This window comes from Amia ocellicauda, chromosome 9 (genome assembly GCF_036373705.1).
Source record: "Amia ocellicauda isolate fAmiCal2 chromosome 9, fAmiCal2.hap1, whole genome shotgun sequence".
Taxonomy (NCBI): domain Eukaryota; kingdom Metazoa; phylum Chordata; class Actinopteri; order Amiiformes; family Amiidae; genus Amia; species Amia ocellicauda.
In genome coordinates, this window is record NC_089858.1 from 39995671 (window position 1) to 40139849 (window position 144179).

At 39.5% G+C, this 144179-nt stretch overlaps 2 protein-coding genes and 1 pseudogene across 3 annotated transcripts; 1 reads left to right on the forward strand and 2 right to left on the reverse strand.

Moving 5' to 3' along the window:
- Positions 1-29013: 29013 nt before the first annotated feature.
- LOC136758307 (cilia- and flagella-associated protein 263) lies at positions 29014-35499 on the forward strand. The gene is made up of 9 exons (XM_066712557.1): positions 29014-29144; positions 30551-30683; positions 30896-31015; positions 31144-31299; positions 31728-31808; positions 33209-33358; positions 33599-33706; positions 33868-34023; positions 35339-35499. The coding sequence occupies exons 1-9, from the start codon at positions 29056-29058 to the stop codon at positions 35354-35356; spliced, it is 1011 nt and encodes a 336-aa protein (XP_066568654.1). The 5' UTR covers positions 29014-29055; the 3' UTR covers positions 35357-35499.
- Positions 35500-38611: 3112 nt separating this feature from the next.
- LOC136758339 (cilia- and flagella-associated protein 57-like) lies at positions 38612-50469 on the reverse strand (annotated as a pseudogene).
- Positions 50470-63758: 13289 nt separating this feature from the next.
- lzts1 (leucine zipper, putative tumor suppressor 1) lies at positions 63759-112218 on the reverse strand. Of its 2 annotated transcripts, none has more exons than XM_066714481.1 (5): positions 112021-112218; positions 79994-80487; positions 75482-76324; positions 72965-73159; positions 63759-68840 (listed from the first exon to the last, which is right to left on the reverse strand). In XM_066714481.1, the coding sequence occupies exons 2-5, from the start codon at positions 80345-80347 to the stop codon at positions 68352-68354; spliced, it is 1881 nt and encodes a 626-aa protein (XP_066570578.1). In that variant the 5' UTR covers positions 80348-80487; positions 112021-112218; the 3' UTR covers positions 63759-68351. The 2 variants fall into 2 exon arrangements, with proteins under 2 accessions (XP_066570578.1, XP_066570577.1); XM_066714480.1 differs by lacking the exon at positions 112021-112218 and adding an exon at positions 82778-83082.
- Positions 112219-144179: the final 31961 nt, after the last annotated feature.

Sequence of the window (144179 nt, forward strand, 5' to 3'; positions counted from 1 at the left end):
GTAAAAGTGCAGCAAACGTTTTTTATTTGTGTTCTTCGGCTGTTTTTGTCTGTCTTTGAATCGTCAGTGACTTGGAACTCTACAAGGAATTCCATGAGAAAGCCTACAGCATCCTCTACGTCCTGGTGGGGTTTTCGGATAAACTGCTGCTGATGAATCTTCTCATCGATAACATCCAGACCTTCAGGGAGTTCAGCGTGCACGGGTGTCGAGAGGTGACCTGCAGGACAGCCAAAGAGACCATTTTAGTAAATTTAGCAGAATCCCTACCCCTTCTCGCTGTTGTAAAATTGTACCTTCTGTAATTTGGATGCAAATTGATCTAATAGGCACCTGAAGGAAGTCAGACAGCTGTTTTCTTCATTTACCCATTGACTGGCCTCTTCCCTCCCCAGGTCACTTTCATTCACGGTGGCCACATGTTCGCAGCAGTCAACGTCATCCACATCTTCTCGACCACCAGCTTCAAGCAAACGCAGACCCTCCAGGGCCACAATGGCAAGGTGAGATGAGCGTGTGCCACGGCCTGTAGTGTGCTGTCAGTGTGGCACAGAGCAGCTTGCAAACCCCAGTTCTAGTTAAGGGGAAACCGCTCATGTCAATCAATACATAAGGTTTTAAATGCCAGCTAGCCCTAGACCTGGGAAAGTCGCTGACTTGCAAACTTGATGATCCGGTTGTCGCTGTCAATGGCATTGCAATCATGAGGAAATAGGGAATACAACTGAGGGCTAAGGCAGCAGCTCTGCGGTGCCCCCGTGTTGAGGACCAGAGTGGATGAGGTATAGTTTCCCCACTTTTGGCCGGCCTGCCTGTCAGGAAACCAAGAATCCAGTTACAGGTGGATATGTCCTAGTCCAGGTCCCTCAATTTCAGCACTGGCCTGGCCGGGACAGTGGTTTTGAATGCCGAGCTGTAGTCAATAGACAACAGCCTGGCATACGTGCCCTTCCTGTCCAGAAGATCCGGCTACTGATACTACGGAGTCTCCAATGATGAGCCCCTTCTCAGCAGATGCGACACTGAGGGGTTTGAATCGGTTTGCGGTCTGAATGGGAGACTGGTGCACCAGAGCTCTAGCTTCAGATTGTATGCTTCAAGAGCCCCTTTTTACCGAGACCAAGCAATCGTACTGCTGTGATTATCCCCCTCAAATGTCGGGGATAGCCCTGGCTTTTCTCCCCAATGCATTTATATGGGAGACTTGGAAGAAAACAGAGAAAACCATCTAAAAATCCCACGTAAAGCCCTGAAAGTGGCCGTCAAATAGCTCTCTATCGGGCAGAACACCCCCTGTGCAGCCCAAAGCTCAGTTTGGCTTCTCTCATAGTGCCAAATGTCTTGAATATTTCCCCTGGCACCCTGGGGAAAAAAACTATCAACTCCAGACCCGTACCGGGAAGTCACGGAGCAGCCAGGACGACCACAATACCAGCAAGTCTCCAGGGGTGGGTTGTAATGTGGAAGAACAATTATCTTCAATCAGGTTGGAACGTTAGTTGCAATGCCTTTAATACACGCAGCGTGGAGAGGAACAGTGAATCACGAAGATCCCAAAGTCGCTCTGCCTTCATTTTAAAAGTCAGAGGCTTTTATACACAAAAAACAAAGATCTGGTTACAATCACAAAGTCATTACTATATTATCTTAGAGAGTTAGCTAAGCAGAATATATATCATTATAGGACAGAGTTCATAGGTCAACACATGGATTAGGGAGCAGGCACTTCAATCATACTCCAAGATTCTCATAGTAAATAACAAACAGAAATCAAACTTCCTTCTGGCCTGTTTTTCTGGCTCGACCTTATCTTTATATAATAAACTTATCTAAGTATACAAGAGAGTAAAACAGGTATGAGAGAAAGAATTTCTAACTTTTCTTCCACAGTACTAACACGATTGGATCCAGGCTCACTGGATCTGGATCATAAAAAGGCATTGTACAAAGCAGGCTCCACTGATCCCTTTTTTATTTATTTTTTAATCCGATTATTAAGCAGCATGCGGCAACTAAGGAATTTCCTAGTTACATAAACCGGCTCTGTCACTGGTGTGGCTATTTGAATGTCTACCACTCTAATGAGACCATGACAATCATAAACCTTTAAGAAAACTATACTGTGCTGTATTGCTGACGAGTTTATTAATTACAATTAATTGCTTAATTGTTCACTACGTTTCCTAATGCATGTTAATTTCAGTGTGTTTATGCCCTTGATTTAATGTAATCCGTCATCCGAAAAGTTGTTAGTGAAGGATGGCACATTGGATCGCAAAAAATACACAAACTTTGTAATTTCTTGCATTAGTGTGCATCTCACAAGCTACACCACTGTTTCTTTAACTCCTCAGCTACAAAAATAATAACATTACAATCAAAATTATTACATTTTAATATTTTATTTATAACTCGCTCTTGTCATACAGAGTGCTACATGTCATGCAGTCAAAACAGACAAGATCAAACAGGCAACACAGCAATAGCAACTCAAGAGTATTTTAAAAAAAAGAGATGCTTAAAAGCTTTTTTTTTAAAGGTGAGTTTAAGAATTTTCTTAAAACAATGGAGTGTAGGGGCACTTCTCAAAGTGTTACACAGCCGTGGAGCTGCTACAGGAGGCTCTGTCACCCTTCGTCTTGAGTTTGCAATGGGGGTGTTGGAGAAATAAGAGCTTTTACATGATTATTTATAATAATGAAAACAAATTAAACCCTAATCGCACACAAACTACACCTCACCATAAAGACACAAAAGCAGAATGCATGGTTCAACATTATACTGTTTATTTGAAAGTACAAATCTTTGTAAATAATGTAAGTCACATTTTTGTTGTTTATCTCTGCTTAACCAGACTTGTCTACACCGATAATGTTACTATTTGCTGAAACCCGCCGGTTGCAAAAAATTGCAACACTAAACATAGCTTCAAACATATGGGTAAGGCATGACTGCACTTCATTATTGGTCCCACTACAGGATCAATCATGTCTGTGAGATTTAACATGCTTCATGATTTTAATCTGTACTGCTTTCATACACCTTCCTCACCAAAAACCTCTAAAGGGTTTTGCCTGTCTTTAGAACATAAGAACATAAGAAAGTTTACAAACGAGAGGAGGCCATTCGACCCATCACGCTCGTTTGGTGTCCAATGAATAACTAAGTGATCCAAGGATACCCGCGGTATGCGTGTTTGACATCGGCTAACTAAATTAAGTATGCAGAGTTTCTCCATTTTATAAACTCGGATTGAGTTGTGATCCTGCTGAAAAGTAGGATTGATGTTGAGCTCGGATTTGAGCTCAGACTGAGAGCTGATCCGTTTAATACAACACAATTGAGATCAAGATCAAGATCTGAGGCTGGAACCAGGACCGGATCCTGTTAGTACAACCGGCCCCAGAAGGGTAAAACTCTGTGCCATTTTTACCGGCCAAAGTTGGCCTCGACCACTTAGGAACATCGTACAGGGTTCGTACAACTTTTCAAAAGTCAAATTCAAGCATTTTTAAGGTACATTGTCAAAGCTTTTCCAGCACCTTGCAGTTTTCATAAAGTAAACCTTCTCATCTAAAATGCACACAAACTAAGCACATACAATTATAATTTCATCACAGTAGATAAGCAACCAAGTATAAGTTCCTATAACCTTAGCCTAGAATAAGGTCTTTACATTATGGTATCTCCCTCAGCTATAAATATTTTGCATTAGTATCTACTGGTCTCTGCTTTTTTAAGGAATTACACATTATAATAATAGGAAAACAAAAACATCAACATATCGACATACCGGAACATTTTTTTAGCGAAAAATAAATATTTTAATTCCAAGCTTCAAGGACTGCTTTGCAATGAAGTGTGACTGAAAACTATCACTCCTTCCACCTCTTCCCCAATCCACATTATATTTTGTAAATACTGAGAGAAATGGCTACCACATCCAAAGAAGGCAGCAGGTGCGCAAATTACCCACTCCCGATTTGTTGAGGTAGTGATGAAAAATTACAATGCAGGACTTTTTCGAGGCCCTGTAATTGGAATGAGTACAATGGAAATCCTTTAACGAGGATCCATTGGAGGGCAAGTCTGGTGCCAGCAGCCGCATTAATTCCAGCTCCAATAGCGTAAAGTTGCTGCAGTTAAAAAGCTCGTAGTTGGATCTTGGGATGGATCTGGCGGTCTGCCGAGAGTCAAGGGCTGGGACAGGTGGTAGCTCACCTCGCGGGGGACTGCAAGCTCCATCCAAGATCCAACTATGAGTTATACACATACGTCTCTCATTATATAGTGTATGCATCTCGGTGTATAGTGCGTCTCAGTATAGAGCATCTGCGTCTCAGTATACACCGATCAGCCATAACATTATGACCACCTGCCTAATATTGTGTAGGTCCCAAAACAGCCCTGACCCATCGAGGCATGGACTCCACTAGACCTCTGAAGGTGTGCTGTGGTATCTGGCACCAAGACGTTACCAGCAGATCCTTTAAGTCCTGTAAGTAGAGAGGTGGGGCCTCCATGGATCGAACTTGTTTGTCCAGCGCATCCCACAGATGCTCGATTGGATTGAGATCTGGGGAATTTGGAGGCCAAATCAACACTTTGAACTTGTGATTCATCAGACCAGGCCACCTTCTTCCATTGCTCTGTGGTCCAGTTCTGATGCTCACGTGCCCATTGTAGGCGCTTTCGGCAGTGGACAGGGGTCAGTATGGGCACCCTGACTGCTTTGCGGCTACGCAGCCCCATATGCAACAAACTGCGATGCACTGTGTGTTGACACCTTTCTATCAGAACCAGCATTCACTTTTTCAGCAATTTGAGCTACGGTAGCTCGTCTGTTGGATTGGACCACACGGGCCAGCCTTCGCTCCCCACATGCATTGATGAGCCTTGGCCGCCCATGACCCTGTCGCCGATTCACCGCTTTTCCTTCCTTGGACCACTTTTGATAGGTACTGACCACTGCAGACCGGGAACAACCCACAAGAGCTTCAGTTTTGGAGATGCTCTGACCCACAATTGGGCCCTTGTCAAAGTCGCTCAGATCCTTACGCTTGCCCATTTTTCCTGCTTCTAACACATCAACTTTGAGGACAAAATGTTCACTTGCTGCCTAATATATCCCACCCACTGACAGGTGCCATGATGACGAGATTATCAGTGTTATTCACTTCACCTGTCAGAGGTCATAATGTTATGGCTGATCGATGTATAGTGTCTGCATCTCAGTATATAGTTTTCAGTATATAGTATAATTTTGTATAGTATAGTTTTCAGTATATAGTGTACTTGTCTCAGTATTCAGTGTTCAGTATAGAGTGTCTGCGTCTCAGTATACAGCGTACACTATATACTGAAAACTGTACTGAGATGCATTTAATCTATTAATACATCTCAGTATATAGTGTGTGCATCTCAGTATATAGTGTCTCTACCATGGGGTGAATAATGTCCCTAATGGCACTTCATAACGAAAGCCCCAAATATTGCAAGATAACAAGAAACACTGCCGTGGCGAGAGCGCACAAGTCCCCCTTCCCTAGTACAGTGAATGGCCCAATGCAAATTAAGTGCTTGGAATTTCAGGAATGCTAACACAATAGCCTATTCAAATGTACTAAGTAAGTAAGTAACTAACAAACAGTAGCTGCTGTGCTAAGGTTACGAATACAGGGGCAATATATATATATATACAATTAAACAAGCCAAAACAATCGGTACTTAGCTGAGCTGGCTGACTACGTCAGCTGGTTTGTGTAGGCATCCTGCGATAAAAAGGTAAAAAACAAAAGTTAACTTACAATTTAAATCATAGGATTTACATCACCGAGGATTGTTAATAGAGGATGGAGTTATTACATGCAAAACCTTATTTTCATACTTAGTTTTCTGAAGTGTTCTCCATCTGATTTTTGTGTGTGGATGTGTATGATTTGCTTGGCAATGACCCTATTTGATTCTTGTGTTCTGGATTGATGCTGCCCAACCCACCTTTTTCTTGAAGCCACATCAATCCCCTTCCCTTGGCTCCATGCCACGCTCTGACACAGGACACTAGGCAACAAAGACAGGAAAGACAAAGATAGGAAGAATCGACCGGAGTACAAGTCTTTGCGGAAAGTCTTAGGTCCACCAAAGGATATGTATATGAAAAAGGTAAGTATTTTCATGTGTTGTTTTTCAGAAGCTCACTTCTCATCACCACGATAGCAAGTGCAGTGTAGCAGTACATTACGACACAATGGCAGACTTTTATTTGTGGTGACAGTATACACCATTTCTTCATTGTCTTTCTTTCCAGATTAACACTTTTGTGTTTTCAAATGATATTCTGACCTTGAACCGAGCCATAGCACAGGATCAGTCTGGTAGGCAGCACGTGGGCTAATTCATTTCCCTAGTTACTTCTGCAATTTGAATCATTGTTTCAGCCTGTTTTGAGAGGAACGAAACCTGCCATGTAGTGAGTCACAAAATAACAGTACAGGGTTTAGATTTGTTCTTTGGAGGCAGGCAGTAGTTTTCAGGCTGAGAGTCTTTATTGGAAACCAGAATGTCTGCCAGTTTAAAGACCAGGGCAGAAAAGCCAATGTGACTTGGTACATTCAGTATGAAAAGCAACCAAGCTCGTCCCTTAAAGCTTCAGCAGCATTACAGCTCAGGTGCATGTGTGTGTGAAATGTGTCAAAAAACGTAAATCTGAAAAATCTAAAAGTGGTTTGTAATTTGCACTTATAATTTCTCTTTTCTAATATGGTACTGTATCTATCGCTATCTGTCGCTTTACCATCACTTCATCACACTCACGTACAATACAGTGGTAGAGAATTGAAGAGTGCATTCTGGTTGTTGATAGGTTAGGGCCAACCTACGTGTTTTGGCCAATAACAGATTAGCATGAAAAAAAATGTACATTAAATTGATATCAGAGATCCCGCCCTAAGGAGGGCAGCAGGAGCCCGTCCTCCTCTGCCCCCCACCACCACTTCACACAGCCTGCCCTTTCCCCTCTGCCTGCAGGTGTCGCTGTTGAAGCATTTTAATCAGAATTTCAATAATGGTTTTTTTTTAAAGAAGAGAGAAATTATTTTAAAAATGATACTGAGATTTGGTAATGGTTTATTTCAACAAATTATTCTTTTTTATATTTTGATCTCTTGCCTCTCAAAAATAGAGGAGGAGCAACCTCCTCTGTCTCTATGGACCAGAATCTTCTGCCATGTAACATGTAAGATTTGCTGAATAATTGATTGAAAACTACATTACTGCTCTATGTGAAAAATTCACCTCTTTCTTCTAGCGCTGTTAGGCAATGCACCCCATCTTGCTATGAGTTTCTTGAGGCTTTCAGTCAGTTCCATTATTTATGTCGGGTGGGCAAGGCCTTCTGAAAATGCAAGACTAAAAGCATCACTGGATACACGGCAAGAATTATGGTTGTTGTCAATTGGCAGATTGGCCATCTGGCAATTCTGGCAAATGCCAGATGGGCCAAACCATTTTTTAGTTAGCTGGGCCAGTCGAAGTTGAAAAATATGTTTTTTATGTTTTTAATCTGTGTGCAATAATCAGCCCCCCTACAAAGACAAATGGGCCAGCCCAGCTTTCTGATTGAATGAGAATTTGAATGACCATTATCTCAGCCTCCCCCTCAGCCAAAGTAAAACGAGACCTGCTTTCACTTGGTGTCAATCATTAGAGATGGATTGTGAAAAAACTAAAAGGTGGTGCCCAGAAAGTGAGATGAAGATGCTCCAAAATGTGCCAAATTAACAGACATTTTCAAAATGTTCTGGTTCTGCTGCTGCTGCTGCATCATGGAGGATGAGGTATTGAGAAAACGGGCACATATCTAGTGTTAGACTACTGTTGACAGTTCATATTTTATCTATATTGTATGAAATAGGCTAGTACGGTAACAGTAGGCTAATTAGGCAATGGGGGATTCAGGGGAGAACACTTGACAGATGTGTGTATTTTATTATGTGGGGTTCATATTCTTTTAATATTTATTGTACTTTGTAATGATATTGGGTGTCACTGATGTTAATTTAGATAACAAGCTTTATAAATCGGGATTCATCATTTTGAAACTGAAATGTCATTTAACTGCAACACCTGATTCATAGTCTTTTTGTAAATGTTTTTCATTTGCAGATTTGATTTAATTTAGACAATTGGAAGCTAATGCCCTTGTTTGCTTCTGTTCTCTATATGCAGTTTTACAGAGAGAGGTAACAGATAACTTTTGCAACTGGGATTGTGTATATCCCAGGTTATTAGTTACTACAGCCTTGGGCTTCATGTCTAGGTGTTACAGGCAGTGGACGTAATCTACATTGTTTGTCGCACCATTTTTAGGAGAAAGCATTAAACAGCATAAAGATACAACCGTTTTTAAGAACAAGCAGTTTAACCCTGCTGTGGTACCATAGGGTCTCTGTGACCCCACCCCAATGGTACTGTCAATGTAACTTTTTTCATGGTACCAGAGCAGGGTTAAACAAGGCCGTTTGTAGGATGCTGATACATGAAAAGCACAGAATGTGATTGTTTTCCCCCAAAAGGAAAGGTTGCAGATCTAATGGTCAAAAGAGAAGAGGACTCAATCTGATGAAATCAAAACAATATACTAAATTGCTATTCAACAGAGAAAAACAACAACAAACAAAACAGAAATAGCCAGCATGGTAAAAACAAACACACGTGGTCTCAGTGTTCACTCTCTTAGTCTAGTCACCTTGGCCCGAGTTCGGTCCTGAAAGTAACGTGTGACCTTTTGCGCAACCATCATGTCTCCTTTCTTTTCCTGCAGCGGTTTCACAAAGTCACGTTCAAACTTGGGGCGATCTTTCTTGATCTCAAGCAGACGAATATCTGCAGCTTCTATGATGGCCTGTGTGGGAAATGAAAAAAAGAAAAAAGTATCCACAAATGCTAATTAAAGTGAACTTCTTCTCCCAAGCAGAAGTCTATGGTATTGTGTAGAAGTCACCATGAGGTAGTTACTCCTCCTTTACCACAAAATGGCAAGCTGATTTTTTATGCATAATACACCATTATAGGTGGTTATCATGTTAACTCTTCAATTGACATGAAACAGAAGGACATCAGCAGCTCCTACCTTGTAGTGATCAATTTCTGCCTCTGACTCCTCACGAGACCTCTGCATGTCCTTCTCCATCTCTGCCAGCTCCAGCTGAGCTATGTAACATTTCTGGTCCATAGTCAGCCTCTTCGGGGGCTGTGTTAGTAGTTTTTGGGTTAGTACACTTCTGAGACAGTAGGAAAGATTATTATGAAGGAACACATTATATATTGAGTTCTGAGCCAATGATGACTGCTATATTCAATTCATTGTCTTTTCTCAGAAGTGTTTACAATTACATGTGTCAAAAACAGTGTCATTTGCCTTGACAGTAGGTAAGTACTCCAGACCCGGCTCCATACCCATACCTGAGACACTTCTGTCTGGGACACACCAAGAGAGGGCTTTGTGGGGGCCAGTGGCTCCAGGTCCTTCGGGTCAAGGAGGCTCAAAAACCTCTCGAACATCTCATTCTCCGCCTTCTTAGCAGCATTGAAGCGACTGACAGAAAGACAAAAGGCCACAGCGCAAAGTCACCAGAGAACAGTCACTGCAGAGCAGCTATCAGCTACCAGAATAATGGGAGAGTTTGGAGAAAACTGACCCAAATGCACTGCTCCTTCAAATGTGTTTTTCTTATGTATTTATATTAAAGGAGCAAACTCTTATCTTGCTAAAAGCCATAATATGGTATTAAATAGTCCTACATATTTTCACTTTACAAAATAACACTTTGTAGCAATAATATATTACTTTTTTAAAGTAGGATTTCAGATCTTATGACAGGGGTAGTCAATAGACGCTTTTGACTGGACCGCGAAAATAATTTTAATTAACTTTTTATCATGCTTGTTATAGTGTGGAACCTAGTCAGAGCAATTCCTGGTTATTAGCCAATATGTGACTAACTTTATTGTATACCACATACAGTAGGTGCTATTTGCATTCTGTCAATGTATATTTAATAGTAATCAACGTAAATTAAAAATTATACATTTATAGGGCGAATAGACATGTAATTAATAAAATTGTAATTACTAAAAAAAGTTTGTATTCACTCTACTGGCAAAGGAGTGTAGGCCTACACGGATCATGATGCTTATCATGATGCTTATATCAGCCTGCAAGGTGGAGTCCATGTTAATTCCTATGTTCAGTTAAAACTCACCCAAATAATAATCACTATTTCACTCTTATTTTAGCATCCTTCCAATCAATCCACAATATCTATATGGGATTTCAATATGAGAGCTGTTGGATTTTTGTGTTTTCTTCCTCCCTCACTATAGTTTTTCAAATGTTTAAACAAGTGAACTTATTATATTCGTTTGTTTTTCTTCATACATTTTACTGGTTTATTTTTTTCTCAGCAAGTGGCTGCATTAAAATAAATAAATACATCAATAAATAAAACACCTGTTGAATCAATCTTCTACTTTCAAAATAAAATTAAAACAGGATACATGCACACACTTTAAATTACTATATATGTGCAATCCAGCTTTGGCTTTAAGCATCATGACTCAACAACCTTTCATGCTGCATGTCAATTTAAATTCCTACTTAAATGCACACCTCAAGATGACATAAACAATGACAATTTAAATGCACCTGGTCAGCAGCCTGTTACTGTTAAATTTCCTGGGACAGAAACATTCATCGGTAAGACAACCTTTTATTACAGTTACATTAGTTAAAATGTGCAGTATTAGAAGTTAATATTAATTAATGTGTCATTTAAGGCCCATATACATTAGTACAGCAATACTGTATATGCAATTCCTCTCTAATAAGGGTATTGTGAAAATGGGGGGAAATGTTTGGAAATGGGGGAAATTGGCTCCCTAATGGGGAAATTTTGGAGTAGCATCTGGCAACCCTGTTAGTCAGTGAGTTGCTTGCACGCAGATTCCCTGTTTGGGCGTCTCTGTACATGGTTTGGACTGGGGCAAGAGCGGCACTTTGTACTGTCAAAAACACAACACAAACACAGCTATTTGGTTTTTCTGATTTCTATACATAAGCAGCTAAAATGTGCATCTTTTGTCATGTGGACATATGTCAACCTCGCCTCACAGGACACAGGACCGGGGGGTGCACGGTGCCACAGCTTGTGTTCACCTAGAAACTCCTACATCAGGGGTGGAAACAAATGATTTCCAAAGCAGACGTGTATTTCTAGCAGCGACACATCGAGAATTGTGCATCCTCACCCGTTTCAATTATAGAGACCCACCGAAATAGATCTGTGATTGAGAAGCAACAGAAACAGCGTCAAAATATTTAATGTTGGTTAATATGTGTTTTTCGCTGGTGATATGTGATTGTGAAGCAAAGATATGTTTGAGTCCAAATCTGCCTGATTTAATGGAGATTTTGAGCGTTTTTTTGACTTAGAATTGCGCATTTCAGGTCTCCAGCTGTCAAAATCTTCTGGGGGACCCCCCAACCCCCCGCCCTGAATTACTCAATCGTCTTCTCCTTCATTTTTCAACACTAATTTTGTGCAGTGCCCAGTGGGACAAAGGGAAATGGTACAGACTTTAATCTAATAAGACACAAAATGCTTGAAAGTTTCTATTATGTTTATCTATATGACTACAATAATCTTTAACAAATTAAAATGTAAGTGGTCTTTAACCGTTTTAATACTACAAATATATACATTTATTTAACCATTTTATTTTTGTACTTTGTGAAATGAATGTACTAAATATAAGCAACGGCATATATTACTAATTCACAGATTTAGTCCATGTCTGGACCCTGACACAAAATAATTGACTACCCCTGCTGTAGAACATTGCTACGTTATGCATATTGCACTAAGGTGTCTGTTTTTTCGTGCAATACTTTTTTATACTGTATTTATATTTAATTTTATGTCACTTGTTTCCTTAATACTGTTTTTATACTGTTTGTGTGGGGGTTTTGTTTCTAAAAGATATCTAAATCAAAAGAATATATTTTAGCTGGTAGTTTTATAGAGAAATAAGGTATTGTAAAGCTATATTGAATATAATGAATATGCTTAAACAACTACTTCTTTAAAAATATTGTGTTTGACTTGAAAATAGACAATAAAACAATCTCAAGATGAGGTGTAAAAGTTTATTATAGGGGTTGTTTTCAGAGGTCCGTTTGCTCCATCTCTCCGAAGTTGGCTTCATATCGGAGAACCTCCTCAAAGGTCATGTCCAACCACTCCTGGTTGTCTGTAGGGGACTCAATAAACCTCCAGGTCACCCGTTCCTCTGAGTTGTATTCCTCCAGGTCCTCGTCATCCTCCTCCAGAATAGACGAGAACTCAGGCGCGCACTGTACCCAGAAATCCTGTCGGTGACTGAAGACCACAGGGCGATGCTGGGAACCATGGGAGTGACAGAGTCAAGACACTGACAAGGGGAGACACAACAGAAGAGTTGCTATATTTTAGATGATGTTAAATGGGTTCACTTAGAGTAATGAGCAGCTGCTGCAGTGTAGTGCAGTCAGTTAGATCAGAGGGAGGGAGTCTCTGGTCGCTGCTGTGCCGTCTCGCCCGCAGGGGTGTTTTCCACTAGCTTGGTCAGCTGAGGTCTGTCCTGGATTTGTAGAGAAATGTGACATGAAAAATAAACAATGTCTGAAGCTACCTGTGCTCTCTATGTAACGTCTTTGTAATATTTCTATTAGATAATATTAACAACATAATCTATACTCTAAATGAAACCTGGTTACATTGTACAGGAGTGCCCTATAACTTATAATTATCCTAAGAGATGTAATGCGCTCATTGACTAACGGTGCTGGTGTCGTCCCTATGGATGTCCAGGGCGTCCCTGAAGGTCAAACTGTCCGACGAGGACTCCTGGTCAGGGGGTTAGGTTTGCGACTGGCCCGGCTCTTCACTACCATCCTCGCTATCGGCAGTACTGTTTCCTGGAATTACAAATGTTATCATCTTAAAACCATCATCTTACATTAACATACAAATAAATAATCTTATTGTGAAATTATAGGTTATTAAGAATATATATGTATGTATGGACACATTTATATATAGAGAGAATTGCTCACTGGTGAAGGAGGAGTCACTTGTCTGGACTGAAACACCAGCACAGCAAAGGAGGATCATCTGGAAGTCCAGGAGGCATGCTGACACCCTCCTCTTCTTCTTTTCCTTCTTCCTGAAGCCTGCCTCAGGTGTGACCACAGCCTTGCCAAAACTTGGCTGGGTGTCCTTTGCTGGCCCCTTCTCCTCCTGAGCTGTCGGGGCATGTGGCTTCAATTGGCCACTGTGATTTTGATCCATTGCCAGAGAACTGGATCAATAAGTCTTCAGTGAATAGTAATAACTAATCAATAACTAATAATTATTAACTAATCAATAAGTAAATTGGTAAATATTAAATTCAAACTGAGATGTAAGTAGGTAACCAATATCAATGCAGCTGTCGACTGTCTTACAGGCTGGAAACTGTGATATCAGCTGTGATGCAAACATCATTTTAACATCTCAGAATGCTATTGTGACATCATCACATAATCATTAAATATATATACATACATACAATTTTAAGTCAATGTAGTGTATATTTTTTCAATTGATTGATCTTTTTTCTGTAGACAACTTGTTATATATAAAAACAGCAGCAATGTGTTCTACTGTGTATTGATTTAAAACAGCCAAACAATAAAACTACAGTCAGACAGCAACACCTTTTATACAATTTGGTGAACATCAGCATAATAGAATAGTGGGCTCCATAGGCATGTCCTAATTTTTTATATTGTGTGACGTCGCCTTATTAAATATGCCTACGTCATATACGGAAGGAAGTGAAAATCTATTTCACCCTCTAGCTTAAGATGTTAATATTGTAACGATTACGAAAACGTTTCAATATATTTAATGTATTTATTTAATCTCTCTCTCTCACACTATGTGTTCATTATTATTTTGTTAAATACATCCTAGTAAATCTGACTGGCTGATTTAAAAGCTCATAAGAAGTTAATCTTAAATACATATATATATACACTCACCCAAAGGATTATTAGGAACACCATACTAATACTGTGTTTGACCCCCTTTCGCCTTCAGAACTGCCTTAATTCTACGTGGCATTGATTCAACAAGGTGCTGAAAGCATTCTTTAGAAATGTTGGCCCATATTGATAGGATAGCATCTTGCAGTTGATGGCGATTTGTGGGATGCACATCCAGGGCACGAAGCTCCCGTTCCACCACATCCCAAAGATGCTCTATTGGGTTGAGATCTGGTGACTGTGGGGGCCAGTTTAGTACAGTGAACTCATTGTCATGTTCAAGAAACCAATTTGAAATGATTCGACCTTTGTGACATGGTGCATTATCCTGCATCAGAGGATGGGTACATGGTGGTCATAAAGGGATGGACATGGTCAGAAACAATGCTCAGGTAGGCCGTGGCATTTAAACGATGCCCAATTGGCACTAAGGGGCCTAAAGTGTGCCAAGAAAACATCCATTACACCACCACCACCAGCCTGCACAGTGGTAACAAGGCATGATGGATCCATGTTCTCATTCTGTTTACGCCAAATTCTGACTCTACCATCTGAATGTCTCAACAGAAATCGAGACTCATCAGACCAAGCAACATTTTTCCAGTCTTCAACTGTCCAATTTTGGTGAGCTTGTGCAAATTGTAGCCTCTTTTTCCTATTTGTAGTGGAGATGAGTGGTACCCGGTGGGGTCTTCTGCTGTTGTAGCCCATCCGCCTCATGGTTGTACGTGTTGTGGCTTCACAAATGCTTTGCTGCATACCTCGGTTGTAACGAGTGGTTATTTCAGTCAAAGTTGCTCTTCTATCAGCTTGAATCAGTCGGCCCATTCTCCTCTGACCTCTAGCATCAACAAGGCATTTTCACCCACAGGACTGCCGCATACTGGATGTTTTTCCCTTTTCACACCATTCTTTGTAAACCCTAGAAATGGTTGTGCGTGAAAATCCCAGTAACTGAGCAGATTGTGAAATACTCAGACCGGCCCGTCTGGCACCAACAACCATGCCACGCTCAAAATTGCTTAAATCACCTTTCTTTCCCATTCAGACATTCAGTTTGGAGTTCAGGAGATTGTCTTGACCAGGACCACACCCCTAAATGCATTGAAGCAACTGCCATGTGATTGGTTGGTTAGATAATTGCATTAATGAGAAATTGAACAGGTGTTCCTAATAAACCTTTAGGTGAGTGTATACGTCACCATCATCAGGGTGTTAAGTTAATTAATGAAATAATACTAAAGTAACATAAGAAATCATGAATAAGTATATTTTTTAAAAACCAGCAGATTTGTACTTTGTCTAGTTAATCTATAGTCTCAGTATCTCAAGGTGAGAGACCTAGGTAGTTGAGAAGGAGCAGCATTCATACAGGCAACAGTGAAAGATTAGCACATAGAGGGACAGAGAGTGATACACCTCAAGAGGAGTTTAAGTGGCAGTGCAAGGCCTAGGGTCTGAACTAAGACCTCTTTATTTACTTCCCTGTTTCAAGAGCAAACTTTAGTCATTTGCACTCTCTTTTTAACTGTCTGCAATATGTGGTAAAGGTGGTTTAGGCGATTATATTCAGATAATATTCATATATTAAGTTAACGGCTGAGGGATTTTCTATACAGAGGTTTGATGTAGCACAACTTCCTAGCACATTTGTATGCTATTAAACATTTCAAACTAAAATATGTCCTTTTCATCTTGTGTCTCTGCAACATCCTCAGCACACGGCCATCTCAGCGCATGGACCCATCTCTTCACTTTGATCAGGGTCTGCCACTTCAGCTGGGTACACTTTACTGTTCAAAGTAAATAAACAGGGTAAATAGACAAAAGTGAAGGACAGCAACCTGTTTTCAGTTTGACAGGTCCAGGTGTTTTAATTAGATCAATGTATTTTTTTGGTTCCGAACTATCCAGCATTTTGTGAATCTGAATCTGATAACTCTTTGTTGAAAGCAGAATGAAGTCCATCTTAGATGGGTGACAAAAATGTAAATAGAGACACACAGCAGAGCAGAGAAAAGGGGTCGGCCTCTGGGGAGCTGAAAAAAGTGGGACGCCTCTGCTCAGACCATGCTAGGAAGCTGTCCCCCAAAGGTAGACCACAGCCCCCTCTCTAAGCTGAGCTTTTTTAGCTGCATATCCAATCAAACCACTTCACAATGTAATGCTTGCTTAACAGCAGACAGAAAAGTGAAATGTAACAAAACCATAGAAACACACAGGATCTGGCTACTTATTTATGTATTTATTTTATTTGTATGACAGTGCAGCATTAAGGCAGATCAAGATGCCTTGTAATTGCTTTTAGTTTATCATTATTATTATTATTATTATTATTATTATTATTATTATTGTAATTGTTTTCATGTCTATGGTTTTGTTTTGTAAATAGTATAATTACTTTACAAGATTAGTAAATAAGGTATGGATACAAGAAAAAGTGTGATTTAAAAGATTCATTACACTATTATTTGTTTCAAACCCATGGTAGGGGTGCCTACATTGACCAACTAACTGCCTGATTAGAAAGAAATGTTTGGGGCCTTAAAGACAAATTAAGCTTTCTAAATGTCGACACTAAAAATAACTAATTTGATAATTAATCTAAAAGCTGATAAAAAATAATTTACTAAGATCTTGAACAAATTATTAATTTTAAGAATAAGTAGCATCTAAATGCTTACCTTGAAACCATGTGACACAGTTAAGGAACTTGCTTTGCTATTAATCCTGGTTGAACCCAATTCTATAGACCATACAGCACTGAAGAACATTATTCAAAATACGACACTCGCCACTGTCTGTAATGTTATAAAAGTGGTTGACAGGATTTCTCAGGTTTTAAAGAGAATGAGCCATAGTTACACCTCAGTATACAAGCTATAATGAGAAACTTACTGTCCCCCCTTAAATTTAAAGTAAGTCTCAAATAAGTGTAGCTGAATTCAAGAGTGAGTGGTTTGCTCTTCCAGTTTGAGAGGTTAAAATCCTTTGTCTAGTCTCAAGAAGCAGTGGATCATTGGTATTAGTTGTTTGACTATATGTTTAATTACAACTTACTGATTTGTTGTTTTGCACAGCTCATGCATTTTATACCATATGTCTGCACGTTTTATTCTGGAGGGCATTTGTTCTATGGCCCACCAGTAAAATGCATACTAACGTTTTAATAATGATAAAGAAAGGGTATGTATCATGTATCACTTTATTCAAACTTAATCAAGGGTGTTACTATGAATAACTTCGATGAATACATAAAGTGGCCATATATCTCTGTTTTTCTAGTCCATAGTGCCGCCGGTGTGCCATGGACATGCAATGCACAACTGTCTATGGAAATGTCCTGCATTGCATGACCTGTATCTGAGCACAACTTTCTTCTTTTCTTCCAGCAACACCCCACTCTGAGGGGCCAACGAGGCACCTCACCTCCCACCATGGAAGTTTGATGAGGCACAAGCCTCCTCTGAGGCACCCCATCACGGAGTTGGAAGGTGGTTTATTAGGTGATGTATGGCATTATAAATTACTAAATTGAAGACCTAAAATGGGAATATAGGAGACATTTTGTTTTTATTCCCTATGTCATACCTATACCTAATTTACTAATTTGTGTTACCAACTGATTTAGGAACTAAAAAGTCACAAACCTGAATCCTGAAAACCAGTCAGCTATGGGGGTATTGACTGATAAACCCTGCAGAGGGCAGAGCAGGTAGCCTTTAAGCTGTATCACAGGCCAAGGCCCAGTGCGGTAGGGGAGCTTTTTTTTTTTTTTTTATTTACTATATACATAGTTTAATACACTGTTAAAATCTAAATACATAAAAATACAAACAGTAGGGTGAAATAGAGAAGTGTCAGACAGGAATGTATCGCTATATTTAGAATTGTGCTATAACCTGGATTACAGTGTTGAATAGATAAAAATAAATCAACGAAACCAACAAACAAATACACTGTAGGGTGTTATTAGGTTTTCAGATTTCAGAACCTGTTTATGGGTTCAAAACAATAAATGTGCCTAAGCTAGATCTCTCTGTGGATTTCTCAATATAAACATGTTCATTGGAATATGTAAACACGTTTTAAGTTGTTTTAAGATATACATAGTCTGCCTGTAGGTGAAAAAACGAAATACATGTTTGTTTGTATAGGTGTGTAAAGCCAGATCCCTGTAAAATAATAACCTACAAACTACTAATTGCATTTAGACACAATGCCTGTAAGGTTTGTAATTTCATCAAGATTCACCATAAGAACATAAGAATAACTAAGTGATCCAAGGATCCTATCCAGTCCGATTTTAAATGTTCCCAAAATTTCAGCTTCAACCACATCGCTGGGGAGTTATTTCCAGATTGTCACGACTCTCTGTGTGAAGAAGTGTCTCCTGTTTTCCATCTTGAATGCCTTGAAGCACAATTTCTATTTTTGTTCCCGGGTGCGTGTGTCACTGCTGATCTGGAAAAGCTCCTCTGGTTTGATGTGTTCGATGCCTTTCATGATTTTGAAGACTTGGATCAAGTCCCCACGTAGTCTCCTCTGTTCCAGGGTGAAAAGGTTCAGTTCAGTCACTCAAACCTACTTGACCAATGGAGACCCATGATCCATGTATCCCTGTAAATCCCGCCCTCACGACAAAACAGTGTCAAAACTCGTAAACGAAAAAAAAAAAATTGAAAGCAAAGAAACTGGCAGCGAAAGCTAAGATTGCAGCATCGCACCCACAGACAGGGACTCCAGGCGAGCGCGTCAGTGAAATGGACTCAATCAGTTAGAGTTTTTCTCAACTTTTTCTTTGTTTACAATATTTTTTATTTTGAATTAGTTACTTATGGCACTAATTTGAGCCCATAGGGATTCCTTTAAAAAATACCTTTGACACCGTAATGAATGGATCATTTGTATTAAAAGCTTCTATTCTTGGATTACCATTAACATATAGTTAGCGATAAGGGCTTGCAAATAAAATTAAAATATCCACTTCTTCATGTGATTGATCACATAAAAACTAGATTCTGTGTCACCACAGGTACGGGGTACTTAGGGGCGACATGGTCACGACCACGCCACCTCTTTTGTTTAATGAGAGAGGACCTCGTATACCCCAGTCAATTCTCTCGACTGGACCCCAGAATACCACCACACAGAAAGCAAGTTTGCAAAAAGTAATAACAATTTATTTTATTTAGCTAGGACAGGGCATGAAGACTGCACTAGTGTACATTAATTGGAAATTTATGTTTAAATCTAAAACCTGTAATAAAATCGCCTTTAATAAAACTGGGCGCTAAAACTACTAAAAACCCTACCCAAAACAAATACAATATAACTCAATTTCCTAATCTAAAATACGAATAGCAGCAACCAAGGTTTACAGTCTCCCATCCACAGGAAAGTGCAGTTTCGCAGGCAAAATCCCCATTCTCCTCAGAGGATATAACCAAGTCTGTTCGGTAGTGCCGGGACCCGTCGACCAACTGGGACCTCAGCAACTGCAGGTAAGAGCAAATACTATCAAGTCTCAAATTGCACGGACTCAAATGCAATTATTCCATAATCCTCCTATTTCACAAGCACACGTCGGGACCGCCAGGATAGCAGGCAAGCCGGGACAGGTAAGTCTCTACAACCCCAACACAGGCACCCGATTTCAATAGGTGAACAGACATCTAACACCCTGACAAAAAGTCTCAATAAAGAAAGTTCAATTCCTGCTATGTGTGACTTCTTTAACTATTCCCCTTCCTCACGAAATAAAGCACAGTACTTAAAGCTCCGTGACGGTTCTCTCCCATAGTGCAATGTCCACTGCTTCCCCAACTTCCTTTATAATCCGTTTCTGAGGAGATCTTCGGCGCTCACCGCTGTCCCTATCTTTCACTCTCTCGGCCGTGTTCCTCCCTCATGCACTGCACCTTAGTTGGGTTGCACCCAAGGGGGAGGGGTTTCTAAGCACTGCCATAGGAACCTGACCGAAACGTCACTCTATCAAAGCTGCCATTGGCCCCTGCGCTCGTCACTCAGAACAGGTCCCATCCCACATCCTGTTCTATAAAACGAGACGTCAGCGCAGGTTCGTCCTCTATTGTCACTTCGCCCGGACCGAGAATGTGAGCTCTCTGTGTCTTGTTTGTGCATTAGACGGTATTATTATTGTTTACAATAATTATTATTGCTGTTCGGTTGGCTGACTTCACAGCTGTGCTGTCACCACCGTTTACCTGTTGTGTCTATTTGTACTATTAGTTATTATTGATAGCTAATCCGACTATATTCCGTCCGCACTCCAGGGCTCCAGTGTGCTTTTGGTTTTAGTTTCGGCTACAAATAGCACACTTTAAAAATAATAGTCATGTTTATATAGTGCCTTATATATACCGACTGCTTGCTGTGTTGGTTTTTTGTCCACAGGACTTTTTCCTCCACAGCAGGAGCACTAGCTTACTTTCAATTCCCCATTGCTCAGGCACACAGGAAGTTTCTCTGCTTCGCCTTCGAGGGCCGAGCATTCGAGTTTGCTGTTCTCCCCTTCGGCCTGTCGCTAGCCCCACACACTTTTTCCAAGTGCATGGACGTCATGTTAGCCCCCTTGTATTGCCAGAGGGTCCACGTCCTCAATTATCTAGACGACTGGCTGGTTTGTTCTCACTCGAGGGTGCAGGTTCGGATACACACAAACCAGATTTTACCACCTCTCCGAGTCGACTCAAGCAGTCGGAATATATAAGGCACTATATAAACACGACTATTATTTTTAAAGTGTGCTATTTGTAGCCTAAACTGAAACCAAAAGCGCACCGGAGCCCTGGAGCGTAGACGGAATAGAGTTGGATTAGCTAGGTCTTCGTCTCTGTCTAGCACGCTGTCAGCTTCTGTGGGCGCAGCCACGGTTCCGCTCCATCAGAGCAGTTCACCTCCCAGGCCTGTCCAACACGGCGTCAGATCTCCTCTCTCAGGGAGGCCCCCCGATCTTGGAATGGTGCCTCCACCCGCTTGTGGTACAACAACTGTGGAGCCGGTTCGGCAGGGCGGACGTGGATCTCTTTGCTTCGGCAGAATCCACACACTGCACACTATGGTTCTCTGCCCAAGACCGCTGAAGAACCCAAGGGATCGACGCGCTAGCCCACATGTGGCCGTGCTGTCTCCTTTACGCGTTCCCACCATTCCCCCTTCTCCCAGTGGTGCTGGAGAAGGTCAGGAGAGAACGAGCCCCTCCTCCACGGAGAGCCTTGGCAGCTCCCAGTGAGAGCGGACTTGTTGTCCCAGGTGCAGGGCAAGCTTTGGCACCCCAATCCGGGCCTCCTCCAGCTCTGGGCCTGGCCCCCGAGTCGGCTAAGGACATTCAGCACTCAGACCAACTGTTTGTGTCTCATAGAGTGCAGACACAGGGCCAGGCGCTTTCAAAGCAGCACCTCTCGCATTGGATTGTGGACACTATTACCATGGCCTAAGAGTCCACCAGGACCCCGGTGCCTGATCACCTGGTGGCCCCCTCGACTCGAGGCGTGGCCACATTGTGGGCCTTTTTTCAAGGTTCCCCCTTGGTAGACATTTGTGCGGCTGCAGCTTGGGCCTCGCCGCTTACAGTTGCCCGGTTCTACAGGTTGGATGTGACGGGACCGGTCCCTTCCATTGGGAACCCTGTGTTGGCTGCAGTCGAGCCTCAGTAATCTACGGGCTCTTGCTCCTGACTTTCCTCTCCCAGTCTGCCCCTGTAAGTGCATCCTGAGGGAGCTAGTGAACCGTGTCTTTCCCTTCCACCGGACTATGCCTTCCAGTCGAGCACCCATGCAAGCTGCTCCTGGATCCGACAACCCTGTCGATGTGTTCCCAGGGCTTGTCATGTGGCCTACAGGCATGTTGCCTTACGAGGCCACCCTGTACATAGTTTGTTCATTATGGTTCCTTTCTTAACACAGTACAGCTAATGTTGCCCTGCGTTAGCTGGTCTAACCAGCAGGCATCAACTGCTCCTGTGTTCCATGGGCGGCACACGAGTTCGTTCCTGCACCCCGTGGTGTATATAGTTAGTTTGTACGAAATCTAAATTGTCAGCACAATGGAGCTCTTCCACTCTGTACTGTTTAGTTGAGTTGGATGCTCTTGTGCTGTGCGCTGACAGCATGAAGGTCTTGCTGTCACGCGATATGTATATATTGTATATTGTTCAGCTCGGCTACTCTGTTGACTAGCCAGCTATGTATTATATTGTATTTTTCTCATTGGGTCTGTGGCCCCGCTCCTATTGGATCAGGGGTCCACTGCCATGATATTGCGCGGAGGCCACAGAAGTGCTTGATTGCCCGTGCCAGACATTGTGCAAGTAGATTACAGCCTCGCTCCATCTGCACCAGTAGAGCAGCCGGCCTTGCTCTTGTAAGCGGAGGGCGTAAGAGTTGACCTCTGTAGCCCCACTTTGTATATGCTGATTGCAGACAGTTCCCAGTAGAGCGTGACTACGGTCCTTGCTCCTGGGCGACTCAGGTGCGGCCCTACGGGGCCCCTGAGGTTACTGTCTGGAGTGGTGTTACCGAGGTCCCGTAGCGGTGCACCTCGGGGCAGGCTCCCTTATCAGCTCGCTGCCTCCTCCCTTGCGACGGTTTTGTTATACGGTAACCCCTACCCCTTGGGCAGTGCTTCCAACTTGAAAGATAATGATAGGTTGCATATGCAACCTCGGTTGTCTGAAAAAGGAAGCAATGCCCAAGGTTGCAAGGTCGCACGGGAGTCCTGGCTCCCAGCAAAAGAGGACGAACCTGTGCTGACATCACGTTTTATAGAACAGGATGTGGGAAGGGACCTGTTCTGAGTGACGAGCGCAGGGGCCAAAGGCAGGTTTGATAGCTGATGTTTCGATCAGGTTCCTACAGAAGTGCGCAGAAACCCCTCCCCCTTGGGCAGTGCTTCCTTTTTCAGATAACCGGGGTTGCATACACAACCTATCATTTTAAACAGTTTAATAGTTTTAAGATAGTGTAAACAGGGGAAAGCTACAAACCATGCCATTTCAATTATTTTGATAGAATTTAAAAGACATTGGGATATTTAATTTAAATCCAAGATTAATATTTAATGTTTGCATGTATTTATAACAAAAAGGAATATATTTCATCACGGCACATTGTATTGCAGTCCGATGCAGTCCTTTCTCCAGCAGGATTTTCGCGATCTTATAAAACACTTTTAAATGTCTTTCTGCTCCAAGCAATTAATCCTGAATGGCACTTTCCCACTTTACATTAATAACTGCTCCAGATTAATCGTTTTCCCAAGGTAAACACACATATTGCTTTTTTTGACAACTTTCTTTCTCTTGCATTGAGAGCGCGTGCCATTACTGTACTTAATTTCCAAATGCAGTGGCGTTACATCAGGTACATCACAGTACGTGCCCCGGACCAGTTTGGGACTCAGACAGAAACTGTGCCTCCTAAAACTACTTCTGGCACAGGTGGAGGTGCAGCGGAGCCCTGTTGGAAACACCCTGGCCTGGCACGGCCACGCTGAGGTGCAGCTAAACGTGGCAGGTGGAAATGCGGCATAAGTTAATATTCAGTTGTGGGCTGACACCTGGCAGATGGCCACTGGAGTACTTCCCCCCTACAAGGGAAGGGAAAGAGGGAACAAGTTTGCGATTTGGGACGGAGCCATAGTGGCTAGAGTCTCTATTTATTCTCTGTAATATATTCGGACAACTTAGATTTCCTCAGCGGGCACACGGAGGGTTATAACACAGACGTCAGTACAGTAAAGGTTTCTATCACACTTCCTGCAGTAGTGACTCTCGCATCTGTCGCTATTATCACAAGACAACACAAACAACGCACTTCCCTTCCGTGCGCCTCTTGACTCAGGCTCTGTTTCAGATACATGCAATAAAGACAAACACAGGTTGTAGCGCAACAGTAGCCATGTTGTATTGGAGCAGCACTTCCTAACATCAACATATGAACAACCCGCTCAAAGTACAGTTCCTCTAACTAACATATCATATAGAGTGCCACCTAGTGGCACAACATATCTAACTCCCATAACAGGCACGTCTCCCGGCTGGACGTGCTGCTCAGTCTCTGTGCTTTCACAGTCTTGCGGTTCCCTCGGCGTCTCTCTCCCAGCAGCTCCCTGCGCCCGGCTGACTCACAGTCCTGCTCTCTCGTCCGTGTCTCGATGGTAATGAAGCTGTGCCCTCTCTGCCCCACATGCCCCATTTAAAGGGAAAACAATTAACACTAGTTAGCAGTGGAAACAGGTAATTGCTAGTACAGTGCAGGTGACATACCTCATTGTCCACGTGAATGTCCTTTGGTTTAGAAGCTCATAATAACAACCAAAAAAAACGTGCTCACACAACAACCATATTAAATGAGTGAAATATAAAGAAAATAAACCAAACAAAAGAACTCATGATAACACAAACCAACATAAAGAGATAATTAGTGACAAATCAAATAATTAGTGATAATAACTTAAACTCATAATAATTGATATAAATGAGCCTCCATCACGTCTGTGATGCCACCAACAAAGTGGGCCAAGTATGGCAAAAAGTACAACGAAGACTGGGAACAGGAACAAGAACTTAAAGACTGGATAGGTCAAGTGGTCGGTGATCAAAGTAAAGCTATGTGCAGGTACTGTAAAGCGGAGATTTGCGCTCACCATGCAGACCTCCTGCAACATGCAAGTACAGACAAACATAAGAGAAATGCCAAGCCATTTTCCTCAGCAGGTTTATCAGACATCGGTTTTACTGTGTCAAAACTTTCGACTACCATTCAAAAGGCTGAGCTTCAGCTAGCTAGCTATATTACTTGCCACACAGCAGTTAGTTCAGTGGATCACTTGGGTGAATTGGTAAGTTCAACCTTTGAAAAGGACTTGAAAATCCATCGTACAAAATGTACAGCACTTATCAACAACGTCATTGGCCCCTGCATGTTCAAAGACTTGTATAAAGATATCGGAGAGTCTCAGTATTCGCTGGTAATCGATGAGAGCACAGATGTCGCTGCGACAAAGCAGCTGTGCGCAGTAGTACACTACTTCAGTGTCTGATTAAACAAAATAGTTTCAACATTTTTGGGCTTAGTGGATATGCAGGGAGAAACAGCAGAAGCAATCGCAACAACACTGACACAGTTTCTCGACCGCATCGGTCTTGATATCAAAAAGTGTGTAGGGATCGGAACCGATGGCTGTAGTGCCATGGTTGGAAGGAAAAACTCGGTTTATACTCACCTTCTCAAAAAGAACGAGAAACTACAACTGCTTAAGTGCGTGTGTCATTGCATTCAACTTTGTGCCAGCAAAGCCGTTGAAACACTGCCTCGGATTCTCGATTTTCTAATTTCACACTCACACAACTGGTTTTCTCACAGTGCACTGAGGCGCAGAGAATAAAGCCCTGCACGGGCCTCAAATCTAGGCCCTAGCCCGGCCCTGGCCCGAGACGCTCAGGCCCGAGACGCTCAGGCCCCAGCCCGATCCTTGTCGGACAGCTGTTCACAATCTCATCCCGAGTCCGACTGGAGCCCGTGTTTTCTTTCTTTCTTTTTTTTTTTCACCATTACACAGCCTATAGTACTGTTGCAGCCATTAAAATAGTTCAGTTTTGTTTTTAATGGCAAAGTAGTTTTATTTATTTTCGTTTCTTTATTAAGTTAATTTAGAAAAATGTTCGGAGCATTTTTTGTTTGTTAAAGTTTTTGTTTTTTAAAGTGACGACCAAGCGGCCAGTGGCCGACAGTGAGTTGATCACGTTTGATCAGTTTAGCTTCTCAAATCAAGACTTGACTTGCCTACAATAAAATTGATAGATATAAAACACTTCAAGCATATCACACAATGTTAGTTTAAATGTTTATTATCACCACCACAGTAAAAAGGCATTTTTGACAAGCTGACCAGGCTGCACTGACACTGAACACCATGCGAGCCAGTCTGCGCAGGCGCGGTAGCATGCGCTCCAGGGGAAGCCTGTGTGCGTGTGTGTGCATGAGCAGACTGTCATGCGTGTCAGTGTGATAGGTTAAAAAACGTCTTTCTATGTTTGTTTTACCATCATCAACTTCTCATAGTTTCTTTAATGAATTAATGTCTAAAATATAAAAAGGAGGAGGAGCCTAAAACAGGCCCGATGCCCGGCCCGCGTGTGAACTATGACGTTAAAATTAGCCCGAAGCCTGTCCCGAAGGGTGTAAATAAGTCAGGGCTCAAACTCTGCTCTGAAGTTTTCCCAGTTTGTATTTAATTATTATGTAGAGCTCTAGCAGAGAATATGCCAACATTTACCAATGAATCAATCCCTGTGAAACGCCACTATTGCTAGTGCAGCTTTCAGGTACTAGATGGCTCTCCATATATGACTGCTGTGTGCATGTACTAGGACAGTGGGACGAGCTTAAGTTATATTTCCAGCTGTGCAAAGATGCAAAACGATGCTATGATGCAGAAGTGCTCTATCAGATGTACTGTGATCCTGTGAACAAACTTTACCTGGAGTTTCTCATGCCCATCTTACATGAGTTTTCTAGAATTAACAAGTTGTTCCAGCTCGAAACTGGCAATGCATTCAAAATGCTGGACGGCCTACAGTTATTTTTTCGTTCACTTATCTCAAGAGTAATCACACCCAGCGCCATTCCTCCATCCGATTCCAAACTCCTTGCTGTCAATTTGGATGACACAGTCAATCAACTGCCCGTGTGTGCTATTAATTTTGGGATGCAGTTTGCGATTTTTCTTGGAGAAGCAAAGCTTGACAGCACTGTTGAAACAAACATGAAGAATAGATATAGGGACTTTCTTCTGGAAGCAGCAAAGCAGGTGCAGAATAGGCTCCCAGCATATATCAATACTTTCAGCCCATCTGTGATTCTATCACAGAACAAACAACAGTTAGTCACAGCATCCATGCTGATAATGTATACAGGTGATCTTGGGGCCCTGGATGCACATTATCAGGGAATCCACTTCGAGGAGTGGAAAACTAAGGATGACTGTCAAGCAGAACAGTTCTGGGTAGAAGTTCTGAACTTCAAGGACAGCAGTGGGGAGCTGTGGTTTAAAGATCTGGCCCTGTTTGCGCTGTCTCTTCTTGTAATGCCCCTTAGCAATGCCAATGTTGAAAGGGTTTTTTCAAAAATGAACCATGTGAAATCCAAACTGCAGAACAGAATGGGCCAGAAGACACTCAGTAGCATAGTGTGCGTTCGCTACGGCCTAAGAAGACTGGGGATTTGCTGCAAGCACTTTGTCCCAAGCCAGGAGATGTTGATGTCTTCACTGTTTGAATGTACAGAAATGGAGAAGAGACAGGGGAGATGATGGATGGTGCAACAGAGAGGGATGACCTTCTTGTATAAGGTGAACAATTGAATGTTTTAATTTAATTTAACATATTAATCTATTATTAAAGGTTATAACTAAAAATAAGCATAACATACTCATATATACTGTTCTAATTGTATTTGGTTCTAATGTGTTTTATTATACATATAAGAAAGTTTACAAACGAGAGGGGGCCATTCGACCCATCGTGCTCGTTTGGTGTTCATTAATATCTTAGTGATCCAAGGATCCTATCCAGTCTATTTTTAAATGTTCCCAAACTTTCAGCTTCAACCACATCACTGGGTAGTTTATTCCAGATTGTGAATACTCTCTGTGTAAAGAAGTGTCTCCTGTTTTCCGTTTTGAATGCCTTGAAGCCCAATTTCCATTTGTGTCCCCGGGTGCGTGTGTCCCTGCTGATCTGGAAAAGCTCCTCTGGTTTGATGTGGTCAATGCCTTTCATGATTTTGAAGAATTGGATCAAGTCTCCACGTAGTCTCCTCTGTTCCAGGGTGAAAAGATTCAGTTCCCTCAGTCTCTCCGAGTAGGACTTTCCCTTCAGACCTGGAATAAGTCTGGTTGCTCTCCTCTGAACTGCCTCTAAAGCAGCAATATCCTTCTTGAAGTGTGGTGCCCAGAACTGTGCACAGTATTCCAGATGAGATCTAACTAGCGCATTGTACAGTCTTAACATTACTTCCCTTGTTTTAAATTCTACACTTTTGACAATATACCCTAGCATTCTGTTTGCCTTTTTTATTGCTTCCCCACATTGCTTGGATGGAGAAAGTGAGGACTCCACATAGACTCCTTGGTCTTTCTCATGCGTCACAACCTCACTCCAGTTAGAAGTGACTTCTCTAATCGACACCCTCTGTCTCCTATACATGTGGCTGTTACAGGCAACTCCCCCTTAGTGCTCCTGTCCTTTTCTCCTTTTCCATCTCTCCAATCCTATTCTGCTCGCAGGTGATCAGAGATGAGTGGATAGTGCCTTCCCTCCCTTTAAGCTTTGTTGCCGTTCGATGATTGTTTGTCAAATAAATTCTGTCAAATAAATAAATTCTGTCAAATAAATAAATTGTCAAATACATAAATTCTGTCAAATAAATACATAAATTCTGTCAAATAAATACATTTTTACTTTTGAAACTTGGAGTGGTTTCATTTTGATTTGTTGCAGCCTGTTGACATTGAGGCCATAACAGGCTATAATAATATTGGGCTTGTTTTGTTTTAAATATTGGGCTTGTTTTTTTTATTAAATATTGGCTTGTTTTTAAAAAAATATTGGGCTTGTTTTTTTATTAAATATTGGCTTGTTTTGTTTTAAATATTGGGCTTGTTTTTTTATTAAATATTGGCTTGTTTTGTTTTAAATATTGGCTTGTTTTGTTTTAAATATTGGGCTTGTTTTTTTATTAAATATTGGCTTGTTTTGTTTTAAATATTGGGCTTGTTTTTTTATTAAATATTGGCTTGTTTTGTTTTAAATATTGGGCTTGTTTTGGGCTCGTTTTTGAAGCTGCGGTTGCTTATTTGTCTCGCGAGAGTTGGCAACACTGACAGCCGCTCAGTTCAGCGGCACCATGGCGGACAGCGAGATGGACAAGTGTGATCCGGAGTCTCCCTCGATGCTAAGTGGACCGGAGCTGGTTCAGCGTGTAGATGAACTGAGGTAAACACTTCGGTAGCTTATTTTATACACTCTTGTGTATAACTGAAATTAAAATAAGAATGCGATTTGTTTTGGAACACCGCATTACTCCGTGACATCTGACATCCTACTGAAAGTAATATATTATTGCTACAAAGCTATGGAGAATATTATTTCATGTAAAGTTTTGTGAATACATCAGTTGCTTGTATATTGAGTTAGTGGAGTACATTTTGAATGATCAAAAAGCTTAAAGAAATGGTCGTGCAAGTGATACTGTGTCCATCAAAAAATCTCTATGAATGCAGAATCGGGGCTAATGCTAATACTGGGGTCACACTACACGATTTTAAACCCGATTTGTCCCCCACAAGCAGCCTGGTCGGGGCGCGTCCCCGCTGCCGATGGTCCGATGGTCTGATCGGAAGCTGGTCGGAGCCGCTACGAGTTTATTAAACCTGTTTCATATTTACGACTCGATCGGCGCCGATCGTGGAGAGTGACGTGATCAGCAGCCAATGAAAGCCGAGCTGACTGAAGAAGAGAAAAGAAACAGAATAATAAACATGACAGGAGAATACGATTGTCATACGTAGTTATTAAAATACTTCAACTACCAATGCTTGTTTCGGCGCAGGTTATTTAAAAATACTCTAATACAGGGAAAATAATATTTTCAAGTACCAATTAGTATCTGTTATTGACGCAGGTCTGCGCTAAATATCGATCCTACAATGCGATGCTCACAGTATAGGATGGATAGAGCTGTGACTGGTGCTCAGCTGCAGCTCTCACCATGTCTTTACACTCATCCTCTTTTCTCTGCGCTTTTTGTATTTGTCTGACACACGAACACGGACAGCAAGAGCAGTTTGTTGCGCAGATTTTCGTAGTTTTGCACAGATCTCCAGAAATCCACTGATCCCATTGGTGGAGCATAACTGCGGACATCTGCGCATCACGAACGTGACCTGTAACTAGCTGTAGCCTTTTCGCTGTGTGGATCACGCGTGTTTCTGCGAGATTTGGAGGCTGTGACGTAGATCGCCACGACGAGGATGTCAGATCAGTCTGTGTCCCGTGTACTTAAGCGATCGGGTGTGTGCGTTCCTTCACGACGCAAAAGACATAAATCCGGTGCAAAATAGTCGTTAATGCACACGGTTAGTATTGTGCTCATGATGTATTTATGCGCAGTGTTATTTTGTAAAGTGAAAATATGTAGGACTATTTAATACCATATTATGGCTTTTAGCAAGATAAGAGTTTGCTCCTTTAATATAAATACATAAGAAAAACACATTTGAAGGAGCAGTGCATTTGGGTCAGTTTTCTCCAGACTCTCCCATTATTCTGGTAGCTGATAGCTGCTCTGCAGTGACTGTTCTCTGGTGACTTTGCGCTGTGGCCTTTTGTCTTTCTGTCAGTCGCTTCAATGCTGCTAAGAAGGCGGAGAATGAGTTGTTCGAGAGGTTTTTGAGCCGCCTTGACCCGAAGGACCTGGAGCCACTGGCCCCCACAAAGCCCTCTCTTGGTGTGTCCCAGACAGAAGTGTCTCAGGTATGGGTATGGAGCCGGGTCTGGAGTACTTACCTACTGTCAAGGCAAATGACACTGTTTTTGACACATGTAATTGTAAACACTTCTGAGAAAAGACAATGAATTGAATATAGCAGTCATCATTGGCTCAGAACTCAATATATAATGTGTTCCTTCATAATAATCTTTCCTACTGTCTCGGAAGTATACTAACCCAAAAATTACTAACACAGCCCCCGAAGAGGCTGACTATGGACCAGAAATGTTACATAGCTCAGCTGGAGCTGGCGGAGATGGAGAAGGACATGCAGAGGTCTCGTGAGGAGTCAGAGGCAGAAATTGACCACTACAAGGTAGGAGCTGCTGATGTAACTACCTCATGGTGACTTCTACACAATATCATAGACTTCTTCTTGGGAGAAGAAGTTCACTTTAATTAGCATTTTTGGATACTTTTTTCTTTTTTTCATTTCCCACACAGGCCATCATAGAAGCTGCAGATATCCGTCTGCTTGAGATCAAGAAAGATCGCCGCAAGTTTGAACGTGACTTTGTGAAACCGCTGCAGGAAAAGAAAGGAGACATGATGGTAGCGCAAAAGGTCACACATTACTTTCAGGACCGAACTCGGGCCAAGGTGACTAGACTAAGAGAGTGAACACTGAGACCACGTGTGTTTGTTTTTACCATACTGGCTATTTCTGTTTTGTTTGTTGTTGTTTTTCTCTGTTGAATAGCAATTTAGTATATTGTTTTGATTTCATCAGATTGAGTCCTCTTCTCTTTTGACCATTAGATCTGCAACCTTTCCTTTTGGGGGAAAACAATCACATTCTGTGCTTTTCATGTATCAGCATCCTACAAACGGCCTTGTTTAACCCTGCTCTGGTACCATGAAAAAAGTTACATTGACAGTACCATTGGGGTGGGGTCACAGAGACCCCATGGTACCACATGGTTCTTAAAAACGGTTGTATCTTTATGCTGTTTAATGCTTTCTCCTAAAAATGGTGCGACCACTGTGAGTGTGGGTGCAATGAAAACTGATCACGGCCTCTCCCATAGGAGACCCTTGTAGAGAGTCTGCGATTGAAAAATGCAGCCCTGAGAGAGCAGCTCAAGAAGCTCGAAATGCAGCTAAAAGAGGTAGGAGATGCTGCAAGTGGAAACAAAATTAGGAAAAGCAAACATGTTAAGTGAGCAGACATACACTCACCTAAAGGATTATTAGGAACACCTGTTCAATTTCTCATTAATGCAATTATCTAACCAACCAATCACATGGCAGTTGCTTCAATGCATTTAGGGGTGTGGTCCTGGTCAAGACAATCTCCTGAACTCCAAACTGAATGTCTGAATGGGAAAGAAAGGTGATTTAAGCAATTTTGAGCGTGGCATGGTTGTTGGTGCCAGACGGGCCGGTCTGAGTATTTCACAATCTGCTCAGTTACTGGGATTTTCACGCACAACCATTTCTAGGGTTTACAAAGAATGGTGTGAAAAGGGAAAAACATCCAGTATGCGGCAGTCCTGTGGGCGAAAATGCCTTGTTGATGCTAGAGGTCAGAGGAGAATGGGCCGACTGATTCAAGCTGATAGAAGAGCAACTTTGACTGAAATAACCACTCGTTACAACCGAGGTATGCAGCAAAGCATTTGTGAAGCCACAACACGTACAACCTTGAGGCGGATGGGCTACAACAGCAGAAGACCCCACCGGGTACCACTCATCTCCACTACAAATAGGAAAAAGAGGCTACAATTTGCACAAGCTCACCAAAATTGGACAGTTGAAGACTGGAAAAATGTTGCCTGGTCTGATGAGTCTCGATTTCTGATGAGACATTCAGATGGTAGAGTCAGAATTTGGCATAAACAGAATGAGAACATGGATCCATCATGCCTTGTTACCACTGTGCAGGCTGGTGGTGGTGGTGTAATGGTGTGGGGGATGTTTTCTTGGCACACTTTAGGCCCCTTAGTGCCAATTGGGCATCGTTTAAATGCCACGGCCTACCTGAGCATTGTTTCTGACCATGTCCATCCCTTTATGACCACCATGTACCCATCCTCTGATGGCTACTTCCAGCAGGATAATGCACCATGTCACAAAGGTCGAATCATTTCAAATTGGTTTCTTGAACATGACAATGAGTTCACTGTACTAAACTGGCCCCCACAGTCACCACATCTCAACCCAAAAGAGCATCTTTGGGATGTGGTGGAACGGGAGCTTCATGCCCTGGATGTGCATCCCACAAATCTCCATCAATTTCAAGATGCTATCCTATCAATATGGGCCAACATTTCTAAAGAATGCTTTCAGCACCTTGTTGACTCAATGCCACGTAGAATTAAGGCAGTTCTGAAGGCGAAAGGGGGTCAAACACAGTATTAGTATGGTGTTCCTAATAATCCTTTAGGTGAGTGTATATGGACTATAGTTTGTAAAAGCCATGATTTTGAAAATACAGTTTTCTATACATACGTACAGCATTTTGCCATCCTTTAACAAGTGTCTTTTTACTGTTTACCCCTCCTGGCAGAAGGAACAGAGGCATGAAGCTCCGCACAAAAGGGACAAGTTAGAAAAAGAAAAACGGAAATTAAAAGAGGAGTTGCATGAGAAGGACAAGGAACTCCAGGTTCTCAATCTAAAGTATCGAAACATGCTTCAGGTCCTCAAGTCTAACAAGGTGAGCCCTCAATGTCTGGTTCTCACTGGCTTAGTTGGTGGATCTGAAGAGCTAAGTAAGGTTCCTGAAATCTGAACAGAGTTACAGGGAGATACAAATATTTTTAATTTGGCTCATCAGTGAGGTGTGTATCTCATGTCCTTTTTTTTGTCGAAGAATATGTAGAGGGAGTTTAAGAGTTTCCTGCAAGACCCCTCTCTTTTACCTTCAACTTAATACTGTTGTGCTCTGTTCTCTTAGAAACAGCTACAGAACGCTATGTGTGAATCAGACCGACTTGACAGAGAGATCTCTGCACAGAATGAAATGCTGGTGAAGCTAGACAGTGAATGCCTGCAGGCAGAAAAGGTGAGTTTCCGCACAACAGGCAGTGGCTATACCTGCATCCTAACAGGCAAAATAATATTTTTGGTAAAGTTGTGCTAATGAGACTATTTCTCTGCTTTGTCTTGTTTATTCTTCTTTAATGCTCCACCCCTATTATGTCCTAATGTTGCCGTGCTTTGCAGGAGCGAGCCGAGGCGGAGGCTGAGAACCAGAGACTGCACAGTCAGCTCTCCGAGTACCAAGTGCCAGATGTTCTGGAGTATGCCAAATGCATCGCTCGACATCATGAGCTGGAGCAGAGTGTTAGGGTGTGGGAGCGAAAGGTGAAAATCGCAGAGGTGAGTGGAGCAGCCAGTTGCTTGTTACAACAGCCTCGGGTGGACTGGGACCAAAATTCAGCCCTGGCATTTTAACCACAACCAGCCCCCCAATATCCAAACCATAAACAACCATCAGTTACCCCCACCCCATTGGCCTCCTCCCGCCCCACACACCACCACCAAAAATTGCACACAGAGTGTAATGTCACAAACCTAGGACTATACAACAAGTTCCTCAACTTTGAATGTGACCATTGGTAATTAGTATTTAGTTTTTGACCAGCACTTTTAGACAAACACAACAACTGGAGGTACAACTCTACACTAAAGGTGCGCCTCTGTTGTCTTGCCTCCCTGTTCTGCTGCCTGTCCCTGTATGTAAGTTCCCCCTACTCTAAGTGTTAATTACTATAACGTGTAAAGCCAACATCATAAGGGCCCAGCTGCACATCTGTGCACCTCTGTTTTCTTTGTACTTCTACTGCACTCATCTCTCTGTCTCTGCCGAGCCTAGCATCACTGGGATTAGAAGACCAGGGGACCACACTGCCGATTTCCTGACACATTTCACACACACTTCCATTGGTGCACCTGAGCTGTAATGCTGCTGCAGCTTTAAGGGACGGGCTTGGTTGCTTTTCATACTGAATGTACCAAGTCACATTGGCTTTTCTGCCCTGGTCTTTAAATTGGCAGGCATTTTGTTTTCCAATATAGACTCTCAGCCTGAAAACTACTGCCTGCCTCCAAAGAACAAATCTAAACCCTGTACTGTTATTTTGTGACTCACTACATGGCAGGTTTCGTTCCTCTCAAAAGAGGCTGAAACAATGATTAAAATTGCAGAAGTAACTAGGGAAATGAATTAGCCCACGTGCTGCCTACCAGACTGATCCTGTGCTATGGCTTGGGTCAAGTTCAGAATATAATTTGAAAACACAAAAGTGTTAATCTGGAAAGAAAAACAATGAAGAAATGGTGTATACTGTCACCACAAATAAAAGTCTGCCATTGTGTCGTAATGTACTGCTACACTGCACTTGCTATCGTGGTGATGAGAAGTGAGCTTCTGAAAAACAACACATGAAAATACTTACCTTTTTCATATACATATCCTTTGGTGGACCTAAGACTTTCCGCAAAGACTTGTACTCCGTGTGCTGACTGCTCACTGCTGACACTGGCTAATTAGGTGCTCATGTGCTGCAGCCGTATTGTCCGCTCCCTCGCAAACAAGCTGCGGACTGACGGCTGCAGACATTGAGCACCGAGGCGACTGTGACGTCAGCAGCAGCTGTGCTTCATTTATTTAATCCCTCTCCTTTCCCAACAGGGGCAGCTAACCACATAGGATCTGATGACGATTGAACCCTTTTGACTGACCGGCGCAACCTGTTGGTGTGGACATTTTTAATTGTGTGCTAGCTTTGCCTTTTCCCCCCCTTTTTTGTCTTTTTTTTTGGCCAGTGTGAACTCTATTAAAGCCCTCTTATAAAAAAAACTATTTTACACTCCATTCAATTATTTTTATCTTTGTCTTTCCTGTCTTTGTCGCATAGTATCCTTGGTCAGAGCCAAGGAAAGCGGATTGATGTGGATTCAAGAAAAAGGTGGGCCGGGCAGCATCAATCCAGAACACAAGAATCAATTAGGGTCACTTGCTGAGCAAACCATACACATCCACACACAAAAATCAGATGGAGAAAACTTCACAAAACGATGTATGAAATTAAGGTTTGGCACGTAATAACTTTACCTTCTATTAATAATCCTTTGTGATGTAAATCTTATGGTTTAAATTGTAAGTAAACTTGTGTTTTTTACCTTTTTATCCCAGGACGCCTACGCAAATCAGCTGACGTAGTCAACTAGCTCAGCTAAGTACCGATTGTTTTGGCTTTTTTAATTGTATATATATATATATATTACCCCTGTATTCGTAACCTTAGCACAGCAGCTACTGTTTGTTAGTTACTTACTTACATAGCACATTTGAGTAGGCTATTAATTGTGATAGCATTCCTGACATTCCAAGCACTTAATTTGCATTGGGCCATTCGCTGTACTAGGGAGGGGGGACTTCGACAGTGTTTTTTGTTATCTTGCAATATTTGGGCCTTTTGTTATGAGGTGCCATTAGGGACATTATTCATCCCATGGTACAGACACTATATACTGAGATACACTATATACTAAGATGCAGACGCTATATACTGAGATACACTATATACCGAGATGCATACACTATATAATGAGACACATATGTGTATAACTCGTAGTTGGATCTTGGATGGAGCTGGCGGACCCCTGCGAGGTGAGCTACCACCCGTCCCAGCCCCTGACTCTTGGCGGACTGCCAGCTCGATCCCAAGATCCAACTACGAGCTTTTTAACTGCAGCAACTTTAATATACGCTATTGGAGCTGGAATTACCACGGCTGCTGGCACCAGACTTGCCCTCCAATGGATCCTCGTTAAAGGATTTCAATTGTACTCATTCCAATTACAGGGCCTCGAAAGAGTATTGTAATTTTTCATCACTACCTCAACAAATCGGGAGTGGGTAATTTGCGCACCTGCTGCCTTCTTTGGATGTGGTAGCCGTTTCTCTCAGTATTTACAAAATATAATGTAGATTTGGGAGGGGGTGGAATGAGTGATAGTTTTCAGTCACACTTCATTGCACAGAAGTCCTTGAAGCTTGGAATTTAAATATTTTTCGCTAAAAAAAAATCCGGTATGTCGATATGTTGATGGTTTTGTTTTCCTATTAAATTATTATAATGGGTAATTCCTTAAAAAAGCAGAGACCAGCAGATACTAATGCAAAGTATTTATAGCTGAGGGAGATTCCATAACTGGAAACAGAAACTGGAAACTGAAACTGAAGTTACTGTGCACTGGTGTTCACTGAGTTTTACTGATTGCATGTTTGATTTATATTGGCCTAAGCCAGGTAACAACGCAATACCAAGTCTACATGAAGGCTCTCGTGAAACATGTTGGGTGTTACAGCACAATAACATATAATCTACTGTGAGCTACTGTGATGAAATTATAATTGTATGTGCTTAGTTCAGTGCAGAAAAGTGTGCATTTTAGATGAGAAGGTTTAGTTTATGAAAACTGCAAGGTGCTGGAAAAGCTTTGACAATGTACCTTGAAAATGCTTGAATTTGACTTTTGAAAAGTAGTACGAACCCTGTACGATGTTCCTAAGTGGTCGAGGCCAACTTTGTCCGGTAAAAATGAGTTTTACCCTTCTGGGGCCGGTTGTACTAACAGGACCCTGTCCCGGATCCAGCCTCCGATCTTGATCTTGATCTCGATCTCAAATCCGAGCTCAACATCAATCCTACTTTTCAGCAGGATCAGAACTCGATCCGAGTTTATAAAATGGAGAAACTCTGCATACTTAATTTAGTTAGCCGATGTCAAACACACATACTGCGGGTATCCTTAGGTCACTTAGTTATTAATGGACACCAGACGAGCATGATGGGTCGAATGGCCTCCTCTTGTTTGTAAACTTTCTTATGTTCTTATGTTCTAAAGACAGGCAAAACCCTTTAGAGGTTTTTGGTGAGGAAGGTGTATGAAAGCGGTACAGATTAACATCATGAAGCATATTAAATCTCACAGACATGATTGATCCTGTAGTGGGACCAACAATGAAGTGCAGTCATGCCTTACCCATACGTTTGAAGCTATGTTTAGCGTTTCGATTTTTTGCAACTGGCAGGTTGCAGCAAATACTAACATTAACGGTGTAGACAAGTCTGGTTAAGCACAGATAAACAACAAAAATGTGACTTACATTATTTACAAAGATTTGCACTTTCAGATAAACAGTATAATGTTGAACCATGCATTCTGCTTTTGTGTCTTTATGGTGAGGTGTAGTTTGTGTGCGATTAGGGTTTTATTTATTTTCATTATTGTAAATAATCATGTAAAAGCTCTTATTTCTCCAACACCCCCATTGCAAACTCAAGACGAAGGGTGACAGAGCCTCCTGTAGCAGCTCCACGGCTGTGTAACACTTTGAGAAGTGCCCCTACACTCCATTGTTTTAGGAAAATTCTTAAACTCACCTTTTAAAAAAAAGCTTTTCAGCATCTATTTTTTTTAACTACTCTTGAGTTGCTATTGCTGTGTTGCCTGTTTGATCTTGTCGGTTTTGACTGCTTGACATGTAGCACTCTGTATGACAAGAGCGAGTTATAAATAAAATGTATTAAAATGTAAAAATTATTATTATTGTAATATTAAAACTACAAAGTTTGTGTATTTTGTGTGATCCAACTTTTCGGGTTGACAGAATACATTAAATCAAGGGCATAAGCACACTGACATTAACATGCATTGGGAAACATAGTGAATAATTAAGCAATTAAGTTTAATTAATAAACTGGTCAGCAATACAGCACAGTATAGTTTTCTTAAAGGTTTAGGTTTATTGTCATCATTTCATTAGAGTGGTAGACGTTCAAATAGCCGCACCAGTGACGGACAAGCCAGTTGATTTAACTAGGAAATTCCTTAGTTGCCGCATGCGCTGCTAATAATCGTATTAAAAAATATATTAAAAAGGGATTAGTGGAGCCTGATCTTGATCTGCTTTATACAACACCTTTTTATGATCCAGATCCAGTGAGCCTGGATCCAATCCTGTTTTCTGATCGTGTTAGTACAACCCACCCCTGGAGACTTGCTGGTATCGTGGTCATCCTGGCTGCTCCGTGACTTCCTGGTACGGGTCTGGATCTGTTAGTTTTTTCCCCAGGGTGCCAGGGGAAATATTCAAGACATTTGGCACTATGAGAGAAGCCAAACTGAGCTTTGGGCTGCACAGGGGGTGTTCTGCCCGATAGAGAGCTATTTGACGGCCACTTTCAGGGCTTTACGTGGGATTTTTAGATGGTTTTCTCTGTTTTCTTCCAAGTCTCCCATATAAATGCATTGGGGAGAAAAGCCAGGGCTATCCCCGACATTTGAGGGGGATAATCACAGCAGTACGATTGCTTGGTCTCGGTAAAAAGGGGCTCTTGAAGCATACAATCTGAAGCTAGAGCTCTGGTGCACCAGTCTCCCATTCAGACCGCAAACCGATTCGAACCCCTCAGTGTCGCATCTGCTGAGAAGGGGCTCATCATTGGAGACTCCGTAGTATCAGTAGCCGGATCTTCTGGACAGGAAGGGCACGTATGCCAGGCTGTTGTCTATTGACTACAGCTCGGCATTCAAAACCACTGTCCCGGCCAGGCCGGTACAGAAATTGAGGGACCTGGACTTGGACATATCCACCTGTAACTGGATTATTGGTTTCCTGACAGGCAGGCCAGCCAAAAGTGGGGAAACTATACTTCATCCACTCTGGTCCTCAACACGGGGACACCGCAGAGCTACTGCCTTAGCCCTCAGCTGTATTCCCTATTTCCTCATGATTGCAATGCCATTGACATCGACAACCGGATCATCAAGTTTGCAGATTAGCGAGTCTGTGATCAGGACAAATCAGCGACTTTCCCATGTCTAGGGCTAGCTGCCATTTAAAACCTTATGTATTGATTGACATGAGCGGTTTCCCCTTAACTAGAACTGGAGTTTGCAAGCTGCTCTGTGTCACACTGACAGCACACTACTGGCCGTCGCACACGCTCGTCTCACCTTGCCATTGTGGCCCTGGAGGGTCTGCGTGTGCTTGAAGCTGGTGGTCGAGAAGATGTGGATGACGTTGACTGCTGCGAACATGTGGCCACCGTGAATGAAAGTGACCTGGGGAGGGAAGAGGCCAGTCAATGGGTAAATGAAGAAAACAGCTGTCTGACTTCCTTCAGGTGCCTGTTAGATCAATTTGCATCCGAATTACAGAAGGTACAATTTTACAACAGGGAGAAGGGGTAGGGATTCTGCACTTTACAGAAAAAATGGACTAAAATGGTCTCGTTGGCTGTCCTGCGGTCACCTCTCGGCAGCCGTGCACGCTGAACTCCCTGAAGGTCTGGATGTCATCGATGAGAAGATTCATCAGCAGCAGTTTATCCGAGAACCCCACCAGGACGTAGAGGCTGGAGGGGTGCAGTGCGATGCTGTAGGCTTTCTCATGGAATTCCTTGTAGAGTTCCAAGTCACTGACGATTCAAAGACAGACAAAAACAGCCGATGAACACAAATAAAAAACGTTTGCTGCACTTTTACGCTGTACTTTATAGAGTTCCTCATTATACTCGTCAGGTTATTTTCATAGTAGCATTCCAGCAGCCATAGTGCATACATTACCTCTCCAGATCTATCATCGCTGGACTTACTTGGTCTCGTAGTTCCAGATCCGCACCGAGCGGCCCAGGGAGCAGGTGGCAACGAGGGGTTTGCAGATGCAGACAGACAGGCCGGTGATGGGGCCGGAGTGGAAGGAGTGGGACAGGAGCTCAAAATGCGAAAGAAACACATGGCACGCATTGAGTACCTCTTCACCTGGGGGTGTGGAGCACAACCTCACGCAACAGAAGGTCTTCAACCCAGATGTACATCGATTAGCCAACTACTTAAGGAATGCATTCTGTTTGGGGCTCCGGATATGAAGACATAACCTAGGTCTTTGAATAACTGCTGAGAACATCAGATCAGCGGTGGCCCTAAAATAGAAAAGAAAACTTTGACATTGTAGCCTGCATGGGATGGGAGTTCATCTCCAGCACCTTGCTCATCTCTGCAGAGGAGAGAGTGATGCTGTAGAGCCGGCCCTGGTCCGTGCTGGTTATCAGGGTCTCCTCCAAGGGGTTGAAACACAGCGTGGCAATCTCCTGCTGCTCAGCGTTGCTCGGGTCATTGCTGCACTGGTCCTGTGTAATCTTGGGAGAGCTGCACCAATGCGCTGCCTGGGGAGCTACAGAGAGACCAGGTTCTTATACCATCCCTCCATACCGAAACACAGGAGCGCTGTCGGAGACGAAATGGACGAGAACTGTCTGAGTCTTTCTGTTGGCTTGTGGAAAGAAGACAAATGGAGTCTGTAACAGGTCGAATATCCTAATTATAATCTAAATGATCTAAATGAAACAAGGATCTGTTTCTCTAAAGGGGGTAAGATGTCTTTAAGCAAAAAGCAAATACCAGAAAATACTCTCTCACCCGGATCACCATGGTTTTCCTGTATCGCTCCTTCCCCTCTGTCTTCTCAGACAGACAGACGGTCCTTGGCCTGTTGACACATGCAAAGCCCTTGACATAGGTAGCAATGGCTGAGATGCGATGCAGGGCATCAGAGACGGGCTCGTCAACGTTTCTTCTGCGATCTAGAAAACCAACAGAGGACTGCAAGTCAAGAAACAACAACAAACAAACAAAGCAAAAAAACTGCACAGAGGAACATGATTGTTTATGAGTTGTAAGCTTGTTTGTTGCTAAATGTAAACAAACATAAAACGTGATTCAAGACGGAGATACAGGAATGTGCATACAAAGCAAAGCAGGTTCAAAGAAATAAATATATATCTAGACTCAAAGAAGATATACAAACACCTCCATGGGTCCTCAGTCTTGAAGAGCACATACAGGTCTTATGTGATTGTGTCTTCAGTGCAGATAGATGATTTGAGAATTTACTTGTGCCGATAGGCTGCTCTTCAGACCTCAAAGACAATCCCATGAGAGTGATCTGTGTTACCTATATAAGCAGTGCATCAGTGTATAGGGTCTGTAGGGTACCTGTGGCTGTCTCTGGTGCTGGGCTTCGGAGCCACGCTCATTTCGCAGCGCAGATCTCCACCCTCCATCATCAGGAGCCTCCGAGTCTCCGTGCCGAGGATGACTTGCTTGGCTGACAGCCAGGCGTGGGACAGGACGTTGTGCGTGTCCAGCTTCTGGCTGTTGGACTGTTTGAGGGCTCCCTCTGCGTAGTGGAACAGCTTGAACACCCCCCTGCCACTGACACAGATCTGTGTGTTGTCCTGAGGGTTAATGCTAACCTATGGGGGGGGGAGAGAGAGAGAGAGAGGCGTATGTTTTAAGAAATCCAACCATATGAGCAGTTTGGTGCAACTGCAGACATTGATAACGCTTTGCTCGGTACCTGATAGATAGGATTGGTTGTGATGCTGGTCTTCACCGAGGCCAACACCTTGTGCTTCTCCCACATCCAGTAGCAGAGGGTCCAGTCTGGGGTCCCCGACTGGCCGATAAGGAACTTGGAGTCCGGGGAGACGAACTCCTGTGCTGGGAGGTCCCTGGCACTCAGGACTTTCCTCTTCTGGTGCTGCTCGTGTTTTAGGTCATACACGGTGATGGTTCCCCCTATTGTTGTCCCTCAGACACAGCCAGGTAGCATCAGTTGGGGCTGATTGCCATGGCCTCCATGCCCTGACTGCTCTCCGTACCTGTTGTAGAGGTTTTTCATTTTTTTGTTTACTTGTTAAATATTGACCATCGATAAAATATAAAATGTAATCAAGCTTTCCTCATGAATGTTATGATGCAGAGCGAATGGGACAAAGGTGCTACAGTGACATAGAGGACCCTATTCTAAAAGCTTTTACACTCACACTAGGTTTACAGACATTTTATTTTTTCCAATGGGGGAAAAAAACAAATCATGAAAGAAGTGGTGAAGAGTCACATAAATCAAAGTCAATTCAATGTTCATTTCGTACCATTGGGAGTTTGTTTTTCACTTCTTAAAAGAAGGGGGAGGCAAATATAACATGATGTTCAATTTAGTATTTAATTTATGAGCATGAAACAGTTACCTGGAATGAACTTCTGATGTTTCTCATTGATGTTGTAGAGAACACAGTTGTTTCCCGATGGGTAGATGACAGTTTTCTCATCAGAGTAACACAGGCTGTTGGTCACCCCGTCTGGACGCCAAAGATGTGATGAGGCTGAACTGCAGGCACTGACATGACCTGTGGAGAAAATGAAGAACAATCATGACAAATCTATATTTTGCCGACGTTCGTTTTAGTGCTCCATTCATAAAGACACTTTTCTGGGAAAATGCTGGCATTTAGATTAGGACCCGAGATGGAAAGTTGCTGGTGTCAAAATGCCAGCATAAACCTTTTCACACAGACCTTGCCGGCAAGAAAATGCCACCAAAAAGCTGCCATTTGTTTCAGTGTGAATGGGGTTAAAGATAATACATCTGCCTGCTTTGTCACTGGGAATCCGCTATCAACAGCTTCATAGTGTTTGTGTGTGTGTGAGTAGGTGTAAATGGGTCTGATTGGACGGCTCAGAGGTTCTGCATCTGCTCTTTCCTTTCCATTACACATGGATTAAGGGATGAGGCAAAACAAATGTAATTTTGAATAAAAACAACACATTAGTACTACAACCTGGGACTTACTAAACCAATATATAAAATATGTTTCAATACAGTTTTGAGCCTGTTTCCCATTTTAAAAACTACTGCTTTGTTGTTGATACTTAAAACATAAAAACAGTCCTGTTAGGGAAAGGTTTCTAGGGATAACTCACAACGCTTTCTGCCACATTTTCCACAGTTTCTTCCCATTATTAGAATTACGGAATGCATGACATGTCTTTAAGCAGGAAATAGTTAATTGTGTAAAACAAATAGACGACAGTGTGCATATTACACTAGAAACGAAAGTGTGTTTGGGGCAAACTAATGAGTTACCTGACAGCTGTGTTGGTCCTGCCTCCAGGGACCATGATTGGGCTCACATCAGCGCTGGGTCCGCAGATCTATAAATTATCCTGCAGCTCATTCATCACTGCATATACTACTGCTCTTTTACAGCACTGCTATATCTGATAATAGGCTGATTCAGCATCTGTTCCCAAACCATGCATTCTTTCAAGCCACTGTCCTTCTAATGAATTTGAAGCAAGGCCTTTACCATCAGCCCATTCACTGTTGCTGGAGGCCTATGTTAAAAAACACCACTGTGAACCTTACTGAGGATGCACTGAAGAGTCCCTTTGTCTTGACATGCTGTTTGTCTGCCCTTTAACCTCCAGGAAATGACTTTTGGATCAAGAAATTCACTCTGCTTTAGTGAGAGAAAATGCTAAAAGGCATTTCATTGTTTGTCAGAAAAATTCTTCCCCTGTCCATTTCTAAACCTTGTTTCCACTGAACACTTTAGTGGGGGCCCAGACCTCAAGGAGTCTGCCTGCGTTTTCACTACATGTTCAGATGTACCTCAATCACTGGATCCAATACAATGCAGATAAGACAATACTGTAATATAACATCATGCCACAAGCCTATCACATAAAATGCATATAAACAACTTCTACTACTACTAATAATAACACTATGTAACACAATTTTTGTTCCTGGGTAGTAAATGTTATTTCCTAATTGCTTATGCCTCAAAAGTATAGAGAATGTCTATTATTCCTCACATACTTTGCTTTTGTGACCAGGACAGTGATATTTTGAAATGTAACTATTTCCAATGAGGAAACGGGCAACTTTGTGTCTTTTCGTTCACATAAAGTCAGAAAAAAACAACATATGAATCCAAATTAACATGTATTTATACAAAAATGACTACAAAAGATTTAGAAGCGAGTAGTTTTTCGAGATTTAGGATTATACTGTATATACTGCTTCTAAATCTTTAAATGTAAATCTTTCTGGAAATAGTTACATTTCGAAATATCACTGTCCTGGTCACAAAAGCAAAGTTTGTGGGGAATAATAGCCATTTTCTATACTTTTGAGGCATAAGCAATTAGGAAATAACACTTACTATCCAGGAACAAAAAAAATAAAAAAATGTTACATGGTGTAATAATAGTCAGACACATAGATAGAGAGCATCATCACTTGTTAGTGATTCAACATGATCACTTTTCACAATTAAATATAATCATCCAAGACATAATTGGATAAATTGGTTCTTATAAAGCAGCAAACTATAAGTGAGAATTAAGGTTCTACTTGTACTTGGACAATAATAATAATGACTGAGAACACTCTTACATAATATACTTGCCATTCTAATGTTCATTCTTACCAATCTACACTCTCGTGGGTAGTTTTGTGTCTGCAATTTTCCTTTTTCAAAGTCAAAGGTCACATTGTATAAGCGACCACAAAGCTGGCCTCACCCTCAGCATTTGTATTGGATTTAAAAGGCTTCAGAATAGCACAATTTGAGATTGATTTGAATGCAGTCAGGGAAGGTAGTTAGTTGGATAAGACGCTGTGAAATATTGGGCAACACTTGGAATTTGACACCAACACTCTTCTGCCCCCCCATCTCTGTCTCTCTCACACACACACACATTAAATGGGCATTATCTTGCTTTACAAATAAAACTATGTTAATAATAATAATAATAATAATAATAATAATAATATCACAATATATCACAAAACATTTTCAAATACTCGACTCAGCACTTTGAATCCCACACGTGTGCACAGTCACACACAAACTTACTCACATTAATAAAGCGTTCAGTAAAGCACACTTTTGCAAAGCTCCACAAGGCTCCAGACAACGGAATTGATGAGCTGGAACTGCGTGTTTGGGGAGTGCGTGTGTCGGTCTGTCAGTTTTGAGTGTTAGGGGCAATGTTGCCAGATACTTTAAACCTCTAGATTTGGACTAAAACCCTTATTTTTACAATATTGATATGAAATGATGTAAAATGACAGGAGTTGAGCAGTAATATGCAATGATTTGCAAATGAGCACTGAAAACATAAATAAAGTGCAGTGTATAAAGTAAATATATATATTTTTAATGGCCTTATGTTTGGGGTTCACACTGAAACAGCTTACTCTTTTGTATACACAGTTTGGCAAATAGAAAATACAGCAATTAAAAATTAAAATATAGTTGAAAAACACACAACTGGGCTCAGGGCCAGAGATGGCCATAGGACAAGTACTGCCTTGAATGGGATCAGACAATTGGGAAGACTGCAGCAGTGGCTAGTATTGACAGAGATATTATACAATATTTGTAAACGCACAGTTTGCTGGAAAAAAAAGGATTTGCCCGCAACTCAACAATATAATTAAAGCTTTGCACAGTATTGCAATTTTGAAACCTCATTCAAGTATCAGCACCAAATTAACCATGACCTTTCAACAACATGTGAACAGCCGGGCCTAAAGCAGATATATTACCATACACGCAAACAATACACACCAAACCATGCAGTCTCAGAAAGAAAGCAAAACTTTCCAAAGAACGCCACTTTGAATATAAAAACAACACTGTTTGCTGGTGATCTTTGAAAGAAAGAAAAAACATAGTAAGGTCTATGATCAGCAACTGGTGTGGGATGCCCTTGCAATCAGTTCAGCTACATCCATTTACAACATGGACAGTGTCAGCAACCCCAATTGAAACACGTGACTTTGTGTGCTGCATGGTTTTTTAACTCCACACAACAGATTTTGCATCAAAAGCTTAGTTACAAAAAAAAAAGGACAGTTTTTATGTAATGTATTTTACGTACAGCATTGAGGTTGGGTATAGTACACATTTAATTGACTTCTAAGTAAATTGAGTCACTCTTGACCTGAGTTTTCCCCTCAATTTTACTGTTTGGTTTTTCACAGGTAGTCCAGCAAATTACGATGTATCCAGCTGGGGGAGTGTGTCGACAAATTAAGTTAAACATAACTCAAAAGCTGTTGTACTTTTATTTCTCTTTTCAAAGAAGAAACATTTCTGGAGGTCTTTAACATTATCTCGCTGTCTATTTATCGAAAATAGGCAAGAATCTGCCCAAAGAATCCAGAAAATATGAGCAGGAAAATTAAAGCTACACCCTTCTCAGGTCCTAACACCCCCCTGCACACTCCCGAGTAAATCATTCCACATTTTGGCATAAGGAAATTTGGGTCTCTTTCAAAGTATTGATTTTAAACAATGGTATGAGACATGGTACAGAAGCTTACGCTTTGTGTTTTGGAAGAATGCATTTACAGGATTGCTTGTTTTTAAGTAGGAAACATTTAATCGATTTGGGATACTTTGGTGACATCCTGTGGCTTAATTCTGAAATGCACTTCACCTCAGTTTTGACGAGCACATTTGTAAACACTATAGTAACACAACAAACATGCAACCTTTGAGATAAAAGCAGCATAACTTTTATTATGGTAAGTGTCTACATCATTTAATTGAACAATACATAGTTTAGTTTGAGAGACATAGTTGAGCAGTCCATAGAGAAATCAGAAAATAAGGCATGAGCTACTGTGCATGTTCAGAGATTTTGCTGGAAGTGTTTGACTGTTTAATCGCATTAGGGACATCATTCAGGTGTATTGTGACAATGTATACTGTCAGCAGTGCTACAATTCCCAACAGCATATTACCCACTTCTGCCAGACAGTGATTCACTGCTTTACAGAAATAAAGATGAATTGCATTGGATGGAGTTTTGTCTGCAATACATTTGAGGATAAAACTAGTTTGCAGCCTGAGAGGTAGCCTAGAACAGTAGTTCCCATCCCTGGTACTGCTGGAATACCTACCATAGCTATCAATTATTTAATTTAACCCTTATACAAATTTACTGATTTACCGATCCATTCCCTTAAAAGTGCCAGGAACTTCTTTCAAATATGCTAAAAGAAGTTGCAAATACTTGGCAAACCCCATCTCAGTCTCCTGCCACATCAATCAGGGGTAGGTCCAAGGAAACTGATCTTGAAATCACAAATTGAATCTCAACAGCGTGTCAGTTTCAGGTCCAGTAAAATACAATACAAACAAATGTTAAAGCAGGCCTGTCAAACTGTGAGGGGCTCGGCTTTTTCACCTCAGCCCCCGGCTCCTTAATTGGCCAAATTAAAATAATGAATTGGGTGAATTTAAGCCTTTTCTCCACACTGCAAAATGCTTGGTGGGCACATCATCTTGAGTAGATTAAATTGTTTGAAGTGATCAGCTGTGAAGTGAAAAAAGACAGAGAAAATAATTAAATGGTAATTAAGAGCCCTGGTTCTTCAAGGTGGCCATCAAATCAGTAAGAATGGCCCCCAGGATGATATGATCTCAACCTGAAGCTCCAAATCATTGGAGTCCAAAGGCAAGTCTGCAGATGCTGTGAGAGGATGGCTTTCTGCATCATCGGGACTTGCGTTTAATTTATATATTTGTTCACTAGAAGAGTTATGAGGTCGACAAGAGAAGCTGACGGCAACTAAATTTGATCAAGTCTGGGGGTGAAAAAGACAAACTCATTAACATTGACATTTACGTTTACAACTTTTTAAAATAAAATAATAGTTGCTAATGACCACGCCCTCCCCCGGTCGAAAACCGAAACATTCACCACCTTACTCAAATAAGTATTACAAAACAATCTTCCATTCATCTTTCTGACTTATCTACTTTATGGCTGTAGGCTGATACTACACAATTAACCTTGCGTGCTGTTGCACCCTTGAGCAAGATACTTCACTTAGATTGCTCCAGTAAAATGCCCAGCTGTATAAATGGGTACAAATATAAGTTGCCCTGGATAAGAGCGTCAGCTAAATGACAAAAATAATAATAATAATAATAATAATAATAATAATAATAATAATAATAATAATAATAATTTGTTCAGATTTCAGAATACCAATTTATAATACATTGTGCAGCCACACCAATTAAAGTTTATCCTTTAAACATGGAGGCAGTGTGACTTGAAGCTGCCCTGGGACAAAAGATGAAAATATCCAATGCCAAAAATTCACACCTAGCTCTTAACATCTGCAGTGGATCACACTGATAGGCAAGAGGAATCTTATTGGTTTCCCCACTTTCTTTTCCATTCTGCCAATCTTGTCCCAGGCTCACATACAATGCCCTCTGCTGTGCTGCTGTGCTGTGCAGTCTGTGCTGACTGGTGCCCTCCAACATGTCCTCCTCACAAGAGGCATGTGACAACCAAACAGCACAGCATTGAGTTGCCAAGATTCAGCCCTTCTCTGCCGCACGCTCCCCTACAAACTCATTCTACAGATGTGGACTCAAGCCACTATCAGACCATTTTCACCTCCAAACTAAGTTGATTTCAGCTTCTCTTAGACTGTTCTGTTTTCTAACTTTTCACATCTGATAGATCTCATTTAAAACAAACAAACCAATCAACTGACAGACCCTGATTTGAGTAGGCTGGCAAGTAGCTCAGGTTACATTGAGAATCAGTTATTTGACTGCCATGGACAATTTCAAACCTGAGGCATGATATGAGCAAACCTTGCATGCTTTCATGTCAGTCACTGTACAGTAGAGATATGGTTGACCTATTGAGCTGTGTTAGGGTTTGTTAAACCAAGTATGTTGTCTTTGATAAAGTAATTGGCTAAATAACTAATTTGAACCTCTAAGGATGCTCTACAAAGAATGGAACAGCATGCTGGTACAGAAACCCAGATTGCGCATCCTGACGCCCAGTACTTTACCTGAAATGTACTGATGAGCACTCTCTCTCCTCCTTCTAAGGATGCTTTGGAGTTCGGGCTCTTGGCCAGTGAGGTATTTGAAATTCTCCTAAAAAAACATGGCGAGACAGGAAAGGTCACAGGTTGCCACATGGTCTCTGCATCCCAATATTGCAGTACATCAGCTGGAGCTCAGATGTTAAATGGCTCTCAGTCCTTTCTATTAAACTGGTAGAGGTAATAAAACTAGAGACAGCCAGGTGAACGTGGGGGTGTTCAGGTGCCTCCCTGCCAGCAGCACCCAAGACCGGCTCAGAACATAACAATCCACAGTGATAAGGTCTCTATGAAGTGATTTGTCATCTGAACAGGGAGCTGAAGGTGGGGGGTGTCAGAGGGAATTTTCTAAGTGTTCCTCATTCTACACTGTCAATCAGCACCTGCAGCTATGCATTAAGATTACTGGCTATTGAAATTCCTTCAATTGTAATTGCAGACATCCAAAGCAAATGAAAGCTTGATTGCATGATGTTCTCACACTATAACCTGCTGGCAGGATTTTTCTTTCCTGTGGATATGCTAAGTTCTCAGTGCTGAAACTGTATGATCATAAGAACATAAGAAAGTTTACAAACGAGAGGAGGTCAAGGATCCAAGGATCCTATCAAGTCTATTTTTGAATGTTTCCGGGTTTTCAGCTTCAACCACATCGCTGGGGAGTTTGTTCCAGATTGAGACAACTCTCTGTGTGAAGAAGTGTCTCCTGTTTTCTGTCTTGAATGCCTTGAAGTCCGATTTCCATTTGTGCCCCTGGGTCTGTGTGTCCCTGCAGATCTGGAAAAGCTCCTCTGGTTTAATGATTTTGAAGACTTGAATCGAGTCCCCACATAGTCTCCTCTGTTCGATTAAGGTTGCTTTCATAGCACAGAAGTTGCTTCCCTCCATCAATGCTTTCCTGTAGACTCAGGTTTAACAGCAACAAATTATAGTGTTCACATACAAAGTAAGACTTCCATATTTTACAGGTGGCCTAAAGGAAAAAAAAAAAGATTCAGGAACTAGTCCTACCTTCTGCACGACATGTCTCAATGAAACACCACTCTTGATCATTTCCAGTATTTCGTGCATCCCAGGAGACTGTGGGCTGGAAGGTGGATCTGTGGGAGGGTGGGGTGGGGTTCAGTCAAATTGTATGCTACCCTCTAAGCTTTCCTGTAGGTAAATCTTCAGTGCTGTATATAGTAATGATATTAAAGATTATACAGCAGGTTTAAGCTTGAATACAAAACATAAAATGCCATGGGAATCTGAAAGGGTAGCACAAAACACTTCTACACACGGCTATTGCCTGTTATTGAGTGGTTTACTCACCAGCTGTCTTTACGGGAGAAGGTGGCACAGTGTCTGTGTGCTGAAGGGCAGGCTGTCCGTGGCTCTTGGCTTCTTTCCGTTTTTGAATGATCCACAATATAGACCTGAAACAGTCAGGTTTTGAATGCAGCCAACACTTCACACAATTCACAGCACAATCATATTGCCCTCATCACCAGAGTGCTGAGTATTCAAACCAGGGTACTAAAATAAACCTTGCTACTTTACAAACCACTTAAACACACAGTAATGAATGGCTGTCAGCCTTACCATTTAGCTTTACATGTTTCTAATTAGGGGAAACCCCTTTCTATCTAGACCTGTGTGCCAGAGATGGGAGCGCCATTCATGGGAGCATATATAGTGTCTATCACATACTAATGAAAATTGACTATTAAATAGTTTTCGATTATCTGCAAAGCACTGCCCTCCATTGGTCCTACAGAGCATTGCACTGAAACAATGTGAATTACCTTGAAGTGTGGGATATAACTCTGTTAACTGCTTTTCAGCAGCCCTGTACAAGCAAATTAAACTTTTGAGTCTTTTCTGTTCTGTTCAACTTTCACTCTGCCCATGCAAAATGGAAAGAATACATATTCTGCACAGCACCTCCTGGAATAGCAGGTTTTGTTTTAGCTGTGCTCCTCTTGAAAGAGCCGACTCTAATGGTGGTAGATTTAGCGCTAAATGACTTCCAAGACACTGAATTGACGTCAGGACCGGCCCTAGCCTTTTGGGGGCCATAGGCAAGATTTGATTGTGGGGCCCCCCACCTTGCTACAAAACATTTTAGTGGTGCCCATCTATATGCCGAAGACCATCTTTTTTTTAGATAGCTAAAAGACACAAAACTATTTAAATATTGCACATCACAGAACATGTATTGCACTTTAACATACACTGTACATGTTGAAGAAATAGATGTAGTAATAAATACAAATGTCAATAGTGTACTATGCACAATTCAATAATAACAATAACTAGTAAACAGTTTAGGTAAAAAACACCCACACCAAGAATACTCAGTACTGAAAATACTATAATTTGTGAATATATAGCTCTGAAAAAAAATAAGAGACCACTGCAAAATTATCAGTTTCTCTGGTTTTACTATTTATAGGTATGTGCTTGGGTAAAATGAATATTTTGTACTGACAACATTTCTATCAAATTCCAAATAAAAATATGAATGTAATGGATAGAATATGAATATGAATATGTATGTAGAATGTAGAATTTAAGAATAATTTGACATGTTAAATTCCCACTACTTGGGATATACAATATATATATATATATATATATATATATATACACACATCAGCCATAACATTATGACCACCTGCCTAATATTTTATAGGTCCCAAAACAGCCCTGACCCGTCGAGGCATGGACTCCACTAGACCTAAGGTGTGCTGTGGTATCTGGCACCAAGACGTTAGCAGCAGATCCTTTAAGTCCTGTAAGTAGCGAGGTGGGGCCTCCATGGATCGGACTTGTTTGTCCAGCACATCCCACAGATGCTCGATTGGATTGAGATCTGGGGAATTTGGAGGCCTAGTCAACACCACGAACTCGTGATTCATCAGACCAGGCCACCTTCTTCCATTGCTCCGTGGTCCAGTTCTGATGCTCACGTGCCCATTGTAGGCACTTTCGGCAGTGGACAGGGGTCAGTATGGGCACCATGACTGGTCTGCGGCTACGCAGCCCCATATGCAACAAACTGCGATGCACTGTGTGTTCTGACACCTTTCTATCAGAACCAGCATTAACTTTTTCAGCAATTTGAGCTACAGTAGCTCGTCTGTTGGATCGGACCACACGGGCCAGCCTTCGCTGCCCACGTGCATCAATGAGCCTTGGCCGCCCATGACCCTGTCGCCGGTTCACCGCTTTTCCTTCCTTGGACCACTTTTGATAGGTACTGACCACTGCAGACCGGGAACACCCCACAAGAGATGCAGTTTTGGAGATGCTCTGACCCAGTTGTCTATCCATCACAATTTGGCCCTTGTCAAAGTCGCTCAGATCCTTATGCTTGCCCATTTTTCCTGCTTCTAACACATCAAATTTGAGGACAAAATGTTCACTTGCTGCCTAATATATCCCACCCACTGACAGGTGCCATGATAACGAGATTATCAGTGTTATTCACTTCACCTGTCAGTGGTCATAATGTTATGGCTGATGGGTGTAAACTTTAGTTCGATTGAGTCTGAGTGGAAATGTAGCTCCACTCATTGTTGTATTGTTGCTTATTCCAATCGATACGCTTCAGTTTTTGAATGATATAATCGTCTACAAAAACAATGAAACCCCACAGGAGCCTCACTACACACAGTGTATTGGATTAGCCAATAAGCGCATTGGATACCGCCCACTAGCTGTGATTCATGACAGAGGGGGTTTTGTCACATTGAAAAAGAAAAAGAAAGACAGAAGATGCTTCAAAATGTAAAAGCGAACTGACAAATGTAAATAGCAAAGCGGCAAATGGGAAAGAAATGAATAACTCAATATTGAATTGAATAGCCTACATTAAGAAATAAATCAATGTCCATGCATTTATTCATTCAAATATTTATTTATTTATTTACTTATTTATTTCAACATTTAGGCCTACTTATTTATTCATTTATTCTCTTCTCGGTGTATTTATTTTTAATTTTGGCATGGATTATCCTCCATAGTAAACTGCGGTTTAACATGCGGAAATGGACGTGTTTGCGTCATTTTTACGCCATACTGGAGCATATGGGATTGACCCTGTCCTTCTCTGTGGCCGTACACCTCGAGTGAACGCCTTCGGTTGAAAGCACTCTGTTAAGAGCAGGATTCACACATCAACACTTTTATCAGGTATGTGGACATATTATCTTTGTAGTCGATGACAGGCCACTGTTTCGGGTCATTGATCCGTTTATCTGCTTTTATGGGCACATTTCTAATCCAGCCAAATGTAACTGCTCTCAGAGTAACGTTTTCGTGCCTCAGACAGCCCTTGTCTCTTCATACTGGTACAACATTTATGCTGTTCAAAGTTTCACACTGTATAAGTACATTTTAGATCAATTATCAGCTGTCACCATATTTTAAGACTCCTCTATCACCTGCCATTTGTATCTAGTTGAACCGATTACGCGTTTACCCCCAAATAAATATGGCGGCGCAAAATCACTTAATGTGTGACGACACGCCGACTGCAAGGATAATTAATTGTGAGTTGTGATGACACCGTTGTTATTAATTATAATTAAATAATCCCTCGTCCTGTATTATTTTCATGTATTACCTTGCTTTGAGGTTCAGGCTGGTCCAGGCTTCCCCAACCCATTCTCACATGCAGATCGTTTTTATTTATTTAAATACGTTTTTACTGTATTTATTATTCGTAAAAGCAATACCCAGAATTCAGACTGAGAATGGAGATTGACTTGAAACAACAGGTCAGTCTGCTGCCATACAGGCTAAACCTGTGGTCTGACAGAAGCAAACAAGGACCAGATGTTTTGAGATAATATATGACATATTTGGCGAGATCACACGGTTTTGCAGTATGACTAATTATAACAATACACAATCGTGGCCATGGAGGACTAAAACATAATGGGTAACAGGATTTGCAGGTCCTTCTAATCACCAGGTCTAGGTGAATTATTTAGATTGGAACAATTAGGTAGTTATAGGTAGGTAATAGTAGGTAGTAGTAGTAGTAGTAATAAGAATAGTTACAAGTGCATGTGGAACAAAAACTTTTAAAACCCTAGCTCCTCCAGGACTATTGTTGCACACCCTCACATTTAAGACACAGTTAAAGCTTTTAGGGACTGTGTGTTGCAAAGTTGCAGCAGAATTGAAAGTACATTTTACGCAGAATACTGTGATTGGAGTTGGGTTCTGTTCAAAACCAAGAGATTGAACGATGGATGCCACGGGTAGTATTACTTGTTCAAAAAGACTCGAATTGAGACGAGTTCTCTTAAACAGTGTTACATCATGGAGAAATAAACTACTACAGCTTAATTGTGATTTATCTCAGTACTTGTTTACAATATAAATTAAAAGGCATAAACAGCTCAATTTCCCAGCTCTCAAAGTTAATTTGTTTAAAACAGCCTATTCAAAACAAAACATGTATAGAGCATGCAGCACTGAAATGTATGGACAATTTAAATGAATGCCATGTAACAAAACCATATATCCTGCCTGAAATGTATTTTTATACCTACCTTTTCATATACTTGAATAGAAATGTTCAACATTTTGAAGTTGGGGCCAAACTTTTCATTTTCTGGTCCAGTTTTCCTTTCTACTAGGATAAGTAGTTGGTAAGGTTTGCTAGTAGCTACAATATTAATATAAAAAATAATAATAAGTAGGCTATTGCTTCCATATCAACACAATCCTAACTGCTATACACCTTAAAATCCCCCTGTCCACTGTCACATTCGAATGTAAAATAAAACACTGCACTTTCCTAAAAGAAAGGACATAGAGTATGCTGACTTTTGTATAATATGAGGTACATTCTAAATGTAGTGATTCGGTTTTATTCTAATATTTTCATTAAATAATGCCACCGCTGGGCCAGAAATTGTTTTTCAATTTATTTTGATGGAGTGTAAATAAAAGATCAGTATATTAAATTACAAAATGAAATAGTTGTTGTTATAGTTGCTTTACAGATTCTGCAAAATGTGTGTTTAGCTTGTCTATTTCGAACAATTTTACTTCAGAAAATAACTTGAAAAACTGGTTAGTCTTAAAGTTGCACTTCACTCTTGCAAGTTAAGATAATCTGTTTCTCATTAAATATGTAACTAGATTTAGAAGATTCTAGTTATCATTATCAGATCATTTAAAAGCTGTTGAATGCAAGCAGTTCAGTGCATTAGTATGTAAACATACACTCACCTAAAGGATTATTAGGAACACCTGTTCAATTTCTCATTAATGCAATTATCTAACCAACCAATCACATGGCAGTTGCTTCAATGCATTTAGGGGTGTGGTCCTGGTCAAGACAATCTCCTGAACTCCAAACTGAATGTCTGAATGGGAAAGAAAGGTGATTTAAGCAATTTTGAGCGTGGCATGGTTGTTGGTGCCAGACGGGTCAGTCTGAGTATTTCACAATCTGCTCAGTTACTGGGCTTTTCACGCACAACCATTTCTAGGGTTTACAAAGAATGGTGTGAAAAGGGAAAAACATCCAGTATGCGGCAGTCCTGTGGGCGAAAATGCCTTGTTGATGCTAGAGGTCAGAGGAGAATGGGCCGACTGATTCAAGCTGATAGAAGAGCAACTTTGACTGAAATAACCACTCGTTACAACCGAGGTATGCAGCAAAGCATTTGTGAAGCCACAACACGTACAACCTTGAGGCGGATGGGCTACAACAGCAGAAGACCCCACCGGGTACCACTCATCTCCAATACAAATAGGAAAAAGAGGCTACAATTTGCACAAGCTCACCAAAATTGGACAGTTGAAGACTGGAAAAATGTTGCCTGGTCTGATGAGTCTCGATTTCTGTTGAGACATTCAGATGGTAGAGTCAGAATTTGGCGTAAACAGAATGAGAACATGGATCCATCATGCCTTGTTACCACTGTGCAGGCTGGTGGTGGTGGTGTAATGGTGTGGGGGATGTTTTCTTGGCACACTTTAGGCCCCTTAGTGCCAATTGGGCATCGTTTAAATGCCACGGCCTACCTGAGCATTGTTTCTGACCATGTCCATCCCTTTATGACCACCATGTACCCATCCTCTGATGGCTACTTCCAGCAGGATAATGCACCATGTCACAAAGGTCGAATCATTTCAAATTGGTTTCTTGAACATGACAATGAGTTCACTGTACTAAACTGGCCCCCACAGTCACCAGATCTCAACCCAATAGAGCATCTTTGGGATGTGGTGGAACGGGAGCTTCGTGCCCTGGATGTGCATCCCACAAATCTCCATCAACTGCAAGATGCTATCCTATCAATATGGGCCAACATTTCTAAAGAATGCTTTCAGCACCTTGTTGAATCAATGCCACGTAGAATTAAGGCAGTTCTGAAGGCGAAAGGGGGTCAAACACAATATTAGTATGGTGTTCCTAATAATCCTTTAGGTGAGTGTATATATATATATATATATATATATATATATATATATATATATATATATATTGCTTATTATCTCACTGAGGAAAGGGGCAATCTCAGATTAAATACACCTGTTTCTGGAAGGCCCTGGAATATGTCAGAGATCATATCCAAACAACCACACCATGAAGACCAAAGAGCTTTCAGAATAAGTCAGAAAGTTGTGGAAAAGCACCATTCCATTTGGATTTTGCCACAAGACGTGTGGAAGACACAGCAAAAATGTGGCAAAGGTTCTCTTGTCGGATGATTGTTCATTTGGCCTAACTGCAAACTGCTGTGTGGTGCAAAGCCCACACTGTGCTATTCCCTGAGTACACCATCCCCATTGCATCATGTTATGGGGATGCTTTTCATCGGAAGAGACTGGGAAACTTGTCAGGATTGAGGGCAAGGTGAATGGTGCCAAATATAGGAAAATCCAAAAGGAAATCCTGCTTCAATCTGCAAGAGACCTTGGACAGAGATGGATATTCAGCTTTCAGCAAGACTATGATCCTAAACACACAGCTATACACTGGAGTTGTTTAAAATGAAGACGCTGAGTGTCCTCGAATGGCCCAGTTAAAAGCCCCGACCTCAATCCAATTGAGAATCTGTGGTAAGACTTGAAAGTTGCTGTTACACATCGATGCCCATCCAACTTGAGAGAGCTTGAGCAATTTTGCCAAGAAGACTTACCCAAAAAGTTGGTTCTACCAAGTATTGACTCAGGTAGAATATGAATATGTATGCAACTAACACATATCAGTTTATGTTTAATTAACGTCCGTGTTAATGAAAGGGAGAGAATCCCAATTAAATCCATTTTAGTTCCAGATTGTAACATAAAATGTGAAAAAGTCCTTGGGGGGTGAAAACTTATGCAATCCACTGTATTACACTCAGCTCTTTATTAAAAGTGCTTCTCTGTTTATTATTTCTGATAATGTAAGCCGTCATTGATTGTGGTATCTCCACACTATTCAATTTTTTCTGACACAGAAGGACCTAATATTCGTTATCTGCCTTGTTTTCTGCCTGGCTTTCCCTCGTTTGTGCCTTCTAACTATATGGGTCCAACTGAGGAGAATGTTGTTTTTCTTAACAGGTCACTGCTGTTGGTTGACCTTATCCCAAAAATCATCTCTGCTGCTGAGATGGCACAACACAGCCCCATAGGAAAAGCCTGCAGATGCACTACCAGGTATATTTATAACAATGTTAAGATGAAAAATAACCTGCCCTAAAACTGCTAGTTTCCAGACCCCTAGGGGGTACTTCAGGAACACTGCAACATGGAATCTGATTTCAGAACGCCCTTTAGGTGATGTCATATTAAGTAAGCAAATCCTTGCACTCCATAAAATGCTCCCCTCATTGGAATTTAAGCAGTTGTTTTACTTTTAAGTGGTGGTTTTATTTTTTTATTGTGAGAAATTGTGTTCCTTGCTGTTTCATAAAATGAAGTGTAATGCTGAAAAAGTCCCACTTGTGTCGCTCAGTGTTTGTTGTATGGAGAAATTCCCTGATATACAGTGCCCTCCAGAATTATTGGCAACAAAGCAGGCTATGAAAAATGGTCAGTGCTGTTTATCAGCTTGATCTTACACTCAAAATATTAGTGAAATCTAATCTTTAATTGAGCTTTATTTCTTTATATTATTCTTTTTTCACATTATTTTCAAAGACATGTCCTCAGTGTGGATCTTGGCTGTCAATTGTACTTTAGCTTGAAGTCAGAGCTTGTAAATGGAGTAATAGTGTCACTCACCGAACAGGCGCAGATGGGGGCAGTGGACGAGGGGGGAGTGTGGTAGTTTGAATTTTCTTGCGCAACAAACTTGTCACACTGGTTGGAACTAGGTTTCATGGTCCCCTAGCGCTCCCCCTCTATCCCCACTAGGGGCCGCCATTTCCCTGCCTTCTCCCTGCTTTCTTCACTCTGTTCCCATTCGCCCTGCACCTCCCAAGCCTGGTTCCTGCTCTCCTTTATAAACCCCTCACTTCCTTCACTCAGGGCGAAGTTTGGTCAGTCCCCACTGCAATTCCGAGCGCCGTTCCTCCGTTCCTCCGTTCCTCCGTTCCTCGCCTGTAACCACGACCACGTCTCAGTCTAGCCTCCATTGCCCTGATCCGCCGGTACCCGACCCACGCCTCTCCGACCATCCCGCGATCCAGCACTGCATTTAGGTCCCCTGTTCCCAAGCCCCGGAGGCAAACGTGACACTAGGGATGTGCAATATGACGATTATGTGACAGCGGTGAATATGTCGGATGCAGGTAAGAAATGTGCATCAGACACACAGACAGACATGGAGGAGATTGAACTGACACAGAATAACCACAATAACCAAGAGATACTTTAATGCGCAAGGGGACACATTTCGCCCCGCTCTCGTCGCCAGGCTAAACTCGATCTGCAAGCAGCACCCCCACCCCCAGTAATATAGATGTATATAATTTGTATAAAATTAATAATAACGTTTGTTTGCATTGTAATACATTGGAAAGCAATGCAAACAGATGCAGAAAGTTTACTTTTTTTAAGATGGTGAAGTTGTACAAGTTTATTATTTATTATTATTATTATTATTATTATTATTATTATTATTATTATTATTATTATTATTATTATAACTATTTTGTATTAACATGTGCTGTACTGGTAAGTAGAACCGAAACGCAACAGTCAGAGAAGAAATGTCCCTGTCCAGCAGATGTTAAATGTGCCACTATAAACCCAGATGTGGTAAATCTACCTGAATCTATACCTTTTACAGCTCATGTGTTGCGTGATTACTATTACTTGTGTTATTGTTGATATGTGACCGTAAATCATATTGTGTATTTGTGTAGATGTTTATCTCATAACAACATAACACGTGTAACACTTGCGCTGTAATGTGTCGCATCGCCCAGCCCTAGTTGGAACAGTGAGATCTGGCTCAGCACTGATATTGAGGCATGTATGTGCAAGGAAAGAGGGCTGGAATGTGGTCGTGAAAAATTGCTACTTTACTTTCAATATCAAATGAAAATGCAGCCAGTCAGTTTTTCTTTGTCAATACATTGTACAATATACAAGATTGTCATAATAGGTGTAGCAGACACAGAATGGACAGATGGAAACCACTAATGATGCATAGGGGTGCAGCTGACATTTTGTCTCTGTTTTGTCTCTGTATTGGACAGAGATATCCTTTTGTTATGGACAACATTATGTAAATGACAGAGTTGTGTCAGGATAATATCAGAAGCAACAAGAAACACAACATTTAAAAGTTGCAGAACAAAAATGTGCATGGTTTATAAGCTCATTCGATTTTATTTCTATGTAGCAAATATTATGCTTTGATGATCACCTCTTCAACTTTGTATCGATGCCATGATACCGCCTTTCCAATCATTAGCCGATTCAACAGCGGTATTTAAACGAGAGTCTAGACTCTGGGCTCAGGCCCCTTGTATTTTAATCTGCCTCATTGGGAGTCTAGAGCAGCCGCGCAGATGAAAGTTTATCCACTGACAAGGGGATTAAAACCACCAGAGCACACATGCAAAACAGCTGATAGTGTTTCTGCCCGTGTCGTCACCGAAAGACAGAGCCATGCTCGGCCTCTGACAGCAAGATCACAGCGGGCCGTTGTGGACCGGATTAATGCTGTGTTTTATTTGGAAAGGTCATGGAGAGAGGTGGGGGAGTGGGATAAACAGATGGTTGATAACGCTAACTAGCATCCCATAGGACAGACTCCCGAAACACACGAGAGGTTGATTTACCCCCCACCCCACCCCACCCCACCCCCCCTACCACCACTGTGTTCACTCATATTATTTGTCATTTGTTGTGGAAGAAGCATGGTGTAGAACTAATGTGGATTGGTATAGTGGCTGTGTATGATTTATTATGCATTAGTTGGGCACAAATAAATGCTTAATAGGAAATGGTTTATTTTTGTTATTTTGTTATTTTTTGTATATGTGTGTGTGTGTGTGTGTGTGTGTGTGTATATATATATATATATATATATATATATATATATATATATATATATGCATACATCTGTGTTTCTAAATATAAATTTTACTCTTGATTATTTGAGCATAGAATAAAATGTTCCTTTCATATTTCATGCTTTGTGCTCGTTTACTCAGACAACTCAAAGTGACTGTTAAGTAGACTGTGGTCCCTTTTTTAAATAAGCTGTTCTCTCCTTCAGTTCTGTACCTTTCTTCATTGTTGGATTTCAAAGCACTGTGCATTAATGACAAAACCCCACACACGCACACACACACTCAGCCCTGCATCTCTGTCAGTTCCATTAATTCAGGACTCCTTAATTCGCCTCTGATCAGTGTGGGGTGTCTCTTGTGTTGTGTACCCAGAGCTCTGTCCATTGTTTCCTGAAGCTTGCATCACAATGTCCACACAAGGATTTCGTGACTTTCTCACCACGTGTGTCAAGTGCTCTCATTAGTGATTTGGCAGTGCGTCTTGTTTTTTTTTCCTTTGTCATTTATTCTTCTACATCGTGATGTAATGCTTCTGTTAATATACAAAGGCATGTTTTTAGAAATGATGTGGCTGTAGAAATATGGTGTACAGTAGGCTTCTACAGCGTTGCTTGATTCAGTGGTGTTTTGTTCTCTTCATTTTTGTGTGCACTCTGGCCCCACCTGTTTTTCCTTCTCATGCTGAATGAATTACTTTAAAAATTCTGCTCCAGATTTGGTATCATTTTATGAAACTGGGCAAATGAACAAAGCTGTTAGACAGGTTTTTCTTTACTGTTTCAAAGGTACTTGTTTTCTGCAGGAATTTCAGTAACGTGACTAGACTTGTCAATTTGTTTTTATTAAAGAAAACTATTTTTTTTCGTGGTTTTATTTGATTTTCAACCTCCTGGGAGCTTAGCACCTGTGTTGGCTTGCATAACATTGTCCAATTTGCTTTTTTATTACAATTGTATTAATTGTATTCTTTTTATTACTCTTTTATATTCATTTGCCAAATGCCATATGAGGCTTTTTGAACAGTTGGCCAATTGTTTTCCTGGCTTCTCTCTCTCTCTCTCTCTCTCTCTCTCTCTCTCTCTCTCTCTCTCTCTCTCTCTCTCTCCCTCTTTCTCTTGCCTTTATTTTTAGTCCTAAAGTTAAGTGAACTTGTAAGGTACTAATGTTTACATCCTTCAATATTGCAATATGGCTCTTTAAAATGTGTTGATTGTAGCTGAGGAATAGTCATTATAAACTGACCTTTAAGAAAGATAAAAGTGGTATAGCCGTATAGCACCTCAAATAAGATATGGATAATCTATCTTCATGGTGCCTAACAAAGCATCTTCCAGCTTTCCCCTGATTAGACTGGCTGTGTGCGTCTCTAGTGTTAATTTATGTAAAACTCTTTATGCTTGGCTGTTGGGCTGTCATCAGGCGCTCTGCAGGATATGGCCGAATTATCATACTATCTTCTGTTGCTGCCTTGCCAGTGAGGAATAATATACAGGAATATCTGAATTGTTGTCAAACTGCTGGAGACTTTGAGGAAGGCTGCATACAATAATGATGTAAATCTCTCCATGCAGGTTCTGATGTTGAACATTCACTTGCGGACTCTATCGCGGAACTATGGTATAGATCAACGAGGTTACCTTTTTTTTTTTTTTTGGTTAAAATAACCACAAAAAAAAAATGGATCTGAAAATGTAAAATTCCTGAAGGGGAATAATCATGATCTGATTTCTCTTTCTGTAATGGACCAGCACAGATAAATATTTGTTTTAGATTATTCTTAGTCACCCAAGCAAATTACTGTTGTTAATTTGAAATCGAAGTGATAGAATTAAATCACTGAAGTTAAAGGAAAAGCTGAAACAACAATAAATAGTTAACAACCCCTGAGACCTTGGGTTTACAGGTTTGAATCCCTCATTCTAGGTAAATGGCTGCGTTGGTTCATTTAAAATGAAAATTATCTTATTTACTTTTCTAATCTTTCAATTGAGCAGTATTGCATTTCTCAAGGGGGTGCACTTGTGGAGGGAAAAGCAAACCTCACTATGGTCAGTCATTATGAAAATTCAAAATGCTTGCGGTTAGTGGATTAGGAAAAGTCTTTAAAGGTGTTAATCTCAGGAGAAGTGTTCAAAAGTCTTAAGAAGTCAGTGGATCCCCAGAGCCCTGTGTTTTCATAAAGGGTGGTTATAAAGAGTTCAGAGCACTTTTGCCATAGCATTACATCAGAAAAGGGATTTTCTTACAGCCTTTTTCAAGGAAGGCATTACAAATGTTATCGTAACAGTATCTCCCTTTACTGTTTCATAATTTAATTTTGGCAGAGAGATTTTGATGCAGAATGATACAAATCTTCCAAACAGCAGGGGAGGATTGAACTTTAGTTGGAGCCTAGATGGGAAATCGCTGTAAGAAAGGGGGGGTGCAGGATCATGTTGCAGAGTGGATTAGACTGGAGGGGGTAGGTCTGCTTCAGTGATCAGTGCACACAAAGAGTGTGACTTCACGATATGCTTGGAAGAGGATTACATTTAAATAAGAGACTCCAGTTTGATTATACTCTGTTGATAACTTTGACCAGTCTTCATATTTAAAGTGGGTGATGTGCATCACATGCCCTGAAGAAATAAACTCTGTGGCTGTATTTCTGAAGAAGTTGTACAGTCGCTCTAAGAAAAGAAGAAAGTGACCCAATAACCTTTTTCCAAGTGCAATTGAGAGAGAACTAGATTGCTCCAGTGGGTAAGGTTGAATTCATTTCAGGAACAGGCACCAACTCACCCTCAAAAGCTGCACAAGAAAATCACACTCCCAGAAATGAAAGACTCACCCGTACTTCACAATGGGTTTCCACTTTTTATTTTTAAATAAATAAAAAAATAGATAAAAATACATAAATAACAGTGCATTTACAATATCTTCCTTTAGTGTCACCAACTATACTGTGGCCACCTGCCTTATACAGACATCGGCTATTGTTCATGGTCGAACAGTTCAGGTGCAGGAGTAGGGACAGTGAAGTTCTGCTTGACTGTTGGTGACCTATCGAACATGCAAAGATCCTGTGCATCAGTACTCTATTTACATCGCCCCCACCATTTGTGTCCCAAAACTTCCTGGTGTATAATACAGAATGGCTGCTGAACTCAGAATTTAGCAAATTAGTGCACACCGAAAGCTTTTGGCTTGCTGGTAACGTGTTGTGTAAGACCATTGCCTACGTTGCTTTTTTCACCTGTGTGTGCTTACATTTCCCATGGTGCTTGAGGAAAATGTATATAAATGTTCTGGAGCACACATGATTTAGACCTATTGAAATGTGCCTATCTTGAGTTCTGTCTTGAGACAATACTGAAAGACGGACTCTGCCCTTGAAATGCCTCTCTTTTGGACTGTGTTGTGTGTGTGTGTGTGTGTGTGTGTGTGTGTGTGTGTGCGCAAATGTTCCCTTTCTCTGTGGTTTAGCCCTTAATGTAGTTCTAAATATTTTGAATTTAAACATTTATCACATGCTTGCAAGTAATACTATGTAATGTGTATTGAGAAAAAACAAATCCAGATGATGAAAACTACATAGGCCAATTAAAAAATATATATATACATTTATTCTCTGTGGTCTTTGAGCGTCAACAATAAATAACCACCTGCTTTCTACAGAAATGGATAATGGTATGTGAAATGGTAGATGCAATATAAGGAACACAGTACAGTGTGCAGCTGAATGAGAAAACAATTCAAGTGCATTGTTTTAGCATGAAAAAAGTTGAAAAAGCACAGAAGCTGTTATTTCTTCCCCTGTTGAATCTCATTTCCCTTTATGAATATAAGATTAGAAGCCATATGCTAACAGAACACAGGCTAACATTGGGAGGGAAATGCAAATCCTTTTTAAAATATTCTGTGCTTGTAATAGTACCATTATGGACATGTTTAATATTCATGAGGAAATCCTATACTTTTGTAACACAAGTTGTTTACCTATTTAATAAGTAGGTAATGATTTTAAGGGAATTATTCAGGTATAACTTGGTTTCAAAAATTGGTTCTTTGAATTGGCTGCCTGAAATATTTTTCTTACTTTAATCATAGTGATACAGTTTTTGACAGCTGGAACTAATTTGTGCTGAATCAAGATATCTGGTTTCAAGGCCACGTTTTTGACTTCTAACTGTGTAAATAATGATTAAAAAAACATGGAAGTAAGCCCAATTTTGTAATCATATCTTTTCATGCCCTGTCAAATTCCAGTCTCAAACTGATAACATTTGGTCTTGGCTTATATAGATCTCGAGCTGGCTTCATTCAATTGCTTTGCTAACCTAATTAAATCTAAATGCACCAGTAAAAATAACAAGAGGTTTCAATAAAACAAAATAATCAGGTTTAGCCCATTAGAAATCCAGTGCACAAGAAAACATTGCATATTGGTCTCAGTAGCTGCTCTGATAATAAAGAATGGATTATTTTGTCCAGACTTTATTTCAGAAAATGCGATTGGCTAAGACCATCTTCACCAAGCTTTAGTTTAAAAAAAATGAAGAATGTCTACAGTTGACTTTATACTAATATTTATTTTTCAACTGTTTATTGATGGTAGAATATGGGATGCTTTTTCCTTTTATTTTATTTATTTATTTATTTATTTATTTATTAATTAAGATAATGAATTGTTTCTCTATCGTTTGTACTCTGAGGCTCAAAATTTAAACCCATCAGAAACTGTAAGAAGTAGTGTGCTTACAGGATAAGAGATTAAAGGTGGACCTCAGTTCAGTTTCAAAATGGACAGCTATAAATCATACCCTGTAAATCATTCTCCATAAATCATTTGTTTTCCCTTTGAGTTAACATACTTCTATTGCACTGGCAATATCAATTGAGCATGTGGTAGCAAATTGTTAGACAGCCACTCTACATTACTATCTTGCAAATTAAACAAATGGCAAAACTGTAGTTTCAATGCAAGCCAATTATGTTTTACAGGTTTTTAGAAGACTTTCCAAAAGTATGTGTAACTATAACCATCCCAGAGTGTCTCTGTGAATTCTTTGTTTCTGTTTGCTCTGATTTGTTAGTGTGCCTAAAATATATATATTTGACTGCTTTCTAAAGTAAAGAAAAACAAACCTACAGATGTTTTTTTTTCTATTTAAAAGATTGCTGCCAACAAAGCAAGCTATGGCTCATTACCGAATGGCACTGGCAGATAACTCCACACTTTGGCCTATGTAAAACAAATGATAGAAGCCTGTCCAGCAGCATTTAAAGATCTCCTTTATCTGTTCTCGCTGCCATTCCAAACTGGTTTTCAATGGGAACTCAATAACAACACACTCTTGAAGGCACTCATACTGTCAGTAAGAAGTCAAGACCTATAAGTGCACTGTTATCTCTCCCCATTTTTACTTCATGCCTTCTCTGTCCAAGGATGCTCTTTAACAGTTCATTAATCACCTGAATGTTTTGTGGAAGTGTTGCAAATTCCTCTGCCACACACCTTTGCTAGATAACCTGATGGTATCTTACAGCTGTGGCTGAACAAGCACACTCAAAACCTTTGTGTGGTCCTTTCAGAGAAAAATCCACTTAAAATCCATTAAAATACATATGCTTCTGTCAGGGTTTTTCTTTCTTTCTTGGTTATCTGCATGGAACCTCTTATCATTTGCCATATTTTGCAGTTTTAGACATATATTCTATTTGAATTTCTGCTGACTACAAAAATAACCCAGCTATTATGTGTGCTTGACTATTTCTGGTGGAGTTACAAGCAATACATTTCTCAAACAATTGCAATGTCTTGGTAAAGCCTGTGCTGTTGAATGCAAATATTCCTTTACTTTTAACAAGGCACATTTCACACCATTATATTGCCTACCAGATATACCTATTTTAAAATAAAAATAGAAATCAGAAAAAACAACAACATCCAAGTACTATAATGTGGTAAACGGCTGTTACAACTCTTGATCTGTCAATGAACCAGCTTGGTTTCCCATTGTGTTCTTATGATTTGTGTTCCTAATGTAATAAAATCTATTTGATTCTTAGATTAAAATAAAATTACAAAAGCACAACATTTCTTTAGTTTTTTAAGTGTAATTTGGTGTCTCTTCCTTACATATTCCAGACATTTAATGATAAACAATGAATTAGAGCTCATTGATATGAGAGCACATACAAAATAAGAGAGAGCACTATGGTATTTATATATGGTATAAAACATGGTATTTTAGGTTGTAGCTTGTTGGCAGTACAGCATGAAGTTCATTGGTATTTTTCTATTTTATATATCAAACAGAAGGATTGGCTTCCTGTATACCTCACAGTTGTGCTTTGGGAACAATATTTGTATATTGCCTACAAAAAAGATGGAAAGGATTTGGTAATGATACCAAATGAAGGAGGTACTCCACTAGGAAAGGGAACTACTACAATGAAACCTGAACAAGGCAGAGTATAATTGAACGTATGTATGGATGAATGTCATTAGTATCTGTATTGCTGTTTTAAAAAAAAAAATCAGTGCTAGCATTTGACTTTCCATTGTACTCTGACACTGAGCCGCCTTTTCCACTGCTAAGCGATACTCTCCAGAACAGGGTGGTTGAGGGTTGTTGACATGGCAGTGTAGATAAGATTGCTCATTGGCCGCCTGTGCAGCACCTGCTCTGCGTTTCGAGCACTGCAGTGCTCCACCCACAGAGCGGGTGCAGCACAGGCGGCCAATGTGCAATCTTATCTACAGCTATGTTTGGCTACATTGCACTCACCAGCAGTTTACGCAAGTGGATGAACTGCTTTCAGTGGAGGTTGAGGTTCACTCTGCACTGCATGTTTATGTCAATCATATCTTTTGGCTGTATACCACCTTGACATTTACCATTTTTCATATAAGCACCATAGTTGTGCAAATTCTGTGTCATGCAGTATTGTAGTCTCAATACATCATCAGGCTGTGACTCAGACCCCACTTAATGTTGGTGATTACTCAGAACTGTGCGATGTGTATTTGTGGTGCACAATGCAGGACAGACTCACAATGTCCTTCTGAGACCAATCTGGTACACTTGGATTCTGGCTATTACAGGACATGTAGATGGCTTTTTTTGTGTTTGTTTTTTGTATAAACACAGTACTGCGTAGTCCTGTACAATATTTTGGTCTTGATCTTTTGAATCCTTTCTTTTTTTTTAACAGAGTTAGCTATCCATTTGTGAATCAAAAATATATCTCATAGTGTGTGATAAAATACAGCAAGTATATTGCAAAATACAACGGGCGGCAAATGAAGTAACAAAGCGCAAACCTGACCGACCAAGCCAAGAGAACCACCTGCATGAAGAGCCTATGAAAAACAGACCTGTCCAGGAAGCATGTGTGCACCTTCTCATTTTTTTCTCGTCTCCTGCCTCCTATTGCGATGCTGCTGGCCCTCATATCTCCGTGGCGATGATGTCCTCATAGTGAATATCGGCGCTTTGGATGTCCATGTCTAGCTCTGTCCGGCTCTCCAGCTCCACAGTGAGCTCCTTGAGGATTTTTTCTAAGTCCTGGTTTTTCTTGTACATCTGCAAGTAGTTTTGCTGCAGTTGCTTCTGGTACTTGATCACCTTCTCCTTCTCCCTGTTCCATGTGAGTCTCTCGATCTGGAAGCTGCTCACCATCTTCTCCTTCCTCTGCCTCTCCTCCCTCAGCTCGGCTTTCAGTTTCTCCACCTCCCTTTGGAGAGCCTCCGAGTCCTCTGGGCCCTCTCCCTGGCCCACCGCTCTCTGCCTGTCTACTTCAGCCCTGCTGCTCTGCTGCTGCTCCTTGGCCAGGGCCAGGTCCTGTTTCATGTTCCTGATGTCAGTCTCCAGCTGGCCCACCTTCTCCCGCAGCAGGTCCGCCTCATTCTTCTTCCTCTGCAGCTCGTTCTCGCAGACCTGGGAAGAGTGTAATGCAATTAATTAGTTTATTAATTTGGCTAATTGCTTTTATCCAAATTGGATAACATATTTCCTGTTTATACAGCTTTATACAGAGCTGGTAAAGTACCTTGCTCAAGAGGACCATAGCAGTGGGATTTTAACCCATGACCCCTCACCGGGAGCAAGGCAAATTTCAAGAGGTAGGCTGATGAGATATATATATATATATATGCTAATGCATCTGTGTGTATATACATTTACCTGTCCAACCACTCATAATAATAGTTGTGTGTGTGTGTGTGTGTATATATACAGTGCCTTGCAAATGTTATCAAACCCTCTTACAGTTTTCACATTTTGTAACTTCAATGCTTGTAGTCACGACACGTTGAAATAGAAATTGAGCTGAGCAGCCGGAGGAGGAAACTGGTAAGGGATGCCACTGTGTGGCCAACGACAACTTGAAATAGCTACAGAGTTTGGTGGCTAAGATGGGCGAAAATGTGCATCAGTCAACATTATCCAGAACACTTTACAAAACTAGTATGTGTGGTACTAGGGAAGCCAAAATAAGCCATCACAAAACCCACATGGAGTCTGGAACAAAGCACCTGAGTGATCCTGAAAAAATTATGAGACCAAATTGGAGCTTTTTGGTCTAAATGCCAAGCGTTACATTTGGCACAGACCCAACACAGCACATCTCCCAGTCAATAGCATCCCTACAGTCAAGCCTGGTGGTGGCAGCATAATACTCTGGGCAGGGAATAAAATGAACACCCGTAGACTTAGCCAGTGGCGGGTAAATCTGTCAGTCTTACCAGCCACTTTGGTGGGTAGCCAACAAGTGTACAGGAACTCAACTTTTAGTTTCTGATAGAGTATTTGTCGGTATGTTCCAAAATACCAATTAATTTGTTGAAGTTGTAGTGTTGATATGTTAGTTGATTTGTCAAACCGCAATATCATGTTTTTTTAGTTTTTTTTTTTAATATATGGCATCTGGACAGTCTTTGGTCCAAGAGGACATATTTCATGGAGAGCAATTAAACAGAAGTAAGGTGGTTAAGGATGTGGAAAAATAATGACTTTTAATTACTTTTCATAGTCAAAATTACTGACTTTTTAATTACCTGGATCAAAGTGTTTCAGAATTATAATATGACAGAAAAGGAGAGAGGACTGCAACAAACGCATGAATACACACACAGCCAGCTATTGCTATTTATCGTGTATCGCTGGAACTCGAACACACAGTTCTGTTTCCGAACGCAGAGCGGCAGTCTGAGTGTCGTTTGGACAGGAAGTCAATCGTTTAGTTAAGTAGATTGTATAAATTAGCTAGCTAGATAGGTCTTATACATTTTGTATTTTGCTGTTGTGACCGGAAAACATTGCAACAAGGACGCTAATGTTAAGGCATTTTTATTTCAGCTCACATTGCTAAACTGGCAATTGAATGAAAATGTATAAAAATTGAAAAAGAAAAACATATTGGTCGGTCAGTTACAGCTGTAATTGAAAAATATTCCTTTATAAAACAAATAGTCACAACCTTTATAGTTAATTTGAAAGTTGTGATATGTCGGGAAACAATAATAATAAGAGTCTGACACGAGGTGCTGTTATTATGCCATTTCCATAAGTCTTCTAATGTAGTTTTACATAGATATTTATTTAACAAAGTTGTTGTGTTAGATAAGTATTCATCTGTTGCATCAATTACAAGGTATTAATTTATGTTGAAACGATTTACGATAGAGACATGCGGTTTGGTTACATCGCGTCTTTGCTGGCATGCATGACCAATGGAAAGGATGTTACTGTCTGTCATCATTCCCAGAGATTATATATTTTTTACCCAACCACAGACCGTGACTCTATGAATACCTAGCCAATCCAATGAAATCCTTTTAATGACGTGCAGAAACCCAGAGAAGGGAGTAGCAGTGAAGAGGAAGAGGAGTATGAAGAGCGACAATGTGTAACCATATAACACCACTTCTCATGTGTTAGTTTATTGTGTTTATACAGATCTCCATTAGCTGCCATGTTATTGCATATGTGATTGATTAATTTGAAAAAGATGCTCCCGCACACTGTCTCTACTAGCAAGTGCTATAATTCAATAGAATGCAATGTTTTGATCAAAGATCTTGTAACACTTGCAAGTAGAAACTGTGTGGGAGCATGTTTTTTCTATCCAGATCCTTTTTCCTCATACACACCTGTCTACAGGTGTGCAATTAGCTTTTGTTATAGTGATTGATTAATTACCTGAATAAATGACACTTTTTAACATGTTCACCACACATTTACGCACCCTCATGCATTTTTGGTGATGTTTGCCTTTGGCTGGTAAAAATACCAAGTGGCTGGTACGTTTTTCCTTCTACCAGAAACAGTGGCTAGTGGCCAAAAAAGTTAATTTTATCCCCTGACTCTGGGGATGCTTCTCCTCAGCAGGGACTGGAAAGGTTTTCAGGACTGAAGGGAAAATGGAGAGAGCAAATTATAAGCAATTACTACAAGAAAACCTGTTTCAGTTTGCTAGAGACATAACTGGGGTGAAATTTCACCTTTGAGCTGGACAATGATCCGAAGCAAAGGACCAAAGCTACACTGGAGTGGCTAAAGAATAACAAAAGTGAATATCTTTGAATGGTCCAGTTGAAGTCCTGACTTTAATCCTATGGAGATTCTGTGGAAAGACTTAATAACTGCTGTCCTTAAGCAGTCCACAAGCAACTTAAGAGAGCTTGATCAAATCTGCCAAAAGAAATGGGCAAAACCCAGACCAAGACAGTGTGCAAAGTTGGTAGAGACTTACCCAAAAAGACTTGCAGCTGTAAATGCTGCCAAAAGTGTATCCACCAAATATTGAGTGTTGTTGATAGGTCTGAATACTTAATGCAATCAACATTGTGGAGTAGTGGTTAGGGCTCTGGACTCAAATCTCGAGTGGGGCAGTACTGTTGTACCCTTGAGCAAGGTACTTCACTTTGCTCCAGTAAAATGCCCAGCTGTATAAATGGGTACAAATGTAAGTCGCCCTGGATAAGAGCGTCAGCTAAATGACAATAATAATAATAATAATAATAATAATAATAATAATAGTTCTTTCTTTCATTTACTGTAACTACTCTTACCCTTAGAAGTTTTCAGTTTGATCATGCATGAAAAAAGGGTTTCCACCATAGGAATGGCCTGAATACACTTGCACTTGTGTGTTTCATATATATGAGATAGATATCTCTTTCTAGATATAAAAAATAGATTATAGATGTGTAAGATATATCTATATAGATAATAGATATCGATATATCTCTATCTATCCATCTCAATGATTCGGTTGTTTCTTTATTCAGATAAACTCAGTATTTCACTGAATTTCAAGGGAAGGCAGAACAATGAGTCTGAAGCAAAACCTCTGTGTGAAAATGAAAAAGAAGAGTGAAGGTCACATTAGTTTTTTTTAAAATATTTTTCTTTCTGATTTCTTCATATCCTGGTACAGGCTTATATAAGAAATAACAATAAATGGCCTTTCAGTATTTATTTAATTTCACTTAATTTAATTTCAGAGCATGTGGAACTCTGGAACTGTAGAACGATTGAGCAAATTTGTTTTTTAAACTACCTTCAGAAATCTTTGTCCCAAGGTTGAGAGCCCTCAATGTCAGGCCTTAGATCTTACTAAGCCTCTTTTCATGCGTAAAGTTACACCTGCTATTCTGGGATTTGATTTTGAGCATTCAAAACGAGTTCTCCTTCCAAAACAGGTTTACTATATTTGTATATAGTGTAATGCACTATATACGGCACTACGGCACTCGGCCTATGGCAGTGCTGATGTAGGGCCATATCGCACTCTTGCTCGTGTGATATTGCTTAAATCTATATTAATCATATTTTGCCTTTCTCTAAACTACTTCAAAGTTAAGGAAAAGTAGCGCTTATGAAACAGAATCTGATCGCTTCCTCCTCGGAACTCTATACGGGGAAAATAAATCCTCAAGAGAAATTCAATCTTACATCTAAAATCTTTGAAAAATGGATAGACGTTGTTCAGTGTACAGCTTGTTGTTTAAGTGGTGGCAGACTGAGATCTGAAAGACAATAAGTAACTTCTCACGTACCTCCACCTCAACAGCTCGGGTGCAGACAGTCTCCTCCAGCAACTTGATCTTCTGCTCAAGGGCTTCCATCTTGCCCCTTATCTCCTTCAGTGTAGATTTGAGACTGACTATTTCGTTGAGTTTATGACTCACGTCTCCCTGAGATTCCTTTAGTTGCTGCTTCAACAGTGAGATCTCGCCTGATTTTTGGCATACCTACGAAAAACAAGACAGTAGAACTCTGAGCCCTATTTGTTTTCAGTGTTTGTCTTGACCATCTTTTAATACTGTAATTGTGAAGCAATCTATATAAATTCCTAATGGACCGTTGTCTATTATTAATCATATTCTTTCATTTTAATGTCAAATCTGACAAAAAGCAATTGAAATGGGAATAAAGTGGCATACATATCTTCAAACCACACAGTTTGGCAGAGTAATGCTCAACTCTACCAACAAAAATTCAAAATCAAAAGCACAAACCTCACAAGTCACAGCCAGCAATAGTGTAAGGCTTCAGAGTATCCCACTATACTTTACAGTACACTTTAATTTTCTGTCTCATAATTTTCAAATCATTTAAAAATGGGGAAAAATAAATCTTGCCTTTGTGATGTAGAAAAACGTGAGTCTATCGATGAATACAATGCGGTTTAAATCATCAGGAAAGCATTTTGTCATTTTCTCTGTTTACGAAACCACTTTTTAAAAATTGATTTAGCCAATCGGTATTCTTATTTTCATACTGTGTTTGTGTGTGTGGTGGGTGGACAACACAAAAATGACTTAGCTTTCACTAGGGATGTGACAGAACTGACAGAAATCCGCATCCGTTGAATGCGGATTTTAAAGCATTAGATCATTAGAATGCAGATGCAGAAGTAGCGTATTTAGTTGTAGGGAACAAATACACATTTTAATTAAATGCTGTAATTGTGAAATAAAGCTGGCTGAAAAAACATCAGCTCATAGTCTTAAAAGTCTTCTGCACTTTGAATGAACTGTTCAGAAGCAATAGTTACAATTCAACACGGTATCTAAAGTTCTTAACATGTATCTAAGGTTACTATTTCTAGTCACTTTACTACTTGCATGTAGTTCAGGCTAGTACTTGTACATTACATTTCAAAACACAAGCAGCTCTGAGCATCACAGGGGAGTTGACATTCAGGGTTTTAACTGTGAAGTGATGCACGGGTATGTTTGACATCAGTTATGTGGTCAAGAAAAATCATCCAGAGAAGGACAGGGTCAAACCCAAATACTCGAGTAAATGAACCAAATATAAACAGTATTAATCTTATTTATCCTTAAATGACCGCAATATAGAAGTGCAAGATTTCAAGGTAAAGTAAGTTGGCGATGGACGTTTCATTGTTAGCAATGTTGTATTTTATGTTAATAATAATGCGCAAAGCTTTTTTTCTGTGATCGTTATGATTTCTATCTTGCGGGTCTGTTGTGCACCATTAGATATTTTCAATCGTGTTGTAACCCTACCTTTAAAACACTAATACAGAGTATTAAGGCCGCAAGGCACAGCTACCGGTTTAATTACCGGTCACATGACAGCCATGGATTCCGTGATGAAAGTGTTATTCTCGCTCGTGTAAACCAGCCTTTCTGGCATTTTCCTGCAAACACCGCACGAGAGCTGCACTAGAGCTAATGTGTGAGTGAGTGAGGTTAAACTGACACTGAAAATACATTCACTTTGTAGGGTGGTAAAGAAAGATACACTTCTGCATATCTTCCAAGGACAGGTAGTTGATACTGGTTCATTTTCCACAACAGCGGGTTTTTCTTTTGTTCAGTTATAGTTCACCAAAATATGTAGTCACCTCCAGTGGTGTAAGGGGTGGGTGCTGCACACACTGTTTTTATATGAATTGTTACGTTAATAATTGCGCAAGGAATATTTAGAATTGAGAAGCATGGGATTGAAAGAGTGGCGCCGCTCTGCCTGGTTCCACTTCACCCTGTGTCACAGGCGGAGTTTCACCTTAACGGCTCGCCTTAATGACTCCGACAGCATTACAGCCCTATCTGTAACAATCACATCATCCCTTCTCTCTGTAAAATAACATCTGGACCGTACTGAGTGAATGAGCGGGCTGACTTCATGCATGTGCGTGTTGCAATGGTAGACAAATATTTTGCTACAAATTCGAATTAGTTTAGTATTCGATGGAGTTCGGATTTGCTAAACCTGTGCGAAGATCAACATCTGTGAATGCGGATTCGAACTTCGTCACAACCCTAGCTTTCACTCTCAAAGTGTTTTCATTTCAAAAATGATATTCAGTAGTTTTGAATGATGTCAAATGTTGCTCCTGAGTGATGTCAGTACATGCAGTAGTGCTTACTGCAGAACTGTCACTAACTGCTTTACTTGTGTCACTTGGTAGAGCTGCACATGCATAATTCAAAAATGACTTCCCAGAACCACAGGGTTTGCAAACATAGGCAATCCGAAGTACTCTCCAAACAAATGCACCTGTCATTAAAGTACACCAGGGAAAACGCAGACACACTTACTTCCCATTGAGTTTCCTCTAGAGTAGGTGCCAGCTGGGTCTGCTCCTTTTTGTAGGAACTGAGCTTCATCTCCAGCAGGTCCTTCTCCTGTGAGAGCTGGCTGGTATCCTCCTGCAGCTTCTTCCTCTCCTGCTGGAGCTGAAAGACCTGGAGCTGCAGGACCTGCTGAGCCCTCAGCGCCTTCTGGGAGACCTGCCGCAGCTTTGTGGAGCACCTTTGCTTGAGCCCTTCCATCTCCTCCTTGCAGTACTTCTGCTTCTCCTCGAAGAGCTGGCAGGTGTCGGACTCCTTCTCCTCAAAGCTGACCTGCAGCTCCTGTAGCTCCGACTCTCGCTCCAGCAGCCTCTGCTCTAGCTGCTGAATGAGGATCTCGTCCGTGGAGATGGGTGAACGCACGCAAGTGGCAGTCTCAGAAAAAGGAATCGCGCCAGTCTGTTCAGGAGAGGGGCCTTGCAGGGGAAGCCCATTGTCCAAGAAGGGCACAGCTTTGAAGCCTAGGGCAGCGTTCCCATGGGTGGTCCCATTGGCAGCCCCATTCTGTGATGGGTTTCCGTCCTGGGCCGAGCCTCCACCACCTCGGCCCTGAAGCCCCACAGAAGTGCCCAGGTTGTCCATTTGACAGCTGCCACTGGTGCTGTGCGTGGGAAGGCTCGACATGGAGTTGCGGCCCGAATCTGATAAGGTCCCCGAGTTATTGTCTTGCTTCTGTTCCTGTGTCTTCTCTGAGGGGCTGAGTCTTTTGTTGATGATCTGGTTCAAGTTGTTATGGCTTTCAGTGGAATTGCAACTCCTGGGAATCACGGGTTTGAATGCTGTTGGTCTTATCAAGCCCTTTTCGATGCCCTATGAAAATAAAATCATGTCAGTAAATTGTTTTGGAGGAATTGCCATTGTGCAAAATAGGTTTCCTATTTTGTCTATTCATATTACTTATTTTTTAAATGTATTGCTTGAAGTTTATAACTGCAGAATAGTTTCAAAGAAACTGAAGAAAACTGAAGTATCATTAATGGTGTAAAGCTAGCAGGTCAAATCCTAGTACTTAATTCCTGAATAATCAGGATTTCTCGATAATGCACAGTCATCGCTGTTCAACTATATTGTAATCGGTGTGCTTTGATCACAGTTTGGTAGGGCATTCTTTCAGTTGTTCTGTCATTTATATATGTATAAATCACCATTTGTTGCCTTATAGCCTGGAATTTAAATGCTAATTTGAAAAATCCCAAATTCAGTTAATCTCTACACATTCTACCCCTCAAGTGAAAATTTATCAAAAATAAAAACTGAAATCGCTTGTTTGGGTTTACTCCTCTTGAAATAGCAATCCTAAATTAGCTCAGACCACCTTACCTTACACTAAGTGGCCTCCACCTGTGTAAAAATGTAGTGATTCACATGATTTGGGGATACATTTAGCAGGTTCTGTAGATTCCCTTTGCTGGGAAGTGCATTTCAAAGCAAAGACTCAATAATGAGTACCAAAGAGCTTTCAAAAGAACCATGAAAGCTTGGAATATCCCTTGGAGCATGGTGAAGACGATTATTAAGAAATGGAAGGTGTATGGCACCACCAAGACCCTGTCTAGATCAGGCTGTCCCTCCAAACTAGATCACAGAGCAAGAAGGAGACAGATCAGGGAAGCTACAATGAGGCCAATGGCAACTTTGCAAAGGCTACAGGCTACAAGTGTGCATGTGACATAAATCTCCCAACCACTCACAAATCTGGCCTGTATGCTAGTGTGTCAAGAAGGAATCCATTACTCATGAAAGTCCACCCTGAGTATTAATTTAGAAGGGTGGAGTTATGATCAAAAGTATCATAGTTTTGTATTTTTACTATATATTTATTTTCAAAATAAACTTGTTTTCACCTTAACAGTGTGGACTGGAGTATGGTGTGTAGATGAGTGGGAAAAATCCTCATTTAAATGCATGAAACTCAGAGGCTTTGACACAACATGTGAAATGTTTAAGTGGGTGTAGACTTCCTATAGGCAATGTACACACATACAATATATGTGTAGATAGATAGATCAAAGATGGGCAAAGGAAGCGAGCAATGAAGAGATGAAAAAAGACCTAGAAAGATATGCATATCAAATTTAAAGATGAAATAATAGACTTTGCAGGTATGTGCTGGAAAAGAGAAGCTATAAATCTAAACAAGTGGAAACATCTCGAAAGAAAGATAGTCACAACCTGTAGTAACGTTTCTATCTACTTCCTGTTAACTTGGAACAACAGTTGTTAAACATTTGTTGAATTGAAACCGTAATATTCTCTAATAAATATAATTAACTTAACTTTTATGATTGTTCCAATTCTTCTGAGACCATGATCACAGAATAGTTGTTTATGGGTCTGCCTTAATAGCTGGGGACCCCAGTTATAGTTCAACCGTACATCATACACAGTGTATAATGGGTAAAGCTTACTGATCTGAGTCTTGGATGCATTAATGTAGGGGATTTAACATTTTAATATGTATTAGAGGAAAAGAAAGTGGGGATTTTTGAAGCAAGTGAATGATTTAATTACACTCTCGTGAGCCAGAACCCACACCGTGAATAGTTCATTAAAACCAATTATTTATTTTCCGTCTAGGATTTTTCACAAAAATTACATTTTAGTCACTTAAACTGTTCTCCACATGGATCAAGTAAAGTAAAAAACGTTGTTAAGAATCCAATTAATTATTCATTTTACATTTTCTATAAAATTAACTCTCCTTTAACTGCCCTCGACACAGGATAGTTTTGCTGCTGGCCATTACGCCATCCTGGGCTGGAGTCTTCGAAAACTTCCACTGTGTTACAAAGATGTAATAAATCGTGGGATTTACAGTTTCATGCACATGTTTAATGTAAACAGTATTCTCATAGAGATTTGCCTACAATAAAATTCTGTTAACAAGCATTACTTACTTGGGTATTTGATTTGTCGTTTCAGTTACCGATTAACCAAATTGCAGAAGTACACACTGACATCCAACTAAATGAGGAACATGTTTACAATACCTAGCTGTGAGACTGGCTCATTAAGATAAGTTTTGTATTCATTTTTTAACTCCCAAAGGAAGACAGAGTAGTACTGGTGTAGAACAACATTAGTAAACATGTTAGACTGAAATACAGTGGATGCATATTGTTGTGTTTGGCTTTAGGGGAACCTTTACTTGCAAATGTATTTCTTTGCCTTGTAAGCTTATGAAACTGATGAACCTTCCCTGAAAAAGGAATACATTTGGATTTTAGAGCACTGCTTCTGTCTAGTAAGAAGACTCCACTCCTTGAATCCTACACAAAAAAATATCTACGTCAAAAGCAATAACCTCCTTTTGTATCCTTTGTTCATTAAAAGTACTGCACTGTAGCAGGTGTTTCTAACTCCTGTCCAGACAACAGGGTCTTCTGTTTATTTAGATATTTTTGTTCCAACGGAGCTCTCCATGATTTAATCACCCTAAGTGTTTGCTTTATACACACTGTGGAAAGTTGCCTACTCCACAGTCTATAATTAGACCACCCATTTTCCCTGGAGTGGAAAATCAGACTGCTTATGTACAAAATACCTTAAATATTTCACATAACACCCATGGACACATTTCGCCCTAAACTAGGGTATTAAATTAAATACTTTTAAGATTAAAGAAAAAACTGAATTGGATGGTTTTGTTCTCTTTGCATGGGCTGATGCCCCCCTGGAGCTCCTATATGAAGTGTGTTTTGACTGAAAAGGCCACGTCTCTCCTAAGAAAGCTCCTGATAAAACTCAAAATGTGATCCACTTTATTTTCCGGGGGCCGACACTCCCTAGTGAAAAATGCAGCTCCCACCATCAGTTCCTGCCCCTTCAGCGGCGATTCCCATTAAGATGGTTGGCACCGCTGTTTCATATTAATAACAAGCAGCCACTGAAGTGTGAGAGGTAAGCTTGTTGATTCAGCATTCCTGCTCACTGACTTCATAGTCGCGGCCTGGGATCCTTTCCATAGTCTCAGGTTCTGGCTCGCCTGGGGTATAAAGAGCTATTGAGAGGAAGGTTTGCATAAGCATGACCCTGGCAGCAGATGAAATCTTTCAGGGAGATCAAGGCTTTTTTTTTTAGCTCATCAGTCTTCAGACTTAATGAAGTCGCCGTGACGCCGCAGAGCTTTTAGTGTTTCGGTGGAGGGCTGGGGGATTATGTGCAATCTACTGTACTTGTCTCATGTTGGCATTTGCCAGGGACTGGTGCTAACTATCTCACGGCTTGTGTGCAATTTATACCATAGCAGCATTGATTTGTACAGCAAGCAATGATCGGAGGAAATTAACAAAACAACAACACCAATTTGCAGTAATAATGTTGGTAAAATTGTGTGTGTGGATGTGTGTGGACCATAAACATGTTCTGGTACTTGCAAGCACTTGCTTATGTGGAGAAATATGTGGAGTACAGACCCCAAACGAGGGGACAGCTGAAAACTAGAAGATACCTTCTTGGGGGAGAGACACAATCACTCACCTTTTCGAGTTTCCCGGAGAAGGGCACCAGTTTGGGTGGCGTGATGCTCCCCGCTTCCATGTTGCTAGTCGGTCCCCTCTGGTTGTCCTCTGGGCCAGCCGTCTTGTTCAGGCTTTTGTGGCCTCCTCTGGGTTTGTGGCTCACCTTGATGTAAAAGAAGTCCTCGCTTTTGCCTGCGTGGGAGATTGTTTTGGTGGTGTTGGCCGAGTCCTGCGAGAAACCATACCTCAGCAGCCCGTCGGCACTGCGGCTCGCCTTCTTAGACTGAGCGGCCTTCTTCAGTTTGTACTCCGTGGCCCGGCAGTGTTTGCTATGGAGGCTGTGACCCGATATCAAGCTGCTCACGCTGCCCATGGTTCTCCTGGCACAGGCGATGGCGGATTTAAAGGGGATGTGTGTTCAGCTTTAACGGGAATCGAAGGCCTTCGAGCAGTAACAGCATACAGCCCCTTCATAGCCCTGAAAGGAAATCCACTCCACTCTCAATGGTGAACCTGGAAAACAACAAAACAACTTCGTGAAGTACTGTTCAGTTTTGTCCGATAATTTGGATATGGATTCTGTAGGGGATATAGTTACTGTTCCAGCTTTTGGTCATCAAGTTTGTGGATAGAGTCCAATAGCATGAGTGATAGGAGATTGATCCCCAGTCAAAAGAGCCAAGAGCTTGACTGAGGTCATCCGTCAGATTGCTCCCTTTAACTCAGCTAACCATGCCTGTTACTGATATTGACAGCTGAGGCACACCGATAGCAGAGAGGCCCAGATTAATGTCTACATCAATCACTCCAAACAGCTTTTTAAATGATGCAAGCCAATTTCAGTGATTTGCACTGGAGAAGCAATCGAAGTACATTATTTCTGTCTGTTCTTAAGAAAATTAACTGTACAGTTTGTCTGATAAATCTCGATTAGTATTATTGTTTGCTTTATTTAACCCCCCCACCAGCTATGGTATATAAAAATGGCCTCAACAAGGTTCAATTTAAACCAAAAGACAACCTTTTTCCTCAAAAGACTCTTATTAGAAAATTACTGGAATTGAATGCTAAATGCAATTACAAACTTTGTGTATATAATACTGAATACATGCTACCATTTAAACTGAAAGGCAGCTGTAGTGTGATGTCACTGTGTCTAGCTCTAATATTTTCTCTTGTGTAACTTTGTTCTTCCAAAACTGATCCAGGATCAACATCAGTCTCCATATCATCAAGCAGCAGGTAAGAAATTTAGGAGAAATCGGTACTGGTCAGAAGTATGCACTTACATTATAATATTTGCAGATGAATGGGATATTAAGAATTTTGTTAGGCTTGAGTAGGGAGAAACATATTTGCCACATTTGCTAATCAGTAGCCACTGTACATCGTATACACTTAGACACTCTGCATAAGGTTGTCTGCTAAGAATACACAGTGGAATTAAAGTCCAAAAAAGCACATACAAATAATGTAGAGAAGACCGCATTTATTGTGATAACTAGTAAGTTAAGACCCCTTCTGCAAGTCTACAGCTGAATCTCAAGGTGATTTAAAGTCTGGTTGTTATTTATTATTATGATGAATTATGTTTAATATTATTATTAATAACAATAACAACTCCGAGATCACTGTACATTTGCACCACCAGTAGAGTTAAAATTAATAATATTGGTTTTGTTTCTTTACTTGTCCAAACACAAGTCGCTTCCTTTGTTTCCTGGATAATCAGTTATTTTAATTGGACTGGCAGCCAACCTGGTTTGGCATATTCTGTCGCCTTGTCACTATAAATCCTCAAATCCTGTTTTTCTGGCACTTTCTTTCAACAACATGCCTTCTAGACTCAGTGCACTCTGAGAGCAGCACCAAAAACAACAATACACCTTGCCTCTCCTTCTACCCTTCCATCTCTCAATCTGCTTGTAGGCCCAGGTGTTGCAAGATGTACATTATGACCCACTAGGGAATATGGTCACTTTGAGTCATCTCGCTGGTAACAAAAGCCGGGGGTCTCCAAAAGTTGATAAATTGTCTTTCTTCAGACATCTAGGCCATCTGATCCCTGCTTCCAGTCCATTTACTGAATGTACAGCAACAATGCAATGGAATTTCATTTATTTATTTTTGCAAATGCTTTCATTAACAGATTATATCCAGCCAGAAAACAGAGGAGGGGAGGGGTGGGGGTGGGGGTGGGGGTGGGGGTGGTGGGACAGGGAAGTCTCAAGCGATTCTGTATTATAGCATTATAACTAAAGAGTACATGCAACAACCTGTCTTTGTCGTCATTGTTTAAGAAAAGGCAACCCCCCCACCCCATTTCTTTTGTTTTTCCAACTCTGCCAGTGTAACTGTCTATCTCAAAAACTGAGAGATGTCATTGCTCTAAACCACCAGACATCTGCTCACAACAGTGGGAAATCTGTCATCACCACCTTTAAAGCCAGCTTCCTCCAGCACAAAAACAACAAGACTAGCAAAATACCCTGTGTGCAAAAACAAAAAGAGCCAGATACTCTTTTGTGGCAGGTCAAGGTACTTTCAAAGCACAAAACGATCCATTAAAAACACATGCCTCATCTTTCATCATGCTCAAATTACAAGGCATCAATCTCTTGCACTTTTGTTGATCTTAATTATCAGTCTCCTTTAAAGAACATGTTGCATACTGCTCTGTTGCAAATTTAAATTAGTGTTAAGAGAACCCAACACAAGCTCCACCTTTCTTTGTGTGTGGGGAATCCTCAAACCATGTAAACATAAACAAGACTATACGAAGTAAGGAACACATGCGACTTACTTCCAGTGCAATACATCCCCTTGCTGTACCATGCAGAACAATCCTCCTTTTCCTTAAGGTGCACAAGACATGTGTGTCCCTGTGTGAACCAGCCAGTGAATATATCAGTCTTCTAACAACCAGCTAGTTACAATTCAGAGAGGCGGGCTTCTTGCTTTCAGCTTGTAGATTTTTGCATAACTGACATGTAAATGTGCTGGAGGGGAGAAACCTTTGCCCTGGGGGGTAGAGTGTACAATGCGCACTTCTTTACACAAACGTGTGCCACTAAAGTGATTAACTCCCATTCCTGACAATGGCTTCTTCACACTGACTTTTTCTTCCTTTCAGTCGGCACACTTCCACTGCCCCCTCCCCTCCCCTCCTCCCCATCCCCCCATTCGCCCCTCGCTTCTATACAGGCTTTTCTGTGCCAGTAAAAAAAGGAACCGGTTCCCTTTGTCTGAAGAAGTGTGCCGTCTTCATATATATTTATATATATTTTTAGTCTTAATCTGAATCCATGCAAGAGAATGCATATTTATACTAGTTTTGATAACTGGAACTGGAGTTGGACAAAAGCATTCGAATGAAAGTACTGCACAGAAATATTACACTTGATTTAACTGGGAAAGACAAAAATGCCAGACTGTAAACCTAAGAGACATTCTGCTTAGTGGGTAAAATGGTGAAATGGTAAAATTAATGTAGACCAAGATGAATATATTTGAGATTGCTTTCACTTAGTTACATATGACAACTTAGATATCCCTTTTATGGATTTCGTCCTTTTTTAATATAAGCATTTCAATCTTAAAATAAGGCTTTCTCAGATATATGTGATTGAACCTATAATCTTTATTATGTTAGATTTATGGACCTGTGTTTTTTGCACATTGCATTGTAGGGATTCAATTGTAGGATACATGACTAACAGCTGGCAAATTTAATTCTCCAATTACCCTTACAAAGTAATTTAATTCTATTAATTGGATTGTCAATTAAAATGTTAAACTGATGCATGCGTTTCCCCTTACTTTTCATCTGTTCCATCCCTTGTTTAACACGTCCAGGCAAATCATATTTAGGAATTTTCAAACGACAAACAGTCTAATTCTCCCAGGCTGGTTTGAACAGGTTATAATGAAGACCCCTAAGAAAATAAATAACCTGTGCCATTTCTGTTTTACAATAAAAACATTAGAAGTTACAGTTTGCAGGTGTTGTCTGTAAAAGTGTAGGGTCATGAAACCCCCCAAAAATTCTAAATACATTTTTTTGCCAGAGACCTGTAGCCTAAAAGTTGATCAGCGTGTATTTTTTTTACTTTTTAAAGTGTGCTCTTCCAAAGGAATCAAACAATATTGAAAACAACTATTCTGATGGTTAAAAACACTTCTGTAAAATGTGCACTTCTGTAAAGACAAACTTGCATTCAGAAAGGGAATGTCCACCATTCTAATGGGTTCAGTTTAGTCGCAGGCAGTTCACTCATGTCAGTCAGTGCTTGCAGTGTGGTGTTGTATTGGTCTTGTCCACTGGAGCTTGCAGGCCAGCCCAGAGTTGACCATGCATGTGATGTGTGAACTGTGTGAATGACATGGCTGATCTAAAGTCAGGGGGTCAGATGGGCGGCACTGATGACAGACTGTAAGGTGGAGTTAGCAGAGGGGAGGGAAGGGGACAATCAAAGGAACAAAAAACAGGACAGTGGATAAGGCTGCTAAATTAACAGATTGGATTGTTTTAACTTAATTACTGTTACAAAACAGTTTTCAGCAATATAATCTTTCCAGTTGTCATAGATCACATCCCCTACAAGGGCTGTCTGAGATGAAATTCAGGACATCTACGAGAGTGAAGATAAATGGGTGGAGACTAATGCAGACCTGCAGTTTGCATACACTCAGTTTACGCTAGACTTTTGTTTTTTTTTACTGCCAATTTGGCCGTTAATATTCCAGAATTCTGGCCATATACTGGAAATATGTTTTAAATAGGCTACATTTAAACAGCAATAAAACACAAATGCTATGATCCAACAAATGCATTTTATTTAAAGTAGTCAGCAGAATTAACTCTTCACAAACTTTGTGAACTGAGCACATAGGCTACAACAATACAATAAAACAAATAGCCTTGCAATTGTTAATTAAATAAAGACATTAGCCTACATTAAATGTATGTCTCTATGCATCCCAAGCCTGTCAAATTAAATAACTTGGAAATAAGCTAAATTAATAAAATTATAAAATAATGAATTAAAAAATAAAATAATAGGCTGGTCAGTCCGAATTCCGCGTTTGTCAAATTCCCGTTTATTTGCGGCGCAACTTCATTGAACAGAAGTGCTCGGCTGCTTGTGCAAAGTTGAAGCCATCCAACCCCTTGACACAACTTTCAATTCTCATCAACGTTGTCACCTTTTCCTCAGTGAGGTGGCATCTCAGGGCTGTTTTTATCCTGTTCTGGAGCGAGAATCCACGCTCTTCAGGCACACTGGACTAAAGAATTGTGATGGCCATCTTTCCTAGCTTTGCCCAGTCGGGATAGATACAGTCACATGACCATACACTCAGTAATTTCTTACTGTAACAGCGAGCGGAGATAATATGGCAACATATCTTATAGGTCACACAACATTAGGCTATTTAATATGCTATTAATCTATTTATTTATTTATCTGGCATATTTCCCACCGGACAATGTGGCCGTTGATATTTTCATCTACCGGACAACTGCATGTGATACCGGTGAACAACCTGTCAAAGTCGTAAAAGCATGGATCGCCTTCTTTCGCTCCAGCTTGTCTGCTGTAGTGTAAATACATCCATATCATATTCACTGGCTCTGTACACAAGCTCATGTTTCATTACTCATTCTGGAGAATCTATTGATTTGTTGGTAGTGCCAGAAATCTCTAAGAAAGCCAACTGACTTGATACCTAGAAGCATCAAAAAGGGGGAGAAAGCAAACTAATGAATTTGCCACCCGGCTGGGAATGCTACGACACAGAATTGGACAGCTGCTAAGACGCAGCATAAAGCAGAATACACACAGGACAGCACTACACTTGTGTTTCATTACCTCTCTCCCCACAACACCTAGATAAATCTTTTGATCTTCAAACCAAACAAAGACATGAAACAACTAGGCTGACACAATAACTATTTTCAGAGCTTCGGTGTCTGAAGTGGAATTTAATAACTGCTTAGTCATTGTAATACATAAGAGATGGTCAAATAACTAAGTTGGTTCTGATCTCAGGAATATTGGGACTCTACGAGTGTCAAAAGTGTTCACAGACATATAAACGATGACTGAAGAAGCAGCAGTTAGGTCAGTTAGTCACAGTAGATACTAGGGTACCCAGTAAGACAGTGATTCCCAGTCTTTTCAAACCTATGTCACAGCTATTTAACATTTAAACTTTCAAACTCAACATGCCTTTAGTGAGACTTGAGCTTGTTCTGATGTACCGAATTGTGAAATTCTGTCTAGATTTATTTTGGCTTAGTTATTATATTTATCTTTCCAAAATTCTGACCCTAAAAAATATACAGCATCCGTGTGTAGACTTCACAAACAAAATGAGGATTCCCAACCAAAATGATTGGTGATGGATCGGAAGCTGGGCAACCAATGGGCAACCAATATCCACCTAATTTAAATATTATTTGGAGAAAATAAACTGAAAGAATTTAAAACCTTTTCTTTTGAATTGCATTGGAAATTCTTGGAAGAAAATGAAAATGTAAATAGAATGTATGTAATCTCGATTCAGTGTTTCACTTCTGCCATTAACTCGGCTGTTTTTTCAGACTGGTTTGATCTTCAAAGGTAATTTTAGGAGTCAGCTTTTCTCTTTTTTTTTTTTTTTCCTTTTTTATGCCGTTCTCTAAACTGGTCCCCAGTGCTAAAAGTGGGCAGTGTTTCTTTACCTGAGCTGCAGAATCAGCATCTCTGTGAAATTAAAGACAAAAAGCTCTTTGAAAATACATATCTGAAAAATGTAATCCCAGGGGAATACATAAGGGACAGGGGCACAAAGAATGATGAAAAAATAAGCATTTCAGTGATCTTCAAAAATGTGTAAGTGACATTCATGTATATGTTAAAAAAACAAAACAAAAGAAACACACATTATTTGCCCTTGTTCTGTTTCTGTTCTATAGATTCCAGTTGGTTAACTTGATCCCATTAAATAGCTGTACACACAAAAAAAGGCTTTGTTTATACATAATAAAACAGAAAGCAAGATATTGACTTCAAGACGCCTACTGTAAGTGCTTGGCAAATAAAATCAATGTGTACACACATTGAACGGGACTCGTCGGCAGTCATTAGGAGCACACTACATTAAAGGAAGCATATTTAAGTTCAATCTATAACTGTCCGGGGAAATAAACCACAGACATTACACTGAATATAATCTTTTAAATAATGAATGGGATTTAAAGTGCTTTAAAATCTCCCTGCCAGAGACAACGCTTCCCAAAGATTTTTCATTTCATTTAATTTCATTCATTAATTTCCTTACTGAGGTTTTGAATGGCAAACACAAGTAAAGTATGATTTGCTGATGCAATAGCAGCCTTTTTGTGTTCACTTTGTGTTAACTTTGCATGATGCAACACCAGGTTAACTTTGCTTTCATTCCCATTAGACTTGGTGTGGAGGACTAGTCTCTTTAATATTCCAAGGAGGGGTTGGGTTTGTATGTCGAATAAAGAGGTATGCTATCAAAAGATTAGTGGTGCGTATTGTGCATTTGCGGTGTTGAGAAATGGAGATTAGCGCATTTATGAAATCCGTACCTACATAAATTATATGATGCGATTGGCATAGAGTGTGTAATGTGTTGTGCGTGTAAGTGGTTTATTTGCTTTGTGTACTCGTGTTTGGCAGTTGAGGCTGTTCATTGAAACTGGGTTCAACATTACAGGAACATCTGTGCAAGTGTGAAAAATCCATAGACTTTATTGTACCTCAGGCAGTTGTCCAGATTGCGCAGCACACACACAAAAAAACTCTGGAGCAGAATGGGTATTTTGGATAAAGGGAGAATGCGTAAGGCATGTTTATCTCTGTGACTGAAAGGACTTGAGATGGAGAAAAAAAAGCAATCCTAAAATGTCGAAAATTAAATGTCAAATGTTCCTGGCAGTTATTGTTACAAGATTGTCATGGGGAAAAATTAAGGAAGATTCTGCATCTGTTTAATGCTCTACACAGGGAACTCTTTGTTTCGGCGGGTGCACTGGTTCTGAATTCATTGTAAGTAATTTAGTATGACAAAATCTAGAAAAATAGGATTCAAAATGTGCTGTAATTGAGAAGCCTAACATTAAACATTTTAGAAGGACATTAAACGCCATCCCTGTGTACATTTTCTCTTCTTAAATAGATGTATTCTCTGAGCCAAGCAAAGGTATGCATTTCTAAATGCAGCTAAATCATTGACCAGATCTCTGCCATGCTAAACTAAAAAGTGAAGACCTGTTCATAGGGTCTCAGAGGAAAACCTAGATGATCGTTGATATAATATAACAAACTTAGACCTAGAAATACTAATCACCACAACTTTTACAAAGGATTGTCACTAATAACAAAGCACAACATATCAAGACACCAACCTTCCACATGGCAGATGATCCTGGCTTTAAAACAATCCCATTAAAGCCTTGTTCGCCATTTGAAAGACAATAAGTCAACGATTCAGCAGAAAAAAAGCAAGCTACATTAAACCGTTGCTCTTCCTGCGCTCAAGCTATCATCTTGAAGCTTGAAGGTCCTTTTTATTTTTTTGTTTTCTATGAAATGCCACTACATTCATGTCAAGAAGTGCAGGAGGGCTCATAATGACATTATAGCACCCTGACCTTTCTGTTGCATTGCTATTACTTCACTATTGGAGATGGAGAGTTACACTAATGGAGTCTGCGTGATTGATGTTTTGTCGCAGTTTTTTTTTTTTTTTCTCTTTTTCTATTTCTATATTTTCCCCCAGAATTACAGAGCTGCTTTTCAGCTCTTGTCTGGTTAAATACAATTTCTCATCATCAGCGGACTCCAGTATTGTGTGTTCCCCTTGCATTCCTTCCGGATTCAGGTACTCGGTCCATTAAAGCTTGCAGGAGCAAAACTTCCCACTGTGTCTCGCCGTAGTAATCTGCTTTCACTTAAAGCTTGCACATTCACAACCTGCTGATTTTCTCCATCTCCCCTGCAAACATTCATTAGCACAGCGGCAATTCTTTCTAGTTTAACGTGTTTCTTCCTGCTCTCTGCGTACCTGTGAGAATCTCGCCACTGAACAGGGAGAATTTTCATAAGCTGCTTAATAGGTTTAAAGTGCACAAGATAAAGAGACTGACCAAGCCTGATTAAAAAAGCTAAGCACTTACTTACAGACTTAGTTAAAAGCCAAAGCTTTCTGCCTGAATATATATACATGCATTTTTTTTCCTTCTTCAGGCAAACCAAATTACAAGGGTGGTCGTTCTAATAAATCCTTTCCCCCTAGTGTTTGTTAAAATTAGGTCTCAGTCTCGTGTAAGTGGAAAATTCCATGCAATGCCCATTTCACTCCACTATGCAATGCAAAGAACGATTTTAAGTTGGCTCATATTCTTATTTTTGATGTAGTGTAGCAACATAAAGTCAGTAACCGATTTAGTTTAGAACTACACAAACATTTCAGTACAAAATGTTAATTTTAATTAAATAGATCTATACAAATCTCTCTCTCTCTCTCTCTCTCTCTCTCTCCTCTCCCTCTCTCTATCTATCTATCTCTATCTGTTTACACACACATACATATAATATCCAAATCTCTGTGTTTTCACATTTTCCTAACAAGTTTGGCAGGCATTTTAACAATGTTCTATATATTGCAGGTAGTAATAGATGTGTATTTTTCTTTTTCTTTATTTTTTAGCCTTCAGATAGCAATGCTTTTTCAATTAGGACATTTCCAGCCTGTAAAAAGATGTTTCTTTGAAGGGTGTGATGCATAACCCTGGCATCTATGCACAGCAAAAATGTGTAGGAGCACAAGGGCTCGAAGACATGGGAGGTGGAGCCGGGTGACTGAGTGCCTTATCAGAGGAATGTGAAGACTTCATCCTGGATCGGTCCTGTTCATTTCTCATTTTTTTTGTAATGTATTTTTTTAATGACCCACACTCAATGTTGACTGCACATTCTATGATCATCTGTTCCTTTGATGACCTCTTTACCTCTCTTTTAATTTATTTTCTTCCTATTTTCTTGGTGTGGATATAAAAACTAGTGGTGAAGTTAATAATTTAACAGGATTTGCCTGAATGGCTTGACTTTAATGCCAGCTACATTCACTTACCATTTAAGCATGTTGCGAAGAGTGGTTTACACAACCAAAATAAATGCCCCTTAATGTAGTGTAATAGTTTGAAGCTAGATGGGGAAATATATATTGATGTACCACCTCTCCTCTTCTGAGAATTTCATGAAAAATCAGTTGGGATTCTAGGAACAGGCGAAAGCAGCTGTTCACATTTTAGTTTCCTAGGCCTTCCCTGTACCGACTCAATAGTCTAAACTGAATTTAATCCATTCAATCTCTGAATCATGACATCAACAGTTCCTCAAAATCTGCTGCTTCTGATTTATTTTATTTTCCTGTTTGTTTTGCCCTCTGGGAATATCTTGTTTAAGGCTGACCCACACAGAACAAATGCACAGAGTCAGTTAAAACAAAAGCAACGAGGCCATATTTGTATTGTTTGTTGTCATATGTAGGTAAATCCTTATATGAACAAATAGCAAAGGCTTAGAAAGAAAGGAAAATATATAATGCAATCTAATATTATAATACGCGGAGTACTTACTCTGATACTCGCACTGATTATTAGTAAAATAACACATATTGCAAGCAATTCTGAATGTTATAAACAAGTGCTTAGACTGAATTTTTAGATCACTCTTTTTCCCCCCTCTTCTACTTTATGGTCATTTACTGTTATTTGACATCGATTTTTCTATGTGTCAATTGCTCCTTGCATTGACCCAAAGGAAAGCTGCCATCGCATATTGGGGTTTGACATTTGTCATTGGCAGTTAGGTTAATCTGTTAATCAGTTTACCTGGGCCTTGGTCTGTGAACATGTCCATGGGGATCTCTTGTTATGATTTTTCAACTGAGAACTGAACATAAATTAGTAAAATGTCTATGAGTAACCCCCCGAAGAATGCAGTTGGATCTTTTGTGGACTGTATGTTGTGTGAACTACACGGTAATCAAGAAATGCAAGATATTCCCTGTTATCTTTGAGGTGGTTTGTCGAAGGGGAGACACATGACCTTGTATGTGATCCATGTCCCCTATTGCCGATGGGAGTGGCTCTGGCAGGAATGTAAACATGCAGAAAATAAAGACTGTCTCACAGATAAGAGGCATTCTCAACTGATGCCTCACACCTGCAAAGTGAACAACAGAGTCTAATTAGGACTTCAGATGGTTTACCTAAGCACCTTTACAGGAATGTAATATGTAAACCCTATACTGAAGGATTTAAAGCAATGGTGAAAAATTTAACTCCTGTACCTCAATTTTGTACAAAATGTACAAAATGTTGTATTAAATGTTCTCTTAAAGGGGAACTCCACCGAAAATCTATAATTTCACAGGTTATTCTATAGAAACATAGAAGTAGAAACATATTCTGTGGAGTGAGCTTTTCATGTCCAGCTTATTCTATGTACGAGAAATCAGAGATCGAAAAACATGCTGTGATGTCACTTCGATGCTAACTCTGTAGCTGCTTTGCACGAGAATCATTAAAAAAATAAAATGTTTTGCACATTCAATGGCCCCATCACCCTATTTTTCCAAAAGAACCATTGGTTTTTAGTCATAAAAAGTTTATTTCACCACCCAGAACTGTCGCTATTATTTTACATGATTATTTTCTTCCAGGGACTGCCGTTTATGCTACAGCGCAGTGTAACCTGCACACGCGCAAAGATCCATTGGAGAACAAAGCAAAGCAGCTCCAGAGTCATGGCCTATTTCTCGATCTCTGATTTCTGGTACATAGAAATGAGCTGGATATGAAAAGCTCACTCCACAGAATATGTTTCTACTTATAGAATAACCTAAGAAATTATGGATATTCGGTGGAGTTCCCCTTTAAAGTTTTCAGCATGTGTGCTTTTCCCATAGAAGAACTTCTACGAATCAAGGACTTAAAATGTAATGCTCCATGAGTTTTATATATTACTGATTAATTATTTTTTATAGAGAGACTGAAGATTGGAAAGAATTCTAATACAACATATACAGCCAGCTAGTAAATACTTAATAAACATGGCCCTGCAATCCTGACATTTCCAAATGCTTTACTTTAAGAGGCTCCCAATATGCTGCTGTGAAGACTTTGCATAAGGTCTGTCTTATCTAACCTAATTATTCAGCAAGGCAGTTTCTCAAATCTGCTAAGCCATCTGCCTAGTTCCTCATGATGAATGTGGCCCAGTCTGGAGTTGGCCTCCCGCCACTCTCTCTTTTGTCCGATGCACCATAATCCTGTAAATGAACTGACTTGACCTCCGACCTGTGTGTGAAGAGGTCCTGAATGTGTTTTTAGGCACTTGCTGACGATATGGAAACAATTACTAACTAATCAATACTGGGAGAACAAAGAGAGGAGGGGGGTGGTAAAGATGCAATAGGGGCCTTATACTTTGGTGGATGTCTGTCTCTAGCAATGGTTTATTTTTACTGTGCAATAATCAATGGTTCTCATTATGACAATATTATGTGTATTTACATGTATTTGCATGTATGGGTCTTTATTTACATAAGTATGAAAGTAAATACCTGTTAAAACATTTGCAATTCTGAGAGTACTTTAGAAACAAAGCAAAAAGCAAACCAAAAAAAGTTTTGATTTACTGTTTAGAGAATGCATAAATAGCATTTCCACAAGGTGTGTTTTGCACAAAAGGTCCAAAAAACAAAGCTGATATTGCTTTTTAAATGTAATTGAGACTGAATAGCTGTACCCCCCACCCAAGATGTGCCTTCATTTAATTGGATGTGAGGAGCTTATTTATAATTCTGACACCGCTCCTACTTCAGTACTTCACCTGGCAAAACCAACTAATTTCAAACCTGCATTTTAGCACTCATTTGTATTCCTGTGTTATTTAGGGTAGCCGTTTATTATACTATTTCAGTTTTCAATTACTATTAAGGTATAATTTAACAGCACTTTCTCTTCACCCTGCTGAGATTTATGATAATTTTCTGCTTCTGTAATTATTACCACAATCCCACTCGTTGTCATAAACATCTCGGAACAAAAGACACATCAGCACTGTTTTCTCTTTGCATTTCAATTGAGCTGGTCTGCCGCTGCACGAATGGCATGTTTACATCAGAAAAAAAACAGTATTGTTGTGAAAATCTTTTCCAGATCAAGACAGGCGCCAAGATGTTGTGAAATTACAGCTGTCCCTATATTGTCACCGTTGCTCATTGCATTATATGGTTTTGCATCAGTGTATAGTTCTCTCTCTCTCTATACCACCTACATTATAATGCCCAATCTCTGCCAATTTCAAGGCCTGCCCCATCACAATGACTGTATTTGTAAATGAGAAGCGGGTCTCGATTGAAAAATGCCTGGCTCTCTGCAATATGAAATGCTCCATCAGTTCTAGTTGCTCTGGAAGGACGGGTTTTTTAAAGCTCCAGGTGATGTAAGATCTGGAAACATTTGATCATGGAAAGTAAGGAGACTAAATACTACAAGGACTTGCCCATATCGACTGGTTTCACTGCATTTCACTAGACATTTAGATTATGTTTGATGACCTGAAAATATGTTTGAACTCTTGTTATCATATTGGACGGGGAGGGGTTACTGGTGTTTTACCAGTTTCAAGCTTTTAAACCAAATGTTTGTTTTACAGGCCAATGATTAGAAACAACGAGAAGCTATTGAAGTTATTGAAGCTGATGAATTGAAGCCTAATGAATAATTCACTTTTAACCAATGCCGACTAAAAACACCAATAAAAAATACATCAATTCGATGCACTGCTTAAAGTACCATTTTCAAAAAGAGAAATTAAGCAATTCTTAGTTGTCGTCCCCCCCAAAATCCTCCAGGCACCCAATCTTAAATAATTAATAATAATTAAAAAAATGGTAGGCTGTGAACTTAACAAAGGAAAGGGGAGGAAACTGAGTCCTCCCCTTGACACGGGGTACCCCAAGGAAGGAAACTTCATTGATTCTCGAAAACCCCATGATCTAACCACCACTGCCACTGACATCGCGGTGGGGAGCTGAGACAATGCTATTGTGATTGTTCACACAAGGCTGTCTTCTAATCTTTTACGCTCGGTAACAAAGGAAACGATGACGCTTCTGCCCAGCTGGCATGCTGCCTGGCAAATTAGACCAGTGATCAGAGAGCAGTGAGGTGGATAGTAAATTCAACATACACCTTGTCAGCTGAAATGCCTGCTTCTAGTGTACTGTATTGTCCTAAAACAGACAATAGCTGAAAATAGCAAGTGCATTCAGATATTCTACTATATAAGAGCATTTTTCATATTTCATGCACACCTTGTACAATTTTAAAACACTCTGCAGCTACGGAGCATTTTTTAAGTCTTCTAAAAACAGCTCTGCTTACGGTGCAGTCATTAAAATGATTGATTACATACCTTGATGCAAAAGCCCTCTTTCAATGGGAATTAAATGGGTTAATAACCCATTAGATTTGTGCAAGTAATTGGAGACTGGTGAGCAGTACAGAGAATAGACTTCAGCTTCAAAGAGATGCCATATTCTTTTCTCCCCAGTAGAAAATAGCGAGTTATTGTTAAATTGTTAAAATGTACACACTGGCAGACTATTTCTCAGTACAGAAGATGTACATTTCTTTGTTATTACAATGATGTGTCTCTTTAAAAATAAGAAATAAAAAGATGAAATCTTGTTGTCAAGTTTGTTTGTTGTGAAGCTTCAGGACTGATTCAGTAAACATTTTTAGCTGTTTCCCAGTAAATAAACTCAAAGTTGTCCTTTACTCTATTGTACAGTGCATCTTCGCTACATATTTATTCACACTTTTTAGTTTTTTTTGATTTTAAGTGTGAAGAAAAATTGTGAATGTTGGCAATCTTAAAGAATAGGCCTATTTGTGTGTTTATAACTGATTTATTGTGATTATGCAAAACAATGTAGTGTTGCTGCAGTTATACCAAGTACTTACCAGTGTTCAATATCAATGTTGCAACATTGAACTTGTTACTACTGTTTGTTTACAAAGAAATGTAACTGAATTTCACAGATATGTATTTCACTTGCATTACAGTTGCAGAATTCTGATCTGTCTTTCTCTCTTTTTTTAGTTGGTCTTTGGAGGCATGTTTAAGGATGCCTATAGTACATATAAGTGTTTTTTTACCACATTTTCTTAAATGTACACACAGGGCTCAGGTGTCTCTATAGATCAGAGTTTATACTTGGTTTACCTACATGTTTTATTCACCTTTGATTTTTACTAGGCTTTGTTTCTGAAAACTGTTTCCAGTTACCTTAAAGAACTGGTCCTTAGCGTTGTTAAAAGCAGTTCACTTGCACTGACGGTAATTCAAAACAATTTGCATTTGCTTTGCTTGTAAGGAAACTAAACATGACTGGTATACTTCTCTTACTTATACTTCCTGTACAATCAGGTTACTTTTGTGATTTTATTTTATTTATTTTATTTAAATTATTTTAAAAAAGTTTTTGTTTTTTAAGATATTTTAGATACCCACGGGCTGTATTAAATTACATTGAACTTCACTTTGGTCAATGTCACCATCTTTGCTTAATTTGGCATTGCTTTCCAGTGTTCCTTAATTATCAACCGAGCACAGCAAACCATGTGATTCACTTAGACCTGTGTGGGATGAAAATGTTAGTAAAACCAGATCTGCTTCTCCTCTCATTATCTCTTATTATTAATCCAGCACAGCCATGGTACCCTGTGCTTCTTTGGCTTTGTCCATCTCAATGTGTCCCACAATGCATAAAGCATATCTGTCACACCACAGGGCTCGGTTAGTTCAGAAATGAGCTGAATGTAATCTGGCTTTTCCCTGTTGAATAAAATCCTCCTATTTTCCCCCAGGGCGATTTCATTGTCGCATCATCCCCATAAAGCATATGTGCTGTGTTTTAAGGGAACACAAAGGTTAATTACAGAAATTTCCCAGACAAAAGAAGGAAGAGAGACTACTTCATAATATATTGGAAGGGTGGGGGGGGCGTAAAAAGTGACTACTCATTAGCCTTTCATGGCTGTGGAATTGGACATAACAACCCAATGTCCAGATCTGTCCTTTCACACTTCCAATATCTGTGTATTTTATTGCATTAGAGCACCAAAGGCACCTGTGATCAAACCTTTGTAACAGATTCTGCTTCTGCTTATCCAGTGGCTCCCAAAATCCTTTAGCCTTCCCCAATTATGCCATTTACAGTTTTTAACAATGGACCATTCCAGCATGGAGGCAATGGTTATCTTTCCAAGTACATAGTGTGTTGGTTTATGGGTGATAGGCTGTCTGGATGTTTCTTTTACTTGAACATACAACATACTCTTGCTACAGATGCCAAACAATAAATAAAAGCCTATGGAAAACAAATTAATTTCATCTGCCACATGGCATGTCTAAATTTGCATAATACAATCCCAAAAGCTTTCTTGAGTGACACATTTGCCAGACTGTTGCTGTTGCAGCAACAAAATATTGCCCGATCTAAATGTGTTTTGTTAGTCAGTATAAGACAAACTAAATTTATTGTCAATGTTGTAACGGACACATGGCTGTAAATTATATGTCTTCTTCTCTCAGCTAGTTTAAGTTGGTTTACAAAGCTTGCTTTCATAATACCCGAGCTTGGTAAAAACATATGCTAAGAACAGAACATTAGAAGGCTAAAGAATACTTACTAGTATGTCCAAAGACTGGTATCAGCTTGTATATTAAAAACTCTTAACCACGAAGACTGGCAACATGAGACCAAGATTGAAATTCCAACTACAAAGAATATTTAACCATCCAAACCAAAGCTTTTTGTGAGGTTCGTTTGAAGTTTGCCTTAAGTTAAATTACCCAGTGTAATGCCAGGACCAAAAAGTATGTGAAATCTTAGACCTTTACAGAATGGGTCAGCATGGCGGTGAGGAATCTCTCCTGTGATGAATGCGTGAGAAGTATTTAAACTAATCCTGGTAATGGATATCGGTGAGTTTTTTTTTTTTTTTTTTCATGAGCCAGACTGACCAAAAAGCAATAGGTTTTTACATTTTCAAGGAGTGATTTGAAGTGGTCACAGTGAATTGATCTGGCATGCAGATATAGTTTTTCTTTTTATTCCTCTAGACATCGGAGAGCAGCACGATAGCCTTGAAAAGGAATCCGGGGAGTGTATTGGAATCATCCGTATCACTGAAAATAGTTTTTTGAGTTCCAGATGTCTTTTTGAAAGATAATAATAATAAAAAAAAAACATTCTAAAGAATATTTTGTGACACATACTGCTTGTTCATTTAACGAAACTCTGATTTCAAATGGAGATGATATTACATCCAATTGCATGTATATGTATTTTTATTGTAACCTAATGTCATTAATTTGCAAACTAATACATACAACTTTAGAATTCAATATCCTTATCGATCAGGGATCAGTCTTTTTTGGCCCAGATTAATTTGCATCAGAAAGTTCTAAAACGTGAAACCAGAATGTTCCACTGAGGCCGGTGAAAGAAAACCTTCTGTTCAGAAATAGTCTACAGGGGCTTCTCGGCTTATCCTTCCCAAAGAGGATGCTCTCTTTCAGCCCTACCTTGTCAAATCCAAGCAATTTCCTGTATTTCTGTAAGCAGACGGCTGGTTATCTATTTCCAGCTGCAGCAGATAAAGACTCCTTGCTTCACAGTACAAGGTCAGGGACACGTGCGCTCCAGCTGAATTTATCAGTTTATAGAATTATTTGTAGAGAGTCATAGACAGATCATTTCAGTGTTCAGTGTTTCAATAGCAGCTCTGAAATTATTAGATAGTAATAGATAGTTATTGTATTTATTGTATGTATTTTACATATTTTAATTATGATATCTTATTGTTAATAGCAATAAAATTACAAATAACTCTCAGGCAGAAGTTTATAGACACCCATTACATATATTAGAGAATGGGAAGATGCTTTTGTGTCGTCTGTTCTGAACAAATAGGTACTTTATTGTGAAAAGCTGGCTGGCTTTGCTGAACTCTCGTCTTTGGGTGACGAAACCAGCAAAAGATGAGCTGAAATGTTAGATGCTCCCTTATTACAAATGCATTACATGTCAGAAGCACCGAGAGAAACAATGCAGGCTCAAAGACACCATTGTGATGCAAATTGTGCTGGCGGCGCCAACTATATTACAGGTTGAAGAGGGATTGGAAGGATCCTTCTGTAATTGCCCAACGAAAGACGCCAGTGCTTGTGGTGCAATTGAAAGCAGTTAACTTCATTATTGTCCTGTTTTTACAGTTGGGAACAATAATGTGATCAGTCGGTGAGTGACAGAAATTGGTTTCCATCAGATCAGAGAAATAAACAGAGCAGACTGTGCGCAAGGAATATGTGTAGATGAAATTATAATTCTAGATATCTGAGCCCTTCAATGTCATAGCTATTACTTTAGTCTCCCTGAAGGTGTCCTTTTTGTATCATTATGGAGAACGACAATCTTTTTTCCCCCTCATTGTGTTAAGTTTATTTTACTGTATTTTTGTATCCATTAGTTGCAGTGAAATTATGTTCTCCTTAGGATGCTTGTTTTACCTTCTGAAGATTCAAATTTGCATAGCTTACTGACAATGTTTTAATTTTTAATTTAAATGCACTTGTGTATATATAGAGTTGTAGTGCCTTGTTTTATAAAAGTTAATCTGTGATTTGTTTATTTTAATCAACAGATTGATGGAGTTGCAGTAAATATTTTACACATCCCCTATCTTAGTTCAGTCAACTGTAATCTTTAGTTTTCTCAAGGCTGAACTTACTCTGAAATCAACCCTTTGATAAATAAGTATAATTTAAAGAACACAATTTATTCAACTTTACAAATGAAATGAAGTGTGCGAATACTTTAGACTATGTATTTCTGTGGATCTTACAGGGGACCTTTAGATATTTGAAATAATACACATTTTCTGACTTCATGTTTGTGTGCATAATATATTTGATCAGCTAGCCCGGAAAATATTGCATTTATATATACAGGCACAGGTATTCAGAGTTTCTTAAAGTAACTGGTCTTGGCATTGTGAAATGCTCAGAGACAGCTTGAGAGAAATGGCAATCAAGGTCTTAGAAAATGTCTGAATAGTCCATTATAAGCAGACAAAAGTATCACACACTTCAGGGCCATTCAGTGTAAGATCATAATGAGCGCCATATTGCCTGCAGCTGGTTTGTCTTGCTTTTCTCTCTCGCTGCCACCAGCCAGGCTCCGCACCATGGGCTTTCTGTATAGATGGCAGCGTGTGGGGTATTATCTTTAATCAAGATAGATCATCACTTTGAAATTACTTGAAATCTAGCCAAATTGGCTTGCTGCTTTCCTCCACCCCACCCCCCCTATCTGCCACCTCTAGATCACACTACAAAATCAGCTGCTATTTAACTCAGCGTTCAAGAAGCAAGCTGTTCTAAATGGTTTTCTCTTCCATCCTCTCCTCACGGATGAAATGCGGACTTCAGGACACTCTGAATGTCTACACTTGCTGCTATTGTATCACGCTGTGGCTAATCACTTCTATCTATTATCTTACAGCAAATTGTCCTTTTATTTCTGCTCGTTGGGAAATGCTTGCCGTTTTAATATAAACTATTGAGCTTCACTGTACAGTTTAACCTAGTTGTACACCAGTGCAGGCCACAAGTGAATTATGGCACCTGCTACATAAACAGTGTGGGAGTGTAAAAGATCATGTCTTGTGCAAAAGAACAGGAAAACAACATGCTGTTGAGTGACTCATGGGAACAGAGGGCAATGTAAAAACTCCCTTTCTCTCTCTGTGTTTGAATCAAGTGATTTCCATCTCCATAAAAAAAAATGAAAATGAAACCAGATTGGAAAGCTTTTGTTGCCATTTTGTTAATCCTTATGCCCTTGAGTTGCATTTGTCCACACTGAGCACCTTAATCAGAGAAGATCTGTGGCTGTGAGGATTATTCATTTATTTATTTATTTTTAAACACGGTAAACTTCAGCTGATCCAAAGGAACTTGTTTGAATTTTGCAGGCATAGAGAATTCTCTAATGCTTCGGTCAGGCCTGGGACTGGCACTTTTACAAGGTTGCCATGGAAACCATTTTGGCTCAGTGCTCCTTGCTTTGAAATTTCAGGTTTATATTACACTCGGCTCACGCCTGGCGTCTGACTCCCCTCGTACTGAGAATAACTTTATTTATAATAATATTATTTTTATATTTTTCTCTAGCAAAGCAGAACTGTTGGAATGTATAGTGCTATGTTTTAAATTGTATTATTTTTATAGAACCATCCCATGCACAGGAAAATATACAGAGAGAATGAAGCAATTACAGTTTGCTGAGGTTGGAGGGCTAGTTTTTAAAAAACGGTTATTGCAGAAAGGTTATTTAAAGGGAAACATGTGTTTGCATGTGTTTTGTCCCATTATTTTGAAAGGTTAAAGTTGACTGACTTAAATATTGTCTGATCATCTCTGTAGTCTCGCACTACATGTTACCAGCGACATCTTCTAGCTTTATGTGGGTAAAATTAAACGGAACTTTAATAAAAATGAGCTCTGTTAATAAACTCATAGAGGGTTAAATGAAAGCAAAATTCCTTTGCCAAGTTTTGCCAAGTAAGCTAATAATAGCCATTAAATGCTTGTCATAAGAGAAACATTTCTAATCACACACAACATAGATTATTAGCACTTTCTCTGAACTGGATAGAAATGAGGACACCTGGCTACAGGGAAATTAATCACTTTTTTTCTTTTCTTTTCTTCCACTGCTGCTTCTCATCCAGCGATTTGACTTCCAGCTTTAGAAATGACACATTTCTAACCTTTCAAATGAAGACTTTGCTTTTGGTCTTTGGATCATCCTAACAAACAATGTGTCTGTAAGTTTTAAATTCTATTTCAGGTATGTCAGTGGAAGTACACATCTAAAGTAACTGTCTAAGAAAGCCCCCTCATCCTTATGTAATTAAGTAATTCATGCATGTTTTATTCTTCACAATGTTTTTAGTATCACTCTTTCAGTATTACACATTTTGCTTTACTAATTCTAATTACATCAGGGTGACAGTAAACATATTCTAATGACTTTAATGTCACCTTGACTAATAATTACAACAATTGTCCCAATTCTTAACATGACATGGAAAGCTTCAGTTAATTCAGATGATCTCTGTAGTGTAGTACGAATCCTAAGGATGAATTCCATTTAGGGATCTCCATGCATTCTGCAAACCTACAGATGACAGTAAATGCGCAAAAAGTGCTATACAAACATATCCATTAGGAGTCTTGAATCTCGGTGCGGCCCAGTGGTTATTTATGGTCATGCCGACATGTGCAACATGTGCATATTGTATGAGAAGTGTAACAGCGGGAGAATGTCTTCAGTGCTAAAAGTGGCAGCCATTTACGTAACGGAATTAATTATTGAAAGAGAGGCTTCCCTGCTGAAGGCTCTCAAGGGCCTCTTACATCTTTTGACTGCATCTTTTCTTCCTAGTGTCCACTTAAGTGGCTTAAGTGACACATTCACATTAGAATTATCATAACTTAATAGTATTTTTACTGGCTTGGACGGAAGTATAAATCTTATCTGTCACTCTCTCTTGTAATTCACCCCCTCCACTCGGCATTTTGTAGGTTCCCCGTTGATTTTTTCTTCTTCTATTTTTCTTTCTTTCCTGAAGCACACAATTGCAGCAAATTGAATAATCCACTTAGTTCATTTGTGAGTAGTGCAGAAAATGAATTACCCCTCACAGTGGAGATGAGGTGATTCCCCTTTACTCATTGCTTAAGCACACAAGGAAACCGTGAGGAGAGAGTGTCCTTTGTCAATGAGTGGCTCAGATTGCTTTTTTAAGAAACCCCCCCACTCCCACACACACACGCGCACACACACACACAGGCACACGCATGCACACACTCACACACACACACACACACACACACACACACACACACACACACACACATACAAGCGATTTGTGGGGGTTGAGAAAAATACCTTTTGAGAAGGATAACTTACTCACAGTGTCATAGAATACATGTGGTTGTGCCTGCCTCACCTGTAAATACAGGAGATAAGATAAATGAGAAAATATTGATTTAAATTAATCTCTAAACCAAAACCAACGTAAGGTCATTGCTCATTGAAATCAGCTTAACCCATGAGTCAAACTGAAGTATATGACTGTAGCTTTAATACTGCATGTGAACCTTCTGGATGTCTCTGCACCCTTGCTCTTATGCACTTTCTATAAAATATGCTCCTGATTAATGTTTTTGTTTTTAACACCACTATTGCTTCTGTAATTTCTCTTATGCCTACCCCACCCCTGAGCAAATACTGGGAATTAACTCTTACATTTGCACTTGTTAGCTCATTTGTACTAGGATGTGTGATTATTGTTTTCTGTATTGATTGTATTTACTGCACTTTGTAATGCTTTGACAGTGTTTATTTATAAGTCGCCCTGCGGATGGACATTTGCCAAGAACTAAAAAAAGGTCTGTCTTTCTTTTTTTAAATGAGATGTTAGGCAATGTAAGCATCATAGTGGCGTTTTAACGCAAACAAATATAACAAAGCAATTACCTATCAATGCATCCAAAATAGTCTGTAACATTCTAAATTCATGTAGTGGCCCCAATTAAGGTGTTTGGAAATAATCCTAAGTACATATATCGGTTGTGTATTACTATGCCTTACATTTCTCCTTCACTCCATGCCTTCTAGTAACCCTGGCCACCACAGCCTGTGTTTCAAGCCCCAATGATGATGACTCTTACGTTCTGATCCAGTGTGATAGGCTCGACTCAGTTTGCTCTAATGAGCTGGGAGGTATCTGGCTTCCATCCCAGACTTGCACTGTTGTTTGCAGGGCACACAGCAACACAACATCTCCGAGCAAACCTGCTGGAAATTTGTTCGGGGAGGTCCCAGCTGACAGCAGGCGTGTACGGATCTGTGGGTTGACACCGTGAGCAGGGTTTTTGCATGTTAAAGAGACGAGAGGTTCTTTCAGCTTATGGGATACAGTAAAGGGTCTAAAAACACACAATATCCTCTCTTTCAAAGACCAGCCAAACCCTATTTGTTTTTAGTTTTAATCTAATGGCGACCAATAATTGTCTGCACTGAACAGAATGTAGTTATTCCTCATAAGACAACAAGAAAACTGAGACCTGATTAATGTTTATTTATCTTGTTACCAGATATTTTCCATAAGGAAGGTCTTACAAAGTTATGGGAAGCCCTACTAGCACAGTGTTACTGTAAAGTGCTTTTCCGAAGAGAATTCAATTAGGTTTTTAAACTAATTATTGTCAGTCATCTGGGCACTTAATATTCTCAGTGAACAAAGAGTATTAAATTGTTTGGAGGCTGTCCAAACTGTTTTTCACACAGCTTTTAAACCCTTCAGATTAACAGAATAACCCATTACAGCCTCTGTGCCTTTTCAGTCATTTTAGTACCAGACAGTAAAGTGATGGATTATGTGTGGTAAATAAATAACTCCGGGTGACATCATTCTACTTTAAACTCCCGCTCCCACCCTACCCCCCCCAAACAAAAGGTAAAAAACGAAATAAATATATATAAAAAACAGATGTTCTACAAATCACACTCAGGTCAAGGTGGAGTCTGTTTTTGAGGTTTGTATTAATTTGCCCTACAGCCCATTGAAATGTATTATTTTCCATGCATATGTGTACACTTAAGTGGAGTAAATGCATGAGAAGAGGCCTTTATGGCCTTTTATCTAATTTCTGATGATACAGTTCTACCTAGCATAAACAAACCTTTGATGTTTCTCCATGTAAAATGTATACTATAGGTCAACAAGAACATGCTTCCACTGCATGTTCTGACATTGCAGGTTTGCAAAGAAGGCATTATGGTTGCCTTTTATTTTCCACATTACTTAGTGAATGTTAGGATGCGGTATTGTTTGTAAATCTGGTTGTTGTTAAGTTCCTCTTGGCCCAGATTTCTGGAATGAAACAAAATATAGTCCCACCTGTGAAAATATGGTGCATCTGTGATTATGAACAGAAGAGTACTACCCCTAAAATGTTCTGGGAAAGGTTTCTGTGCTGCCAAAGAGTGCAATATTTAATAACTTGTTGCTTAATCTATATAAGGTACAAAGACATAACAATAGCTTCTGGAAATGTAGTCATGCAACTGAGTCAGAAATTCAAAGTTCCAACAAATATTCCAATTACATCTTTTGAAAATGGAGAACACAAACCAACTAATCCCCCGAAGGCTGTAGGAGTTATTTATTTTAGTGCAATGAAGTGAAACTTAATAGATACAGCAGCAAAACACCTGCAGGAGAGGTAAAATGGCTTCAGTCACAGATTTTGTAAAATCCTGAATATGCTAGTTAGTTTCTAGATGTAAAACTAACATTAAACTGGCCTCATTAAACGGTTCCTTCGGCTAATTAAAAAAGAAAGAAAGAAAAATGGTCTGCTTTCAGAACGTGCAAAGTAAGGGGGAATATTTATGAAGAGAGTTTCACATTGAGTTCAAGCAAAAGAGTAACACTGTGGAGTTCGACAGTGAGTTTTCACCCTGAGTGAGACTGGGGTCAGATCATATGCAATTGTCAACGCTAATATCCCTGTTTCCTAAAGTAGTTATCCTGTGAAGGGGGAACAAAAAGCTGCAGTTCTGTAGGGAACGCTGATGTAAAAAGGCTTCAATACATGGACGCTTTAATAAATGAGAACTGAATTCATTTCTGCTCTATTTGCCTGGGAGCAATTTTGTTTGTCTTGATTCTTCTAGGGCAATGTTATGCAAGTAATACCAGGGAGAATTGTTTGACAAGAAAAATGCCTTTTCACCAGCATTAAACCAGCCTCCTTGCAAGCTATTGCACTATTTCAGTTTTAACCCTCCCCCCTTTCTATCTATTGTTCTTCCCTTGAAATTGTATTCATTTTGGTCAGGGAAACAAAACACAAAAAACAAAAAACATTTTTGTTTGTGTTCAGTTCATATCTAAATATACCCCGTGTGTTGCGTTTAAACATGGCAGGAGTCTCGCGATGATCATTTGGAAAAACAAAAAGCAACACATTAATATTAGAAATGTAACTTCAGAATCTAAAACTGCTCCCCTCAGATGCAGAAGCTGTCATTTTTATTTAAAAACATTGCTTGTGTTTTACCTTTGCTCGGGGCAGATTTTACTTGATATTCCTGATTGCTCTGTTCTGCAGATTAAATGAAATGTACTCAGTGTTAGGATGACAGATATCTACCAATGACAATGATAAGAATAATATCCAGGCCTAAAACTCAGTTGCAGCTGCTGCAGGAATACTTGGAAGATACTATAATGATCTTTACCTTCATTATGTTGTGTACTTCTGTGTGTTTAAAAAAATAATAATCTGTTAATATGTTTGTAATTGTTGATTTATTTCAAGATCCATGCAGGATTTAAACGAACTATTAGAGGGTTTATCAATATTTTGAAATTATTTACAACTTATGCAACTTAAGAGACATAATGTGTGATTTTAGGAATAAAGAGCTGAATTGATTTCTGTACTAGTTTTGTGTACTACATTTTTTCTCTGTCACTGGTTTTACATTTTAACTTGAACATTCAGATTGGACTTCCTGTGCATTGATGATCGATGCATTCCACATTTGAGTAGTCAGGGCCTAATTTATACAAATATTTGTAATTTATTATATTATAATTTATTAAATATTTATAATTTATACAAAATGTATGCATATACAGCAGGGTGACAAATTAAAGGAAAAACCAACATAAAGTGTCTCAGTAAGGTGTTGGGCACCACGAGCACCAAGAACAGCTTCAATGCTCTTGGCACAGATTCTACGAGTCTCTGAACTCTACTGAAGGGATGGAACACCATTCTTCCAAAAGATATTCCCTCATTTGGTGTTTTGATGATGGTGGTGGAGAGCGCTGTCTAACATGTCGGTCCAAAATCTCCCATAGGTGTTCAACTGGGTTGAGTTCTGGTGACTGCGAAAAACCATAGCTTATGATTCACATAATTTTCATACTCATCAAACCATTCAGTGAGCCCTCGTGCCCTGTGGATGGGGGCATTGTCATCCTGGAAGAGACCACTCCCATCAGGATACAAATGTTTCACCATAGGATAAAGGTGATCACTCAGAATAACATTGTAATAATTTGCAGTGACCCTTCCCTCTAAGGGGACAAGTGGACCCAAACCATGCCAGGAAAATGCCCCCCACAGCATAACAGAGCCTCCGGACCCCCTCACTGTAGGGGTCAAGCAGTCAGGCCTGTACCGGTCTCTTGGTGTTGCCTCACATGCACCCGCCCACTTGTTGAGAATATGGTGAGGGATGACTCATCAGCCCATATCACTTTTTTCCACATCTCTGTAGACCAGTGGTACCCCAATACAGACCCCTCTTTCAAAGTAGCTTAGATCCTTTCCTCTTGCCATCTTGATCCATAATTGAAGTCAACTGGGCCTGCACAGCATTTTTATACATGCCACAGAGCATGCTAGGATGTTTATTGCTTAATTGTATCATGCAGTACACCTGTTTGGAGGCATCTGCATTCGTTATGTTCCTCCACTAATTTATTCAGGTTTTTCCTTTAATTTGTCACCTGTCTGTATATATTCATGTGTCCTCATGACAACCTTGTGTTCAATTACCCACAGCTTATAAAACTATGCAAGATTGCATGATTCTTATTTCTATTTTAGTCTATTTTAGTAATGTTTAAAGTAAAGTTTAGTAAGAAGACTAGCCATCAAAGTTCATTATAACAGTTCTGATGTGAAAGCACATAACTCAAATCTCACTTTTTTATTTTACTTGACTTAATTAAAATGAACATTATTCCTTTCTGTGAAAATATTGCATTTGACAGCTTTGCCCCAAACACTACAGTCTTTTAATTATTTAATATGATTCTGAGTTTCAGAGTTTAGAGTAGGAAACCCTAGACGATAGAATACCTTTATCCATGCAAGATTTCGATACTTTTCAACATTACGACACTTTATTATAGCTGTATTGCAACTTGAGTCTTTGAATTTAAATGTTGATCAGATAATTTTACTGTTAAAGAAACTGAGAACAGAATATTAGGCGCATCTCAAATAAACACCTTTAGATTGGATGCATCACTCCAAAAAATGCTGTTTCAAAGCTGAATTCTGAATCTGAACTTCTGCCCATCATTAGAATAAGAAAAGCTACTTCACCCCTACCAGCTAACTTTGTTTTTTGATCTGTTAAGCCCAAAGGATCCCACATGGTATACACGTATTAATTTATTAAAATGGGCACGTAAGCCAGAGCTTCACAAAATTCCTCGGTGCAAGCCTGTGAGTCATGTAACTCTTAAAGGTCATTTTTGCCTGTAAATAATGGCTTCATCCTCTGAAGCTGTCTGCATGCTAATCCAAAATGAGGCACTAAACACAACCTAGATAATCTGGAGAAGAATTGAATCTGGAGTGATTTCTGTTTAAATAGCTTTTCTGTGGGCCGAGTTTTAACCTGGTTGTATAAGCTCAGCTCTCCCCACAAGACTAATACATTTCAGTCATAACTCTGCAGGAATGCTTGCCCAGTGCTGGAATCATAAGCAGTGTTTTTAACAAGATAGCAGTGCAATTGCTTTTGAGAGATATTTCAGCCTGTTACTTTTATTGTATTCTTAAGGAGGGAGGAAATAAATCTTTCCCTCACTAGGAACACCCATGTATATTTAACTTGTAATCGTCTTATCTTTGACATTTTTTTTCAGTCAAAATAACTTAAAGCTATGGGTAGCAAAATATAAATGGAATGAATGACTTTAGCTCATAAACTTATTGGTTTCACTTACATAATTCAATTTTTTTTGTGTTAATTTGGGAGAATCCTTTGCTTTAAAAGGATACATTTAAACAATGTTGTTTAAATAGTCCCGCCCAAGCATTTCCTTCTATTATTACTATGCTGTTCTTGGGTTGTTGCCTATCAAAACTGAGTCAGTGCAGGGTTTTTTAATCTCAGGATATCCTCTAATAAGACTTTTGACAGTACATTAGTTTCAGTTGCCTCATTATTTCATTGCATAAAAGTTTACATTTTAGGTTTCCTCTACACAGATCTCTTGGGAACATTCAAAAATGATGTGGCGATTTTGATCGTGTCTTCTGTATATGTCTTGTGTTTTGAGGTTTTGACAATCTGAAGTTACATAAGAGGTTGTAGGAAGAAGAAGAAGAAGGAAAAAAGCATTATTCACTCTAGCATGACTTTTGTTTGCAAGTTAAAACTTGAAAAAGTAGTGAGATTGCATTATGAAAAAGTACGTTTCTATTTGCAACAAAGTTGGGCCGGTGGAAAGATATTTTTTCCAGTCACAAAAATAAATAAAATCCCTTGTCTTTTAGTAATATAAAGGTCAGGTCTTTTGGATTGCACCCAATCTTAGTACTCTGTGGTCATGATTCAGTAGGTTAGAAATCCTTGTCATGGACTGAGTCTTCTCCCTCATTACACATGGCATTAATAAGGCACCATTATGAGGATTAAAACTGTGGAGGTGAGTAATGGTGCAGACGGGCCAATTTTTGACAGTAATTAGTACAAGTCTCTGAATGGTAAGTCACAGAATTGTGTAACAACATTTCTATTTTTGAATGCATCTTTCACCTTCGATCTTTAATCACTTTCTACAAAATACTAGGGTGTTTTTATGTTTTATATATATATAAACTGTTTTCCATTGGAAACAGCAGGTTATTACTAATTTGTTATCTGCTTTCATAGAAGTTATAAAAGGCTCCCCACCCCACAGAATAATCTCATGACCTAGGTGTAGAAAGGTAGTTATTAACTTTAAAGTGCCAAAAAAATCCTGATTCAATTATGCTAATTTATTATCCATTTTAAGCTCAAAATGTAATTAAGCCTTTGAAGCAGAATGTTTCTTTTTCGATCTGGGTGGGTAGAGTTTAGTGCCAGCAGGTTTTTTTCTCTGCACTACCAAAGTGACTATTCCTTACTGGGGGTGACAAGAATGATTTTAAAAGGGCGCAATTTGTGACTCATGCATAATGGAGACTGGCTTTACCCATAGAAAATAACTTTACTCTACTCTTTCACAGGCACTTTTAAATTCATCCTTACTGAGAATATTGCATCTTTTCCTTTCAAAAGGAGGGATATTGCTGGGGCTGCTCGTGGTACTCATATTGCAGTGTGTTTGTGTGATATATTGCCAGTGATGTGCCGTGTGGAGGTCCCTGGCATGTGTGGGGGAGAGTGAAGCACACTCCTCTGTATTTAAAGCCCAGGCCTGCATTGTGCACTGAGCTATAAAATAGCTGTCACTAGGTAGGGTGGATGGTGATAAACTTGTCAGCCTAAAGTAGAACCATTCCCTTGATCTGTGGCATTATTCAGCAAAGGAAGCTGTGGATGTCTTTCAAAACCAATTGACTGTAGCCCAGTGTAAAAATAAATACAAATATTGGAAGGGGGTGGGGGTTTGTAGGGAGGGGAATAATTCCAAAAGTCTGTTGAATCACCCACATCCAGCCTCCCCCTCCAAATCCATTATCTGAAAGTGTTATTTCCCCTGTCTCTGAAAGCACTTGACACTAATGTACAGCTCAGCCCATCCCTTTGTGTGGATTGTCGCTCTCAGCAGGGTGATTATCATTGGTATATGTCAGTGCCTTTGCCTTATGCAGGGACCTGGAAAGCGACCTTTTGATAGCATCCTTAAACCGGGCCAGGTAAATATTGCATAGGCCATTTCCTGCAGATATAGTACCGATGCGTTTACTTTCACTGCACGTGATTTCCTCCCTGTGAATATGTTTGCTTAATTTAAGGCATGCATTTCAAATATCCTTTTTTGTATTGTTAATATATATTTTTTAAATTCAGTGGCATTATTAATATATAGAGAATGATTTAAAGTAAAAAATTTGGTTTTAATGATATTGATAAAAAAAATAATGTATAATAATAATGAATTGAGCGAAGTCTATGTACATGAGCTCTTGGTCCTTCATAAGCAAACAATAAGTAATTTGGTGATGTCATTGCTTAGATCCGCAAGCTGGGTGAGGTAATCGCTGGAGAACAAAGCAAAGCAATCCCAGCAGACCACTGAGACACCTAGATGCACCAACACCTCATGTGGTTTCATGTAGCACAGAAAGTATTTCATTTTCAAAGGTTATCATGTAATGGAATACACCCCATCCACCCCCAATCAGTCGATTATACCATATTGATCAGCCGCATGCACTTTACAAGCTAGACTGATCCACAGTGCTGACTCTGCACCTTTTTTTTTTTTGATGAGACAGCATGTTTTGGCAGACTAAGCCAAATAATAATGATGATAATAATAATCATACAGATAATAATCTAAGAATGCTTGAGTCATAAGCAAGTTTTAAATAAGCATGTTTTTTGGGTCATAATTAGCTTCTAATCTCCCCTTGTGAAAACATTACCATTCCAAGCATTGTGTTTGCTTTGAACTGAAGTAGTGGTGTTACGTTCAGGCAGATAAGTTTAGACAAGTCCTGACTTGCTTAGGAAATGTAGTTGTTTTTCATTCATTGTTAAGTTTTAAGGTGTTTCTGTCTATGTAGCACAGTTGGATAAGACTTTTTGTTTTACTAAGACAGCACAGTGTTTCCCCAGCAAACAGCGTAATGGTGGTTTGGGAGTAGATATTAATGACTTAATGCAAGGAGTTGGCCTGTGAAAGGCAGACTTAAAGAAACAAGTAAGTTTGCTTTGATCATTCGGTCAGTCTGGTTCACTACTGACTTTCCTTCAGACACGGTTGATCACTGGTGCCCTAAATCACATGTAAGCATCTCAATGTTAGTCTTCCAAATAATTTGAAATATAGTTGAATAAGGGACTCTGAGGCATTCTTACGCATAACACAGACTTCAAACTGCAGGTTGAGGAATCCAGCTTGTGGCCATCATTTCATAGACAACATATAAACATAGTCCCAGGATACATCTGTCCGGGAAAAGGAATCTTTCTCTGCAGTTTTCTATCTCCTCACACTTTATTAACGTGATGCTGTGCTGTGCAACTTGTCAAGGTTGTGCAGGTCCCTTGTTTAGCTCCTTCCCCAGTTTCTCAGTGTAGTGTGAATGAACTAAGCAACACAGTGATGTAAGCTCTAGGTAACACCACACATTGAAGAATCCAAAGAAGTTTCCAAATCTCCAAAAGTGTAACATTTACTGCAACGCATTTCATTTTCATTAACTTCTTGTTTTGCAACAGAATAGTGGAATAAAACAAACAAATGTAACAGCATAGGAGCTTCTAAGACAGTTTAGGATTTTCCCACTCTTAAATCAGAGACTCCTATAAAGATAAGCAGACTTGAACTTTGTATCTGGAGTGTTTAACATCATTAAAAGGTCAGCTAGCATAAAGAGTTGAAGCAATGCATATTTTTACTTCTAATTATTAAATCTGAGAAAAACAAAACAATTCTCCCCCAAGAGTTAAAAACGTATCTATTTTAAATAAAGTTTCACTTCGTGTAATATTCATACTGTGATCTAAAGACAGGTTTTGGTCCCAATTTGACTCAGCAATATATGTAAATTGTATTGCTCCTTGCAAAATCAAACTTTGGGAGATATCTCAGGCTAGGAAAAATAAACAGCAGCATCCCACTAAAACCTAAACAGAAAGCAAACTGACACTAGAAATGCTCTAATTTTTGTCCTTATGCAAATTAACTTTGCAGTACCATTAATTGTCAACAACATATTACCCTGTTTCTCAAATTTACAGAGCAGAGCAGTAAAAAAACTCCCCCCCACCCCCCCTGGGATCAGATATAACCCCAGCCCCTGGTTGACCGCGTTTCTCCTGTCCTAGGTGACTTACCTTCATTCATGGTGTCTGTTTACAAAGCTTTTCTGTTTTTTGATGGTTCTTTTTCCTTGCCAAGTAGAAATAAGACCGACACTATTTTCCCCCCAGCTGTCGTTGTGGGTTGCGGAGACGGACGGTGCCTCCAGTGTGAGTTTTGTGCTGTGTGTTCAGTTAACCCATCTCCCAGGATGTGAACACAGTCACATTCCCATATAAACACACTCTTCTCTGGCTCCCAGCCCAGGGCCCCTGCTATCTGTCATACCTCACTGCTACTGACACTCCAGGGCCCGCCCACCACCAGCTCTCTGCTTACTCATTGGCTCCCACACTACTAACTGGATAGACAGGGGAAGAGAGAGAGAAAGGATGTATGTAGGTAGCAGGAACTGAGCATTTCAAATCGTGGTCTCTTTTCTGCCCTCCTTTTTTTAAAAGCGGTTTTCATCCTGTATTGCAACAAATCCTTAGGGTGCAGAGTTTTCAGCTCAAGGACTTTTTTTTTGTATTCTTGCCAAGACTATGTGGATAATGTATCATTGTAAAGGAGAATATTTTGCATACCCTTCCTATTTATATTCTAAATGGGAAATGCACATGTACAGAAATGCAGAATTGTTTTTCTCCTTTTCAAAGAAACGAAGTACAACTGTGAAGGCATAGATAAATGTGCCAAAATAAAATAAAATGGTTATGTTATATTTCTGCCACAGATTTATTATTCACATCTTCCAGAAAATACAATAAACCTCATCAATTACCTCAGAATGTCTTTTAGCTGATACCTATACATGTCAGGTGAAGGGCTACAATTACACACACACACACACACACACACACACACACACACACACACACAACGAGAAAATAACCACTTTCCCCAAGTGTTTCATTCCTCTCAGCCTATCCAATAGATCATTTGTCAGGGACTGCCTATTTAGACAGGTTGCCTTTCAAGTAATTGAAGGTTTAATGAAACTCTGCAATTTCTTAACCCCTGGAGCCTCCCAGTCCCACTTGGACCTTTCCGTGTTCACTAGTTTAAAGCAGAACAAGTAGATAAATAGATTCCTACAGATCACTTCAGTAGAATGTGTGCTCTAGTGTTAATCCTGATTCAGATTACTTCTACAATCCCTGTAATTGGTCAGGGAGACAGGGTGACCTTGGGGGCTTTCTGTGCCTTTTATCAAGGGTGAACCTTCAGAGCTCCAGAAGTGAACTGGAAATGATCACCATACTTTTCTTGAGAAGGAACCTTTTGGCAGAATTTGACTTGACAGACTTGTTTTTCAGAAGCAATACAGTGTGTATGCACTAGATCTCCAGACACCCCCCAGAACAGACCGCAAATAAAATAGAGAAGATCATTGTAATTTAACCCTCCCTCCTCATTGGTACATCGTGCCATCTATACCAGCTGCCCTAGACTTCAGTTGCCTGAAGATGTTAACCTGTTCTTTATTATTATTAATTAGTTTTCATAAGCACGATTTTCAAAGAATTACAAAATACAGTAGATATAATAAGTGCAAAATGCAATATCATAGGCATGCATCACAAGGTAAAATGTATGAAAAAAACTGTTCCATCTGGTATGGGACCAGGGGTACAGCAGGCATAAGTATCAATATTACAGAAGTAGTTAAAGTAAAATGAGAATTAGTGCCAAAGATACATACATAATCAGGAGCAGAAGGGAGCCAATCAATACAATAAAAAGCTTCTAATAGCAAGAGACCTGAGATAGGACAGATACAGTCTGATTTTATAAATATTTAAAACCTAAAATGTGGATATTTTAAAGATTTGTACTATGGGTGGAATGTAATTATTATATGTTGCCTGTAGCTGCTACCCCAGCTTTCTTATGCCAGGAGTCTTAACATCTTCCTTTTTAAACCCAGAACAGACAAACCCAATTTCCATTGACAATTTTTTCCTCAGTACCCATTTCCTCCTGTCACTTTCCCCAAATGACAACAGCACAGAATTGAAAGCCTCACTGAAAGCCTCATTGAAGGCCTCACTTTACTTGAAGTTTTGAACAGTGTTCTCATTACATTACACATTTTAATCCGCAGTCTGTCTCTGGTATGATTTAATATAGAATGTCATAACTTTGGAAGATCACACTTAAAGGATGTAAGAAACACGGGAGATCTGACATCTTACATTAATTCCATGAATTATGTAGTATCTATTTAAGCTCGGTGGCATGTAGGACATTTCTCTCCCACCCTCTATTTAATTTGCAATATGTCTTTCATCTATTGCAAATGCGATACCTCCTGATTTTGAATAATCTAATTTATATCTGCATTGACTTGTAAGGGGCTAATCTTAAATTTAAAATGACCTCTTGTCTAGATGTTTGTACTGTGCTGCTTCTAGGACTTCCTAATAAGTTGAGTAGTGGTGCCAGAATACCAAAGATCACTCACACACAAACTGAAATAAGCATAAGATACATTTCTCAGGCTCTGGGTCAATTTAAAGCCCTCTAGTCTGGACAAACCTAAATATGTTTAAAATCGGTCCAATTTATGCCAATGTATTGAAATTCTATGCCACCTTTGCAACATTCTGTGTCCTGTGAATTTATGTACATGTACGTGTGTGTGTGTATATATATATATATACACACCGATCAGCCATAACATTATGACCACTGACAGGTGAAGTGAATAACACTGATAATCTCATTATCATGGCACCTATCAGTGGGTGGGATATATTAGGCAGCAAGGAACATTTTGTCCTCAAAGTTGATGTGTTAGAAGCAGGAAAAAGGGGCAAGCGTAAGGATCTGAGTGACTTTGACAAGCGCCAAATTATGATGGCTAGACGACTGGGTCAGAGCATCTCCAAAACTGCAGCTCTTGTGGGGTGTTCCCGGTCTGCAGTGGTCAGTACCTATCGAAAGTGGTCCAAGGAAGGAACCACCAAGGAAGGACGGCCAAGGCTCATTGATGCACGTGGGGAGCGAAGGCTGGCTGTGTGGTCCGATCCAACAGACGAGCTACTGTAGCTCAAATTGCTGAAAAAGTTATTGCTGGTTCAGATAGAAAGGTGTCAGAACACACAGTGCATCGCAGTTTGTTGCATATGGGGCTGCGTAGCTGCAGACCAGTCAGGGTGCCCATGCTGACCCCTGTCCAATGCCGAAAGTGCCTACAATGGGCACGTGTGCATCAGAACTGGACCACGGAGCAATGGAGGAAGGTGGCCTGGTCTGATGAATCACTAGTTCAAGGTGTTGACTTGGCCTCCAAATTCCCCAGATCTCAATCCTATCGAGCATCTGTGGGATGTGCTGGACAAACAAGTCCGATCCATGGAGGCCCCACCTCGCAACTTAAAGGATCTGCTGCTAACGTCTTGGTGCCAGATACCACAGCACACCTTCAGAGGTCTAGTGGAGTCCATGCCACAATGGGTCAGGGCTGTTTTGGCGGCAAAAGGGGGACCTACACAATATTAGGCAGGTGGTCATAATGTTATGGCTGATCTATATCTATATCTACTGTATGTATGTATGTATATGTAAATATATAGTATGTGTGTGAAGAGTGGAAATATTTATATTTTATCAAGGAACACAAGTGTTGTTGGATTCTTTATTCACAGGAGACGCATTGTCAAATTTGACAGCACTTCTGTCAGAGCAGCAAGAGTAGTTATCCAGCTAGCAAAGAGATTTCAACTTCAGGTATTCCAAGCCTATTCACCTACAACGAGCCTCTCTGACAAGGGAATAGAAGATTTTTATGTAGCAATAGGACAACGACATAAAAAAGTAAACACACACTTTAAAATCATCATGGGAGACTTCAGTGCAAAAATTGGAATTAGATCTCAGTAGGTAAATATGTTTTTCTCTCCAAGATAAAGCCGACAATATGGTCCTGGAAAAGTCCTAATGGAGGAAAGTTAAATAGATTACATCTTAATGAACCCTAAATAGAAGACTGCACAGAATCCTAAACATTCAATAATGGCAGTGACCACATAATGGTTCATCTCAATGCCAAAGAGGAAAAGTAATAAATAAATTAAACACGTCAGTCGACATCATGAATCTCAGAAATCAAGCAAAAACCTAGATGCATCACAATCGTGATAAAATATCAAGTTATGTGATGGAAATTGCAAGAGAATGGGGAGGACTTTACACATCACAAGGCGATAAAAAGATCTCTCAAGTAATAAGAGAATGTTTTAAGAACACAAGAGAAATAAAATACAGCCAAGACTAAAGTCACTAAATGCAAAAATGCTGCAGAATCCATGGACAAAACTATGATGACAAAGCTACAGATTGAAGCAAGTGGAAACATCTTGTGGAGACCTTCATCCAGAAATTGATTGATATATGCAGACGATGATGGTTTTAATTTGTAATCTATTTCACATATATACATATATATGTATATATGTTCCACATTCTTAGTTCAATCTGAAGAGTGTCACGGATGTGCTTCTTACACACAACAAAAGCACATTTTGTGAAAGGAATAAACACCTTTTCATTTTGTATTCTTATACCAGCACAGCAGTGATGAAGACGCCATACAGTCCTTCTTCAAAAGCATGCAGTGTCAGCAGAGCTAGAGGACCATGACAGCACAGCAATCACACTGCAAGCTAGCAGACACCTGACTAATCGTAGTGACTGCGGTTATTGGGCTGACATGGAACCCACTAAATCCCAGTGGTCAATTGCTCAATCCCCTCTTGGGAATCCCGGTCACGGTCCGCAAATGACAAATCCCAGATTCCAGCCAACAATCTCTGGACTGGAGGGCATGGCCTACAGTCTTCACAGAGGCTATTAACAGAGGAGTCCCTCAAAACATGCACTTTTGACTGAGAATATTGTTTTCCCCCTTTTAAACAAATCAGGCACAAGTTTAGCAAATATCAGGAAAGTCTATGAGAAGAGAAATTGTGTCCCTTAAAGACAAGTTCAGCTTCTGATATTTGGAAGGTCAAATGCCATAATTGCCTTGGCTATCGGGCTGTCCCGTCTTCAATTTTTGTGGACACAGATGATGATTGTGATTCAAGTCTTGTCTGGATATCTAATAACACTGGGCTGAAAGATGAAAGTCTTTTGACATACCCTCCAGTAGACATCCTCATTACCTGTCTCTGGCATACACTCTGACATTATCTCAAAGCACAAACAACTAAGCAGCTGTAATGGACTCAATTACAGCCCAGTCACTGATGAATGTTTGTGTTCAGGTGCACCCCCATTTTCACTGCTCAAGCTGGTGACAGTTATTTGCGGTACTAGACATGACAGAAATATCCTCTGGAACTTCTCTGAATCTGCTCTTTTTAAAAGGGTTAATTTAGAACACTTTCAAATAAGCGTTTCTGCCTTCTCGGGATTATGTGTTTTTTAATTCTTCCAAAGAAAAGGAATGGCAGTTATTTTGCCTGAAAGCTTTTATCTATCTATGCCAGCAAGCTAAATCTTAGCAGAGTTTGGCCACAGGTAGTGATTTCTTTTGAATAAAATCATTATATAATATTTGAAAGAATCTGAAAGGATTTCTGCACATTTGTGAATTTGAAATGCAGCTTTTGTCTGTATGTGTATAATACATAATTTCCCAAGGCAGATTTTTGCATTTAAAATTGTTATTATAATAATAATAATAATAATAATAATAATAATAATAATAATAATAATAATAATAATAATAACCTTTATTTTATATAAAATATATCAAGAACATCACAAAGCACTTTACAATTATTACAAATAAAATGTAAACATATATTAAAAGCCACCAAACACATACACACACACAACAAATACATACAAAAGTAAAATGAGAAAAATGGTTAATAATAGCAAAACCACTCTAATTATTCTCTCTAATTATTTTATTTCTGTACTCTGACATTGTTCTAAGAACCGAACCAAAAATAAAAACAAATCACATGCTTTGGAGAGAATTTAAAGATGTGACATTGGCAAGTGATAAACTAAAACTGTTCTTATTGAATGCAAACTATACTTTGTATGCACATTTAAAATGCAGTGATTTAGATTCTGATGTTGTTATATTATGGCAGGTGTCAGAACTATAGTCATCAAGTCAAATATTTTCTGAAGGAAAAGATTATTGTTTCTAAAGGTAGTTCAGGAGTTTTGAATTGTGAGCTCTCACTGAATCATTTACAGCATTCTTCCAAATGTCAGTTCCTGAGAAAACTGTCTAAACAGCAATAGAGGAAACACTATTTGCCCTCAGCTCTCATTATAATGCATAGGTTTCTTCCCTACCTGCACAGGTGTTAGAAATGGATCAAAGTACTGAAGCAACAATATTGTTTTACATTTAAAAGCCAAACTATACTACCCAAAAGCAGAATCAAAAGACCTCTGCACTGTGCAACTGTAAGAAATTGAGTTGGCATGCAAATATATAAATTTCTTACCAGTCTTAATCGCAATACATAAAAAGGATGGCCAAGTGATTACATGACATCTTTAATAATTTTTCCATCTTTCTTTGCTTTGTTCTTAGTGTCTGTGTTCGAGATGCCTGCCAGATCATAGTTGTGATGTTTGAACTTCCAGCACAGCATGAAGGTCTTTGATTTACCTTGTGTGCATTCCACCAAACATGATAATTATAAGAATGTATTGAGGGCAGAGAGAAGTAAGGTGTTTTTTAAAGTTGTTGTTGTCCAACCTGACTTTTCTGTTTGCAGTGTAATGATGATCTCTTGAAATCTTTAAAGATTCAATACATATTGCTTTAGTAGTACTGAATGTTAACAAAATTATGATCTAAAAGGATTTTTTAGAGTAGGTTCCTGTACTATTCAGTGTTTTTATGCAAACAGGCTTATTCAGGAATACTGCTGTATTTGCACTTGCGCAAAGGAAATTATCTAATGGCATTTGGAGTCATATGATTTAATTACATGGTAATATTATTTGATAGTTTTGACCTGCTTTTAAGGTATCTGTTTGTGTTGAAAAATGAATGTCATGTTCTTCCAGGACAGTCCTGACCAGAAGTACTTTGACACATTTTTCTTATCTGCCATCTTTTCTTCTGCATCCAAGATTCTTTGTGAAAGTTGTAAGCACGTGCATATGAAGGCAAACTCCTGTATTCCCAATAAGGTGTTTACATGTCCTGATACTCCAGTAATAAACTACAAGATAGTTGAATTATCCAGCTGTTGTATTCGGAAAAACTCATATTTGGAATATTGGTGATCGTATGCAGAATAAGGTGTTACATATTCAGAATATGTAAACATACTGACTGATAACTCTGTAGGGTTAAAGGTTGCTGGTAATAATGTTAATGGAAATTAACATTAAAAACTGTGCAGAAACTGGAAACCTATAAATAAAGAAATACAGGAGGGACAAAAAAACATCAGTGAAAAATAGCAGTTTCTTAGCTAGTTGTTTTGCTTCATTTGTGATAAGATTGGTGATAAAATAAGTTTCACTTCTAAAACACACCTCCTCCTCTCCTTGCAGGATATGGTTAAATAGTGTATACAGTTGTATTAGAAGTTAAAAACCCTGTGCCATCACACAAGGGAATCATAATTAAATTAGTTTTCTAATTATATTATGACATGCTAATCCAGAGCAGTATAACTTGCATGGAGTGTTTTAATTATATCTACAACCCTCTCAGTTGAAGCAGTGTCCCAGTCTGTTTTTAACTAGCTGTGATGTGTAAGTTAGGTGTGATCTTCTACATTGCACTGATAAGCCAATGCCCAACTCGGAGTAGGCCATGCAATGCTCCAGGCCGGATCAGGGAGGAAAGCAGCTTGCCTGCTTAAAGCACAGATGTGTTTTAGACTTTCAAATGAAACTTCATTATCATTGATTTAGGAGAAGGAGGAGGGGGTGGGAGTGAGTATTAAAGATTATGCATAAAGGCGGGCGATCTAATTTTACAAGGAACATGTTTAAACAAGTTCCTTTTCGTGTTTCTGTGGGCATGAAGGATGTAAATAGGGAACATTTGAATGAGATGAACGTTAGAAAAGAAAGTGATGTCAGAAAGGAGCTAATATTAACCCCTTTGCTTTTCAATTGCCAAGTTTGTGTTGCAGTCATTAGGATGTTCAGTTTAGTTTTTTTCTTTAATTTATGCTTCTCATGTGATTTAGTTTTAAGCATTATTAAGCTTGCTGTGTTATTTGGAAACTGTTCTATTCACAAACTGCTATTTCCTGCAGATGTGTTACGAAAACCAAGAACAAGCTATTTAATTTAAAGAAAGGTGGATCCACTTTAAGAAACCAATGTCATGACCTTTAACCCTATCTCCAGTTCACAACTGAAATCTTCTTACATCTGCCTTACTAGTTAACTAGAAGGATACATATAGAAGGATACATTTAAAAGGACCTTGCTGAGAACAAATTACTTATTCGTTCCTTCTCAACAACGTGGAAAATTGTAATGCTCCTCCTAAAACTGACTCTCATTTTAATACAGAGATGAGATTTTGAGTGATACTGAGGGATCCTACAATGACTGAACTTTGTTTTCCCCTTCAGTTCAGTGCAATAAATATTTGAGAAAATGTTAGTCTTGGTGATGTTTCTGTTAACAATTGTAGTTCAGATAGATTATTACTATAGGCCTACATAATATGTGTAAAAGAACATACATTTAAAGGGGAGTATAGGTGGATGTACATGCATTTATGCAGTTCCCCCTCATACTGCTATAAGTGGGTTATGAATGGAGCCCGGCAATTTGCAAAGATGGCATTAAAAGATAGGACAACAGTGTGAGGTCCCACTTTACCAGTCGAGAAGTAAAAAGAGTGCATGTGTGTGTTATATAAATTGTGAAAATGTTGAAAAGATAGCTTGATTGTATATATTCAGTGGATGGGGGTATTGTCATCCTGGAAGAGACCACTCCCATCAGGATAGAAATGTTTCACCATAGGATAAAGGTGATTACTCAGAATAACTTTGTAATGATTTGCAGTGACCCTTCCCTCTAAGGTGACACGTGGACCCAAACCATGCCAGGAAAATGCCCCCCACAGCATAACAGAGCCTCCGGACCTCCTCACTGTAGGGGTCAAGCAGTCAGGCCTGTCCCATTCTCTTGGTGTTGCCTCACATGCACTTGCCCACTTGTCGAGAATTCTAGCCAGTTGAGCGTCTTTGTGACTGAAGCTCTTGCCATTATGGTGAATATGGTGAGGGTTGACTCATCAGCCCATATCACTTTTTTTCCACATCTCTGTAGACCAGTGGTACCCCAATACAGACCCCTCTTTCAAAGTCACTTAGATCCTCTTGCCATCTGGATCCAAAATTGAGGTCAACTGGGCCTGCATTTTTATACATGCCACAGAGCATAATAGGATGTTCATTGCTTAATTGTATCATGCAGTACACCTGTTTGGAGGCATCTGCATTTGTTATGTTCCTTCACTCATTTATTCAGGCTTTTTCTTTAATTTGTCACCCGTCTATATTTATTTATTTATTTATTTATTTGTTTGTTTTTTTTACTTTGTGCAACCCACAGATATAACTCCTCTCTGACTTTTTTCCTTCCATCCTGCACTGATTCAATGATAACACAAGAAAACGGCCTGACTTGTTGATGTGAGGAGTGCTTCTAATTTTCCTTGTAAAGTAAATGATTTATGCTCCAGTCACTGTAGATCTTGGACAGCCAGGGATGGTTAATCAAGCATCAAATATGTTACCAATCAAGGATGTTACTCATACTATGTGCAGAGGGACATGCTTATTAGAATAAGACCATGAGCCCTCTTTTGTGTGTCTGAGAACCTGAAGAGCTGTTTTCTTGAAGACCAAAGAGTTCACAACACAATGCAGGCTGCTTTACCTGGCAATAAATAAATAAATAAGGAGACCGTTCCCTTGCAAATTATTTATCAGCTGCGACTTGTTTAGTTTCCCCTTACTACTTCTTCTTTGCTTGTTTTAATCCACTTCACTGCGTTTCCGAAACCCCATCAATTATTCAAGCTGTGCTTCATTTTCGGTTTCCTCCATCGCAAAATAAGTTGTATAACAAGTTAAATTAATAATTGCTGGCAATGCATGTTTCTCCTGCCCTGCTGTATTGTTGGTGCACTTTAAGTTTGCTTTTCTGGTCTGCAAAATGGGATGCTTTCATTAGCAAAAGGTATGGTGAAAAATGTTGTATTGTATGACCTTGAACAGATTTGTGTTTTTTTCTTTTCATGCTTTTTTGCCCACTTTTCAGTCTGTTAGCCCTTACATATTTATTATGTTACATGTACCTCACAAAGCACTCCAGCTGTCATTCATATTAACTGTCTTTTTATATTACACTTTACACCATGCTGTTCCTTCTCTGAAAGGAAAATGCAGTTACAGAGCAGAAGTGTATTTGTCAATGTAAAAAACACCTTTTACAAATACTAATATTTAATTAAAAAGCACCTAATTTTAGCCTTTTTGGAATGTCCTGGCAACTGCTTCTGTAACTGGTCATAGTTAATTAAGGTTAAAGGTACATTTGTCTGGAGGGGGGGCAGTTTATAAAGGATACCATTTAAAATCCATCCCTGTTGGCCTGTATGGTTGAGCTGGTTTGGGCTGATCAAAGTCAAAGCATTGACCTCTAGAAGAACTGAAAACTCTTATTCAATTGACACATGTGGCTAAGGATGCACAGTCAACCTTTCAAGTACAGAGGCAGCAGATGGAAAAGCTAGTGGACAGACATCTGGAGAAGTAATTGCTGCAGACCTGGCTTCTTTAATGCAAGCAGCACAAATATAAAAGCCCTATTTGCCCCGTGTTTGTCACAATTGTACATTATTTAATTTTATATTATAATATATTAGTTAATGCATACAAAAAATAGGAATGGTCATATTCAACTTCACAACTAAGGACCCAGTGGAAAAAAAAGTTTAATTAAAGAACATTGTTTAATTATTTGTTTATTTATAAGTTTATAAGATGGTTGCATTTGTAAAATACAAATATCTCTGTGGTTTGAACCCTAAATTATATTGATGTTCCTAGATTTCTCATACATTTCTGTCGAACATAGTCATGAAAGCAAAATCTGGAGTGAATGTTAAGAGTGTATTACAGTCAGGTGCAAGAAATCTCCGAGAGATAGGAAAGGCCCAGTGCAAGTAAGGGCACCGACGTGTTTGTTTTCCTCCTGGCAACATCTTTGCTAATTAGATGTCAAACTGATCTGAAAAGTCTTCCCCCTTCTAAAGATGACCACATCCTGGGCAAGCAAGTTCACATGTCGTGCAGGTTCCTGTAATGGAAACACACAAAGCGACAGGCTGGCCTCTCCCACTGCGCAGCGCAAGCAATGAGAGAGAGCAACACATGCTTGGATTAGATGCTCAATAATTCAACACAGACTGCATGTCAGAAACAGGACAGTAGATATGAGGCTGGAGACTAATTGCTTTGCCCCATTAGATTGAAAACATAAGGGGTAGAAGATAGTTTGACCGAACAAAATAAATCAAACAGGCGGATTGAAATGCTGTTCATAGAGTAGTTGTGGGAGTGATTAATGGTCCCATGTACAGTAAAATAATTAAAATAATAAAATGTGTGCTTTTGTATAACAGTCTTTGCTTCAAGGATGATTGACGGATTTTTTTTTTGGCTAATACTCATGTTCATTTGTGCCTCCCATCTATAGGAATATCTGCCAATGGCAACATAATCTATATAGTAAGAAGTAATAATGAGCATTTGATAAGCTTCACACCTTGATTTCCTTTTAAGTCATTATAGCTCCACGGGTGATGAGACACACAACTTCTATTTAGAACCCCCTGATTATAATGATTAATGAGGTGTGGCCTTTGCAGAGAGAATTTCCTTCATAAGTACTTATCTTTTAATTACCTCAGAAAAGAAAATGTACCTAGTCACTACACAAGTTGCTATTTTCTCTGGAATAAACCACTTTTGAAATTCTCTAATAATAATAATAATAATAATAATAATAATAATAATAATAATAATAATAATAAGTCAATGGGGCATTACTTAAAAATCACAAAGATCAATAATCTCACTGCACAAGAACAAGAATTATTTCAATAAAAAAATTCCTTTCATCATAAACGTTTCCTCAATAGTTATACTGTCTCCTGCATGTTACTGTTCTAAGTTATAAGGATAAGGATTTTCTTTTCATACATTAATTTTTTTGTAAAAACTATTTATAAATCCTTAAATATATAATATTTGATCATAGTATTTACAGTCCAGTTTTGGAAGATAAGTGTTGATCTTCATTTAATGAAGCATTCTGTCCCTTAACATAATACCAAAGGTCAATAATTCGATGACCACTTATTGATACATTAATTAATTTGTGCATTTTGTGTGCTATTAAATGATATGGTAATTTTGTCATTTTAGGAGCATTTAAACATGTTAAGGTATATTGCCTTGTACTCTTTATTGAACTCGGTTGTAAAACTAGGAAAGCAGATCAGAGCCTAAAAAAGAAACTCATCAACTGGTATACAATGGCTCTTGTGTGTTTAACCTAATGCATCAATGCATGTGTAGTTTCTGGTGCTGTAAATCATATTTCACTGCTTTCTAAACCTTGGGACTAGAATGAACAAATAAATAAAAAAGCAACCACAACATGAAAGAAACAAAGAAAAAAGCTACATATTTCCAGAAGGCATGCTTTCAAATCAGGAAATTGCTTTCAGATTCAGAGTTTGGATATAACATATGACCTGTCCATGGTTTTCATGTATTGTGACCAATCAGGCCCGACCAACTGGGTCTGAGGGAGACATAGAAGCCGCCCATATTGGATGGAGGGTGATAGCTGAAAATCAATGACCAGCGTTGGGGGTGGGGGGGGGGGTGCGGCGGTGGGTTAAAAAAAATAGGCATGCCTTTATTTAGTTCCAAACCATGCAGACTGCAGCAGCCCTACTGATTTCCAATCTAATAGAACAAAACCAGGGATTGAAATTCAGATCAATAATTTCCATGAATAAAAAAAAAAGAAAAAAAGAAAAAGGAAACCTCAGCCGTGACCTCTGTGACCCTACAGGCCTCCCAGCCTCCTGACCCTCGAGGAAGCTTCTGGAAGACGACATGAGGGGCATAACACTCTGCTTTCCAAATGGCCAATCAAACACAGGAGGCTGGAGCCCAGATCTTTCAGAGGGCCTGAAATGTTGCATTATTTCAGGGCACTGCTGCACATGTTCCTGAGGGGAGAGAGGAAAAATAGATGAAGTCTACTGCTGTACAACGTAGGGGCACTCTCTGTACGGCTGTGCAAAAAGAAATGTTTGCAAAGGATCAAATGATGCTGGACAGAGATTAACTAAAATGAGATTTTTGCATTTTACAAAATATTTTACAGTGTGTAACATTTGCCCCAGTTTTTACAGTTCCTTGTTGACCGTGTGACACCTTGGACAAAGGTATTAGCCAGATGAATGAATTCCATAATGACAATAATAACACGAGATGTTCACTTTTTTGTGAGAAAGTCTGCCAAAAAAAATGATTTTATTTTTTAATTTACTAAATTTAAATTGAAAATCGAACTCTAAATCTCTGTTTTGAGAGTGTAGGGCTGTTCTCAAACAGACAAACCAACCAAAATTCAGAATCCTAAAGAAATCAACCAATCAAAAAATTATAATAATAATAGTATTGCATAGTGTTGACACATTACACACATTTTGATATGTTAATTGAACTTCTGTTTTTTTGGAACAGTAGAACAACAGCACAATCTATAAAATGACACTGAAGTAGACGGAATATCCACGGAAATCTACAGAAGCCTCTGTACCCTCTGTACTGAGTATCTCAAAATGTCAGATCAGTGGTTGTCCGACTGAGTTTCCCCTCACTGAAGGCTCATGGGAGTGCATCCTTGGTTCAGTTGTGTTACTCATCTCTAAGTAATTGATTTCCATAAGGTGACAGTCCTTGTTGTGCGGAACATCTCTGTGATATGTATATCAGATTACTGAACCAGTATCTATTGACGATCCCCCCCGAAAGCAGAATATTAATAAATACCTTGAAATTAGCACGTTGCTGTAACATCAGCAATTTGGTGAAATGCCACAACTTTTTTTTCCTCTTTGTCTTTTACAAAATTTACAGTAGAAAACTACTATTCAAGGGCAGGAGGCTTAATTAAAAACAAGCTTGCACTTTGCTGGGAAAGTACTTTGTCAAATATAATCCTAATTAGGAGTCTTCAAAAATAAATCCTTAGGGTCATCAAAGGTTGGCTGCCTTGGTATCACAATTACAGCTGTAGACTTTGGTGCTCCTAGAATGAAATACATCTAAAGTTTTATTATGGATAGCTTATTATGATGATACACAGAACAACATAAGTATAGGAGGGGCTTATGTCTGATTGGTTGTAATTCTCCTTTGTTTTCCGTTACAAAGATTTCCTCTTGGAAACCATGCTTGATGACTCTTTGTTTTGTAAAATCATGATCCATTGAAAGAAAGAGAGACTTGTTTTTATCTATGTTTTCACAGTTCCTAGAAATTGCTAAAAGATCTGCAAAATGGTACTTTGTGCACATATAACTCATGGCTGTGTTTGCTTTATCACAAAAAAGTCAGTTTTGCCTGTACTTTCTTTATTTGAATTGTTTCCCTGTTTTTGTGCACCATAAGGTTTTAAATGCACTAAATTGTCTCAAATAAAGGCATTGGAGAAATAATTATAACTTTTTTAAATTGGGTTACATTATTAATTATTAGGCTATGTAGTGTTTTTTCTCTCTCTTTAGCTTTTACAATCCATTGTGAATTAAAAGTTTTTTGTCTTTCCATCAAGATGACTCACTTCAGTACTTTCAACATACCATACATATTTGGTGAATTTCATCATTGTAACATAATTAAATTGGTGAGATCACTTAACTCATATGGTGATGTAATGTTCTTTATTTCCAATGTTACTTTAGCTAAAGTAATATTTTGTTCGTGTGTTCAAAGCCAGGCTTGTGAAGTAATGCATTCTCTGTTTAAAGTATCTCCACTTTAATGCTGCCTTTATCACACTATCAAGGTATTGTATTTGGTTTTATATCTGTTTTTTTAGGAATTATCTCTCTGCTCAGTTCACTTATGAACTGGCTCCTAGTTTCTTTAATTCTTTGGGAGCCTCTAGAGTTCTAGGAAGTCTTTTTACAATGTCCTCTGTAATAAATGACAGATTCCCTTCGCAGATTTATTTTTCCATTGTTCATGTTTTTTCTTTAATCAAGGAAATAGCCTTAAGGAAGGATATGTTTGTAATTTTTTAACTAGAACACCTTTCATGAGTGTTACGCCTACATGTAAATGTCACTTCTCACTTCTGTAAAATAATAACATTACTACATAATTTATAGGAAATTGCTTCTTCCTTAATTCTGTTTCATAAATATTCATTAAAAAACTTTAAAATAAAATGTGGATTGACTTGGGGGCTGGATTAATGTTCCTCACTGAGTCTTTGTTCTAGGCTTAGCCGATAAAAGGTCACCTCACAGGCAGGCCAGCAGAAGTCTTTATCTTGACAAAGACCGATCGGATTCCAATGGGGGAAGAACAGCGTACCAGTCAGTGGAACAAAGAAGGAAATTACAACTCCAACTGAGCTATGAATGGTGTAAAAATGATTTCTGTTAACTTCGTAAACCATCTGAAAATATAGAAGAAGCCCCATGGGAAGCTCCCATAATGAAGTTGGATTTTGCTTGGTTAAATTAGTTCGTTTCTGTGGTGCTTGATTGTAAGTTTGTTCAAATTGAGCTTGTTAGTTTGGCAGCGGTCCATAACTTTCAACGACTGCTGTGATTACATGCCTTATTAGCTCCTGTTTTCTTTGGAAGAATTGCACTAGATTCCAATTGCAGCTGACCTGAACCTCTTTAAAGATGTCAATATAGGTATACTCATTTAAGGGTTGTGAATGACTGAATAGATTAGTTGCTGTAGGCTTGTCCTTTTGTTTTGCTGGGGCTTTAAGGTCTTTCACATAATGTTTGATGTTAACATTCATTCACGGCCATAACTATAGACAAGGGAAGTGGGTTTTTTTTAGATAGATTTCTTGCCTTCGTGTTTTAAACAAGAACACAATTGGGTTGAATGTAATCTAATCAATATTTCACACTTATCAAATTAACGGGATTGTTCAATAGGGAGATTTTCCACCTCATTTCATTGGTGTTTCTTCACTATGTGCTCTTTGACAGTGGGAAAGAACAATCTTGATTTTGCTTCACAGTCTACTATATTATAACACATTTAGTCATTTCTACAAGTAGTTATGCTGAAATATTAATGCTGAATAACTCACATGTGAAAAAAAGATCTGATTATAGGCAACAGCTAGTTCAGATCACCCATTTTAACCCTCTGAAGTCTTTACACAAACTATTTACACCTCTGAATGTGGCTAATGTTCCCTGAAATTATATTTTTCTTTCAAAATATTATTACCATTGGTTTGTTGTGCTACTCTGTAGATCTGTGATCATGCTGAGTGCAATAGATATCAATTTGTAATGAACACAATGATTTACACTCACTGCACTTAATTGGATGGTACATTAGATCTATAATAAAGGTTTATACTTCTGTGTTTAAAGGACTCAGTGTTATGATTTAATTAATCTTTTTGAAGCTGCAGCCACTGCATGTGTTGACTGTAAATGGGCGAAGTTAGAAAATTGAGAATCTTTTAATGCATTTATCACATTAATTTACCTTGCAGTGTTTTGAATCTCAGTTCAAGGCTTTGTTCTTCTGTAACTTAAAACTCCCTCGCTCTCTCGCTCTCTCGCTCTCTCGCTCTCTCGCTCTCTCTCTCGCTCTCTCGCTCTCTCTCTCTCTCTCTCTCTCTCTCTCTCTCTCTCTATATATATATATATATATATATATATATATATATATATATATACACTCACCTAAAGGATTATTAGGAACACCTGTTCAATTTCTCATTAATGCAATTATCTAACCAACCAATCACATGGCAGTTGCTTCAATGCATTTAGGGGTGTGGTCCTGGTCAAGACAATCTCCTGAACTCCAAACTGAATGTCTGAATGGGAAAGAAAGGTGATTTAAGCAATTTTAAGCATGGCATGGTTGTTGGTGCCAGACGGGCCGGTCTGAGAATTTCACAATCTGCTCAGTTACTGCGACTTTCACGCACAACCATTTCTAGGGTTTACAAAGAATGGTGTGAAAAGGGAAAAACATCCAGTATGCGGCAGTCCTGTGGGCGAAAATGCCTTGTTGATGCTAGAGGTCAGAGGAGAATGGGCTGACTGATTCAAACTGACAGAAGAGCAACTTTGACTGAAATAACCACTCGTTACAACCGAGTTATGCAGCAAAGCATTTGTGAAGCCACGACACGTACAACCTTGAGGCGGATGGGCTACAACAGCAGAAGACCCCACCGGGTACCACTCATCTCCACTACAAATAGGATAAAGAGGCTACAATTTGCACAAGCTCACCAAAATTGGACAGTTGAAGACTAGAAAAATGTTGCCTGGTCTGATGAGTCTCGATTTCTGTTGAGACATTCAGATGGTAGAGTCAGAATTTGGCGTAAACAGAATGAGAACATGGATCCATCATGCCTTGTTACCACTGTGCAGGCTGGTGGTGGTGGTGTAATGGTGTGGGGGATGTTTTCTTGGCACACTTTAGGCCCCTTAGTGCCAACTGGGCATCGTTTAAATGCCACGGCCTACCTGAGCATTGTTTCTGACCATGTCCATCCCTTTATGACCACCATGTACCCATCCTCTGATGGCTACTTCCAGCAGGATAATGCACCATGTCACAAAGGTCGAATCATTTCAAATTGGTTTCTTGAACATGACAATGAGTTCACTGTACTAAACTGGCCCCCACAGTCACCAGATCTCAACCCAATAGAGCATCTTTGGGATGTGGTGGAACGGGAGCTTCATTCCCTGGATGTGCATCCCATAAATCTCCATCAACTGCAAGATGCTATCCTATCAATATGGGCCAACATTTCTAAAGAATGCTTTCAGCATCTTGTTGAATCAATGCCACGTAGAATTAAGGCAGTTCTGAAGGCGAAAGGGGGTCAAACACAGTATTAGTATGGTGTTCCTAATAATCCTTTAGGTGAGTGTATATATATATAATGTAGGAATGGACATGCTTTTGTTTCACAATTTCTATTGGACTGGCACAATTTTCCCTGTTAGGTATCTACAGCATTATACGTATGGTTTTGATTATTATAAATTATACCTTCCCACAGTAGTGTTGGCAAAAAAATTGCCTGTTACAATTTAATGTTGTATTTCATTAGTGTTGTATTATGTGTGTGTGTATATATATGTATGTATATATAAATATATATATATATAAATCCCACTCCACTCTCTTCATCTTCACCAATGAAATTGCTTTTTATTCAAAGGCATAAATGGATCTTTCCAAGTATACTCGTGCAGTCAGTGATGCATGTTTACTTACGACCCATGAAAAAACAGACCAGTCAGTTTGCTCTCTATTAAACACTGCTTGCTGTTGAATTTAGATATATTCCATCACATTTAAAACTAGCCTTATGTTAACAGTGGCCCAGATGTCAGATGTAAAGAGTAGGCCTATTTTAAATGCTCTTGTTGTCACATTAATGTAGAGGAATTGGATTGCCTTCATTGTTGTGGTGCAAGGCTAGAAAGGGTTTTTGGGTGCCTTTACCATTTCTGGCCCACATTTATCAGGAAAAAAAGTAGCACCTTTAAGTGCGAGTATGGAGTTTGTATGCATATAGATATAAACACACATTTAAAATTATGATTGGTCTTTATGAATATATTTTTGCTTGTCAAATACATTACATTTAATTAGCAAATAACCCTTTAAACTCTGTTTTATACACAGAACCTTAACCAGTGTTGTAATGATATAAGCCTTTACTGCGAGGCCATAAATTGCACTACCATAATCAGGTTTATAACACTTCAAACTGATTACATACAGCAGTTTATTAAATGAAATTGATCTTATTACCATTTCATTAATGTGAGACGACGTGTAACTTTGAAGATGCAGAGGATTTGTAGTTTGTTGTTAGTTGAGTTTTAAATCAATTTGTGATTAATTATGATGTTTGGTAATATCAAAACCAATTCCTTTTTTTTTTTTTTTTTTTTTTTTAAGCATGTGCATGGCAATGAATGACCCTATTTAAAGACCTGAAGTATTCCATTTGGACTTCCATTTAATCAAAAGTTAATTAGAAATTCAATGTCATCTTGCCCTGAAATATATTTGAAAGAAAGGCACTTTAATTAATGTGTCTTCCCTCTTCGTGTTTCACTTCAGCAATCCAGTTTAGGGATAATTGTGCATCGTGCCTATTGGAAACCAATTTTTTTTTAATTAAATGGAAACATTGTGCATTATAGTTTCTCTCACACTGCCCTCTCTCTGTGTAAATACATTCCCCCAGAGTCCACAGGCTTGTCACCTTGGATTTTGCTCCATGCATGTCTATAAGATGACATATACAATAATGATATTGAGGAGAGATGGGAGTAACATTTTTTGTTCCCCCTAAACAATCCCTATTTATTAATTTAAAAAACACATTGCCATTTAATCCACATCTGCAAGATTAGGTATTTAAGGAAGAAAGAATGAGTGATGACTGCTTTTTCATATTATAAATGTCTCTTTAAAGGTCAGATGGGTAGTATTTAAGGAAAACAAGGGCAACGATATAATCACTATCTGCTCTATTTACTTATTTATATCAATATTTGCATTTTGACTGCCCTGTTGGTTTCTGGAGCTCAAATTTTAATGATTAAGAATGATTCCAGTCCAGTGTCAGAAGGGGTCTCATTCAGTTGCGTCTAGAACTGGACTCAAATAAGACACCACAAACTTGATCATTTTCAGTGTTATAATATGAGATGTTGAGCTTCAGAATGCTATACAGCAAACACATCATAATCCTGGAATTGAGGAAACCAAGTACTTACTGTTTGTTTGTTTGTTTGTTTGTAAATATACAGACAGTTGACAAATTAATGGAAAAAAACAACACAAAGTGTCTCAGTAAGGTGTTGGGCACCACGAGCTGCCAGAACAGCTTCAATGTAGGTGTCAAGCACTTTAGGGGTCAAGCAGTCAGGCCTGTACCATTCTCTTGGTGTCACCACACAAGCACTAGAGAACACTAGCCAGTTGAGCGTCTTTGTTACTGAAGCTCCTACCATTCGTGCCCCAATAATGACCCCTCTTTCAAAGTCATTTAGATCCTTCCCTCTTGCCATCTTGATCCAAAATTGAGCCTGCTCAGCATTTTTAAACATGCCACAGATCCTGATCCTGTTCCTCCACTCATTTATTCAGGTTGTTCCTTTAATTGTATATTGTAACAATTGTAGACTGTAAGGTTCTGACACATAGAGGAGACACCAACCATTGTCAGAGGCAAACCTGGAACTGCTCTTTATCGGGTACTGCAATTGTACCTCTAAAAGCAACAAGTTGTAACCTTAGATACAGACACTATATATAAAATAGAATGTTAATCATTTTAGAATTTTAAAGAATGCATGTTATTTATAAATGTTTTCCTATCTTGTAAAGGATAAACTACAGCATACATGACTCTTCACTCACATGTCCTTAGGGTTTACAGTTATACATGATACAGTGCTGAGGAGCAAAGAAGTAATTTACCTTTTCAAATCCAAGCTGCGGACTTATCTGTTCGACCTTGTTTTTTTTACTTTTTTATCTAGCTTTGTCAGTTCTTTAGAGAGCTCAGGGGGATGCATTTTAGTCTGCGCACAGTAATTGATATTTCATTGTGCTATAATATAGATGTAGGATATTTTTTTTTTTTTTTAACCAAGCGACATTGAGAGAGTACAACTTTTGTGAAAGACAAAAATCCTCTGAAGAATGGTATTGTTTCATGCTGTGAGTTGTTGACAATGTTTTGCTTTACATTCTGTGCTGACGACTTGCTGATAAGAGTCTCTTCTCTCCTAGCAGCTTTGCTTTTGGGCTTATCTGGACAGAGAGTAATTTGATTTTAATGATGATGGAGGGGACTGTAATTACCACAAGAAAAGAGACGATTTATAGTGTTATTATTGCCCTGAGTGACAAAGAATCAACATGCATTTCAGTACAGAGATAAACTTATTGAACCACCTACCAATTATATTTTTGTCACTGTTAATAAAAGAACTGCTGCTTAGACATGAATCAGGCAGCGAGCCCACAAATCCAACCCGTTTCCAAAATATATAAACTACAGTACCTCTCCGACACATTTTTCCATTCTGTCCTCAAAATAAAACAGAAATGCAAGGAATAAAGAGAGAGTGTGGAAACTGTCTGAAACAGACATTGATTGAGGCCAAGACAAGATCCAACATAGATTAAATTGATGTACATTGATTGGTGGAAGAGGCACATTTGGTTATATATCCATCACAGCCATTTTCATTTTACAAATCTTATAATATTAACTTCTATAGACCATGCTTTGGTTTAAAGTTTTGAAAGTGTGCCTCCATTTCAGTGTTTCAGTCTGTATTATGATGTGCATTAACAAATAGACCATTCATGTGTACAGAAATAGAAGCATTAAAAAACAAATAGATAACTTGAACATAAGAAGGCATAATGCATTTAAAAATTTGAATTGAAGATGAAATATGCACCAGTAAAACACTGGGATGAGATAAATGATAAATGAGACCCTGAGGGGTGTCAATATCTTTGCTTCACGTGGATAGTTTTCAACTCAGTAAATACAAATCATATTGTAGTTGGGCAGAGTGAAGCATGATTGGGGGGTTGTCCTCCTTCTGAACTAGTTTTAAACTTAATTTACTATTTACTATTTACGTTTGCTATTACCGGGTGGGTCAAAGTTTTGATTCAGTCCGGTCCTAAGTCTATTGAAATGTACAGGGTATACTTTTGTGAATCTGTACTGTAGCTCATGCATTGGTCCAATATATAATATCAGTACAGAGGGTGTTAAATAATGATATGAATCAATCTTCTCTAGCCAAGCTATTCATTTGAACACAACGGTAATTGACTCATTTGGACTTTGTAACTTCTTGGCCTTCAATGTCTGTCTTCCAAAATATAATGGGCTCTCATTGACACCTTAGAAATTAGATGCATTCAATATTCAAATAATTAAGAACCTTTCAGACTGATCCAGTAAACGCATGAAATATGGAAGGAAGGAACACAAAACCAGGGGGAAAGAGGAAAGAAATGGGGGCAGAAGGATGGTTAGGGAGAAGAAGGAAAAATGATTGGGCTGAGTGGAAAAAAGCCTGAAAGATGGAGAGATGATGTAGTAATGAGTTTTCTACAGATCCTTCTTCAGGGGCTCTTTTGAAGATAAAAAAAAATAAGAAAAGAAATCAAGTTCTAGTTTAAGTGACACTTCAACTTGACCGCTTGGCTTTATAATGCTCTCCCTCCAGCCCATGCTGCTGTTACACTCTCGCACACTCCCTAGCTCTTTCACCTGACTGACCTTAGCCGGCTGAAATGAAGTATTTAGAATGGGGTCTTCGCGGGCACAAGTGGAGAGCTTCGGAAAGTCATCCCGCAACATCTGCTGGTTTGAGAAAGTGCAGTGTCTGGAGGTGAGCATGGGTCAGCTAAGTGACAGACTGAGACTGCTGGAATTACCAAGGGACTCCGCCACTGTGCCCCCGTGTCCCCTACCTCTTTTGTTATCTTGACAGGTTTTGCTTGCCAAGTCTTATTTTCTCCACTTGCACCTTTTTCTAAAAAAAAGGGGAAATTAAAACTGCTGAAGGATTATAAACGTCCAATTCGTAAGCAGTTTCTAAAACCCATGATTTAAAAAAATATATATATTTGTATATATCAAGAATAACTGATTGAATAATTGAATCTCTGATATTCAACTCCAACGAACCCTATCCACCTTGTAAACTAGCAAACAGCCATATTGAACTCGTTATTGAATTTAACATAATGCCTTACACAGAGTATTTTTTGATGTGCCCAATACCTGTTACCTACAACAGAAGCGTGGTGTTAATGAGCCAAACATCCTTCGACTTTAATCAGGCACTTTTTTGGCTTATTTACAATCCTCACTCCTCCTGCCAAGGCTGCGAACTCTTTAGTTGTGTACGGCTAAACTTGAGCTACAGGAAATGTGTGATAATATCAAAAGAAACTGTCTATAGAGGCTTAGATAGCTGCATGCCTCTGCAAAGAGGGGGGGCTGGCGTCGACTACTTGAGGAGCAGAGAATTTAGGAATGAAACCCAGTTTGTATTGATTAACTGCACAGTTTACTAGTCTCTTGTGGCCATATGGAACCGGACGTATTGAACTTCATCTCGCCGATGCTCCTGCAACAGCGGGGCTAATTCTGTCAATGTGGGATGGGGCAGCAAACAAGACTGGGGCATTACAAAAAAAAAAAGCAATCGTCTCACTTTTATAATACATGTCCTTGTGAACAGAAGTGAGAAGTCTATTAGATGCATAAAGGCAGTAAAAATGCAGATGCTTTTATAATGATGATGCCGATGATGATGAAGATATTATTATTATTATTATTATTATTATTATTATTATTATTATTATTACATTATTACATTACATTGTAACATTATTACAGTGAGGTGCATGAATGAAGTACTGTTGAATACCAAATACCAAACCCGGTGACTCTGCGGTCATGTTTTTAATACTATCTTGTACATATTAAGATAACTATATTTCAGCTTGCCTTTGTTTGCTTCATTTAAAGGGGAGGGAACATCTGTATTAGAAAAGGATTACTCCTATACGTCTCCTGTAGCCTGTAGCATTTGCCACCTCTTGTGCTAAGACACTGGAACAGCCCAGAAAATGCATCCGTTTCCACATTATTATTAAAATGATAAGATTGCCCATCTGTACACAGTATTGCATGTGCCCAGACTGCTTTTACTCCCAGCTCTTAATGAAAGAAATGGGATCAGAATAAGAATTACCTTTTTAATCCAGGGTTGACATTTCACCATCGTCTTCTATTAATTGACCGTGCTCGTGTAATCTGCACAGGGGATGCGGTTTAATTCCCTGGCTGTAACAGTTTGATAGCGGGGGCATCGTGTTTTGATCACACTTCCAGCAGGTGCACAGGAAAACATTGAAAGGTATGCTATAACAGCTGGAGTCTAATTCCAAATGGTAATTATTGCATGGAACACTACTGCGGCCTTCTTATTGTACAAAAAGACACGTTTCTGTCTTACATACCAAGCTAAAAGCTGGTATTGTTTTCTCCATTTATATAATATCACAGAGATGTGGTTATATGCTCAGTTGTCTGGAACAACTTAGGCCCATGAGTGATAGAGGGCTTATGGGGCTGTGGAGGTCACTTGTTTCTGTCCTGAAGGACTTTGGCCTCAGTGCACTGTTGAAATGAGGCAGAAAAGAAACAATGTCAACACAGACATCTCTTCTGAGACACTGTTACTGGCCAGACAGTGTAGAGCAGTTAAAAGTAGTCTCACTGCAATGTTAAACAACAGTACTGTTGTAATCATTTGTTTTAATATCCTTTTAAAGAAAGTTTACCAATGAGAGGAGGCCATTCGACCCATCGTGCTCATTTGGATTCCATTACTAACTAAGTGATCCAAGGATCCTATCCAGTCTATTTCTGAATGTTCCCAAATTGTTGGTTGCACCCACATCGCTGGGAAGTTTATTCCAGATTGTGACGCCTCTCTGTGTGAAGAAGTGTCTCCTGTTTTCTGTCTTGAATGCCTTGAAGCCCAATTTCCATTTGTGTCCCCGGGTGCGTGTGTCCCTGCTGATCTGGAAAAGCTCCTCTGGTTTGATGTGGTCGATGCCTTTCATGATTTTGGAGACTTGAATCAAGTCCCCATGTAGTCTCCTCTGTTCCAGGGTGAAAAGGTTCAGTTCCCTCAGTCTCTCAGTAGGACATTCCCTTCAGACCTGGAATAAGTCTGGTTGCTCTCCTCTGAACTGCCTCTAGAGCAGCGATATCTTTCTTGAAGTGTGGAGCCCAGAACTGTCCACAGTATCCAGATGAGCTCTAACTAGTGCATTGTACAGTCTTAGCATTACTTCCCTTGTTTTAAATAAATGAGATAAGACATGTTATATAATAAGTGAGCAAAAGTATGTTAAAGGCAATCCAAATAAGCTGTCTGAGCTAGGAGACTGATCGTTCATTTTCAGTCCTCTTTGAGCTGAATGTGCATTGCAGAAATTTCATTTAAATTTGGGTTTTGGCTTTGAGAGGGCACAGATTTCAAAAATACATATTTAGATGCATACCAATAATGCACTAAAACAAGGTTTCAAGCATTAGCCACTTCAGTGTAGTCTGGGAGGCTTGCAGCAACAGCAGTAGGTAAATGGGCATTTAGTCTCCCTCTGTGAAGTAGCTGCTTTGTTTTCCCTTTCAGCTTAGCCACCAATCAAGATTTTAATAAGGCTATTGATCCCCGCCAGGCGGAGAATGACAGACCCAAATCATGACGGTGTTCCTCCTTCCTCTACTGCTGAGAAGAGACAGTGATAGGCAGGTTCAGACCTGTCTCGACTGATGCTTCTGTCAGCTCGGGATGCAAAAGAAACACAGCGGCCACAGACGGGCAGCTCACAAATGACTCAAGACACTTCCGCCAGGTTTCATTGATTTTGGTGTCACTCAAACTCTCCGTGCCGAGGTCCTGTGAAGTGACCCCCTTAGGTAGTCTTGAAAAGGAAATCTGTGCTGTGTCCTGGGATAAACCAGGTGGCACTTCCTTCTGCACCATTTCAGTAATGAGTGGAGCCCTGTTTTCTCAGCTCCTAGATAGTGAAGCTAAAATTGCAATGGCACCTCCTACTAAGGTCATTAATGGATGTACCTGTCCACGTTCAGTTTCTAACAAGATCTTGCTCAATAGTAGGCTGGTAGTCAATCTGTTTTCAAGGGCTGTTGTTTGGACAACCATCAACTGCCATTGGTTGAATGTATGTCCACTGTTTCCTCTGCCTCATTAATTTTATTTCTGTACGTCTTTTTCTTTTTTAAAGTTAAATCCAGTCGGAATCTGCAGGTTTTTAGAAATCCACGAAATCCCCACAACCTTGACAGTGCCTGAAAAATGGCCTACCTCCCTATTAGGGAATCCTGATCATATGACCCAGATTCACACCAGTGATGTCAGAACTTTAGAGCTCAACCTGCACTCGGAGCAAAGGTTGTTATTGGTCTTTCAGTTTGAATAATGACACTCCTCTCTACAGCACGTTAAATTACAAACCCTTCTAAAATGCTTTCTGGGTTCCAGGATGTAGGGCAATGCATACAAACCACAAATACCAGTTATTCATGGGATTGCAGCATTCTTCAGGACAGATTTTTGAGTGATTCTGACACTAGGAGTTAAGCTCAGTGAAGATGCTGATACTTTGCACAGAGTTGAAACCAGAGCTGTGGTGTTTTTCTGTGTGTGTACGTGTGCACCATCAAAATGTTTATTGAGAGAATTCTTCAGCAATAAAAAGCCTAGCTAACACACAGTCAGCTACTGACCATAATCCCTCTCTCATATAAGACACTGACACTGTATTACTCAGCAACCTGTGTGACAGATGGGATCTTTGTGCAAGACTGCTCTCTCCTGGTGATTTTGAATCTCCCAATTCACCTTTAGAAAGTGTAATGTTAATGACTTGACAGTTTCTATATTCTGGGACTTGACATTTTCTCAGCAGAGCATTGCAGTTAGTGCCAACAGATGTCATTGCCTTTATGATGCTTAATGTCAAAAGTCAAAAGGAAAAGGTGTTGAACCTTGAGCCAGCCTGTGAGACTGTTAACAAGGAAGGGTTTGTTAAAAAGGCAATTAAACCTCTAATTGTATCACTCGCAGTTCCAGAAAATGTCACTAGAAAAGTGCATTTTATCAGAACCTTCTTGTTGTTCTCCTTTTTCGATTAGTTTATGTGCAACAAAAAAGCACGTCTTGCGATTTCTGTGTCTGCCCAAAGAATTAAGCTGTTAGAGCAGTTGGAAATACCTCGCATGAACACACTTTCAATATAAATCATTCTTAAGCAACCTTAATGATATTGCAAAACACTCATTGTGCTGTAGCTTTCATTTCCTCTACATCCGATCACCAAGATAAACCAGAGAAGAGCACTCCTGTGTATGTCCACACAGGGGTGCTGTTCACCCACCTCAGCCCCCCTCTCATTCCCTCCTGCTGCTGCTCAGGGGTTTGGATTTGGTTTGCATCGAAATTTCTGGCTCTCTAAAAAGGTACGAGCAAAATATATTTTTAACCCAGGAAACGTTATGAATAAATTAAAAACCTTTTCTTTCCCCGTGTTAAATTTAGTGCAGCCGCACAGTAGAACTATGGATCTTTTTTATTAAATCTTTTAAGGTTATTTTAGTTGAATTAGAGATCACAGAATTAAGGGTTGTCTCCCCCAAGAAGAGGGTATTTACAACAGAAGATAATTCTGGATTGACTGGTATTTCTGTCCTATTCTGCTAACTAAACATGAGCAAAAGCCAAGTGCAAGAGATGCCCTTAGCAAAATAACCTGTCTGCTGCTCCCCAGTTTATCAATCAACCCTTTTTTCTTTCTATTGGAAAACAAAGAAAGGGGCTGTTACAGCACCATATAACCCCAACTGTCTGCAAATGATGATCCTGCTGTGAAAATACCAATTAATGCCCATTACACCTCTTTGGGAACTGCTATTACTCTAGCCCAGTCGTTCATTATCTTCAACACTTGTAACGGCAGTCTGTGCTCTATGGCAACATTCAATGACATTTATTTTTATCTTCTAGCTATTGATAAAGGCTCCTAGTTGCTTTATATGCTTTCCATCAACTTTTTTATACTAAAGATTACAGCATGATGTTTAATTAAACGTGATTTGCATATTTTATTACGTTAAAGGCGTTGGTATGTTTGACCCAAGCTATCAGACCTGTCCTGATGTTATGTTAATGACATGATATGGCCCTGGAGTCTTTTAAATTTTTTTTGGCTCTTGAAGTTTGAAGTTGCTCTTGTTATGCAAATGTTGCAGCACCAGACATCCCCTTTTCGAGGCCTACCGTGTTTTACAGGAATGTTTGTAGTCCTCCAATCGACACACGTGTGAAGCTGAAGGGTTATGCATTATGTATAGTCAATGATACGTCTCTTTTTTTCCTATCCTTTTATTCCTGCAGACCACGTGTTAATGTGATGGAGCAGAGAGCAACTGAAAATCCTTTCTGATGGTTTATTAGGAAATATATAGTATGTGTTGCTTGTAGTGCTTCCATTGTTTAAATGCAGGGGATAGATCAAGCCCCGTCAGATGTTTGACATTTAATATCCGTCTGTCTAAAGTGCAGTAGAATGTTTTTATTATTTTCCTTTGTCCTGTAATATCTATAAGGAATATTGTTAGTTGTTGGGTGTTTACTACTTATTTTCAGTCGTGTGGAGCTGGTAATAATTAGCAGCATATTTGGAGTGAGTTCCTTTTGTTCCATTTTAATTCCACCTGAATTCAATCTAGTCAATGCCAATTCCATTTCTGCAATTACTGATCTGAATTGAACTGGAATTCAATGAGGATTTTCCCGAACTCTGATTAACATGTCTTAAGAAAGACATGAGGAATTACTCGGATATCTATAGATCGTCTTCATTAAGGTTGAAACCCAGACTTACAAAACAAATAAGGAAACAGAGACACAGGTAATGTTATAGTTTTTAAGGGGAGTAAAACCTTTAACAAAATTACAAAACTGTCTACTTACAGATCTGCTATGGTATTGGCAGATAGTATTCAAACTGCTTGCTTTGTGTGTCTCAACCCTGTGCTGAGAGGAAAAGGGGTGCAGTTCAGTTTGAGTCTTCCAGCTTTGTGGGATGTCTTGAAGTCCTACAGCAGGCAAGAACGCCTATCAACTGACCGAACCATGTTGCCCTCCACAAGCAAAAGGCAAGCGAACTGCCTGAATTACCTGAACATCCCAGCTGAGGTCCTCCACCCCCCATCTTTTCCCTTCAGTCTGTGTGGGTCTACATTTGAATGCTGATTTTGAAGCACATTCAGGTTAATTAAGTCCACTCTGTCAGAGTCTGTTTATCTGTGTTTTGTTTTGTTTTGTTTGTACAAGAATGGACATTGGCTATAGATAGTAAATCTGCCACTAGGCATAGAGTTTCCCTTCCACAGCTCTACAAACAAGGCCTTCACCTGAATACACACTTGTATTTAGTGTTTGACCTCCTTTAATGCCGCTGAACTGTGCAGAGCGCTTTGGAACTTTTTTTTTTTTTTTTTTTCTTCAAACTCTAGGCAACCTTGAGACAAAGCGTGTACATTTCATGTATGGCATTCATTCAACTCAGACATTACATGTGACAGATTTGAAAGAAACAGCCCCCAACTATTTTTATAGTAGAGTCCTGGGGCTGGAGTGTGTGTGTGTTTGTTTGTGTGTGTGTGTGTCTGCATTTGTAGAAGCACAAACACCATGATACTGTGGTCAATTGAGGAGGATTTGGGCCCAGATAACTGACCATAAATGGAATAAATAAGCCTGGCAGTAAGGTTTTACATGGGAACAGCGTTCCTTCTGCTTAGGTTTTTTTTTTTTTTTAATCATCATTGTTTTGCTGATAGAAAGTGACCTGCTCCACCCCCAACGATTCCACGAGCTAAACTCAGATTAATCTAAACATAATTTCCCCTGATGTTTCCACTCAACACTGGGCTACACCACCCATTGTTCTCTCTCTCGCCCTTATTTTTTTATTTTTAACTTGCCCCTCTGCATTACTGAAATTCTCCATCGTTATGCACACTCCGACCAAAAGTTTTGTTTTGTTTGTTGTTGTTTTTTCCCCCTCTTCCTTCCCCAAAGCCCCTCCAGCTAATTTCATCTTGTTTGTTCTGTACTTGAATCCCTAACACACTACTGACAACATGGTTCAGACTCAGACTTTCACTTGGGTTAACCTCAAGTAACTCTAAAGAAGAAACAAGCATTGTGTTATTTTTTTGTGTTTTTTTTACAACGTGACAAACACTGTCACACAAACCACCTCAAAATCTCAAAGTAGAAAAAAATAAAACAATCTTTACATATCCAGGCCTTTTTGGTTGCTCATTCAACAGAAACAATGGCTTGCTTCGGTAATTTTTTTCATCAGAGGCTTCAACTCTGTGGAGACAATTTTGTATGCTGTTGCTGATGAGATTAAAGCTAAAACCATGACCAGAGAGAGGAATTTTCTGCTTTTAAGTTCCAGGGGAGGGAAGTGAAATGCCAAAAAACTCACCTTCCATTTAGATTACTTTGAATATGAATCTGCGGCTAACCTTTTAAAAAAGGCTGCCCTATTAATTTGTGGTTCTGCCTGCCTGGGATGAGGATAGTGCACTGAGCGCCTCGGGCCAGACCTAAAAATACAAACTCAAGTTCACAAAGAACATTGGAAAAGCTTCTTCAAGGAATATTTCCCTTAGTAAAAAAACAACCGAACTGCGTAATTAAAAATTGTGAAGTTGGAAGACTTTGCCCATTTCTCCCATTCTGCTTCTCTATACCGAGAGGTGCAGATTGGAACAGCATTCTCAATGTAATTAGCTCATTTCAGTGAATCATGTTTTCGTGATAGAGGAGAGGAGTTCATTATATTACTTACTTGGCTGCTTTATGCAAATATTCCTCTAACTATATTATTAGGGCTGCCTCTTGCTCCGCTATCCCTGCGGCTTATCTGGTTTTTGAGAGAGATGTCCCATGACATAATGCACCCCCCCCATGAACCATAGAAGTCAATGCCTCCTTCTCTGCCTCAGCCCCCCCCCCCCCAGCTTCAACTGGCTTCCAGTTTGGGCATTCACCCAAATTATCTCGGATCACTTCATGGCTTGAGTTAATTTGATTGAGCAGAAGTAAATCGCCACTCGTGTCAATCAACAGTGCTGAAGGAGTTGAAAACCATTGAGTGCTTTACATATGAGCAGAATGAAGGCAAAAAGAAGGGTAGCCTTTTCCCCTGTAAAAGAAGAAGGAAGCGTTGCTAATGGCAGTAAAAGCTTGACACCCTCACCCATTACTCAATGACATAATAATAATAATAATAATAATAATAATAATAATAATAATAATAATAATAATAATAATAATAATAATAATACTGTAATAACAGTAATAGCAACAAGACAAGCGTGGGCGTACTTGGCCTTTAAACTAACGAAATCAGTTCAGGATGTGGTCCACAGGGCTCTGTAAATGAGCAGTTGCAGATAATGTTGCTGCTAACATAGGTTTTCAAATTGTGGTTCCCAGTGTCCCTGAGAAAAATCGTCAGCTCAGTGCAAGGGAACAGCTCTGAATAGCTTGCGAAGTGGCCATCACAAGCTCATGATTGAGGGATTGCATCTGGGCATTCCTGGTCTAGGTATAAATAACAGGCAATACGATTAAATAACTTCCTTTCCAGTGCTTGTTGCTGTATAACCATCTGAATGGATATGACCTTGTTTAAAGTATTCTGCTAATTATTTTGGTCCTTCGTGAATATGTTCACAAAGTCCTTGATTTAGTAAAGGGGTACAATTGATGATTTTTGAGATGGTGAACTATCATAAGAAGCTAATTTCTAGACATTGTTTATTCCATTTTGTCTCTGGTTTAATCGGTAAATATTATATATATATATTACATATCCTACTAAACTATATATATATATATATATATATATATATATGCCTGCCGGGATCCCCTCTGGCATCCCCCCCGACCCACATAGATAAGCGGTTTTGAAAATGGATGGATGGATGGATATATATATATATATATATATATATATATATATATATATATATACCAGCTAATTGTAGTCCTCAGTCAAGCTCAGTCAAGACATTGTGAGCCAAAGTGAGTCCAATGAAAAGCATTAAGAAAAACTCAATTATTGCTTATGGTTGCATTGTGTTATGTATTGTTATGGGAGTTACATGTCTGTAATGTTCTTTGCAGTTGAATTTCCAA

Bases quoted from the DNA above. Each gene is read 5' to 3' on its own strand.
- lzts1 (XM_066714481.1), bottom strand. From the start codon at position 80,347: ATGGGCAGCGTGAGCAGCTTGATATCGGGTCACAGCCTCCATAGCAAA. The intron at 76,325-79,993 runs GTGAGTGATTGT...TTATTTTCATAG, and splicing joins TCTCCGGGAAACTCGAAAAG to GGCATCGAAAAGGGCTTGAT. The intron at 73,160-75,481 runs GTAAGTGTGTCT...TGTTTTTCGTAG, and splicing joins TAGAGGAAACTCAATGGGAA to GTATGCCAAAAATCAGGCGA.
- LOC136758307 (XM_066712557.1), top strand. From the start codon at position 29,056: ATGGCGGACAGCGAGATGGACAAGTGTGATCCGGAGTCTCCCTCGATG. The intron at 30,684-30,895 runs GTATGGGTATGG...TTACTAACACAG, and splicing joins CCCAGACAGAAGTGTCTCAG to CCCCCGAAGAGGCTGACTAT. The intron at 31,016-31,143 runs GTAGGAGCTGCT...TTTCCCACACAG, and splicing joins CAGAAATTGACCACTACAAG to GCCATCATAGAAGCTGCAGA.